We start from the raw sequence: 125,057 nt of genomic DNA, 5'->3' as shown, positions 1-125,057 counted from the left end.
TTGCATTCTCTGGCACACCCCTATCTGCAATAGACTCTGCCAGTGGCGAAAGTTTTGTGTGTGTGTTTGTGTGTGTGAGTACGTACAAAAGAAAGTGATGCTAGGGACTGTTCTGTGTCGCAGGAAGGGGATCAGTTGCACCACTTTGAAATCTACGATTCCTTTTAATTATTAGAAATGTAAAAAAAAACTGACAGCAGAAGAAGCCCTCGTGGCCCATGGAGTCTGGCCTTTGAGTTTGTTTTTCTCGTTTGTTTGTTTTTAATCACAGATAATCCTTGACTTAACAACCATAATTCAGCCCAAACTTTATGTTGCTAAGCGTGGCAGTTAAGTGAGTGTTGCCTCATCTTGTGTCCTTTCTTGCAAGTGGTTCACGGCAGTTATTAAATTAGTAAGCAAACCTGGTTTCCCCATTGGCTGTGCTTGTCAGAAAGTCACAAAAGGGGATCACGTGACTTAGCTCCCTGCAATTGTCATAAGTGTGAGTCAGTTTCCAAGCGTCTGAATTTTGATCATGTGACTATAAGGGTGCTGCAATGGCCATAAGTGTGAAAAACGGTGGCAAGCCCCTTTTTCAGTGCTGCTGTAACTTTGAATGGTCCCTAAATGAACTTGAGAACTACCTGTAATTAATTATTTTAATTACTGTTTTTATATTTTATGATGTTTTTATCTTATTTTTCATTTTTGTTCGATGATGGGCTCGGGTTTATCCAGAGCATGTTTAAACTGAGTGACTGACAGTGGATCCACTCACTACCTCTGCTGGAAGTTGGTTCCAAGCTTCCAACTGGTCTTTTTCTGTGAAGTCATATTTTCCGACAATTAGTTTTGAATTACATTTTTTTTGCTTTTAAAATAATAAAAAAACAGAGGGAACAAAACACAAAAATACACACAACTCTGTCATCCAGTACCACGAGTGCTTTGGGATTAGCACACGAGCCACAGTAGATAGAGGTTCCCCTTCAGCTAGCTCAGTAATTTTGCAAGGACTGGACATAATCTCAAAATCTCAAAACCAGCACAAAAATATGAGAGATTGCAGGTCTTCTTGCACAAGTACAGTAGCTTAAAAGCCTTGATTTTAATTTCTTAAAGAATTCCTTAATTTTTCTGAAGCTCCAAATAGGTATCGCCTGGAACTAGGACTTCCTGCCCTTGAGAATAGGATCATTCTTTAATCATGTTTTGTTTCCTATCAAGCATGGCCATCTCTCTTTGCACAAATGCTTTTAGTAGACCCAGGCTTGGGCATTTTTGCTTTTCACTCTGAGGTTTGGGTGATTTGAAATCTGTTCTTGCAATGATTGAGTCATCTTGGGCAAACAGGATTGTGCTTTCCTTCCTGTTCTCTCTCTCTTCAGCCACTTCTAAAGAGCGGTGAAGTTTAAAGAGTTCCTTGGGTAGATGTATATAATTGGTAACGTAAAGCTTATTTCAGTGGACTTGTGGATGTTTTGTGTATTTTAATTACACATTGCATATTCTTGTCTTTGTGAACGGCTGAGAATCCTTTCGGACTCAAACAGTCTATAAATGTGATTAATAAATTAATAAGGCCCTCATTAACCAGACAGCCTATTGCACGTATAACGGGAGATAAGTTCCATCTTGCTCTCATGCATGTAACTTGTTAGTAAACCCATTAGCAATAAAGTTAGACATCAAATAAAAGAGCAGGCATAGGCAATCAGTCAAACCATTTTCAAAGAGGAGAAAACGGTAAAAGTCATGTCAATTTCAAGTTGAGTTCAAGCATGTCCATGCGGTTTTCTTGGCCCTAATGCAGAACTGACTGACTAATGTCTTATCTGAGACGTTTCTTGGCTTCCTAGTCCTGCCCTGCTATTTTCTGGAGGATTCCCGTCAACTTCTAACCAGGTCAAACCCTGTTTAATATCCCATCACCAGAGAGAATCCGGTAAACGTTGCAATCTGCCGAGATTCAAAATAGGATAGACATAATTAAAAAAGCCTGGGAGAATAAAATATTTGGCAAAAAAAAATACTTTGCAGTGGTTAAATGAATCTGGATTCCCCAATGGCTTGGCTTGTCGGAAGGCCACAGAAGGGGACAACGTAACTCCCCGGGACACTGCAATCGTCATAAATATGAGTCCGTTGCCAAGCATCCATATTTTGGCCATGTAACTGTAGGGATGCTGCAACAGTTGTAAGTTTGAAAAACGGTCACAGGTCCCTTTTTTCGGTTCCCTTTTAACTTCAAGCGGTCACTAAACAAACGGCTGTAAACCGAGGACTATCATTCATACGGGATTGCCTCTTGCAATCTGCTATCAGAGTTCCTGAGACGGGACTCGCCCTGCTCATCCAGGCTGGCTATTGGTGCCTCTTGGATAGGAAGGATGGTAGGGCTTTTGGCTGGACTCCGAGACTTCCTGACCAATACTGTTTTTTTTTAGGCTGGATTCTTGGCTCCCTTTCCAGCTCTTGACAGCTCACAGCTGAACTGGACAAACGATCTCCCGTCAGGAATCTGATTTATGGAAGCAGTCCTGAAATGGCCTCAGTCAAAGCTGAAAGATTGGTCCCAGCGAGGTTAGTTTTGCAGCAGTAAGAAATCGAGCCGTCGTGAAGCCCAAAAGGGGTTCTTGATGCAAATCCTGGCAATGAATTTGCGGTGCCCCAGGACTGCCCCAGGTGTGTATCTGATTGGAAGGTCAAGGAAAAGTAAGGTACTGGGAGGTCATTTAAGGTAAAGCCCCTCTCATCAATTCACAGTATTTTATCTGGGTATAATTCAGCCTGTAGAGCAGAATTCTTTAAGATGAAGGCTCCAGATGTGCTCAACAGCAGTTTCCATGAACTATAACAGCTCCCCTCACCAACAAACGTTGAGAGCATTGACTTAGAGCAGGGGTCTGCAAACTTGGCCCTTTGATGACTCGTGGACTTCAACTCCCACAAATCCTCAGCCAGGATTCTACATACGGTTATCTAACGCAGTTCTTATTCAAATACCTGTATCTTTCTAACACATTGATATTACTATCGGTTGTTGTTTTTTTTAACCTGTACTTGGTGTACATAAGGGCTGGCCAAACTTAAAAAAGGTGGACCCAAGCCTTGAACGGATGAGCGCCGATGTTTAAAAGATTCTTGTGAATGTGTAAAACCAGGCTAGAAACGTTGAAAGGCACCAGAACTGAATGTTTAAAAACGGATGTAAAAAAATGGAAGTTTTTAAGAAGAGACTGGACAGGCGTTTGTCTGAAGCGGTATAGGGTGTCCTGCCTGAGCAGGGGGTTGGACTGGATGACCTCCAAGGTCCCTTCCAACTTTAATATGATTATTGTTGTTGTTATTGTTGTTGTTATATAAAACGTGGGCCAAAATGTTTAAAAGTCTCCTTTCCTCCCCCCCCCCACCCGCTTTGCGAGGACAAGCCGGCAGCCCCGCCCTCCCCGCGCTAGCCCCGCCCAGCCCCGCCCTCACCCCGCCCCCGGCGTGTGGCCCCGGCCGCCATGTTGTTTGGCTTGTGAGGAGGCGGAGGCTGGGCGGCAGCGAGAGAGCGGCCGCCGCCGCCGCCACGGCCGCCACGGAGGACTCCGAGGGGCTGCCGTCGTCGCCGGGACCGGAGGGCCGCCGCGCCATGGCCGGGAGCCGCCGACAACGCTGCCGGGTAAGCGGGCCGCGCCGGGCCTGAGGGCGGCGGGGGAGGGGAGGGGGGGGAGGCCGCGCGGGCCTGGGAGGGGAGGGGGCCGCACTGAGGGCGAGCCCGGGGCTGGGGTCGCTCCCCCCCCAGGAGGGAGAGGGATGCTGCGGGCAGGGGGAGCCCGAGGAGGGTGAGAAGGAGCCTCTTTGCCGGGGGGGGGGACTGTGCGGTGATCAATAATCATCATAGCAATAATAATAGTAGTAGCCGAATATTCTGACTTTGCAAAAAATCCCACCTTACGTGGAACCTTCACTGCAGGACCTTGACAACAAGTCAATAATAATAATAATACACACACACACTACTACTACCTTAATAGCTCTCTTGGTTAGGACTTGGAGTGGTTAAATTTTTAGTAGTCCCAGACTGAATTGAATTGAAGATTAAATCAATAATAATAATACACACACACACACACACACACACACACACACACACACACACACACACACACACACACACACAGATGTTACCTTAGCAGTTCTTAGGTGCTTGGTTAAGACTTGGAACTCTTTTTACCAATCCCAGACTGTGAATTGAATTGAAGTTTAAATCTTTAATAATAATAATAATAACAACAACCCATCACTTCTGGCCATTAATAGTTACTAGTCACCAGAGGGGATATTGATTCTCTCTCCTCCCCCCCCCCATTTTGGCCTTGAATGAGATGAGCCACCAAGAGGAAGAGGAGGAAGGGGATGGAGGTAGAAACGGATGCTGGGCACGGTCTGCAGCGGTGAAGGCTGAGGATGGGCCGAAAGGCCTGGTCTCCCTTCTGCGAGGGGGATCCCTCTCTCGTGGGGAGATGGGCTCCCAGTCTCATCATCCCTGACTAGGGGGCAGATTGGGGAGCAGGGCGGCTGTTCTGGAGGGGTCTGGGAAGAAGGGGGGAGTGAGGTGTCTTGGGAAGGGGGATTGCAGCCCCTGGGGAAGGTCCAGAAAAGAAAGTCATGGGGTGGGGAGTCCAGCACTTGTGATGTGGGGGCTGGAGTTGAGAAGCCTCTGGCAAGTCCTATCAGGACAGGTAGCTAAGCGCTGAAGAGAAACCCCTAAGAGTTGAAGGGGTCTCGTGCCCTGGCTGGAGCATGCAAGACTGCTCCTTTCCAGCCCAGACAAATGCACATTTGCTGAAAAGTCCAATTTTAACCAGGACCCCTGCTTTTGTGCTGCTGTCGAAATTGGTAAGTAAAGACGTGATGTAATTTTTGCCTCTCCTAGACTGGGTGCAGCCAGATTTTGATCTGCGATCCTTCATCTCTAGGGCAGGAAACTGAGTCTCCGTCCTCTTTGCTTCCTTTCTCCCACACCATGCATGGCAGCTTTCTGTTCTGTTCCCCCGAGCTGAGTCTTCTGGTTTTGTTTTTCTGGCTGGTCCTCACTCCTTCTTGTCCAGTATTACTGCCATTAAATTATCCTTGAGCTCAGCTGTGGTTATTCCAGAGTAACTCCCATCTTCCACTTCCGGGCTCCCGTTCATCATGCAGATTAGACTACCTTGAAAAGGGTGTGGGGAAAATTCATCCTATCTGTGCTGTGATTATAATTTAAGGGATTGAAGCAGGTTTATAAAGCACCTCTCTCCAAGTTGCATGTGGGTGGGTGTGGGGGAAAGCTGCCCTGGAGGAAAAGGAGCATGATGAAAGTCAGCTCCTAAAGTCTTAACTAACCATAAATGACAGTCACGAAGTATCCTGGCACGTTGGTTATTAAATAGTCCTTGACTTATGGCCACAACTGAGCTCAGAATTTTGTTCATGAGAAATGAGTTGAGTTTTGCCCCATTTTACGATTTTTCTTGCCACATTTGTTAAGTGAATGACTGCCATTGTTAAACCAGTATCATGGTTGTTAAGTGAATCCGGCTTCCCCCATTGACCTCGCTTGTCAGAAGGTCGCAAAAGGGGATCATGTGCCCCCCCGGGACGCTGCTACCGTCATAAATGTGAGTCAGTTTCCAAGCATCTGAATTTTGATCAGGTGACCCTGGGGAGGGATGCTGCAACGGTGAAAAATGGCCACAAGTCAACTTTGTTCGGTGCTGTTCGAACGGTCACTAAATGAACAGTTGTAAGTAAGTTGTAAGTCAAGGACTGCCTGTACTGTTTGTCAAATACAGATAGTCCTCAACTTATAACAGTCCTGTACTGCAGTCTTTTCTTGCCTCTCTGCCTAATTGTCTCTTATTTCTGTTCAAAAATAGTCCCTTTAAAAGGAATCCTTGCTTGGGGCCTGCAAAGCAGGATGAAGATTACAACTTAAGTCCAAATAAACAAGCCCGTCTGGAACTGGCCTTTCGGCTAATAACTGGGCCATTCTTGGAAATGCCATTTCTTTTAAGAAATGCGGTTTCCTTTCAGCTGACTGGAAGTACTTGCTGATGCTTAAATACTCAGTTCAGGTTCCACATCTTCTCCATTCTGCTTTACCGTCCAAGCTGCTGAACTATTGTGACTTGCTATTGTTTAGGTTGCGCCTCAGAAATCTGGATTGGGAAATTTGTAGGTTTGAAAACAGCTGTTAGATTTCAGAATTATCCCAGAAGAGGAAGTTATTGGGTGAGGACGGAGAGAGACCTCTTTAGTTTGTGGCAGTGGCTGGAAAAACGTGGCTAACAGTTGGAAAAACAGCAGGAGAAGGAACGACGTTTGGGGTTGGGGGTTTGAAGTCGCCACGGAGATCAAGGTATGGCTTCAGAGGACCACATGTTCCTTGGTTTATGAAAGGTTGGGTATAGCAAACTGCTGTGTCATTTCATGTGGCAGAAAGCAAAATATCTCCTGGTGCCATATTGAGTTGTGCATTGCAATTATATAACTGCAGAGGTGTTAAAGAGGGAGGCAGAAAGAGCTAAGATGAATGCAAAAGGGATACTTTTTGTTCAAGGGCAAAATTGCAGGTTGCTATTATGCTTATGGAACTGTGTAATCAGGTAAGAGGAAGTAAGGCTCTCCTTTGATTTTTTTTTTTTCAAATAAATTATACAGCTCGTTAAAGAGCTATTCCAGCTGGTTCTCATGTGATCTATCATGCTCATGTTGAAGTATTCAAAAAAAAAAAAAAACAATCTTACTAGGATTTTGGATTTTTGCAGGAACCTGCTTTACTCTGAACTAAACTGTTGGCACGTTTACTTTATGACTTCCTTAAAGTGATTTTCGGTTCACAGATAGTCATCTTTTTCAGTTCTCCTGTAGGAATTGTTCTTGGGAGAGCCTAAATCGGAAAATGGCCCTTCCCAGTAATATATATTTCACAAAAATGCTTTGCAGTTTACTGGTTACTATGGCAAGTTCTACTAGGAAGAATGTAGTTCTTTGGCATCCAGAGTCACCTTGTAGAGGAGATCAGTGGCATAAAAAAATAATGAATAAATAGTGGGTTTATAGAACACAACAAAAGCTGTGTTTTGTTAGTTTGTGGGTCATAGTGTGTTTTGTTAGTTTGTGGGTCATAGTTTTGTAGGAATCCAATTATTGTTTTAACATAGGAATGAACCATTACGTAAAGCTGTGTTTCTCAACCTTGATAAAGTTAAGATACGTGGACTTCAATTCCCAGAATTCCCTAGCCAAACATGGTTGACTGGGGAATGCTGGGAATCAAAGTTTACACTTCTAAATGTTGCTAAGGTCGAGAAACTCTAGTGTGAAGGGTAAAATATTGGACCAGGTGTGGGGAGGCCTATTCCATCCTTAGCCACAGAAGCTCACGGAGCAACTTGAGCCAGTCATCCTCTCAGCCCAGTCTATCTCCCCAGATTGTTGTTATGGGGACAAAAAATAAGAGAAGAGTCTACTGCTTATGTTGCCTTGAGCTCCTGAACAGAAAAGATATAAATCAATCAGGCCTATGATTAATGGAAGGCAATAAAGCATAATGGGAACTTAGCCATGTGTGGTTTTGAAGCCTATGTTGTGGGAGCCCAGACACAGTGCCATTTAGCTTTATTTTGCATATTTAGCCTGTCAGAGCTGTCATAGAAAAGCTTATTACTTAAAGTGATTGACAGAAGTAGGCTAATGAAACAGTTTTAAATTAAAATGATATTCAGGAATGCCAGCTTCAATAGAATATAAATATTTTAGAAACCCTTCTGGGTGTCAGGTGGGCTGCAGCGCTGCACTCTTTGAAGGGGGGACAATGCAAAGTCAGCCTCTCGGCCTCCTGGAGAAGAACAGGAAGTTCGGGTGACATTGTTGGGGAGGGCAAGGCCAGTTTTCCTTACCCTCCCTTTTTTGGGGGGAGAGTTAAGAATGGGAGTGGAAAGCCTCTGGGAGGCCTGGTTTTTCCACTACTCTCCTTAAAATATCCCGAACTCCTTAGTGCAGGTGTCGACTTAACAGCCATTTATTTAGTGGCCATTCAAAGTTACAATGGCAAGACGTAACCTCATGTGTGATCACCTTTTGCAACCTTAGCAGCGTCAATTTTGGACTCAGTTGTGGTCATCAGTCAAAGATCTTAGGGCTTGAAACATGCAGCTGAAAATTGGGCCAAATCGGGGTATCGGGGGGGGGGTCTGCTAGTTGCCCCTCCTAGCTATGCCCTCTTCCTTGGCATTCCTGACACAGGCATGAGAAACAAATGAAATAACCCTGGCATACTTCTGCTTAGGTCAACCTTGACTTCTTCCTGTCTGCAGAGATGCTGAGGTTTCTTCACAGCTTAGGTCACTCAGGCCTATTTCAGTTGAACAAGCTCCCTTTCAGGGTGTTTACACAAAGCAGAAAGTGTTACTTCAGAACTGTAAATAAGGATACCAGCGTTTCTTGGTGGAGAAAAGGACTCTCCGTTCTTTCCTGGCGTCTGGGCGTGCTTATCCTCCGAAGGGGGCTGTCCAGTGTTTGGGAATTCCTCTTCACTCCCTTCTGACCAGGTTTATGGGCATCCTGGGAGTGGCACAGCGCGAGCAGCATCGTGGCTTGTGCAGAATGGATCCTTCCGAGTTTTCCAGGGAAGACGTAGCAGACCCCGTCCCGTAGTTGCTTGCTGCTTTTCATTTGAATCCTCCTAACCGCTTGCTCCTGTCGTTGTATAATCATGGTTTGTAGATTTAACCCTCACGACAAACATGCAATTTAGTTTCCTTAATGCTAGTTTTCTACAGTACCAGAACTGGGGTATTTTGTAAAAGTGGAGAGTAATTTTCTCCCTTCGCTGGTAGGTTTGTGGTGACGGAGTTAATGGCTTCCAGGCCTGTTACTGTGAGGTGACAACAGAACGAGAGAGGCTGCTTATATCTAATTTCCAAGCTCTTTCTTTCCCTTTCCTCTCTGTCTTGTGTGAGCTGCGTTGTCCTTGGAAGGTTGCTTAAGTTTATCATCTCAGATGCAAACCCACAAACGGGCACTACAGATAGTCCTCGACTTAACGACCGCAATTGGGACAAGATCTTCCATTGTAAGCAAGGTGGCTGTTAAATAAGCTGCACTCGGTTTTACGACCATTTTTTGCCGCAGTTGCTAAGCGAATCATTGTAGATATGAATTGAATCATGAGGGCATTAGACAAATCCGGATTCTCCCATTGACTTTGTTGGTGGGAAGCCGACAGGGAAGGTCACACGCTGTGAGCAAATGGACACGCACACACACCACCTCCCCAGGAAGCTGCAACTGCTGTAAATACACACCAGTTGCCAAGCATCTGAATTTTTGATCATGTGACTGGAGAGGCTTGGACAGTTGTAATGTTGAAACCAGTCGTATAAATCATTTTTTCCAGTGCTGTTGTAACTTCAAATGGTCGCTAAACAAGTGGTTGTGAGGCGAGGACTACCTGTGCTAATGCGGTTGTTGAGATGGGTTTATTTTGTTTTGCTTTTGGGAAGGGGAAACGCAGTCAGTGTAAACACCACGGAATACATGGATGTGACATTGTTGCCAGAAGCACAGCACATATTCCAGGTTGCTTTGTGATTTGTGACATTATCACCTAGTTTAAAATGCTGTTCTAGATTCCTTTTTCTGAGCTGGGAATATCCACAGTAGGTGTTGGTGTGCACCTCTTTCCAGGTATGGTTCTATTCTCTTGCTGTTGAAGCTTTTCAAATCTTGATCGCTCAATGTGAACCTGGTTATGTGCTCATGAGCCTCCAAATAAGGCAGAATTTGAACTCTGAAGCTCCAAATCATCATCATTTATAATGAAAGTTACTTAATGTCTGTGGTTCCAGAGCTACTGGTTGTTCTTCCTTGGTTTAGACAACTCCAAGCTAGGCGGACCTGGGATGTAATTTGATGTGCAAGCCACCTTCTTACTTTTTTATGTCACATATTTTATATTTGCTACAACTGTGATGGTTCCCAGGAGGAGAGCTGGGCTGCAGTGTATATTTGTTTTCATTCTGTTCAGAATAGTGATTTGTTTAAAACGTGTCTTGTTTTGGTCCGGGAGACACACTGGTTAATTTAAAAATTGCCTATTAGGTTATATCTAAATATAATTATTAAGTGATGTTCATAAAAAATGATGTAGAATGTGAGGACAGCTCTCTGAGGAAATATAAACGAAACACTAGAGGGCAAAAAAGGACATTTTAGGCAGAGGAAATATTTATACGTGCTTCTACCTTAGTTCCACACACATACCGATATTGCTCATAAACCTGGTAGCGGTTCATTTAAGCTGTGATAAACTTGTCTTAACTGATTCATGCCTCATTCCAGTCTGGAGCATTCAGTAGTGTGTGTATATGTGTGTAAAACACCATCTTTTGCAAACCCCTTCTGGTAAGGTTGAGAAGTCCAAGAAATGCGTTGCTATTGGAAGGCAGCAATTGAAGCAATTTCAATTATTCCCTGTTTCCCAACACTTTGCTGAGGTTGAGAAGTGGTGAAAACCAACTTTCTTACCCCTCCTAGTGTCATTGCCAGTCCCTTTCCCTAAGGAGTGTGAATTTAAGAAGAGCTTTCTTTTTTCATTTTTTTTTTCTAAACGGGCATTTGCCATTCCAAAGTCCTTTCTCCAGTAATCTCTGAAAAACCCGATGCAAGATTTTGGGGTCGTTCACCCAAGACAGCTATGTCAGAAAAGAAGGGCCCTTCCTTCATTGTATGTGTTTCCTGGAGATAAAAGATCCTTTTGCTTATGAAATTACTACAAGCGTGTAAAGGAATAGGGCAATTAATAGCAATCAACTTGAACGTATTAATGGCAAATACGTCTGGATTCAATTTCCTCCACTGATAGGTTAAGTTGGCTGTGGGAAACACTTATAAGCCATTTGCTAAAGCTCACATGAATTAAAGATGCCAGGGGAATTTCCATATCGGGTTGATCGCTAATTAGTGAGCTGGAGGAAGGAAAATGTATGAGAAAGGCTTGGTTCTTAGGTGTTCAGCATCTCTCCTGAACAGGATTCACACTTCACGCCAAGTCATGCCTTGTACCAATAAAGGAGAATATTTGTAGCTGAGGGTTGAAATGAAGGGTCCTTGGTGGTTTCTGAGCTTGCAGACGTTTCATTACTAAAATAGGTAGCATCATCAGTGCTAGAAGGGAGTGGGGTTTGCTCTCAGTTTATATTTTAGGGCAGTGTTTCTCAACCTTGACAATTTTAAGGCATGTGGACTTCAACTCCCAGAATTCCACAGCCAGCATTGCTGGCTGTGGAATTCTGGGAGTTGAAGTCCACATGCCTTAAAATTGTCAAGGTTGAGAAACATTGTTTTAGGGGCTTGTCCTGGGGTGGTCTTAGAAGTTCTTTGCTCGGGCTGTTTACTGTTGGCTTCTTTGGCAGTTTCTTGATTGGGTCTTTAATTACTTGATTGTTGGCCTGATGTTAATCTTAGAGTTAATCTATGCTGATTTGGGTGCCGATTGCTAGTGGAGAGATGCTTGGATCTTTTTGTTCGCTTTTGGGCTGGGTGATTGTCCCTTTAGCATAGTCTATAGATATTGTGTATGCCTATATGTCTATTGATGGCTGATTTGTCAGAGTGCCAGGCTTCTAGAAATTCCCTGGTGTTTTTGGACTTGGCTTTTGGTAGGGAGTTCTATCCATAATTGATTTCCAGGATCTGCTGATACAGGTGGCTATGGATAAGTCAACTAGTTAGTATATTTCTTTATAAGCAGGAAGCTTGCTAGTTTGTTTTTTAAAAGCTGCTGCTCTTAGATAACACTAATTATATTAAGTGCAATATATTAGACTATAACTAAACTGCTTCTGATGCCCTGCGGGCTTATGGCATCCTTTTGAACTGTGTTTATTTGCCAAATGCATAAAATTTAACTTGAATTGTTTGGAATAGAGGTGATGACCACTATCAGACAAAAGATAATAGTTTTGGACTTTGCAATAGCAGTGGAATAAAGTCTACTACATGTAATTTTCTACTTAAAGAGCACACATAGGGAAAATTCAGATATTCTATTTCTGCCTTTACTCTTCATATTCCCGGTAACAAGAACTTGCTGTGAGCAGGAATATTAAATTGTGGCTGGCTATTTAGTATGAGCAAATTATGTTCTTTTGTCTATATGCAGTGAAGCTTTCAACTTTATTAGACAAGCTTTCACAGTAAGATAATGCACTTTTCAAATCGAAAAGAATTTTGCTTCTGCCGCTCTTCATATTTAATTTTTTGCTAAGTAAACATTTTTTTTTATTTCTCACAACCTGCATTCTTGCAGGATTTGGTTTGTGCATTCTACCTGAAATACAGATTGCTTTGCCCAATAGTGCAGAGTAATTCAGCTTTTGCTTCAACTTGGAATTTTTTCTGTTTCACATTTGAATGCCCTGTAATCTTCTAGGACAGTGGTTCTCAACCTGTGGGTCGGGACCCCATTTGGGGTCGAATGACCATTTCACGGGGGTCACCAAACCATGCTGTCTGCCATTTTTTTCCCTTTTCCCTAGCTGTCCTACTCCCTCTTATTGGTGGCCACACCCACTTGGGGGTCACCACAACATGGGGAACTGTATTATGGGGTCACGGCATTAGAAAGGTTGAAGATCACTGTTCTAGGATGCCTCAGGTTGCTTGCCAGCTGCTTGTTTTATAATTTAAGAACTCTTGATACCAATAGTCTTCGACTTAAAACGATTCGTTTAGTGGCCATTCAAAGTTACCATGGCATTGCCGCATCCCCAGGGTCACGTGATTTACATTTGGATGCTTGACAGCTGACTCCTATTTATGAAGGTTGGGGTGTCCCGGGATCACGTCTTCTTCCCCTTATGCAACTTTCTCACAAGTAAAGTCGATGGGGAAGCCAGATTCTCTTAATAACAGTGTGCCAACTTAACTGCAGTGATTCACTTAAGAACTGTGGCATGAAAGGACGTAAAATGGGGCAAAATTCATTTAACAACTGTCTCACGTAGCAATGGGAATATTGAGCTGAATCGTAAATCTTGCAGCTGATGAGAAATTCAACAGATGTCTGTCCTTTTCATATTGACCCTGCAGATTGACCCCCAGGGCAAGATTGAGTCCCCTTAATCAAGAAATACATTTAAAACACCATTTCTTGTTCAGAATCTCTGGCTGAACTCAGGAAAAGAAACCCTTACTCTCAATAAAACGAAGACATGCCTTCTGCTCATTTTCTTAATTAATTTCTGAGCTGATATAATTTTCAAGCTGTCCTTCCACATTTTTCTGAAATGACTGCTGACTCTGGTTTGAATAATTCCCGTGGATTGAGTCAATGGCACGCACACAGACACACACAGAATATAGGCACATGGACTTATGTCATGATTTTGGACAGTTTCCTCCATTTTTGCTGAACGCTCTTATCTTTTCTTGACATCTCAATATTGCATTTTCTGATGGTTATTTCTTGCTTGCGTTCGGAATGTGTTTTAGGCCTGAACCCATCTACGTTCATATAGTGCTCAAGATCCAGTCTTATTTTTTTCTTCTCGGTGAGAATGTTTTATTTTATTTTATTTTCTGTAAGGCTTGATGTGTTCTGGTGAGATGGTCTTCTGTGTTGTGAATCACCTGGACTAGTTCTGAGCGTGACGATATCTAAATAGGGATATATATTCAGAAGAAAAATCTCCGCTGAGTTTTAGGCTCACAAGTCAGGTTAGCAAGTTGAAAAGACATCCCGAAGCGACTGTCTGAATTTGGATCACGTGACCACAGGGTAACAAGTGTGAAAAATGCTGAGCCACTTTATGTAGTGATGTTGTAACTTGAAACGGTCACCAAATGAACTGTGGTAAGTTGGGGGCTACCTGTAAATTTGTTTATAAGACAGGCTAGGATTTGGAAAAGGAAAGGAAGATTCTGAAAACTATCGCTTTAGCCTGGGCTTAAGACTTTACAGGATTATAAATGCATTTGCACACCAGTTTAGGCTAGCCCAGGGGTAGGCAACCTCGGCTCTTTTATGACTCATGGACTTCAACTCCCAGAATTCCTGACTCAGGAATTCTGGGAGTTGACGTCCATGAGTCATAAAAGAGCCGAGGTTGCCTACCCCTGGGCTAGCCCCTCTCCTTTTTATGATCCCTGGCTTTAGGTTCCTCAAGAACAAAGTTGAATGTATGTGCCGGATGTTTATTAATAGGCAAAAATTTATCAGAACCAGAGCAGGAGGGCACATGTTTTAACTTGTGTTATCACATGCTTCTGTTTGCTTGAGATATAGCCTAAGAGGTTCAGGCCGACTTGCTCTGCTACCCTGGGGTTTGTTTACTCAGAAGTAAGCCAGCATGCAGGGTGGCTTTTTGCCAGATCAGCCGGCACAGAGCGGTACGTTCAGAAGGGAAGCTGGAATCCTTGTTGTATCTGTAAGCAGATGGTATCTGCAAAGCTGGTTTCCCACGTGGAAGGGAGGCTAGGCAGAGAAGAAACGCCATCAAAAGGAGCAGATCTGAAAGGTAATTTGGCTATCAAGCCTGTCATTTCATTAGCAGACTTTAGAACTGACATTTCCATTTAGGCCTCTAAATAAAGACTTCCACAATTCTTATTATATTCACTTGTAATAATCATGTGCAATCATCTGTCATTTAAACGTGCAAAGAGTCGGGCAGCCTAGTCAAGGCAATTCCTTCGTTTCCTGTCCATTTGGAGCTTTATCTGTTTTATTTTCATTTTTTGCTTATCCTCATTTGTCAGAGAAGAGGGAGAGATGTAGGTGAGGGTTGACTGTAAAAGCAAGAAAATGTATTGGCAGGCTACCAGGAAAGATTTGAAGGAGTCAGAATGTAAGCACTGCCTCCTGACCTTGACTGTCTTCTAGATCATGTCTAGTCTCTCTTCCTTTTTTTTAGCAAAATCTCAGGTTTTTAGGATTTTTAGTTTTATCGGATGCTTTAGTTGTTATGGATTGGTTTCCAAATTCTGAGATCACTAGTGTTTATGTCTAAATAGATTTCCGGAGCTCTACATGGCGTGTTTAGCCAGCAGGTTTTAAATTATATTTCACTGTTCATTTGAAAAAGAAGGAAACGGCACAAAACACGTACATTAAAGCTAAACCTAGGTATTTACACCCATTAGTCGAAAGCGAGCTCACATTACAAGAAAAAGGAAAGGGAAATTAATCGGATAAAATAGTATCTGCAAATGTCTGAAGTGTTCCTTTCAATGAGTAGAAAATAAGAAGTGTGATCTTGAGACCTTTGTATAAATGACAGAATGAACATCCCTCCAGCTACGTTTTATCAATCCTGTTATGTACACACACCATGACAGCGTGTAATAGCCATTACTATTATCTACCTGTTAATTTAAGAGTACACATTGGCTCAAACCAGAGACTTCCACCATAAGGTTGACATGTGAAATGATTCCACCCCAAAGGAATTCCTTACGGTACTTCCCTGGACATTTTTAAGCACCCCTGGAACCCATACTTCTCTCTCAAAATGTTCATTAGCATACAGTATACATTTTGATTCGATCAGTAGCAGTAGAGGAGGACTACCTGTATGACACATAGATAACCAACAGTTTTCCATTGATATTCTTTTATATCAGGGGTCTTCAAACTTGGCCCTTTGATGACTTGTGGACTTCAACTCCCAGAATTCCTCAGCCAGGCACACGTGCCTGCCTGAGGAATTCTGGGAGTTGAAGTCCACAAGTCATCAAAGGGCCAAGTTTGAAGACCCCTGCTTTACTTGTTGGGTCAGAGAAGAAGAAAGCCGTAAGGTTCACACCAGGGAAATACTAGTGCTGATGTGTGCACTAAGCTAACATTGGGAAGTTTCCCAACTTCCATTTCTTGCCCTTAGCTCATTTGTACCCACTCGGCAAACAGCAAGAACAATTTGATCAAGAAACTAGATCTCAGGGCATTGTCCGACCCAGAGATCTTAGTTTGTTGGGGAGCAACAAACCAGGAGACCCAAGTTGGATTTAGATACCAGCCCTGAGCTTTTGAGTAAATTGGGATCCCCTAGTATGGTTGCTAAGCAAGGCAGTTGTTAAGTGAGTTCTGTCCCATTTTACGAAGGTTTTTGCCATGGTCATTAAGCAAATCACTATGGTTAAGTGAATCATGCAGTCATTAAGTGAATCTGGCTTCCCCCGTTAACTGCTTGTCAGAAGATCCCAAGGATGATTGCAAATGAGAATCCCAGGATGCCATCGTAAATACATGCCAAGAACCTGAGGTTTGATGCCTTGACTTGTGGGGATGCTGCAATGGTCATAAGTATGAGAACTGGTCATAAGTCTCTTTTTTTCAGTGCCATTGTAACTTTGAACTGCCATTAAGTAAGTCGAGAACTACATATATTGACCAGTACCAAGATTAGGAGATTAAGTCAGAAGTAGCCCTTTAATTCTACAGCTTAAATGTTGGTTTAGGATGAAGCTTATTCACAAGCAAGGAGTTGATGAAGTTTAATTACAGGGTAATATTTTGTCCTTTCAGCTATTTTTGCTGTGACATACCCGACAATCTGAAGAGCATCTGAAATTTTATCAAAGGAGTTTATTATTAATAGGTAAGTTTATATAGATCCTTAATGCCCAGCAATGTTTTCCTTTTCCAGAATTGCATTTTTTTTAAAAAAATCCTGCTAATTATTTTGCATCCCTTTGTTGCCAGTTGCTTATTTTGTTTAACTTTCTGTGTATTTATTTATTTTTAATTGTTAAATTCTGCCTGTAGACTATAGTGGAAGTGTGATGAAAGGGCACAATAAAAATAAATAAATAGTGTCCTTAACCTTTCAAATATTTGTGCTGAATTGTTCAATGGTATTTAGTACTAGCACTTAGACTTATGTACCGCTTCACAGTGCTTTACAGCCTTCTCTAAGCGGTTTACAGAGTCAGCCTCTTGCCCCCATCATTTGGGTCCTCCTTTTACTGACCTCAGAAGGTTGGAAGGCTGAGTCAACCTTGAGCTGGTCAGGATCAAACTCCTGGTTGTGGGCAGAGTCAGCCTGCAATACTGCATTCTAACCACTGCATCACCAGGGCTCATATAGCAGTAGAATGTGAATATTGCCATCGTATTTTCTTTGCGGCTATATGTGGGTTTTCTGAACTATTTCAAAAGGGTATCTCTCTCTCCTCCTTTTCTTCCAGCACTTATTTATCCACAAATTGTGCATTTTTTATATGATTAGGAAAGCAGCAATCTGGACCAGTGATTAATTCTTCCCCTTTTGCTCCTTAACCAAACCAGTTTTGTGTGGAACCTTGATTTCATTAAGTCCCTAATTAGGGAAGATCCATAGACTATGCATATAAATCTCTCTCTCCTTCCATCCTGTCTCTTACTCAGCAGCTGACCTGAATTTCTCCCTGGCCTTGAATTTTTTATCCCATCTTTATTATTTTTATTCTCCTTCCTCCTCCTGTTTTCCCTACAAGAACCACCCTGTGAGGTGAGTTGGGCTGAGAGAGAGAGGGATTGGCCCAAAATCACCAGCCGGCTTTCGTGCCTAAGGCAGGACTAGAACTCACTGTCTCCTGGAGATTGGCCCAAAATTATCCTGCTGGCTTTTGTGCCTAAGCACTAAGCCAAAATCCAACAAGCTACACTTTACCATCTTCAGGAAACCAGATCAGAAACTTCAAAAAAAGGAATGTTATTGGAACTCATCCTTTCACTGAACACTTCCTAAGTCTGAAATATAAAACTAATGACCCACCTGTAAAACGACTGTCTTTGGGTTGACTTTGCTTTCTGATGTCATATTAAACAACAGTATTCGTGATTCCCAGTTGTGACTTTGCTGACTTGTCGATTCAGATCTCTACACCCATGTTAGAAGTGTGGTATCAGCAACATTAAAATTAAATGGAACATTACAGTAGTTGGACTTAATTAATAAATGTATTGTCCAGAATGCAAGGAGCTGTTTTAGGTGTGCCCAGGAAATGAAATGCATTTTGTTTTTACTTTTAGCCTTTGAACAGCAGACTCCTATACTGTGTGGCATTTGACCACCAAAAAGATTTAAAATGGAATTCCTTCATAGCAGAGGAGACAGTTGACAAACAAGTCAGATCTGTGGTTGAATAAATTATCATCACGCTTTAAAGGCATTATGCAAATCATTTTCTCAGAACAGGTCCAGTGAGTCAGATTCAAATTTGAACTGTGGGTTTTTAAAATTTTGATTTTTTTTTTAACTTAAGATTATATGTTAATTTTAAGGATGTCTTGCTCCTTTTGTTATACATAGCCACTTTGGCAAGAGTCTGGAGTTGAAATGTAGTCTATAAATATTTTAAACAAAACATAATGCAGTTGGTAATGTCTGCCTCTAAATTTTATCACTAGAATTCTACATATGTCTTTTTTGATCTCTCTAGTATTTCTAGAGAGTATTTCTAGATATTCTAGTATTTCTGATATTGTAATATTTATTGGCAAATAATAAATGTATTGCTCTCAATATCCACCCTATAATTTTGTCTTCCAGATCTTTCCACGATATATAGCGCTGCAGAACTTGAAAGCAAGGGTGAGGACCTTGCCTTGCACCTCAGCTCTGTCATGGTACGTGCACAAGTCCTCTAGGACTGAGTAAAAGGAAAGAGGGCAGAAGCCCAGGAATGCTAAGTGTGGCAACCTTTAGTTCTTTACAGCAATCTTTCAAAGTTTGATTGTGCTAAACCAGTGTTTCTCACCTTTGGCAACTTGAAGCTGGGTGGATTTTAACTCTCAAAATTCTGGGGAATTCTGGGAGTTGAAGCCCACCCACCCACCTTCAAGTTGCTAAGGTTGAAAAACCCTGTGCTAAACAATTTTAACTCCTTCAGGAGATCATTTTGATACTAGCAAAAATCAATTAGCTTCACTCTGTCCTGTTGAGATCATATAGAAATTTAGGTTCTAACGAAAGAAGTGAGTTGGGGATTTAAATTGGTCATTGCTATCCCTGGAAGCCTCATCCAGATGAAGCTGCTTCATCTCTCTTTTTGTTTTACCTGGACGGACAAAAAAAACTATTGCATGTGCCTCTGAATCCTCGTTTCCAATTCACAGAGGGGAAAAAAAAGGTGTTCAGTACAACGAGAGATGCTTCCAGAATTTCTGGTAGAAAAATAAACCGCATCGTTAGTGCAGCTAAAGCCCTGGACTTGACTGGCTTCACACAGCACACTAAGTTGTAGTGTAATCATTGCTTGTTGAGGAAACCACCACTAGCTGGGCTTGATATCTCTTGCTAAGGCTTAGTGTAGAAGGTTTAGAGCAGGGATGTCCAATCTGGGTAACTTTTAAGACCTATGGACTTCAGCTCCAGAATTGGGTCTGGTTTCGTGCGCTGCCTGCATCCCATGGATGGGGCTTTGCTTGTTTGCACAGACCGGTTTCTTGCATGCCATGGACTGTTGGCGATCCACAGATTGGGGACCCCTGGACTAGAAGACCCCCAAAGTCCTTTCCAACTGTGACACTTTATGAAGAAGCTTCTTGGATGAGAAGCGAAACGTCTTCCAAGAAAAACAGTTGCCTCTTGAAAAAACAAACACCTTTGAGACTGGATACTTTATATTCTGGGTTCTCAAAGGTTTGACAGAGGAACAGAGTTTCAGAATGTGATGACTAAGGATGAATCTTTGTGATTATTCAGGTGGTAGAAAAATGTTACTAGCATGTACAAGTCTATTGGCATGAACACAATCCTTGGCTTGACTTCTCAACTTAATAATTCGCAGGATGAAGAGACTCATCACAGCCTTGAATGCATCCAAGCTAATCAGATCGTCCCCAGGAAGCAGTTGATCCGGGAGGATGAAAATCTCCAGGTGAACCCTGGATTCGCCTTTGATCTTGCAGTGGGACCCAGGGGCTGTGGGATTTAGTCTAGATTAGACACAGAACTTTGGGTGCCTTGCTTAGCAATGGAAAACAGGCTCGAGTGCAGTCGTAAATTGAGGACTACCCATATTGATAATCAGGTGGGTCCTGGAGCTAGTCGGAGGCCAAGGACAAAGTATTTGGACCATTTGAGGCCCACGGGCGCCACGTTGCAGATCAGCCCTGCTCCTTACAGCCTCTGCAGCAGCATCTAGTTTGCCAAGACACACAGGACTATGGGGTCAGGTGCCAGCTTACATAGAAATGCCCCTGCCCCTTGGGTTCCTGTTTCAGAACCGTGAAACCCCGCTGTAGGAAGTGTTTGTGCAGACACACACAGTTGTACATTTTGTGGTTTCACCGTTGCCATCTTTCTGAAACGAATCTTTCCACTGTCTCTGCAGGTACCCTTTCTTGAACTCCATGGGGAGAGCACCGAGTATGTGGGCCGAGCGGATGACGCGGTCATTGCCCTGTCCAACTACAGGCTTCACATCAAATTTAAGGAGTCTGTGGTGAACGTAAGTTGTCTCTTCCAAACCGGAAACTTGCTGGCGATGGAAGCCGGAGCTGCACCCATAGGCCTTCCGTTCAAAACTGAAAATATCTGAAAAGCCAGCTGGTTTGTCTCCCCTGTGATATTTTGGGCAACCTCTATCATTGGTGGCATTTCAGTTCCTCGCCTGCCAACTCTAGTGTCTCCTGGTTGTGTGTACCAGTGCAGACAGGCATGTGGAATTTCAATTGATCTTACAGGTTCTTGTTCAAAACGGCTGGTTGAGAACAAGGAGAGCAAAACTGTTGCACTTTATTATTATTTTAAAATCCTCATGCATATTCTGCTGCGGAAGTGTGTGAGTCCCTAGTCAGCTGGCAAGTTAGAACACCTCTCGTCCTCGCAGCTGCGCACCTAACAAAAGTTTGCTCTTGTTTCTCTCCCATCACAAAGCTCTGACTCATCCCAAAGCTATGACAGGGAGGCGAAATAGAATTAGAATTTATTCAGATCTTTAACTCAGGCCTTGATGCTAATCAATCCCCAACTTCATTGTTCAAGTGGAGCTGTTGAAACATTGCAAGCAGGCTGTGAAGTTCTGCCCTGGCCAAAGCCAATCCTCAAAGTCTCAGGAAGGGTCCAAAACCTGGACAATCTTCCTTCATAGCAATAGCAGATTTATATACCGCTTCACGGTGCTCTTACGGCCCTCTCTAAGCAGTTTGCAGAGTCGGCAATTTGCCCCCAACAATCTGGGTCCTCGTTTTACCAACCTCAGAAGGATGGAAGTCTGAGTCAACCTTGAGCTGGTCAGGATCCTGCTTTGAGCCATCCTCTTCCCTCCTCACCTGCAGCCCCCTACCTGTCATTTCTGGGTTGCTTGGCCTGTTCCCTAAAATTGTCCTAAATTGCATCAATCTCCTTCCTTTATATTTGCAGAATGCTGGTAGGATGGGTGTGAGACTCAGAAGCCTTTTTTGGGGGGGGAAATAAAACTGATGCTGGAGATTGGCTCTTTACTGTGTAGCAGGCCTGACAAACATTTTATTAACCTGTTTTAAATGAAGAGATTTAAAAAAACAACAAAAAAAGGGAAATTTCAAGCAAGGCAGGAGTCCTGGCAGATGGCCAGACAGGTCTTTGTAGAGATTTTGGGAGCCTGAGCTGCCATCTTGGGAGCCTTTGATCTGCTGAAACAAAATAATTGCATTCATTCATTTTAGATTTTTATTTTAGTTTTTTTTTATCCCGCTTTTTATTATTTTTTTATAAATAACCCAAGGTGGTGAAAATACCTAATACTCTTTCCACCTCCTACTTTATCCACAACAATATCCCTGTGAGATGGACTGGGTTGAAAGAGAAGGATTGGTTCAAAATCACCCACCTGACTTTCATGCCTAAGGCAGGACTAGAACTCACTGTCTCCTGGTTTCTAGCCCCGTTCTTTAACCACTATACCAAACTGCCTCTAAATCTATATAGCTCTGGTTTATATCTTAATATTAAACCATGTTTTGGCAGTTTTTTTCTAGATCCCACCTTTCATGGCCTGCCTTCACATGATCAGCCATAACCCAAACTTAGCTATAATCTTCCCCCCCTCTTAAAATGGTCTAGGGTTTCCTGCCTAAGCAGAGGGTCTGACTAGAAGACCCCTAAGATCCACATATAGGACCCTTGTGCTAACCCGATGATGTAGAATACTATAATTAAACAGAAATACGTCCGTGTTAAGCGTTGGCCATTCCTCTCTCTTTCGTACGCAGCTGCGAGTTTATTTTCATTTTAGCTGATTCTTGTCTTTGATGTGCAGCTAGCCAGTTGCAAAATTAATCTCCCAGAGAACAAAAATGTTGTTTGTTTAGGAATTGACAGCATTCTAAATAAAGAATGCAATTGCGGCTGACATGAAAGTGAGTTATTGCTTGGCTATGCAAGAGCGAGTGCTTGGAATGGGTACCATCTCAGACAGTTACGTAATATTAAATGAATTAATACTTTAATATTGCATGGGAATTACTGCAATGAGAAACCTCAGACAGCTACAGCAGAAGATAGTTCTCTAGCACTGGAGACGTAGAATCCACCAATGGGTTAACTCTGCCTTCCTGATAAGTCTTAAAGTTGCCAAGTTTGAAGGCCCTGGACTAGAAGCCCAGGCTGATTTTTTTTCAGTTGGGTAAAAGAGGGAGGGAAGATAAAACCAGAAGACTTGCAATATTCTGTTGCTACACCCTATCTTAGCATTTCTCAGACCCAGCAACTTTAAGATGTGGATTTCAACTCCCAGAATCCCCCAGCCACATCTTAAAAGTTTCTGAGATTGAGCAGCACTGGGCTATTTCAATAAAGCATAGTTACCGCCCAGCTGTGGAGTTGCTTCATCTAGCCTATCTTAACAGAGGTGACGGATGAACATTACAATCCATTTCCTAACCGAGAAAAATGGTTAAGGAATTAAACTATCTGCCTAGAACAGGAGGGTACCCTCCCCTACTGGGGCTATTTAAATACGGCTGGGGAGCCATCTAGGAAGACTTCTTGCACTGAGCAGGGAATTACTTCAAATGATCTCTCTGGTCCCTTCTGACTCTTGCATTTTGCAGTTTTATAATGTTTTGATTCTAAGTAGTGCAGCTGCAATGTTCAGTACTCTGGAGAGCTCTTCTCCCCCTTTTTATTATTTTTTTTATCAGTGGAGTTAACAAGTGAAATCCTTATTAGGTATGATTATCTTGGTTAGCTTTTATCTCACAGCTTCATTGAAAATGGACCCCCTGACTCTCTCCTTGTCGGTTAGATAGTGTCTCTAGTGCAGTGAGCATGCATTTGGGCAAACTCCAGGAGATACTGGAGAACAGAGGAGCCTGGTGTGCTGTGGTCCATGAGATCGCAAAGAGTCAGACATGACGTAACAACTGAACAACAAAAACAACTCTCTTCTTGTAATGCTGGATTCTGAACACCTTGTCCAGGCAAAAATTAGTCACCCCAAATTCATTTCAGGAAATCCTCAGTTTAACCAACCTTGCTTTAGCAGACTGCCACGGGAAAAACATCTCCCTATGATGTGTTCTTTTCTGGATGCATCAGTTCTCCTTCGTAAGCATAAAAGGTATGAACACGTGTGACATCCCATTCTGCTTTAATAGACACTGCTTCTCTCCAATTAGGATATAAGGTTTAACGGGCCCAGTGTTCCATCTGAGTTTGTTAGTGATCTAGCCGATGTAGGTTTATATCCCACGGCCTTTGATTTCTCGCCTAATTTTGTTCTTTCTTTGCAATTCATTAGAATGTCTGTAAATTTGCTGCTTATGAGATCTCAGTAAGTAGAACGTTGCTGTTTAGCATTTGTACTGCCGCACCTTTGCTTGGAATACAGTGAACATGTGCTGACCGTGGCTTGCAGCATAGGCAGGCGTGCATGGATCATGTCAGAGCATGAAGCTCCCTCCTGTATAAATAAATACCTCGATAAAGGATTCAGTCGACAGATTGGCCAACTCATGGAATGATGGCTTCTCTAAAGTATTGACACACCCATCTTTTGGAAGCAGCTGCATATTCAACAGGGACGCTTTATGCCTGCATGAAATTTAAGAGGCTTCTTTTGATTGTCTAAAAGTTATGCATTTGAACTGGGTTTGATCCTAAGCAAGTCCTGGATACGGTTCACAAAGTTCCAAGGCTTTAGAGTTGAAGTTTAATTAGGCCAATTGGTCTTTCTTCTCCCATTTGGTTTAATTTTGCATCGTTTAATTCCCTTACTCGTGTATTTTCCTCCAAAGTGGCCCTTCCCAGCCACAGTCCGCAGTGAGTTCAGAAGCTTCTAATGTCTTTAGGAGATTGGTTATTTAATTACAGGCGATCCACATTCCTAGAGATTGTCCTCTGTGAAATGCCAGGGGTAAGCTTGGCTAGTCCTGCATGCTCATTCATAACCAGTAAGGTAATTGGCACGTAGGTCCCAGTCTTAACGTTGGGAGGAAGCGACCTTACGAAGAGCAGAGAAAAGGGATCAGGAATAGCAAGTCAAAGAAATTAAAGGGGTAAGATAAGACAAAGAAAAGGGAAAGAGAATTCGATGGAGTTTGCACCACTATCATTGCCTATTCTTTTCCGGTAGCTTTTTGCCAAATCTTCCTAACTTCTGCCACACCCATCATACCTTTTGGTTCATTAATCCCACCTCTCTCTTTTGGAGGACCTTGTCAGCGTCATCCAGGGATGACTTTAGGAGAGGTCCTTGGTGCTCTCTGAGCTTAGTTGCTTTCTTGCAGATGTTTTGTTACCTAAACCATGGGCCCCCAATCCCTGGTCCATGGACCGGCACCAGAAACCGGGCCGTGCGCACAAGCGAAGTGTGATCCTCAGGATGCAGGGAGCACGTGAAATGATGCCCCCTCTTATCCACGGATAAATCTCTCTCCACGGAACTGTCCCTGGTGCTCAAAAGGTTGGGGGCCACTGACCTAAAGCAGGTCACATGATCAGCTCAGAAGACCCCTCATTTCAACCCTGAGCTACACACGTTCTCCTTTATAGGGATGACTTTCTTAGTTTTCCCCTTCCTCGTGTCCCCTTCTGTTTTAGTTTGTGGTTTTGTCTTCCTTCTTTCTCTCACTTTGAACACACCACCTCCATTCTCACTCGTGCTTTCATCCCGTCGTACAACCCACTTTGAGGTTCATGTTGGCAGCAAACATCCCACAATCCCAGCGTATTCTCTTCATGATAACCTTCCTTCAAATCATCAAACGTGCGTTTCAATTCCACTCTTTGACATTTCTCTGTCATTCCCATTAAAATTTCTAAAATAGTCCTTCCTGCTCACTTTTATCCTGGCCTACATTTCTTTTTATTCTTCTTATTGTTGTTTTGCTTTTCTCCTGGAAGTTCCTCTTTTCCCCTTTCCCTGTTTCCAAAGGATTTATATTTTCCCCCCTCTAAACAGCGGATTCATTATTTTATTAAACATTGCATTTTGCTAACAAATTCAGCAAACGGTTATCGGAGGCTGGCACTAATTATTTACCTGCATGATGTGTTTTGATTTGGGGTGATTTTCAACATGAAGATTGCTCGGGGAATGGATATAATGCTTGGCAAAAAGGCAGGCTGCAAAGGAGCATGAGATGCCTTTGCTAAAGAGCAAATTCACTATTGTTTATGGGGAGTTGTGCATAAAGGAAATTGTTCAGAAGGAAGGAAAGTGAAATGGAGACATTAGGTCTACCTAATTCATCTGTTTTAACCGAAGTTATGAATGTGGAGAGTGGCCTTCCTCTCAGAATCAGTTAAATTGGCGCTGGTCCTGAAGCCATCGTTCAATGAAGCCACAGTAACCTACGTGAGCCTGGCCACACTTTTAAGTCTTTGGGGGAGCCCCATCACATATCTTTGGAGAAGTCAAGCCAGACTTTTGAATATGGGGAAGTTTTGCAAGCACTGTCTCAATTTCTAAAACGCTGCGTCACTTGATCAAGTGCACTTGGGCATTCTTAGAGTTCTCCGAGTAATTTTAAAGGTTAGCGAAACGAGAGCTGCTGAAGAAAGAAAATTGTTGGTTGCAAAGGCGCCTCCTCTCCAGTCTGATGGCAAATGGTGAGGCTGCAGAGGTTACCTGCATGTGGTAATACATTTTATACCAACTGCCTGCAAATTATTCTAACCTTTTGGCTGCAAAGGAGACCAACAGACACGAAGAAAGAATCTGGAACTAAGGAGAAACTTCCTGTCAGTGAGAACAATTAATTAGTGGAACGGAAATTGCCTCCGTCGCTGGAGGTTTTTGAGAAGAGACTGGACAGCCACTTGTCTGGAATGATAGAGGGTCTCCTGCTTGGGCACGGGGTCAGACTAGAAGACCTCCAAGGTTCCTTCCAATCCTATGATTCTGTGTTCTAAATTAAACCCTGGCTTCACAGGGCAGTTCAGATAACGGGCTTTTGCATAGAAAATCTCTTATTGTTGTTTTTTTTTTTTATCTTAGTGTGATCTGTGTAAAAGGGAGCATAGTGCCCCCTCCACGTTTGAGAGACATGTACTAAAAGATTTGGAGCTTTATAGTAAAATTGACACAGCCCCATTTCACCAAGGCAGATTTTAGATCAAAATGAGAAGTACGTCCGCATGCCACATTATACTGTCACTTCATGATTTTAACCTCGGATGCTTGCATAATAATGGGAGGGAAATGCTATCAGTAATTGGCAGTGTGAGTAATGTTTCATTCCAGGGGTTCAGTTGTTTAACAAATCCTTGTGAAAAAATGGTGTTAGCCTTTTGGAGTAAGACTATTTATTGATTAATTTATTTGGAAAATTTATATTGCCGCCATCTCGTTCAAGGCGACATACAGGAAATAAAAACACAACATAAAAGAAATAAAAATAAAATAAAATAATGTACAATAATAATAACAACAACACCCCATCCTGGTGACAACACACACTCATGCCAGCCATTCATGGGCTCCGTCCTGCTCCGGGTTCCCCAGGCCCGCTAGCAGAACCTCGTTTTCAGGGCTTTCCGGAAGAGTGTCAGAGTGGAGGCCGCTCTCATTTCCGGAGGAATGATGTTCCAGAGGGAGGGAGCCCTTTTTCTGGGTCCCCCCAGGTGGACCTCCTTAGGGGACACAACATTCCTTGCCTCCCTGCTCTAGTGGGGAGACGGTCCCTCAGATAACCTCTTACTGTCTTTTTCGTCACAGGTCCCGTTGCAGCTCATAGAAAGTGTGGAATGCCGGGATATTTTCCAGCTTCACTTGACCTGCAAAGATTGCAAAGTTATCCGGTATGTACGGTCCAAACACAGGCCGTAATTCATGTTAGTTAATGCAAGTGTGGCTTTCCCCTCCCTAAAATAAATAAATATAATTGCCTTTTGAATCATTACACATTGGCCTTTAATGGCCCGGTTTCCTCCCGGCTCTAGACTTGGTGGTGCCAGCCAAATACTGGCAGAATAATCTCAAAAACGTTTTTAGTTTACCACTGGACGGCATTGGAATATCAGAAATAACGATACTGATAGAGCTGGAAAGGGACCTTGGAGGTCTTCTAGCCCAGCCCCCTGCTTTCGTTGGCTTTTGCGTGGATTGTTTCTTTGTTTTTTTGCAGGTGCCAATTCTGTACTTTTGAGCAGTGTCAAGAGTGGCTGAAGCGGCTGAACAACGCCATCCGGCCCCCCTCCAGGATAGAGGACCTTTTCTCCTTTGCGTACCATGCCTGGTGTATGGAGGTATACGCGAGTGAGAAGGAGCAGCATGGGGATTTGTGCCGCCCAGGTACATTTGCTCTTTTGCTTGCATAGGACTAGAACCTTTTTTCTTTTAACAACAAGCATTACCTAGTACACTACAGGCGGTCCTCGACTTAGCAACCATTCGTTTGGCAGCCATTCAGAGTTACAATGGCACCAGAAAAAAGTGACTTATGGCCAATCCTCACACTTACAACCATTGCAGCATCCCAGTGGCCACGGGATCAAAATTCAGGTGCTTGGTGGGGTCATGTGATCATCATTTGCTCATGGCCAGCTGGGGAATTCTGGGAGTTGTAGTCCAGAGGTCTTAAATAGTAACAGCACTTTGACTTATATAGCGCTTCACCATGCTTTACAGCCCTCTCTAAGCAGCTTACAGAGGCAGCATCTTGCTCCCCCCCCCAACAATCTGGGTCCTGATTTTACTGACCTCAGAAGGACGGAAGGCTGAGTCAACCTTGAGCCGGTCAGGATCGAACTCCTGGCAGTCGGCAGCATTAGCCTGCAATTCTGAATTCTAACCACTGCGCCAGCGCACGGCTCCTAAAGCCAAAGTTGCCAAGATTGGACACCCCTGGTATAAAGGAACTCTTGAAGTACCACGGTGGAGTTGATGACTCTTGGAAGATAGCCTTGTGCACGAGGTCAAATGAGGGTTTTTGACCTTGTGGAGCGTCCTGCGTAGATGCAAGGTTGGCATTGGCATTGTGCTTCCTATGTGGCATCATCACATGCCAGGAATTGTTCCCCTTCACTTCAATAGAGCAAATAAGATGCTTGGATGTTTTGTCTTTACAGCAGGGATGTCCAACTTTGTCAGTTTTAAGACTTACAGACTTCCAATTCTCAGAATTCAGCTTTCAGAATTCTGGGAGTTGAAGTCCACCAGTCTTAAAAGTTGTCATGGTTGGACCTCCCTGCTTTGCAGAGATTGGCGTTTGCTCTTACGCAGGATTCACAAGCTTTTCAAACTTCTGAATAGACTTGTGAGTGAAGAGGAGTCAAGGAATGCTCTGCTATTGTTCGGTCACGGGGGAGTATCTCACTCCACTAACCCAGGCACAGTTCCTGTTTGCTTCCCGTTGTCCTTCTGCTATCTAGGAGAGCACGTGACGTCGAGATTCAAAAACGAGGTGGAGCGGATGGGTTTTGACATGAACAATGCCTGGCGGATCTCCAACATCAACGAGAAGTACAAGTAAGCTCTTTAGATGTTCACAGAGGCCATCTGCTCTTGTTCAAGTCCAGCACTTCGGGGTATTTCAGCTGTACGTGGACCCGGCTATGAACACATGCCAACGCCACTCATTATTTGAAGCAACTTGACATTTTTGGAACAGCTTTAAAGTCTCCAAAGGAAGATCGAAGGAACCTGACACTCAGTTGTTGCTGTTCTGTCAAGCTTTTGTAAGCTGATCCATGAAAGATGGACACAACTGTCACTCTATTCTTTCTGGTCTCCAAAAGCTGGAATTCTGACACCAGCTACATCGTACGAGTCCGCCTTTGGCTTCTAGCTGTCATATGGCTTGTTTTGTTTCAATACATAACAAGAGCCCAGCCGTGAGTTACGGCTCACTGTAATTCTAGTCAATAAATTCTAGCTAAGAAATTGCTATTGTACCACAGCTAAAACCAGAAAATATAACCCCTTTTTTCCAAATGGAAGCTGCATGCCGAGATTGAGGAAGTGAGGCTCTAAAGACTGTGGGATAGGAAGGAAAAGTTTAGGGTTGTTTATTTTTTTTATGATCATCTATTTATTGAGAAAGAGAAGGAGCCAGTTTGGTCTAGTGATAAGACACCAGGAGACGGTGAGTTCAAGTCTTACCTTAGGCATGAAAGCAGGGTGGCTGACTGGATCAATCATGCCTTTGCCAATGAAAGATAGTTGGGTGACCTTGGGCCAATCCTCAGGAGACTCTGAGTTCTAGTCCTGCCTGAAGACGGGAAAGCCAGCTGGGTGACTTTAGGCCAATCACCTTGAGAGTTTGAGTCCCGCCTTAGCGGGACATTTACCCCTTTTTCTTCTTAATTTCTAGTGGTGCAAATTTAGCCTTAATTTACAAAAAAGAAAAGAAAAAAAGAAAGCACTTGCTAGATGAACCAGCGAGGCTCACGCCGTGCCTTCTGTTACAGTTGAATGTGCACATTGTGTTTTTATATTTGAAACCGATCGCTGTGTTTTAAAGCCTAACTGGCAAAAAATAATCTGGGGGGAAAAAAGAAGAAGCAAAAGGTGGCTGGATCCGTCCTCCATACCTTACAAAGTTTGACGCTGAACATTGATGGATGTGCACAAGCCTCTCTTGCTCTAGCCCAAAAACAAAACGGGGGGGGGGGTTTAAAAAGCCGCTGAGTTTTACTGTTTATCTGCGTTTCCCCTTGCTGCTGTTTCACGGGGGCAGCAGCGTGGAAGGAGAGACGGGATGTGTCTGCTCCTCCACCTGTGGCTGGTCTCTTCTCTTCCACACAGGCTCTGCAGTAGCTACCCTCAAGAACTCATAGTGCCGGTCTGGATAACGGACAAAGAGCTGGAAAGTGTGGCCAATTTCCGATCTTGGAAACGCATCCCTGTGGTGGTTTACAGGTGAGGCTTTCCTGAGGCAGCTTCCTGGCATCCAGAGGATCGGATTTTTCAGGTCGGTTTGCTAAATCTCAGAGAGACTTTTGGCAGATCCCCGTTGCTGTCTAAAGTGTACCTCTTTTGAGGATAGAAGGGAGGATATTGATAGAGCCCTTTGTTTAGGGATTGTTTGAAGTTACGACAGCACTGAAAAAAGTGATTTATGATTGGTTGGGGTTTTTTTTTTTTCTACTTAACAACCCTTACAGCACCCCCAGGGTCCCTTGATCAAAATTCAGACACTTCCGGCAATTGGATCAGATTTATGACAGTTGCAAGGTCATCTGATCCCCTTTTGGGAATCCAGATTCACCTAACAACTGCAGTAAACCTCAGCAGGTTTCGTGAACTCTAGATGAGTCCCTGGTTCTCTTGTTTTTGAACAAAAGGCAGGTCCAAACTGCTGACATTGCTAATCAGCATTAGCTGACAAGCTCTAGATACCTCCGTGTCACGCTCCTCTGCCAAAGCTGATTCAGGTTTTAGTTTTAGTTTTTCTTTCTCTTTGCATACTTTTTAAATTTTTTATTACTGGGCTGTTCGTTGGTAGTTTTTTTCCTCCCCGAAAAACAAGCAAACTCTGATCCTCCTAGGTATTCAGATATGTTTACCAATTGGAGGACTTTGCAGCGTGTTTCTTCCCCAGGGTCCACAAAACTGCTTAAATCCCAGTGGAGATTAATTTGTGCATTTTATCACAGTGGGGGCCGATATGGAGAGTTGTTTCACAGGCCGTCAAGTTATTAGACAAACTTTTAAACTGCCTTTGGAATTTTTTCAGAGAGCTTCCTAAGGCTCTAAGTGCCTTTTTCCTCCCCTGTGGCAGTTGCTTCCTGTTATGTGCACATACGACCTGCAGTTAATTCCTGTTTCAACGGCACTGGGATGATTTTTGTTTCCACGCAGGCACCAGAACAACGGGGCAGTCATTTCTCGCTGTGGGCAGCCCGAGGTCAGCTGGTGGGGCTGGAGAAACGCCGACGACGAACATCTTGTCCAGTCAGTGGCCAAAGCCTGTGCCTCCGATTCCAAGTCGAGCAGCGGTAAACTTATGAATGGGAACTGCTCACGAGAGTTCTCCAATGGGGGAGACGTTTCTGATGCAGAGTTTGGTAAGCTTGCTTTGGTAACCTCGCTTTGTGTCCAAAAGGTTAGCTGTCTACGGAATGCAGATGGCCAACATCCACTGAGATCAGCCTTTCCAGGTAGGCCAGACAGGAAACTCGGCCGGAGGAGCTGTTTAGCAGTAGCAACAGCACTTAGACTTATATACCTCTTCACTGTGCTTTCCAGCCCTCTCTAAGCAGTTTACAGAGTCAGCATTATGGTCCCCAACAATCTTGGTCCTCATTTTACCGACCTCGGAAAATTGGAAGGCTGAGTCAACCTTGAGCTGTTGAGAGTTGAACTGTTAGCAGTTAGCAAAGTTAGCCTGCAAATACTGCATTCTAGCCACTGCGCCCCCAGGGCTCTAACTTTCTATTTGTATTGTAAAGTGACATGAAAAGAATCTTGCAAGTGTGGAGGTGCAGATCTCCCACCATCCCTTTGACAGCCTGATAAGCTGGGAGAGTTCCTTTGTGAGTTTCTTTCTCTGCCCGTCATTATCCAGTCTTTCTCTAGGCAGCATCTCTCTTTTCCACCTTTCCCACATACTTTTGGGAGAGCAGTTGGCTAAGTTGGGCCTCAAGCTTGGAATTAGCCTATATTCACTACATAAACACAGGGGGGCAAGATCTGACCACCCACCCACTGTCTTTGAGCCTTACTTAGTCTTTCCTAGGTGCAAGCTGCCAGTCTGGGGAGATTCCTGTATTATTGGCACTAAGCAATAAAGTGGCTAGCTTGAGCTATGGGCGTCTGGATATTTCTGCAAATATCATAGAGCTGCTTCTCCTGTCTGCAATATAAGACAGACTTTCCAAATTAGCCGGACTGTCACTCCTTTTGTTAAACTGGCCAGGAACTCTGGAAATAGCAGCTGTGCACATCTGGAGGACTATAAGGCAGTGTTTTATGACCTCAGCAACTTTAAATGGGGGATTGAAGTCCACCCATCTTAAAAGTAGCCACGATGGAGAAACACTGACAAAATGGGTGAGTGTTAAGCAGAAAGCGATCCATTTGTGATAGCTATTTCTATTTTGCCTGTTTCTTCCCCAGATTCTTCCATCTCCAATGCTTCCGGAGCAGAAAGCTTAGCCATCCAGCCTCAGAAACTTTTGATCTTAGATGCACGCTCCTACACAGCCGCAGTCGCCAACAGAGCCAAAGGAGGGGGCTGTGAATGTCCAGGTGGGTCTTAAAATTAAATTCTTACCACCCAGGTATTGTGCATTTATATACCCAAGGAGGCAGGGAGCGTGTCCGGACTTGGCCCTGCCGGCTTCCGAAAGGTAGTTCAGGAAGAAGGACGATGCCGTAAAAATGCGGGGATCGCTTTAAGAACAGGAGTCTCCAAACTTGGCAACATGGCTGGCTGAGGAATTCTGGGAGTTGAAGTCCGCAGGTCTTAAAGCCGCCAAGTTTGGCGCTCCAGAGCAAGGATGATAATTCCTGATTTACAAACTCAGCTGAGTCTCTCAAACAAACAGGGTACGGGCCCCAGCTTGTTGCCAGCTGGTTTCCGCAGTAAAGCTTGTAATTCAGTTTTTCCTGGCCTCTTCTGAACCACTTTCTCTTCTCTCTCTGCTTTCAAACAGAGTATTACCCAAACTGTGAAGTGGTGTTCATGGGAATGGCCAACATCCACTCTATTCGGAAGAGCTTTCAGTCACTGAGGTTGCTCTGCACGCAGATGCCAGACCCGGGAAAGTAAGTGTCTCCCCCACTCGCCCCTTCTTGCCTTAGTACAGGGGTGTCCAACCGTGGCCACATTAAGATCTGTGGACTTCATCTCCCAGAATTCCCCTGCCAGCATAGCTGGCGGGGGAATTCTGGGAGTTGAAGTCCGCAAGTGGCCAAGATTGGACATCCCTGTCTTAGTAGATGGTAGGTTTTTTTTCTCCCCCTCTTAGAAAAGGGAACCTGGATTGTTTGACTTATATTTGAAAAACTGGCAGGTGAAAGGTTTCATTGTCGCAAAAGCCAAGGGGAAGCCCAGTTGTGGTTTTCTCCCTCGTGGTCCTCGGCCGTGAAGGAAGCTCCCAAGGTCTGCCTTATCCTTTTTTGAGCCATTTCCCAGATCACACTTAACCAGCCTAAGCAATCCAAAAAGATCTGCCTCGTGGCAGAGTTGTGTGTACCGACTTCCACAATGCTTTTGAGCATTGTGGGTGTGACTTCCTGCCCTGTTGAGGTTTGCCCTGTCTCCCTATGTGAAGCAAGTGTGTGCGGGCAGTCCTCGGCGTAAGACCACAATTTCTGTACTGAAATGAGACATTTGTGAAGTGAGTTTTGCCCCGTTTAACGACCTTTCTTGCTATAGTTCTTAAGTCGGTAACCCGGTTGTTAAGTGGATCTGGCTTCCCCATCATCTTTGCTCATCGGGGTCACAAAAGGGGATCACACGATCCCAGGAAACTGCAACCGTCGTAACTGTGAGGCAGTTGCCAAGCATCTGAATTTTGATCGTGTGACCTTGGGGAATGCTGCAGTGTGAAAAGGTCACAAGTCACTTTTTTCACTGCCACTGTAACCTCAAAGGGTCACACACACACACACACACACACACACACACACACACACACACTGATCCAATTCAGGGGAAGTCCCCTCTCTGGGCTTTAATAGCATATCCTAGTCAGGTTCTCCTCTCGTCTGCCTTTGCAGCTGGCTGTCGGCTCTGGAGAGCACCAAGTGGCTCCAGCATCTCTCTGTGCTTCTCAAATCAGCCCTCCTGGTGGTTCACACAGTGGACAGAGACCAGCGGCCTGTGCTGGTCCACTGCTCCGATGGCTGGGATCGGACCCCGCAGATCGTGGCTCTGTCCAAGCTGCTGCTGGATCCGTATTACAGGACCATTGAGGTTTGTGTCTCCGGAACGGGTCGCCTTCGACTTTGGGTCGAGAAGAGGCTTTGAGTTAGAACGCTTGGGGTGATGCTCCCTGGAAGAAGAGAATTGCAGAGTAAGAAGGTGTTTAGAGACATAAAGATGTGTCCTAGGAGGAGTGAAGCGGGAGGAGACCGGAAGGATTCAGGTTCCTTTTGGGGAAGGCCAAGTGACAGACGTAACCAGAAGCGATTCACACACAGCCCCCCTTGTTGCACTAAAGCAGCCTTGGTGTATTGGCATTTCCACAGAGGTTTTTTTTGGGGGGGGGGGGTTGATTCCATATAGATCAGGGGTGTCCAACTTTGGCAACTTTAAGACTTGTGGACTTCAACTTCCAGAATTCCCCAGCCAGCATGGGGAATTCTGGGAGCTGAAGTCCACAGGTCTTAAAGTTGCGAAGATCAGACACCCCCCCCCCCGATGTAGATTGCCAAGGGCATTGAGGTTTACAATTGTCTCAGAAGGCCTTCAGTCGATCCAGGAGCTCAAAAGAGGACGGGCTTGGCGAAGTCACTGCCCTGGGTTTCCCGCAGGGTTTCCAAGTGTTGGTGGAGATGGAATGGCTGGACTTCGGCCATAAGTTTGCAGACCGCTGTGGGCACGGCGAGAATTCAGACGACCTCAACGAACGCTGCCCGGTGTTTCTGCAGTGGCTCGACTGCGTCCATCAACTCCAGAGGCAGTTCCCCTGCTCCTTCGAGTTTAATGAAGCATTCCTTGTAAGTGATTGTTTTTCCCACAGAGGCCCTGACTCAAGAGTTTGAATGTGTTGAATCTACCTAATCTGGCTGAATGTCCAGATCACACCTTGGAGTAAAAAGGTGGCTTCAGTTCATCTCTGACTCGGCTGTTTACTCGGGCAAAGAGAAAAAGAGTCTTGATTAATGAGTTGCCATTCCCAGGCTCTTCTGCCTTTATCTTTGTCACCATCTGTTCTGTTGTTGTGGGTTGTGCATTGTGTAAAAGGAACCTGCAACCTCTGTTGGCAAAAATTTTGCAACTTGTGGGTTCCTTTGAGATATTCCCCAGCAGAAGAACTGTTAAAACATTCGGCTTTGCAAATTCGGCCCAGGCCCCAGTACTATCCTTTCTTATAGGTCAAGCTGGTGCAACACACCTACTCCTGCCTCTTTGGTACATTCCTGTGCAACAACGCGAAGGAGAGAGGCGAGAAGCACACCCAAGAAAGGACCTGCTCGGTGTGGTCCCTGCTACGAGGAGGAAACAAAGCCTTCAAAAACCTGCTTTACTCCTCCCAGTCTGAATCTGTATGTTCTGGTTTTTATTCATTCTTTATTCTTTGTTTGGTCCCTTGTTTCTTCCAAGGGGCATAAGCTTTTCCCCTATTTGAATCTCACAATTACCCTGAGGATGCAGCTGGCTGTCAGGCCCCAAGCCCAGACACAACACAGTGAAAGCCAGCCAAGTTCAACCCTTCCTTTGCGTGCCCCTAATGGGCAGAATTTGGCCAGACTAAAGCTATAACTTCTAACTTAATCAATAACAGTATTGCAGGCTAACTCACTGCTCGCTGCCAGGAATTCGATCCTGACTGGCTCAGGGTTGACTCAGCCTTCCACCCTTCCGAGGTCAGTAAAAAGGAGGACCCAGATTGTTGGGGGGAAGGATGCTGATTCTGTAAACTGCTCAGAGAGGGCTGTAAAGCACGGTGAAGCAATATATAAGTCAAAAATACTTTGGCCACCTAATGAGAAGGAAGGACTCACTGGAGAAGGGCCTAATGCAAGAGAAGAAGGGGACGACAGAGAATGAGATGGCTGGATGGAGTCCCTGAAGCAGTAGGTGTGAACTTAAATGGACTCCAGAAGATGGTAGAGGACAGGAAGGCCTGGAGGAACGTCGTTCATGGGGTCGCGATGGGTCGGACACGACTTCACAATTAACAACAACTATTGCTGTTGCTATATCCTGAGAGGTTTCTAGAGCAGAGATGGGCAGCTATGGAAACTTTACGACCTGTTGACTTCCAGTTCCCAGAATTCCTGAGCCAGCCATGCTGTAGATCTGTTGAAGTCCACAGGTCATAAAGTTGCCACAGTTGCCCACTCCTGCCCTAGGGTGTGGCTACCCTGAATCTCTTTGTTCCTTCCCCATCCAGACCGGGACTGCGCAGTCTCTCAGTTTGGGACTCTCTCTCTCAAATGGACTGCCTTCTCTGCCAGGATTGCCCCCCCCCCCACACACACTTTCCTCCTTCTCCAGGTGCAGATTCCATCACACAGACTGAGGTCATCCGGGAAGCCACAAAATTAGTTTGTGGTTTCTTTTCAGGCCTTTTGCAGCCTTACCTAATTTATTTTTTCTGCATTGGCGCTTTATTTTTTTTATTTCTACCCTCTTTGGAGTGGGGAATATCACTTTACAGTTGTACCTGATTAGAGGCTGGCAGATTTTTTTATTGCTAGGACAGGCGGAAAATTGAAAACAACACATCAGTAATAAACTATATCTGTCATACTGATATTGACCAGCAGGGGTCAGTGTCAAAATCTCAGTCTCTGTTCGTCTTCCTTAGGTGCTGTATCCTGTGTGTCATGTGCGCAACTTAATGCTGTGGAGTGCCGTGTACCTGCCTTGCTCCTCACCTTCCACCCCTGTGGATGACACCTGTGCCCCTTATCCAGTCGCTGGCTCGAACCCTGAGGATCAGCCTCTGAGCAGGTGAGCCCGGATTTCAGGTGATCCGCTGTCCTCTTTTTCACCGTCCATACATTGAACCAACAGCAGGTGTATAAAGTGTTAAAACTTCTACTGGTTTGTAGAAAAGCACCCTCTTCTATTGCTGCTGCTGTCACAACTTTGGAATGTAAACCCTGGAAACTTAAACTTATATATAGCATACCCCCCAAAAAAAAAAAAAAAAACCAGAGGAAAAAGCGATCAAATAAATTTAACATTTAACATGTAGGATCCACCCCAGCTGGGTGCTGAAAAAATTGATTTTGCTCATTTATTAAATGTATATGCTGCCCATCTTGCTTTCGAGTGACTTTGAGTGGTTTACCGTGCCATAAATAGTAATAACATAAAACAGTGAAGTAGGCTAAATAGGTAAAGCTAAACTAACCATCCGTTGTTCTCTTTAATGCGCAGAAAGTCCAACAACGGTTTCTGACCTTTTCTATAAGAGCTTTACAAGACAGTTTAAACCTTACACTTGATTACTCTCGCTGTTCTTCTGCAGACTCCCAAAGACCAGGTCCTTTGACAATCTGACCACAGCCTGCGACAGCAGCCTACCAACCCCTAACCGGCGGAGTAGCGACCCCAGCCTCAATGAGAAATGGCAGGAACATCGCCGATCCCTGGAGCTCACCAACCTCGGGAACCCGGGAGATGACCTGTTTGACGGCGAAAGTTTGGCCAAACCAGGCAGGACTCTGATGGGAGCAGAGTTTTCGGTAGCTGTGGCCGAGGGGCAGATAGAAAACATCTTGCAAGAAGCCACCAAAGAAGAAGGGAACCTTGAGGAGAATATGAGATTTGGCCAAGAGAGGGCAGGGAAGGAAGGAGAAGGGGGTCTCACACGAGACAAGGAACACAGGACTGAACCCCCAGCTGGTTCTGCGACTAACAGCGTTTGTGAAAAATCCAACCCGGATGGAGAAACCTTGTTAGACAATCCAGTTTCTAATCAACAGCTGGTATCACAGGGTGCTTCTGAGCTTCAAGGCCCAGAGGAGGGGCACCCAGCTGTCCCTTGCACGGTCCAGAAGCCAACTCAGGGGGGAGAGCTACCGCTTGGCTTTTGGGACAATCCTGGAAATAGTGAAGTTTCACGAGAGGAGGAGGAGGAGGAGGGTGTTAATAGAAGTTCAGCAGAAGCTGAAAACGCCCCCAGTCCTGCCCATCCCATCCCACCATGGCCTGTAGGACTTGAGGCAGCCCCACCAAATATGGAGAGCTCAACAGAGACCTTAACAGAGACGGGAGCCAGGGCAGAAAGGATACAGCCCAGGTCTCCCCGTTTACGTCCTCCCACTGCGGCCAGCAGCATCGATGAACTTTCCCAGATGGAAGATCATTGGCCGGAGAGGGAGGGCTTAGTGGACGCTCACAAGCTGGCCGCTGCTCTAAATAGGACTCCTTACAGCAGCAACCCTTCCCCATGTGCCTTGCCTTTAACTGACTTTAAAGAGGTGGTCTGCAATGGAGACCTCGCCTCCGAGAACAAGATGGCTGAGAGCCCGGCGGGCTTTGCCGCTCCCCAGAAACACGTGTCGCCCAACGGGCACTGCGTGAACGGGGAGGAGATCAGGGCGAAGGTTCCCCTCAGCCGACAGATCTCTGCCGCCAGCCGCAGCTCCACCCCGCTGCATCTGAGGAACGTGCACCACAAGTGGGTTCACACCATCCCGGGCCGGCAGCAGGTGGCGGGCAGCCCGGACCAGCCTTCCCGGAATCACCTGGATGACGATGGGATGCCGATCTATGCCGATGTCATTCAGCAGCGCCTCCGCCAGATTGAAAGCGGGCACCAGCAGGAGGTGGAGAGCCTGAAGAAGCAGGTGCAGGAGCTGAGGAGCCGGCTGGAAAGTCAATATCTGAACAGCTCGCTGCGCTTCAACGGGGAGTACGGGGACGAAGTGGTAAGTACGGCCGTTCCTTCTCAGCACAGCTGCCCTCGTGCCAGTTGCACCACCCAGGGCACAAACCCAGGACAGAGAACAGCCCCCAACCCAGAGGCTGCACTGGACCCAGGCAGTCCATTGACGGCTTATCTTTTGCTTAGGTATTAAATTTATATGCCGCCCATCTCGCTATTGAGCAAACTGGGTGGTTTACCATGCCATAAATAATAATAATGTAAAGCAGTTAAGAGATTAAAAAAAAACCTTTGTGGGCATTAAAGCTGAAACGTTCAAATTAACCCCCAAGGGAATAAAAAGAACCAAAATGGAGGTGAAGGTGGGATCCTAATGAACTAATGGAATTTATATGCTGCCCCTCTCGCTGTTGGAGCAACTCTTAAGCGGTTTACAAATGGTTTTAAAAAAAGATAATATGAAACTGTTAAGATTGAGTTCACTGTTTAACTCACTGTATTTGCTGGATAGATAGACGGATGGATAGGATGGGTGAATAGATGATTGAGGGACAGAGAGATAGAAACAGATAAGAGATTGGGAAATAGGTATAACAGATGAGAGAGAATTAGATAGAGAGATAGAGATGGATGGATGGACAGACCGACGGACGGATAATCTTCCCTAGACAGACAGACACCAGCCTCAGTTCTCTGAGGAAGACAGTGTTCCAAAGTAAGCAAGGCTGATAGGATCAGCTTTCCTTCCCGGCTTTTCCCCTCCTCTAAATCTGATTGCTCCCCACAGCAGATGTAGAAGATGCCCCGTTCTTGGCTGCTAACCTCTTCCGTGGACTGGGAGTAGGTTATGCTCAGCTGTGTTTGTTTGCCAACAGACTTCAGTGCCCGACTCAGAAAGCAATCCGGATCACAACTGCTTGTCTCGCTGCAGTACAGAGATTTTCTCTGAGGCCAGCTGGGAGCAGGTGGATAAACAGGACACAGAGGTACAGGCCTCCATCCATCTCTGGCGCCTCCCCCTCCCCTTTGCCTACTTAGCACACGACATACTAACCACGCAGCTCCCTCTGGTCCTAACACTGGTCTTGATAAGCTTTCCTCCTCCACTCTGCAGCTGTCTCGGAAACTTCTCTGTCTCTGTGCCGGTGCCAAAGTCTCACTGCTTTCCGCTCTGCCTCTTTGGGAAGTGACGAAAGCCATTCTAGGATTTGCGCACTTGCCTGCGGAAGTGGGCAGAGGGAAGCAAGCGAGTGTCTGGTGGCTTTCTCAGAGGTCACGTCAGCTGGGTTTGGGATTTCTTTGCCAGAAGACTCTTCCAAGTTTTTCTCCTCCTCGTCCTCTTCTCTCCTCTCTCCCCAAAGCTGCCGCTTCTCAAATCAGTTTGTCTCTCGCTGTTTTCCCGTTGCTTTGATGCTTACCTGTCGGTGTTACATTTGAAAACAAAGGCTCTCTTGTCTTTGTAGGTGACACGGTGGCTCCCCGATCACCTGGCTGCGCACTGTTACGGCTGTGACAGTGTCTTCTGGCTGGTCAGCAGAAAACACCACTGCAGGTATTGTGCCTCCCAACGCTGCCTGCTTTGTTGTCACCAAGACAGCACTTTGCCATTCTCACTCAGCCTTTCGACCTCTGGCCGACATCCTTCCCTGTTAGAGCAGCTCCCTAGCCAATCGTCCAGCTGTTCAGCACGTAGGGCAACAGACAAGATGTTCCTTTCCCATGGTTCCACCATCCCCAGCAGCAGCAGCAGCTCTGCTGACAGTAAACTCACTATTTAGCTCTGGTCACTTCCCTCATCTAATCTGTTTCTCTGCCTTTCTGGCTTCCGAATAAAAGCGCAACCCTCTTCCGTTGATAGGGCACACTTTCAAATGTTCAGAAGGCCTGTATTGGAAATAGATTCGGGTCCCTGCAACAACAGAGATCTGTGTTGCAAAGGTGGGCCCATTTGGTTCATGGTTGAAGGACAGGTTGAGCTAGAGCCTTCCTGGATCTCTAGTTGATGAATCTGGCGGAATTTTTATTTTTTAGTAAAAAGATACTGGTTGGGAGGAAGCCTTTATGTTTCCTTATGTTTATTTTTTATTGAAGTGTTAATTGGAAGATCACCTTCCTAGTCTGTCTCTTTGGATTTCCCATTGCCTCCTGAGTAGTTGGGTTTGTTTGTCTCAATAATTTGGGCCAACCTTTACTCTAGTGACCTTAGCAACTGTTATTAGCAACTGGACTCCTTGGTGGATCAGTAATGAGAATTTGCCGTAAACCTGGTTTTAAAAAGCTCACGAAATCTTCTTAGAATTTGGATTCCACAGGCTAGTTAAAGAACAAATCCTAGTTAAAGATAAATTCTTCTCACTGGGACCCCCTCTGTCTCTGCATGAATCTGTGCTATGCCTCTCAACTGAAAATAGGTGAGCTCAGTCACGTAGAGGTCCAGCAGACAGCCTCAGTGGATGGATAACATAGATCTGTAAGGGTCTTTGACCTGAATGTGTTACCCACAGCTCGCAGTGTGGAGTATTTCCTTACAATGCGCGGTCAGAAAAGTGATCAGTTTCTTTTTTAAGACCATATAATGCCACTCTCAGGCACGCTGGGAAGCCAAAGCCTTTCAAACATCTAAAGCCTTCATTATTGGCAAGGCCGACTGAGGTTGCCGGGACTTGGTGAGCCACAAGTTCCCCACTCTAGGCCAAAAAAACCCAAAGACCTCAGTGGTCATTTTTTAAAAACTTCTCTGATTTAGTGTCTGCTCTGAGCTTTTTCTCCCCTTCCTGCAGGGACCCCGAATGTGTTGATCAGACTTGGTGAGCATTTGCATCAGCCTCTCTTGTCTTGCCTGCATTTCTCTGATCACTTCTCCCCACTAACAGTTGCCTTCCCCCCCCCCCCTCTGCGTTTCCTTTTCCCAGAAGTCCTAAAGCGCAAACAGCCAAATCCCGGCTTTTTGTTTTAACGTTGGATGCTTCCAATGTCTTGCTGCAAACCGTTTTCCTTGCAACAGCAGCTGGTTCATGTACACTGCTCCATCAGCAGATTATTTTGGCCTTGGTCTTGGTATCATGGGTGACTGATGGTAGCTCACAGTTCTTGAACAATCACACACACACACACACCAAAATCCAGATCTGAAAGCAAATAAAAGAGCTTTGGCACCAAGGGATAAAATGTAGGTAAAAACTAATGCTTGGAAGACAAAGCAGCATTGTCCATAGGTTCACCTTTGCTAGTCATGTCTCTTCTATCAGTCCCAACAGTCAACTTTAGGATTTTGGCAAAAGGAAACAAATTAGTGGGCCCGGGTCCTCTTTGGGAGCAATGTGATATTTTTGAGATATACCCAGGTAGAATTTCACAAACGGCCTCTGCTTCTCAAAACATCTCAGATTTAGGCTCTCGTCCCATCGCAGGAGATTCTGTTGTGATCCCTTCCAGACCTGATCTGCGAGGCTGCTTTGACAAAAGAGTTCTTTTAGGATTGCTTTTGCTTGGGATCCTATTTTTCTTTCTCTTTTACTAAAGTTCCACTCCTGTTCTTGTTTTGTTTTTGCTTTTCTTTCTAATACCAGGGCCTGTTTGAGTCCATAAGGAAGCTTTGGAATCGCCTACTCCAGCCTGGTTTGACTTTCCTATAGAAAGATTTCAGCTTGATATTTGAAGGCTGCTTCAACAAGTGTCAGGGTTTTGTGTTTTTTTAAAGGCTCCCTTGTGCTTGCAGTTAGATTATGGATAGCATAAACAAAACCACAGCCAAGTATTAAAGTTTAAATCGAAGGGGGGATACTTGTTCTGTTACAGCATCACGAAGTTGCCCTTTCATTGCTTCTGGGGACCCAGACGAGGCGCAGGTGCTCGAATGCCCCTGCTGATTGACCACTGGCCCGTCCGTCAGCTGCTGTATCGCTCACAACACGTGGACTGCATCTTGTTTTCCCTTGCGGCTTGCTGTGTGACTTTGCATGGTCCTGGCAGGTTCACATTTTCTGGGTGCTGAAGCCTCGGCGGGCTACTGTTGACTCCCTCCGAGTCCTAACAACTTCTCAGGCAATGTAACTTGCTTGCCGTCATCAGGATCAATTGGTTTTATGTTGGGGAATCGTCCGGAGGCAGACACTTGAACCTGGGTCCCATTGCAACCAGCACAGGGGTTTTGATGAAATGGGCTTTTTGTTCACCCCTTCTGCTCCTGACCCTCACAGGGACAGGCCCATCCCTGAAGGGGAGGCACTCAGATCTCTACTCCTGGGGTTATTCTCTGTCAAGGAGGGCTCCTCTCTGCCTAATCCTAATGGATCCGTGCTGCTCTTGCTTCGGAATTGCGTTTCTGCATTGCAAACTCATGCTCGTGTTTTTTCTTCCCATTTTCTGACCCAAGGAATTGTGGAAATGTGTTTTGCTCCAGCTGCTGTAACCAGAAGGCGCCAGTCCCCAGCCAACAGCTCTTCGAACCCAGCCGGGTCTGCAAAACCTGCTACAGCAGCTTGCACCCCAGCAGCTCCAGCCTTGACCTCGAACTGGACAAGCCCATTGCTGCCACCTCAAACTGAGGCTCCAGCCTGGAAGGAAAGCTGGGAGGAAACAAAGCTGCCTTTGTCCCTTGAGGAAGACACACCAATTCCCGGTGGACTGAAGCTGGTAGGATGGGAGGAGCTGTGCACTTTGAGCTGGAAGTACAGGTTACTGCTCAGAGGGAAGAGGACGATGGGTAGATAGATCCTGGCTGGGTAGATAGATCCTGGCGGAGCAGTCCTTCCCCATTGTTACTACTCCTTCCCTTTCCTTCCTTCTCATGTAAATTTAGTGTGGATTTTGCAGGAAGGCCATGAAAGGGGTCTAGTGGGGGGGGTCGCTCTGCCCTGTCGTTGAACTGCACCATCGAACTGCACCGCAGGCAGGCTGTCCTCCCTTACCGAGAAGAGGGGAAGGTGAATTGCCAGAGAGATTGTGAATACCTGTAGCATTAGGACTAGAGCTTTCAGTCACTCCTGTGACTTCCCAGCAGCCCCTTTGCTGTTTGGAGAGTTGTTGCTGCTAGAAGAAACGGAAACGGCCTTCTCAAAGGGACTCTCCCCCGCTCTGTCCTGTAGGGTGGGCTGCATTGTTCCCGTCGCCCGAATGCAAGGGGTGGGTTGCCCGTCTCCACACTGGGCACTCCTCTGTGGCCCAGGGCAGAGAAGCCTGGGTCACTTGGCTAAGAAGATGCCTGCTTGCTTTGAGGGAGGCGAGAGGGGAAGGGGTGGCTTTAAACCAGCACACACGCCCCCCCCCATGTAAAATTCTGTACATCCATTTTTATTTTTATTTTGTAAAGGAATTGGTGCCTAGGCTTGAAGGTAGCTTTTAAAATGCCTCTCCTTGCCGCCGCCCCCTCCCCCAATTTTAAACCTAGTTTACACAGAAAGCAGAGCTGCTTCACTGCACTCGGTAGGCTATGTGCAGCGGCAGGTGGCCGTTGCACATAGCATTGAGGTGTCCTTTTCACAAAACAACCCCGTAAAGCTAGAGTGGGATGGTTTTCCTTTGCTCTAGAGCTGGCTAGGAAAGGTGGGTTTGCTGGTGCCCCCCAAATGAGGCGTTGGGAAAAGAGGTGACCTGTCCAGAGCTGTTTTCCTCCTGCTAAATTAGCTTGGTTAATGTTGCCCCATAAACCTTCGATAGAGTCCTCCTATTTTTTTCTAAGTTTTGTATTTTCCCCCTCACTCTCTCTCTAATGGTTTTGGAATGGGAGGAAGAATTATAGTAGAGAGTTTATAATCTGCAATAAGATGCCTGAATCCATCCAGAATCATTTCTCTTCTTTTGGTCCTCATATGCTTAGATCGGTACATGCAATTCCTTCCTTTCTGCGTCACCACACTTCAAACACCTTCCATACACCACCTCTGCAACATTAGTTTTCATGCAATACAGATCTACACACTGTCCTTGAGTACCAGGTGGGAGGTCCCCGCACCCTGAATTGCCATAAGCTCACAATCCTGGCATGAATAAAGAACAAGCTACATAACAGAAGGAACAAGAAAAACCACAACTAAGCTGTTCTCAGCGTTTGTGCTGTAATAACTAGACTGGTTTAGTAAACCTGTTTGCCAAGGAGAAAATAAGAAAAGTGAAAGATACACTTGTAAAGAACAAAATAATACAGGGGAGACATGGAAAAATAAGGAACCAAATTCCAGGAAGGCATAGCCAGAGGCGCTTCCTCGTTCACACAGACGGGGTAATGCCTTGGCACCCTTTGTCTTCTTCCAACTGGGAGAACTGGTACAAAATTTCAGTGTGGGATTTTTATTTTTTTCATAAAGAACGGAACGCTCTGGGAAAATCGGCAGAGGTGTACAGTTCCAGGTTGGGAATGTGGAAACAGGTTATTGAAGGGACATACAGAACGCTGGCTAATCTCTGCTTTTCCAGTGCTAACTGGTATGCAGCGAGACATTTTCAAACAAACAAACAAACAAAGCAGAATAATAAAGGGGAAATGGTATTGTGTGATGCAGTGAGCCAGTGTGGTTTTATGGTACAAACAGAGGGCGAAAGGTCTCACGTTCAGTGGTTCGCAATAGGTGCCAAGTGGTTCCAATACGGGTTTTCGGGGTCTGTGATGTACAGTGTGAATAAAACGCTTGCAGCTCTTAGTCTTTTGAATCAATGAAGCACTCTTTTATGTTCAAGTTTCCTCCCATTGGATGTGAAGCAGTGAAACCCGGCTCTGTGTGAAAATGTGTGCGTGCGTGCATGCGATGCGTGCATAGAACTTCTAAAGAGGAGCAAAACTACTTCTTTATTTTTTGTCAGATGTAGTCTTAAATACTCTAGAATGATGAAATATATAAATAAAAGTGAAATAAACTTTAGAGTTTGCACACAGGAACAATTGTTGAGCTACTTCCTAATTTTTATCTGCCCCAATCTCAGGCTGTTATTTCCTCCTGCTGAAATAGGTCAGTCTGGAGGTTTCTCTCTTGCTCAAACTTCCCTTAATTTCAAGGCCATCACATTTTAAAGCTAACCAGGCAAATGTATTCTCCTAGATAGCTGTAAAGAAATATTCCTTATATGCTTGAAACCTAGACCACAGTCCAGTGCATTTCCAGTTAGTAAATCTTTAGTGGGAGTCAGTTACCTGTTAATGGTCCCTATTAATTTTCTTCCTTGCAAAGTTGGCAGAATTTCAAAATATGGTCTCCTTCTTTGTGACTGAAGGCTGGGGAGGATTTGAGTCAGTTTCCTAAGAATGCTGGATGTGGTTTGAACAGGTACTTTGATAAAGCTAAAAACACTACAATCCTCATTTGTGAAGAAACAATGGTATGTTCCTGTATAATGACACCACAGCCTCACTTTCCTGTGTTCCCAGTCAGTTGTGCTAACCATACTTTCCATAGTTGGGTTTCTCAAGCAATACAATTCATATTAATAAACCAAGAACTCTTTCTGGCCTTTTTTTTTTTTTTCCATTTGTTCTATCTGGCAAGTCCTCATCTTGTTTAAAACCTTCCTTGGCTGCCTTGTCTGCTCAGCCGGTTCAGCATACACACTTGGGTGGGACTTCTTATGAACGTCTGGGTCTGGCAAAGATTTGCATGCTGAAACCCTGCAGTCATTTGGAATTCCACAAAGAGGAATACAATCAACATCTCCAGTTTTTCTGGATTTCTAGATGCCAGGAACTCTATCTGGCTGAAAGACGGCAAGTCATTGAAGTGGAACTGCTGCTGAGCCAGGCAATTGGAGGAGTTGTGCTGGGGGTGTGGCTTTTGTTGGGGAGGGATTGTTTAACTGGGGCACCATGGGTTTCTCTTGTTAACGACAGTTTCAAACTTTGTGTGCTGCCCAGTATCACTGCAGTGAGAACCAACACACAAGCTAGCTCCCGGATGAATAGATGGCCACCAAGGGCTTGCACATGAGAAAGGGGGTATAGTGAAAGACTGAGCATTCGCAAGAAAAGTTGTGCTGCATGCTGGCATACAACGTTTGTGACCCAATTCGTAATTTAGCCTAGCAATTTTGTGTTAAGTTGCTTTTAGCTGTTTTAGAATAATATTCTTTTGGAAAATTTGTCTTTGGTACTTTTTGCTTTCTTTATAAAAACATTGGAAAAGCGAAGCTGTTCTGCATCCTGTGCTCAACATTAGCCAGCCAGATATTTTGGGGCAGCTTCTCATACTTGGTGTCAGTAACTCAACCATTACAACAGGTATCCATTGATATTTTGGATGTATCTAATCCCCTTCTACCTTCAAGACTGTACTAGCCCTCGCTAACAGATGCATCCATTTCCCATCAGCTCAGTAACATTTTAAAAGCAAGTCCCTGCAAGCAGAACTTTCATCCCCCACTATCCATATCTGCAAGTAAGTCCAGTAATTTGGAACTTGGCTTCATCGGCAACAGCTCACCATGGGAAATATTTATGGGAGTTTTCATGGTTGATGTCTAGATAAAAGGAATGTAGGAACTCAACTCTGAAAAGGAAATCAACAGTGGATCTTCACGGAAAAAAAAATGCGGAACATCGTTAAGGCAGAAGAGTCAGAATAAAGTTTATTTTTATGGAAATTAAGGTATATCCTACAAGAAAAGATCTATTGCATCAAGCTAAACTGTGTCTAGTCCAGTATCGGCAAGCCCGATAATTTTTTAAAAGAGCAAATGCACTATTATTTGGTGTCCAGTTGTCTCCATTTGGTTACTATAGTTCACATTGTTGTACCAATTAAAACAAAAATGAAATGGGGAAAAAAATTGAGCTGCTTTGAGTGCTTCATTACAACGTACTCTGTGGTTTGTATCTTTTGCTCTAATGCTAAACAGAAGGCTGCCAGCAATTAGTTTATTAATTACGCCAAGTGTCAAATTCGTTACTTGGAAGAAAAAACTAGAGAAGGGATCCTAAAGATATCTTGGTCTGAGCATGGATTAATTGTTTCACCCCGTAGAGCAGAGGAAATCGCTTTAACGAACAGGAAGTTGAGGCACTACTAAAGCAAAGGCCAGATAAAAAGTGCCTTGAGAAGGGGGCAATGTGAGAAAACGTCTCGTTCTAGTCCCTTCCTGGTTCACACCAAGGTTGGGGGAAAGAAGCTTATTCAGAATTGCAAGATTCTGTTAGTATAGCTTTACAATCAAAGTAGTGCTATCTTTCCAGGTCCTGTCCCTTTCAGATGTGTTATCCTTCAACTACCATCACCTAGTGGACAGCTTGTTCAGTGAGACATAGGAGTTGAAGTCTAACACATTCAGAGCACAACAAATGTGAAAAATTGCTTTAAATTCTATATTTAAAGTTGAGTGATTACATTCTACCCTACAGTATTGTTTCTACCTTAAAGAATGATTTGAAAAGTCAGTTTGTGAGTTCAGAAGCCAGCTGGAACATACCACAGAGGTGCTTAATTGGAATGGACCTCTGGAATGTTGTCTTTCAAGTCCTGTTTTGAAAAGAAAACTTGACACTCTTCTAAAGGCACACACGTACACACTTCTCTGGCTTCTTTCACATTCGGTATGCTTTGCTACAGTTTTCCTCTCAGAGAAGAATAGCCATCATAAACCAAAGATTGATCCAGAGAGACTGCTTTAGAGCTGTAAGAACCAGCCTTCTCTTCTCTGTCCACAAGGCAGACGTCCTCCTGACACCACCTGCGGAAGGTAAGGAGAAAGCCTTCTGTCTTCAAATTAAAATGGCATTTCCCACTTTCAGACCCCCATCTACCTCATCATTGCTTCCTATTGCTAAAAGGGGATGGCGCATCCTGGATACCGAGTATATTGCAGAAAGCTTTGGTGGCATCTGCCCTGGCAGCTGAGCTCTAGAGCTTAATGACACATCAGAAAACTGGATAAACAAAGCCGATCATTTTGAGGTGCTGTAAACATCGCGTACCCCAGAGGCCCCCAATCTTTTGGGTACCAGGGACCGGTTCCACGGAGAGAGGTTTTACATGGACTGCAGGGGTGTGTGGTTTCGCAGGCTGCCGGCATCCCATGGATGGAGCTTCGCTTGTTTGCACAGACCGATTTCTAGCATGACACGCACCGGTGCCAGTTCAAGGACCAGGTGTTGGGGACTCCTGGTGTACCCCTTTGTTAGGACAGAGGTGAGTGATTTTCCCATAGTCTAGGAACGGAACTACTTCTCACAACCAGTTAGAAGGCTGCCTGTGTCACTGCAAGGGTGGACTGAGGGAGGTTGATCAGGGAGGTTGTTTGGAATATTGGGGAGGGGGGCAGACCACTCCCTTTTTACCTAACTTGCAAGCTGGAAATTGTTATCTAAATTTTGTCCAATTTCAGTAGAATAATATTGGGCCTGAAGGGGATTTTAAGGGAGGAAAATGGTAGCTGTTGTCATCCCCAAATTTGATTCCCATTTCCATCCTTAATGTTTAAAAGGCGGGGAGGCAAGGGGGAACCCAATTTGTGCCACTACACTCACACCTAAGTTCAGGGGTACTATGGGGAACTCATTGTCCCCACCTGCACTAAGGCTGTCAGCTGCTCTTTGCTGGGTCTGATTGTTCATTTTTCTTCTGCAAACTCCAGTCTCAGTTCTCTGGCCTCGTGTCAGGTGCTTGTCCTATTCAAGCTGCTATTTCTCAATTTTCAGAGCAAGTACTGCAGCCATAGAGCAAAATTGTTTCCCAACTTAATGTGTGCAATATTTTGGGTTTCACAGTCTTTGCTTTGATATTAAATTTAATGGGTACCTCTGAGCAGCGTAGATATTTGTGGCTGATGCACCAGCCCTGGCGGCCTGCTCCAGCAGAAGGACTCCTGCGGGAAATAAATGCATAGTCGATTAACATTTCTGATTTGCTTCCTAATGAGATCTAATGGGATCTACCCTGTAACCCGAATCGTCTGGGCACTTGACCACATGGAGAACTCTTTATTGTGGGCAACAATTTGGAAGCTCCTTTTAAAGTCTTCCTATTAATCCTCATTAGCAGCATTCCAGGGACCATTTTCTCTTGAAGAAAGGACTTCCTGCTTGTTTTTTAGCCACTGCCAAACTTGATTTTAGGAGAACAGTTCACAGCATGAGCTGTGGAATTAGAAAATAATCCCCAACATGTTAAATAATGCACAAGAACTGCTTCAGATCCCATTTATAGAAGACAAGACTAATTTTATTGATCTTAAGTTTAATCTGAGCTCAAAATCTGTGGGTTTCCCTACCTCCCTGATCGATTCAGTTTTGTACTGTTAAATTTGTTGCTTTTTTTAATTTCTAACTGTAGCACAGTACTATCCTCAGTGCTGCACATACCACAAGCTAGTTTTTCTCTAATTAGCCTGCTTGCCAACAATTACAGAACCAGAGGCTGTTCGGTTTTCTGTCTGTGCTATGACTCCAACAAAGAGAATCCTGCTTGTTAAGTATTGCATGCAAACTCTGAATGCTGGGTTGGTTTAGAGGATTCAAAGTCTTTCTGAGCAACATTGAACAATTTGAGATGATTTTTGTGTTGAGCAATTACCTACATAGATCCATGCCAGAGTATAGGCAAAGTCTCTCACTGCAAGTTGCCACTCAGCTTCTCCCTTCGAGTCCATTCTTGGAACAAACTGCTTGAGTTTTTGTAGATTATTCTGAACTATTTGCACAGAAGTTTGCAGTTCGGACTGTCGGGTAGCTGCCTCCAATTTGGCCTACAAGGAAACTCTCAAGTCACAGAACAAACACTCAGAATAACCCTCAAATTACCTCGGGCTAGCAGAAGAAATTACTCAACTGCCACTTCTCTGAAGATAGGATTCTCTATTCCCACAAGACTGTTGCAAAAAAGTAAGGATAAGATTAGTGGTACCTCAGAATGAACTGGTTATACAAGCATCTGTGAATCAGAGAAGAGAGTCAATCTTTATTCCAGCTAGGACTGCATTGGTCTTTTGAGGGTTACATACCTCAATTAGTGGATGGGACAACTGATGTAAGAAGTGGCAGTAAATTTTGATTGTGCTACTTAAAAGACCAATGGGAGATGATGAGGCTGACTAAGCCTGTTGCTCCTACTAGGAGCCTCTCAAATTTTAACATTTATCAGTGGTGGGACAAACTCATTTATTGGTGTCTGCAGAAAGCTTACCTGGGCAGTGGAGAAAAAGACATCCAGCGCTTTTCCTTGGCTCTTGAGAATGCAGCGCAGAACATCCAGGGACAGGATGTTAGTAGTTCCCTCCCAGATTGGTAGCACCTGGGGGGGGGGGGAAGAGAGGCAGAGCTGGAGAAGCAGATGCCAGAGGGGCAACCTCTAGGAGTAAGTTGGGCTGACCGAGGATAACCGTCCCAAAGTCTCCCAATAGTTCTCATGGTTTTAAGAATAAGGTATTTTCACATTTCTATGAATGAATGTTCTGCGCTTTAATGTGTTCTTCTCACTAGAATTGCTTAAAAATAAATCAGTTCTCAGTCATGACCTTAGAAATGTTATTTTTTAATATTTTCCTTTATAAGTGAATTTGTCTTTCAGATACTTGGAACATCCCCAAGTGTTGTGGAATACCACTGCTATATCTTCAAAGGCAAATATTCAGTTTCTTTTTATTTCTTTCAGTTTTTCAGACTTTTTATTTCTTTTATTTCTTTAAGAAAGAACTTTCTGAGTATTCAGAGGCCTGAATTACGTTTCCCCCTTTTCTTCATGATCTCAGAAGTCTACTATAACAAAGCTTATGTCAGGAAGAAAAAGTGAAACAGAGGAACTAAGGTGCAGATTTGTCTTCCTGTTTCTTCTCTCTAAAATAGCAGCAGACTGCAAAAAATAAGAGAAGGAGTAAAAAAAGAAAAAGTCCAGTGCTTTTTACCTGGCTAGACCGGAGCAAAACAGGCAGGCCTGTATCTTCCATGAAGCCCTGTCCTCCGAAACACTCCAGGCCTTCTGAATTCACAGCAACAACCTGAAACACAAACTGACTTGTTTACACATCTGACAAATAAGCTGGGCTGAGAGAAGGACAAACAACAATCCACCAGGTATATAAATGTTAGAATCTATTTTTGCTTTTGTGCATTTGATCTTTAAGGACCTCTCAGCCCTCTTGGCTCAAGGATTGGGGGGGGGGGCCTTCCTCCCAGTGAAATATGATCAGAAGGAGCCCTGCAGCCCGCTTCTGACAAGCCCATTCCGCTCAAAGACGTCTGCTTTCAGGAACTTATGACAAAAACTGATGCCTTTGGAGAAACATTGTCAGGGGAAGAGGGGCTGACAATGATCCCCGATTCCTTGATCCCTAGACTGAACGGCCCTGTAGAGATGCCCTCTTGGCCAGTCTTGGGAACCGCTTAGCCCACGGAATCAAACTGAGCCTGACCTGCTTTGCAGTGTAAAGTTTAGCGAGAGGAGTGAGCAGCCTCAGCATGAGCTTCTCCTGCTCCGTCGCCATCTTCGTTTCTTCCAGGCCAAGCAGTCTCGCGAGCTCCATCACCAGCAGGAACGCTCCTTGGACTTGCACCTGCACAGGTGGAATGGCAGTTGCTCTGAGCAAGACCCCTTGAGGCTGACAACCACCACCACCACCTCTTCCTCCTCCCTCCCTCCCTGCACAAGTACCCGAAGCAATAATCATATGGCAAACTACGAACCATAGTTTACAAGTGCAAATGGCAGTTTCCTTGTGTGTGGCCAGTTCCCTGCAGTGGAGAAATCCCTGTAGTTTTCTTGGGAATGTTTTTGGAAGTGATTTGTCCTCGGCTGCTGCTTCTTCTAGGGCTAACAGAATGTGACCAGCCCAAGGTCACCCCGCTGGCTTTGGACTTAAGGTAGGACTGGAACTCACAATCTTCCAGGTTTTAGACTTGTGCCCTCACCACTACAGCAAACTGCCTCTCCTTCCCTAGCATATTAAACTTTCTGAATCTTACATGATTCATTCTGTTCTTCACATTCTCCAATTGTATGTTACTTTACCTACGCTGGCGTTTGGTTTCAAACAAAAATAGGAAAAAATGCTGGAATCTTTCCCAAGTACATTGGGACCCGAGAGGGTGTGTGCTCACCTCCATCCGTGCCAGAGTTTGCATATGCAAAGGGTGATCCTTCAGAGGTTTCCCAAAGGCTTCCCTTTTGGTGGCATAATCCCGTGCCAGGTCGACCATTCTGTGGATGGAAATCAAGCCCATCACGGGGATTAACTGTTGCCTTTTCTACTACTTAAAAATATATTTTCTGCCATTTCCCAGAATTTAATGTCATTCGTTCATTAAGTCATAACCACATGGGAATCAGTACCTAAGGTAATATACTGGAGGGATATAACATTAATGTAATAAAAATGTTAAGAACTTTTTATTGTTTCTTTATCAATCCATAATAAAAATATTTCCATTTCTCTTTATAGACTATAGGAACACTCAGGAATATGCTGCCAATATTGGACAATAAAATGGGTATTTTTCTTGCTTAAAGTGTGCAAATAGGTGTGTGAAGATGTTGAAATGCTGAATACACCTGAGTATTCCTTTACGGTTTCAGTAACTTGGCCAACATTTTCCAATGACGTCGCCACATCTCTAGCAATTTGAAATTTAGGAGATGGCAAACTACATTTTCCAATTGTTCACACCAATTTAAGTTTGCCTAATTATCCTTGAGATAACAGAAGAAAGGAATTGCTTCTAATTTGCCCAGATATAGTTTTTCCTAGTTGCTTCTACTTCCGGGTTGGAAATCACCTTCTCATTATTCCCGCTGCAGCCACAGCATTATAGATCCTAGCGATGTTTAACATGTCGGCAATGCAAGGTATCCCCTTGCCTTCTGCAGAGATCTGAAAGCATCAAGAAACAGCTTCAAACTACTGCAACATTGGTACATTTACAAAACAGAAATTCTTAAAATACCATTTTCAGGATCTGAGAAAGAGAAGAGCAAGTAGTTTGAAGCAAAGCAAGAAAGAGAGCTTTATTCCAAAGACTGGACCTACAAACCAACCTTTCAATTTAAATAACTAATTCTAGAAATGTACAAGGTCTGCAAATCAGAGGGGCTATAAAGCTGAGTACGCACAATTCAAGCAAAAGAGTAATTTTCTGGAGCAACATAGGATACTAAAACCACGTTCTATCACAATTTGCTACGGAATGCACTGAAGAGCTATATTTACCAGGCTCTGAGGTCTGATGTTTTCTGAACCATTGCTCACAAGTCTCAAGACTTTTTGTTTCTGCTAAAAGTTTTAAAAACAACAGAAATCATTTCAACTAAGTAGTGCCAGACACCAGAGGTGAGGCTCTTCCCCTGCGTAACTCTTCCACTCCCCAGAAGTGTTCACACAGAACCCTAACAATTGTCTGTTGCGAATGTGTAATGTTTTTTTCGTCCAGAGGTCAGACCTGCCGGTATAAATCAGTATGCTAGCTGGGGAATTCTGGGAATGGAAGCCTACATTTTTTAAAATTGCCAAATTAGAAAAACACTAAACAATCCTTCCAACTTGCTGAGTCTCTCCTTTCAAAGTCAGCCCCCCCCCCCGCCTGGCTGCACTCTCTGCGCTCCTCTCAGTGAACGGAGGAGCAGAAATACTTTCCTCCGTGGTTCCTACCAGATGTGCTCGCGCTCCATCCAGCAACAGCTCTGCGGTTGGCATCTCCCTTGTGCCCAGCTTCTCTTTCAGCCTCTCTATTTTTATGCCATTCAGCTTCCCGTCCTCATATGTCTTCAGGTAGAAGAGAGAAAGGCCTCTGGAGCCCTGCCACACAAAAGATGCTAGCCTGAGACCTTGTTCGGGGGGAATGAAATAAATGCAGCTGGAGTTCGGACATTACTAACTGCACAACTACTTGCAAGCTACTGTTTCATATTCTTTGGGCTCGCCTGGGAATCTGACCTGTTTTATCTGCCCATCTGGCCCCACGATCCTTGCCAGGGTCAGCGCCATATCTGAATCAGTGGCTGATGTGAACCATTTGAAACCGTGCAAGCTGTAGGAGCCATCTGGAAGTTCCCGTGCCACAGTTTCTGTTCCACCTCCTGCAAAAGTAATAATAATAATAAAAAAAACATATTTTTGCTGCTGGGAATCTTCCCTGGAAGATGAAGTGAGATATCAGTGACCACTGATTGATAGTTAGGTTTCGATCCTGCTTTTCATTCAGGAGTTTGTGGTGATCTTCACAACTCCCTCTTCCTATTTTCCACAGCACAACCCTGTGAGGTAGGCTGGACTTCTAGAGGTAGTGCCTGCTCAAACAAACAAATTTTTGTTATAGCCAGGCATCAAAATGCATTTTAAAAATATAATACTTTCTCAGTAATGTCAATCCCTACTTAACATTCTAGCTATTAAGGGTTAAATTAGCTGGCAGCACAATTCATCTGCCTCTGAAGATGTGTTTTAAGGTTTCCAATTTCATCAGGGGTAATGTGAGCAAGGGATCTGATTTTATCTGCCATAAAATGTGATTGAAGAGTGCTCTACAAGAGGATAACCTGTACAGCCATTGTGCAAGTTGTAGTATATGGATTTCCTATGTGCTATAGCATGCATAAAGCACAAAATTCCAAAAATAGCAAAAAACACAAAACATGCCTGGAAAAATGGCATAACATACAAATTTAACGTCTTTAAATGGAGACGGTTGAATAAGTAAGCCTGCCCAAATAAAGTCTTATTTGCTAAACCGTATATTTTAGAAAGGTAGGATTGGGCCTCTCCATTGGATCCCCTTACCAACGTCAGAGCCGCCTTTGCGTTCGGTCATCCATTGGCCAGAAATCCAGAATGTCTTGGGGTCACAGGAGGTCAAATGAGCATAGGCTTCTTCCAGGGGTTTGGGGATACCTAAAGACTGTTGGAGTTGCAAGCAAGAGACAAAAGGCAGATACTGTATCGAGAAGGATGGAGAGATAAACTACCTGTCAGCCCTACCTTCAATTCCTAGAAGAGATGGGATGACACAAGCAAGAGGAATAAAAGTACACGGGGGTCACCATCATCATTGCCATTGGGCATCTGCTTGCATCTAATATGGAAAGCAGCAAGATAGTCAGGAACCCTGGCACAGCAGGACAGCTGCCAAACTGGGTCATGGGAAAAGTCGCTGAGCAGCAAAGTTAGGCAAGGGAGCTTCTCCAGAGATATCACACCCACAGCTGTCAACGGTCATGGCTTAAGGCAAGCTCGGAGGAGGAGAATCACCAAGGCCTTTTGATACCCTGAGTTTGATTAACTGATACTCTTGACTCTTTGATACCCTGAGTTTGATTAACTCATGCAGCCCCTCAGCCAGGGGCTTCCAATTAAAAGACCAAGAGGTGCCCCAATGCTTCCTTCTAAGTGCTTTGTGTTGCTCTCCTGGTTGATCAGAGTGTTACTGGGGTGGGGATGGACGGGGGAGGGCAGAATCCAATTATCCTTCAGGGAATTCTTTTCATAGTGTTGATGGAAAGAGCTATGACTATTCAACAGGTACAAAAGGATGGACTTTCCAATTTGTTGGCATGAAGACAGAGGGATAGGGGATAGGACAGAGATATTTTTACAAATGTTACTAAGAACACTGGAAGGTTTTAAATAAGAGTCACTTAGTCCAGCAGTTCCACCTTTGCAACATTAAAGGCTTACCTCAATCACTTTTGCTGCTCCATCAGTCATGGCTAGAGGGCATACATAGCTAGCAGAACAGGACACAAAAAGATACAGCTTGGCAATCTGATGAACACGACTGCGAAAAGAGAAATATGTGAAAGTATACTTAGCATGCCTCCCCAAAACCCTTTTATGGCAGATTTGAAACACTACCAGGAAAAGGACTTCAGAGGAAGGAAGCGATTCAGGGGCTGGAGGCTAAAACATATAAAGAACAGTTGCTAGAATTGGGGATGTCTAGTTTAATGAAGAGAAGGACCAGAGGGAACATGATAGCAGTCTTCCAGTATCTCAGGGGCTGCCCCAAAGAAGAGGGAGTCAAGCTATTCTTCAAAGCCCCTGAAGGCAGGACAAGAAGCAACGGATGGGAACTAATCAAGGAGAGAAGAAACCTAGGAGGAATTTCCTGACTGTGAGAACAATTAATCCGTGGAATGACCTACCTCCAGAAGTTGTGGATGTTCCATCACTGGAGGTTTTTAAGAAGAGATTAGACAGCCACTTGTCTGAAATGGTCTAGGGTCTCCTGCTTGAGCAGAGGGTTGGATAGAAGACCTCCAAGGTCCCTTCCAGCTCTCTTATTTTGAAGCAGGGGTGAATTGAAGGCTCCATGGAGAGCAGAGCCCATGACTGCAGCAAAATGAGGAAGGGACCAGCTTCTCAGAATTCCTGTGTGGAATTCTGAACAAGGAGGGGACCTGGGATTGCCCACACCTATTACAGGTAGCAGCTCCCCACCAGGAGACCACAATAGACTCCCATAGGTTTAGGACTCGGGGAGCCAAGGCATTGCCATCTTTACTCAAGCCATGGTTTGTCAGCTTCACAAGGAGATTGGCTTTGCATACAGCCTCTCTTAATCAGTTCTGGAAACTGCTGAATGTCCTTAATAATCCAAAAAGCAATTACCAATTCAGTTTATTGGGGTAGTAGGCCAGAGTGCTCTGTGAAAATTTGTCTGCTGTTATAAAAATGAATTTAAAAGAGATTATAGACGAAGAACAGGTTTTACTGGACAAAACAAACTGAGGCTAATCTAGCTTTATAGCCTTCTCTAAGCGCTTTACGGAGTCACTGTTTAAAGCTGGGGTCCCCAAACCGGGGACATGGACATGGATCTTTCTGCGGTACATTACTATCCGGGCCATGCAAGTGAGCAAAGCTTCATCTGTGCATGCGTTAAATCTAGATAATGTATGAAACCACTCTCCCCCCCCCCAGTCTATTGAAATATTATTTTCCATGGAGCCAGTGCCCAAAAGGCTGGGGACTACTGATTTTAAGGATCTAAAGACCAAAATCCATAAATGGAAAAGAAAGGACTATAAGGTTGGATTAGTACTTGATTAAAATATATGTTATTGTTTCTGGTCATTCTTAATGGACTTTTGCTCATGAGGATTAAATGAAAGGCTTTAAAATTGGTTTATAGCTAAGAGATAAGGAAAGAAGAGATATTTTGTTGAAATATCGGAGAGGCTGATAATTTTTTGAAGTTACTGAAATTGTGCTTGTAATGAATGAGGAAGTCATGTCTTTATATGTCTTTTCTTTTTTACTAGTTAAATTGGTGGATTTAATCAACTATTATTATTAAACAAAAAAACCCCACCAAACATTAAGCCTTGCCAGGATTTGACAATATGCAGGAGATGCCAGTAGAAGTAGTGTATACCTTTTTTTAATGAAAATTATCAGCACTTTTGATCAGTGACGTCATCAAAGCTTTTACTTAGCTCTTTTTTGGTTTTGAACGTCCATAGAATTAGTCTAGGGTTAACCTAATCATGTACCCAGAGGATTGACTGCCAATCTTGATGGGATTAGGCCAAAACGTCACATCCGGAGGGTGGGGGCTGAGCACGTCACTTCCTTTTAGGGCGATGCCCTGTTGACGTAACCAGCACGTGGGCTTGTTTACTTTGATGACGTCACTGATCAAAAGTGCTGATAATTTTCATTAAAAAAAGGTATACACTACTTCTACTGATGCCCAAACAAGTTCACATGGCTTTGCATGGCTCCCATAAACCAGAGCAGTACCTCCAACAGGAATGTCTCCTTTTATAACCTTCAGCCACAAGGCTCTCCTCAGCAGAGATGTCCTTCAGCCTCTTCCAGGCTGGGCAGGTGATCACTTGGTCCACACGCTGTCCCCAGGCATCAAAATGCAATAATCTAGGAGGGTTTAGCTCACACTCACGGCCCAAGAACTGAATTTCATCTCTCAAACGATCTCCAAACCGTTCCAGGTCAGGGTTCACCTCGGCAAACAACTACAAGGTCAATGTATAAATATGGAACGTGAAGAGGTGGTGGTAGGACAGGAACCAGAAAGTAATTTTGAAAGGAACAAAGGAAACCTAGTTGAAGGGCTGCTGATTTTTTTTGTATTTGGCCAGGAGTTTCATATGATGTTGCTTCTTCAAATAAGCTAAGTTTGTGGTCACCTCTCAGTGTCTTTCCTAAAGAACACTCAGAATGTATATGAGCTCAGCTTTAAGCTCAGTTCACTGTTTTCCAATCATCCTTTTCTTGGGTAAAACAACTGATGAAAATACAGCATTGAAAAGGGATATATGAATCAAAGTTTTTGTTGGCTCCTTTCCTAAGAGCTATCTCCAATCCAGGGTTGGAAATATGTCCATCTGTCAGAGCACAGGAATTGAGAAATTCTCCCAGAGCTTGTTTAGCTCTTTAGCCCGAGCGGGAATCTAATGCATGATTTCTCTTTGGGCATCCGGAGGAAAAAAACAAATATAGATTCTTTAAATGAAATGTCAATACTTTAAATGCACAGGTAGTCCTTATAACTGTTTAACAACAGTTCAAAGTTACGAAGGCCTTGGACAAAGTGATCCAACCTTTGAGCTGCTAGTGATATGAATGATTTACTTACGGTGGAATATTACAAAGTATGTGACTTTTGTTGTACATAAATGATTTAACAATTGTTGGATTGCAGTGTATAAACAACCTGCCTCCAGAAATTGTGGATGCTCCAACTGCAAGTTTTTAAGAAGAGACTGGACAACTGTTTGTCTGAAACGGTACAGGGTTTCCTGCCTGAGCAGGGTGTTCGACTAGAAGACCTCTAAGGTCCCTTCCAACTCATCGTTATTGTTATTATTAAGTAAAGGTGGTGGAAAATGTCACTCACTCAATGTGGCTGAGCCAGAACTCCAAACAGCCTCAGACACCATGGCTAATGGTGTGAACTGCAATATTAGAAGGACTGCAGCTGCTTAACTTGTATTTGCTACGAGCTGAAGTATGTTTTTGTATAATCATTTCTTTGCAATGGTATTGTATCAATATTGCAGCTCTATTGCCATAATTTAATGAGTGAACAAGATCATTGATGTTTTTTTTCTTCTTCCAAATTTGTGTTTCCTGAATTCAGGATGCTTATGTAATCATTCCATTCCATTCCATTCTCCTATTTCCTAATCGCCCATCTCCCTCAAATAAGCAACATTATGCAATATATGCAAAAAGTGTTTGTTTAAAGATTCTGCCCCCCCCTTTTGTTGATGTTGCAGATACGCATAAACAGCAGAGTGCATTCTAAAGGTAGTCCTCACTTAATGAGAACCAGTGAGTGTTCAAAGTTATGACAGTATTCTAAAAACAGGGAAACACTGAAATTTAAAACTTCTTCCTGACTACTTCAGGAAAAACAAGACTCCAGCTCTGCCATCACAACTCTAAAAGGAGATGAGTTCTTTTCATGGAAACTCAGTTTACTTCCCCCCCCCCCCAAACATATTAAGTCCCCAACCATTTTCTACAGATTAATATTCTTCTGCTGGCTTTCCTTCCTTCTCAGCATGGTGTAAACTGTCCTGTCCTATTTTTCAACCCCACACCAGCTAGTTGGGGGAAAAAAATTGGATAGTATCACACCTTTGAAGAAGGTTGAAAGGGGGGGGGCACTCCTACACAAGAGTTTAATGGAAACAGCCACCGTCTCTCTTAGGGCTTAAGGCCCTGTCAGGAAGGGAGGAAGACTCTGTGTTCTTAAATCTTTGGCATTAAAAAGGTGCAAGCTTTGCTTGGAAGAGATGTTGAGAAACGAAGCTGCCCTTTGGCTGCTAAGGTGAGAGAGCACCTTTTGTTTTGGTCCCAGGAACAGGGAAGGGTCCCCACCCCCACCCCCAGTATTTTCATTTCCCCCTTCTTCCAGCTTTTGGCGTCTGCAAAGCACAGATGGGGACCCCTCCCAAATCTGAGATGCAGAGAACTGGAGCTTTTCGCCCTCATTGGTGCTGTCATTAGAACCACCAGGCTGGAAGGGGCCTCCGAGGTCTTCTAGACCACCCCCTTGCCCGGACGCGCGACGGTTCCCAACCGGGTGCGCATTTCACTCTCCTGTCCCTACCGGGTTAAGGCACCTGGGCCGGGGGGCGCAGGAGCAAAAGCGATGGGTGGGTGGGTGGGAGGGGGGCAGCAAAAGAGGCGGAGAAGCGCCGAGCCAGCCTGGCAACCCAGCCCTGCAGCCCCGACCGTCGAGCCCCCCGTCTTGCGCCCGCTTCCCTCGGGACCCACCTGGGGAGGTAGGTGGGCTCTTAGGTAAGCCTGGAGCAAGGGGTCTTCCAGGTAGGGGTTCCCGATCCGAGGCGCTTCCATGGTTGCCAGCCTGGCAGAGGGATCCTCCAGCGCTCCGCAGCCTCCCGCTTCCCTCAAGGGCTCCGAACCCTCTAACCTTCCCGGCCCTGGCAGGGCGTTCCCCACCGGACTCGGGGGCAGGAGGGGCGGTTCTCCTCGTGTAGGAAAAGCGCGACTGTTGGAAGCAGAGCAGATCGGATCGCGAGTCTTTGGGCAGCTCTTCCAGCGCCCAGAGCGGGGCTGGGCTGGACCCAAGAGAGGCTGGCCGGGGGCTCGGGACGCCAAGCGGGTGGCAGGCAGCCCTCGGGGCTCTCGGTTGCTGCTGGGCAGCAGGAACTCCCCCCCCCAACTCATCCCCGCCCGGGGCAAAAGAAGGGGCAACCTCTGCAGCGCCTCCGCAAGCGCAGGGCGAGCTCCCCAAAGGAGGAAGCGTCTCCAGTGGATCTGCTCCGGTCGCCAAGAAAACTCTTGTTTTCTTTATTTTATTATTCATTCTTAAATAGATATTCAAAGATTTTTCTCTACCTTTGCCTGCCCCTTAAATTATTCTTCAAGAGAGCCTTTTGTTCTTCAGTTCCCTATCGCTTAAATTATTAGTATAAAGTATATATTTTCTGCAATTGGCTATTCCTTAAATTATTGTTAAAAAGAGTTTTTTCTCTTCAGTTGCCTGCCCCTTAAACTATTACTAAAAAGTTTTTTTTTCCCTCATCAGTTGCTTGTTGCGTTGATTTAAAAACAAACGGGCATAAAATGCATTGATTTAAAAAACAAAACGAAAACATGTCAAATGGTATTTAAAATTTATTCACAGATTTATTTTCACCCATAATGTCTTTTTTTTGTTTTTATCTTCTTCTTTCTTTTGCCCTTTAAATGTTTTGAAACAAATGTTTAAAGCTTTAAATCAGTAATAAAAACAAATAACCCCTTCGCAACTGAGACAGTACACATTGACTGTTCTGAGAATTGTAACATAATGTTTATTTACTCATGTTTTATGTTCAAGCTACAATGTCCTTTCTCATGGTCTTCAGTTACATTTTATCCAACCATTTATTTTGCCCCGTAAATGTTTTAAAATAAAAAAAATTAAAAGATTTCAAAAATAAAGAGTGAAAGGCAAAGAATGCAACAAAAACAGCAATGCATAAAATGCGGAGTTTGAAAGGAGAAAAATTCAGAGATATTTCAGAGGCAGAATCTGGGGATGGAAGAAACCCATATCCAGGAAGGTGCTGATGGCAATTTGTGCTGGTTCAAAGTATGCAGAGGCATAGAAATTCTTTTTTTTTAAAAAAAAAAATAATAATCGATCATGCACAAACAAAACTTTAGAAAAAGTTCTATGTAATTCTTCTTTAAAAAAATAAGAAATTTTCAAGTAATTTCTGATTGATGATACTAGCCTATGTTTAATGATTTTTTAACAGAATCTTGCTTGTGTGAGAAATCAATGCAATCGTGGGATAGTTGGAGCTTAATTGGAACGGACCTCTGGAATGTTGTCTTTCAAGTCCTGTTTTGAAAAGAAAACTTGACACTCTCCTAAAGGCACACACGTACACACTTCTCTGGCTTCTTTCACATTCGGAATGCTTTGCTACAGTTTTCCTCTCAGAGAAGAATAGCCATCATAAACCAAAGATTGATCCAGAGAGACTGCTTTAGAGCTGTAAGAACCAGCCTTCTCTTCTCTGTCCACAAGGCAGACCTCCTCCTGACACCACCTGCGGAAGGTAAGGAGAAAGCCTTCTGTCTTCAAATTAAAATGGCATTTCCCACTTTCAGACCCCCGTCTACCTCACCATTGCTTCCTGTTGCTAAAAGGGGATGGCGTATCCTGGATACCGAGTATATTGCAGAAAGCTTTGATGGCATCTGCCCTGGCAGCTGAGCTCTAGAACTTAATGACATATATATCAGAAAACTATATATATATATATATATATATAAAGCTGATCATTCTGAGCTGCTGTAAACCAATTACCACAAACCTCCCCATTAGGACAGAGGTGAGTGATTTTTCCAGAATCCAGGAATGAAATTTGCTCTCGTAACCAGTTAGAAAGCTGCCTGTGTGATAGCAAGGCCTTGCAGAGAAAGAGCAGAGGGTTACGTGGGGGTGGGGGGCAGAACATTCCTTGCAAACCTGAAATCTCCTAAAGTTTGTCCAATTTCAGTAGAATAATTTTAGGGTTGAAGCGGATTTTAAAGGTGAAAAAGATAGCTGCTGTCATCTCAAATCCTTAATTTTTAAAAGTGGGGAGGGGGGAGACAAGGGGTAACCCAATTTGTGCCACTAAAAATCACACATAAGTTCAGGAGAGCTGGGGAAACTCATCATTTTTCTTCTGCAAACTCCAGTCAGTTCTCTGGCCTCGTGTCAGGTGCTTGTCCTATTCAAGCTACTATTTCTCAATTTTCAGAGCAGCTGCTGCAGCCATAGAGCAAAATTGTTTCCCAACTTAATGTGTGCAATATTTTGGGTTTCTCAGTCTTTGCTTTGATATTAAATTTAATGGGTACCTCTGAGCAGCGTAGATATTTGTGGCTGATGCACCAGCCCTGGCGGCCTGCTCCAGCAGAAGGACTCCTGCGGGAAATAAATGCATAGTCGATTAACATTTCTGATTTGCTTCCTAATGAGATCTAATGGGATCTACCCTGTAACCCGAATCGTCTGGGCACTTGACCACATGGAGAACTCTTTATTGTGGGCAACAATTTGGAAGCTCCTTTTAAAGCTCCTTTTTTTTTTTTATTGAAAGTTTTATAAATTTTACAAAAAGACAAAAACAATACAAAACAAAAGACAACATATACAAAAAAGAAACTAAACATTACATATATATATATAAAAAAACCCCCATCCCCCACCCCTCACAAAAACCCTCCCTTCCCCCCCCCCGAGCTTCCCAGAGCAGAATATAGGCTTAATTAAAAATTAAGAAATAAAAATAAAAAATTAAATTAAAAAAATTATATTTATATATATATATATATATAAAAATATCTATATATATATATAAAAATAAAACTATATGATATTTTTGTATACCCAATCTAAATTGTATAAATTTTATCCATTTGTCCCAAACAGCAAGGAACTTCTCTTGCGTTTGTTGCTTTAAGAAAGCCGAAATCTTTGCCATTTCCGCCAGATAAGCTACTTTAAGAAACCATTCCTGCAATGTAGGCAAAGATTCCTTCTTCCAATATTGTCCTACTAACAGCCTATTTTAAAGCTCCTTTTAAAGTCTTCCTATTAATCCTTATTAGCAGCATTCCAGGAACCGCTTTCTCTTAAACAAAGGACTTCCAGCTTGTTCTTTTGCTACGGCCAAACTGCCATCTTCAGTGCTGCACTTACTACATGCAATAAGAATATGTCCTAATTAGCCCAGTTTCCATCAGCTCTAGGGCTTGAGTTCAATTTTGTTTTCTCTGTGCTTCATTTTGTACTGGAGAATCTTTGCCCTTTTTAAAGCATTACACACAAACTCTGATTGCTGGCTTGTGTAAGAGGATTATCATTCAACGTCTTTCTCAGCAACATTCAACAATTAATTTTATGGTAAGCAAGCGAAAGATCTCGAGGCGCTTGCTTCATTACCTTCATAGATCCATGCCAGAGTATAGGCAAAGTCTCTCGCTGCCAGTTGCCACTCAGCTTCTCCCTTCGAGTCCATTCTTGGAACAAACTGCTTGAGTTTTTGCAGATTATTCTGAACTATTTGCACAGAAGTTTGCAGTTCGGACTGTCGGGTAGCTGCCTCCAATTTGGCCTGCAAGGAAACTCCCAAGTCACAGAACAAACACTCAGAATAACCCTCAAATTACCTCGGGCTAGCAGAAGAAATTACTCAACTGCCACTTCTCTGAAGATAGGATTCTCTATTCCCACAAGACTGTTGCAAAAAAGTAAGGATAAGATTAGTGGTACCTCAGAATGAACTGGTTATACAAGCATCTGTGAATCAGAGAAGAGAGTCAACCTTTATTCCAGCTAAGGACTGCATTGGTCTTTTGAGGGTTACATACCGCAAAATTAGTGGATGGGACAACTGATGTAAGAAGTGGCAGTAAATTTTGATTGTGCTCCTTAAAAGACCAATGGGAGTTGATGAGGCTGACTGAGCCTGTTGCTCCTATTAGGTGCCTCTCAAATTTTAACATTTATCAGTGGTGGGACAAACTCATTTATTGGTGTCTGCAGAAAGCTTACCTGGGCAGTGGAGAAAAAGACATCCAGCGCTTTTCCTTGGCTCTTGAGAATGCAGCGCAGAACATCCAGGGACAGGATGTTAGTAGGTCCCTCCCAGATTGGTAGCACCTGGGGGGGGGGGAAGAGAGGCAGAGCTGGAGAAGCAGATGCCAGAGGGTCAACCTCGAGGAGTACGTTGGGCTGACCGAGGATAACCATCCCAAAGTCTCCCAATAGTTCCCATGGTTTTCTGGGTCTAGCACCATAAAACACTCAAGAATAAGGTATTTTCAAATTTCTAGGAATGAATGTTCTGCACTTTAATGTGTTCTTCTTACTGGAATTGCTTAAAAATAAATCAGTTCTCAGAAATGTTATTTTTTAATATTTTCTTTTATAAGTGAATTTGTCTTTCAGATACTTGAAACATCCCCAAGTGTTGTGGAATACCACTGCTATATCTTCAAAGGCAAATATTCAGTTTCTTTTTATTTCTTTTATTTCTTTAAGAAAGAACTTTCTGAATATTCAGAGGCCTGAATTACGTTTCCCCCTTTTCTTCATGATCTCAGAAGTCTACTATAACAAAGCTTATGTCAGGAAGAAAAAGTGAAACAGAGGAACTAAGGTGCAGATTTGTCTTCCTGTTTCTTCTCTCTAAAATAGCAGCAGACTGCAAAAAATAAGAGAAGGAGTAAAAAAAGAAAAAGTCCAGTGCTTTTTACCTGGCTAGACCGGAGCAAAACAGGCAGGCCTGTATCTTCCATGAAGCCCTGTCCTCCGAAACACTCCAGGCCTTCTGAATTCACAGCAACAACCTGAAACACAAACTGACTTGTTTACACATCTGACAAATAAGCTGGGCTGAGAGAAGGACAAACAACAATCCACCAGGTATATAAATGTTAGAATCTATTTTTGCTTTTGTGCATTTGATCTTTAAGGACCTCTCAGCCCTCTTGGCTCAAGGATTGGGGGGGGGGCTTCCTCCCAGTGAAATATGATCAGAAGGAGCCCTGCAGCCCGCTTCTGACAAGCCCATTCCGCTCAAAGACGTCTGCTTTCAGGAACTTATGACAAAAACTGATGCCTTTGGAGAAACATTGTCAGGGGAAGAGGGGCTGACAATGATCCCCGATTCCTTGATCCCTAGACTGAACGGCCCTGTAGAGATGCCCTCTTGGCCAGTCTTGGGAACCGCTTAGCCCACGGAATCAAACTGAGCCTGACCTGCTTTGCAGTGTAAAGTTTAGCGAGAGGAGTGAGCAGCCTCAGCATGAGCTTCTCCTGCTCCGTCGCCATCTTCGTTTCTTCCAGGCCAAGCAGTCTCGCGAGCTCCATCACCAGCAGGAACGCTCCTTGGACTTGCACCTGCACAGGTGGAATGGCAGTTGCTCTGAGCAAGACCCCTTGAGGCTGACAATCACCACCACCACCTCCTCCTCCTCTCTCCCTCCCTCCCTCCCTCCCTCCCTGCACAAGTACCCGAAGCAATAATCATATGGCAAACTACGAACCATACAAGTGCAAATGGCAGTTTCCCTGTGTGTGGCCAGTTCCCTGCAGTGGAGAAATCCCTGTAGTTTTCTTGGGAAGGGAATGTTTTTGGAAGTGATTTGTCCTCGGCTGCTGCTTCTTCTAGGGCTAACAGAATGTGACCAGCCCAAGGTCACCCCGCTGGCTTTGGACTTAAGGTAGGATTGGAACTCACAATCTTCCAGGTTTTAGACTTGTGCCCTCACCACTACAGCAAACTGCCTCTCCTTCCCTAGCATATTAAGCTTTCTGAATCTTACATGATTCATTCTGTTCTTCACATTCTCCAATTGTATGTTACTTTACCTACGCTGGCGTTTGGTTTCAAACAAAAATAGGAAAAAATGCTGGAATCTTTCCCAAGTACATTGGGGCCCGAGAGGGTGTGTGCTCACCTCCATCCGTGCCAGAGTTTGCATATGCAAAGGATGATCCTTCAGAGGTTTCCCAAAGGCTTCCCTTTTGGTGGCATAATCCCGTGCCAGGTCGATCATTCTGTGGATGGAAATCAAGCCCGTCACAGGGATTAACTGTTGCCTTTTCTACTACTTAAAAATATATTTTCTGCCATTTCCCAGAATTTAATGTCATTCATTCATTAAGTCATAACAACATGGGAATCAGTACCTAAGGTAATATACTGGAGGGATATAACATTAATATAATAAAAATGTTAAGAACTTTTTATTGTTTCTTTATCAATCCATAATAAAAATATTTCCATTTCTCTTTATAGACTATAGGAACACTCAGGAATATGTTGCCAATATTGGACAATAAAATGGGTATTTTTCTTGCTTAAAGTCTGCAAATAGGTGTGTGAAGATGTTGAAATGCTGAATACACCTGAGTATTCCTTTACGGTTTCAGTAACTTGGCCAACATTTTCCAATGACGTCGCCACATCTCTAGCAATTTGAAATTTAGGAGATGGCAAACTACATTTTCCAATTGTTCACACCAATTTAAGTTTGCCTAATTATCCTTGAGATAACAGAAGAAAGGAATTGCTTCTAATTTGCCCAGATATAGTTTTTCCTAGTTGCTTCTACTTCCGGGTTGGAAATCACCTTCTCATTATTCCCGCTGCAGCCACAGCATTATAGATCCTAGCGATGTTTAACATGTTGGCAATGCAAGGTATCCCCTTGCCTTCTGCAGAGATCTGAAAGCATCAAGAAACAGCTTCAAACTACTGCAACATTGGTACATTTACAAAACAGAAATTCTTAAAATACCATTTTCAGGATCTGAGAAAGAGAAGAGCAAGTAGTTTGAAGCAAAGCAAGAAAGAGAGCTTTATTCCAAAGACTGGACCTACAAACCAACCTTTCAATTTAAATAACTAATTCTAGAAATGTACAAGGTCTGCAAATCAGAGGGGCCATAAAGCTGAGTACGCACAATTCAAGCAAAGGAGTAATTTTCTGGAGCAACATAGGATACTAAAACCACGTTCTATCACAATTTGCTACGGAATGCACTGAAGAGCTATATTTACCAGGCTCTGAGGTCTGATGTTTTCTGAACCATTGCTCACAAGTCTCAAGACTTTTTGTTTCTGCTAAAAGTTTTAAAAACAACAGAAATCATTTCAACTAAGTAGTGCCAGACACCAGAGGTGAGGCTCTTCCCCTGCGTAACTCTTCCACTCCCCAGAAGTGTTCACACAGAACCCTAACAATTGTCTGTTGCGAATGTGTAATGTTTTTTTCGTCCAGAGGTCAGACCTGCCGGTATAAATCAGTATGCTAGCTGGGGAATTCTGGGAATGGAAGCCTACATTTTTTAAAATTGCCAAATTAGAAAAACACTAAACAATCCTTCCAACTTGCTGAGTCTCTCCTTTCAAAGTCAGCCCCCCCCCCCGCCTGGCTGCACTCTCTGCGCTCCTCTCAGTGAACGGAGGAGCAGAAATACTTTCCTCCGTGGTTCCTACCAGATGTGCTCGCGCTCCATCCAGCAACAGCTCTGCGGTTGGCATCTCCCTTGTGCCCAGCTTCTCTTTCAGCCTCTCTATTTTTATGCCATTCAGCTTCCCGTCCTCATATGTCTTCAGGTAGAAGAGAGAAAGGCCTCTGGAGCCCTGCCACACAAAAGATGCTAGCCTGAGACCTTGTTCGGGGGGAATGAAATAAATGCAGCTGGAGTTCGGACATTACTAACTGCACAACTACTTGCAAGCTACTGTTTCATATTCTTTGGGCTCGCCTGGGAATCTGACCTGTTTTATCTGCCCATCTGGCCCCACGATCCTTGCCAGGGTCAGCGCCATATCTGAATCAGTGGCTGATGTGAACCATTTGAAACCGTGCAGGCTGTAGGAGCCATCTGGAAGTTCCCGTGCCACAGTTTCTGTTCCACCTCCTGCAAAAGTAATAATAATAAATATATATATATATATTTGCTGCTTGGAATCTTCCCTGGAAGATGAACTGAGATATCAGTGACCACTGATTGATTGTTAAGTTTCGATCCTGCTTTTCATTCAGGAGTTTATGGTAATCTTCACAACTCCCTCTTCCTATTTTCCACAGCACAACCCTGTGAGGTAGGCTGGACTTCAAGAGGTAGTGCCTGCTCAAACAAACAAGTTTTTGTTACAGCCAGGCATCAAAATGCATTTTAAAAATATAATACTTTCTCAGTAATGTCAATCCCTACTTAACATTCTAGCTATTAAGGGTTAAATTAGCTGGCAGCACAATTCATCTGCCTCTGAAGATGTGTTGTAAGGTTTCCAATTTCATCAGGGGTAATGTGGTAACTCCTGTGTGAGCAAGGCATCTGATTTTATCTGCCATAAAATATGATTGAAGAGTGCTCTACAAGAGGATAACCTGTACAGCCATTGTGCAAGTTGTAGTATATGGATTTCCTCTGTGCTATAGCATGCATAAAGCACAAAATTTAAAAAATAGCAAAAAACACAAAACATGCCTGGAAAAATGGCATAACATACAAATTTAACTTCTTTAAATGGAGACGGTTGAATAAGTAAGCCTGCCCAAATAAAGTCTTATTTGCTAAACCGTATATTTTAGAAAGGAAGGATTGTGTTGGACCCCCTTACCAACGTCAGAGCCGCCTTTGCGTCCGGTCATCCATTGACCAGAAATCCAGAATGTCTTGGGGTCACAGGAGGTCAAATGAGCATAGGCTTCTTCCAGGGGTTTGGGGATACCTAAAGACTGTTGGAGTTGCAAGCAAGAGACAAAAGGCAGATACTGTATCGAGAAGGATGGAGAGATAAACTACCTGACAGCTCTACCTTCAATTCCTAGAAGAGATGGGATGACACAAGCAAGAGGAATAAAAGTACACGGAGGTCACCATCATCATCGCCATCGGGCATCTGCTTGCATCTAATATGGAAAGCAGCAAGATAGTCAGGAATCCTGGCACAGCAGGACAGCTGCCAAACGGGGTCATGGGAAAAGTCACTGAACAGCAAAATTAAGCAAGGGAGCTTCTCCAGAGATATCACACCCACAGCTGTCAATGGTCATGGCTTAAGGCAAGCTCGGAGGAGGAGAATCACCAAGGCCTTTTGATACCCTGAGTTTGATTAACTGATACTCTTGACTCTTTGATACCCTGAGTTTGATTAACTCATGCAGCCCCTCAGCCAGGGGCTTCCAATTAAAAGACCAAGAGGTGCCCCAATGCTTCCTTCTAAGTGCTTTGTGTTGCTCTCCTGGTTGATCAGCGTGTTACTGGGGTGGGGAGGGCAGAGTCCAACCAACCTTCAGGGAATTTTTTGATCATGTAGATGGAAAGAGCTATGATTATTCAACAGGTACAACATGGATATGATTTTTCCAATAAATTTAACATGAAGACAACCTGTTCTTTAAGAGGATAAGGTAGAGTAATATTTTACAAACAGTACTAAGAACACCTGGAGGTTTTAAATAATAATAATAAGAGTTGCTTAATCCAGCAGTCCCACCTGTTGAATATTAAAGGCTTACCTCAATTACTTTTGCTGCTCCATCAGTCATGGCTAAAGGGGCACTATAGGAAGCAGAAGATACTACAAAAAGATACAGCTTGGCAACCTGATGAACACGGCTATGAAAAGAGAAATATATGAAGCTATATTTGGCAGTGTCCTGCCACTCCCAGATTTAGAAGACTACTGGAGAAAGGACTTCCCAAGAAGCAATGGTAAAGAGTTTGGTTACTGGGGAACCCAAAAGTGCAACGGAATGAGGAGCTGATACAATTCTTTTCAGAATTCCTCTCGGGAGAAGGAGAGGACTCCGGATCACCCACTCCAGACAGCAGCTCCCCACAGTGAGAATGTATGACAGTGGCCTCCAGAAGATTTAGCACAGCGGTCCCCAACTTTTCTGGCTCTGCAGATTGGCAGCAGTGGGGGGGAGGAGAGGGATGGTTCTGCATATAAATAATTATAATAATTCATCTTATGGATGGTTAAGAATTCTATAAAAATAGGAAAATTTTGAAATTAAATATAATAAACCTTCCTGTGGGAATAATATTGTGGATTAGAAAGAAACATGATAAAAGGACTTTGAAGGTTGGACATAGAACCAAAACAAACTAAAAATTATTACGGAAAGGGAAGTCACCCACTAATACAGAATGGAGCAAAATATTCTAACTCTGGAAGAATTCGAAAAGATATTTACAAACAATGCACCTAGGAATTACTCTTAGTATTGTCTGCAATTATAAAAATGGTTTTAAAAGTTGTTTTAGAAGAGAAAGAAGTTTAATTGGACAAAACAAAGACCACAACAGTACCTCCAACAGGAATATCTCCTTTTATAACCTTCAGCCACAAGGCTCTCCTCAGCAGAGATGTCCTTCAGCCTCTTCCAGGCTGGGCAGGTGGTCACTTGGTCCACACGCTGCCCCCAGGCATCAAAATGCAATAATCTAGGAGGGTTTAGCTCACACTCACGGCCCAAGAAGTCAATTTCATCTCTCAAACGAGCTCCAAACCGTTCCAGGTCAGTGTTCACCTCGGCAAACACCTACAAGGTCAATGTATAAACAATAAGGACAGGAACCAGAAAGCTGCCTTTTGAAAAAGCACTTTTGAGACAACTATGACCTGGATGATTGAGAGTCTCCATAGTCAACCAGAAAGTAGTTCTGAGAGGAATAAAGGAAGCTAAGTTGAAGGGCTGCTGATTTCTTTCTTATTTGGTCTGTAGTTTCACCTGATGTTGAAGCTGATGTTGCTTCTTCAAACTTCAAGCTAAGTTTGCCGTTGCTACAATCTGGTCACATCCCTGTGCCTTTCCTAAAGAACACTCAGAAGATATGTGAGTCTGAAATTATTATTCTATCTTCTTTCATTGCACTCCTATCATCCTTTTTTGGGGGTGAAACAACGGATGAAAATACAGCTTTGAAAAGGCATGTCTCAATCCACGTCCTTTTCCTGACAGCTCTCTCCAGTCCCGGATCTGAAACATGTCCATGTATTGGGGAACAGGAATTGAATAGCTCTCCCAAGTTCTCCATTAGTCAGTTTAGTTCTTTAGTCTCAGTGGGAACCAAATGCATGGCTTATCTTTGGGCAGCTGAAGGAAGACCCCAAATACAGGTAGTCCTTGACTTACAACCACAATTGAGCCCCAAATTTCTGTTGTTAGGTGAATTTTGCCCCATTTTACCACCTTTCTTGCTACATTTGTTAAATGAATCATGGCAGTTGTTAAGTTAGGAACATTGTTAATTGAATCTGGCTTCCCCATTGACTTTGCTTCTCAGAAGGTCACAAAGGGGGATCACCTGATCCCAGATCACTGCAACCATCATAAATATGAGCCAGTTGCCAAGCATCTGAATTTTGTTCATATGACCGTGGGGATGCTGCTATAGTCTTAAATGTGAAAAATCATCATAAGTCACTTTTGTTCAGTGCCATTGTAACATTGAGTAGTCACTAAACAAACTGTTGTAAGTCAAGGGCTACCTGTATAGGTACTTTAAATGAGCATTAGAGCTTTAAATGTAATTATTTCTCTCCATGTACACAGACTGCAATTCCAATTCTCTCATTGTGGGAATATACAGATGTGTTTAATTATCCCAGACAAGTCCAAATATCTATCTATCTATCTATCTATCTATCTATCTATCTATCTATCTATCTATCTATCTATCTATCTATCTATCTATCTATCTATCATCTCTATCATCTCTATCAGAATAGAGCTGGAAGGGACTTTGGAGATCTTCTAGTCCAACCCCCTGCTCAAGCAGAAGACCAATACCATCTCAGATAAATGGCTGTCCAGTCTTTTCTTAAAAACCTCCAGTTATGAAGCACCTACAACTTCTGAAGGCAAACTGCTCCATTGGATAATTGGTTAAGAAAGGGATTTTAGTCCAGGACAAACGTGCTCATATACAAGATTAAGGTACCTCTCATCTAGTTGGCATATCACATGAACATCAAAATCAAGACAATCATTTATCCCATTTCGTTACTTTCCGTTCCCGAAAGAACAACGTGTTCTGTCTCTTAGTCTTCTGCATTAAAAGGGAATGAGCTGTGGTGAGAAGCCAAATGGGAGATGCTGGGAGAAAAAAGCCATGGCCTGCTCCTAAGCTAATTCAGTGCCTTTTGCGCAACTTTAGTGCTTGCAAAATTGGGCAAAAGGTATTGTTTTTTTACTGTAATGATAACAAGGTACAAACCCATTACCCAATCACAAAAGAATGTTTACATTGACTTAAAAAGTTTTACCTACATTTCTAACAAGCAGTTTTGGATAATGAAGGAAGAAGTTCGGGAAGCGCTGCTCTAGTCCCAGGAACAGGGAAGGGTCCCCACCCCCACCCCCAGTATTTTCATTTCCCCCTTCTTCCAGCTTTTGGCGTCTGCAAGCACAGATGGGGACCCCTCCCAAATCTGAGATGCAGAGAACTGGAGCTTTCCGCCGTCGTTGGTGCTGTCATTAGAACCACCAGGCGGGAAGGGGCCTCCGAGGTCTTCTAGACCACCCCCTCGACCGGACGCGTGGCGGTTCCCAACCGGGTGCGCATTTCACTCTCCTGTCCCTACCGGGTTAAGGCACCTGGGCCGGGGGGCGCAGGAGCAAAAGCGATGGGTGGGTGGGTGGGAGGGGGGCAGCAAAAGAGGCGGAGAAGCGCCGAGCCAGCCTGGCAACCCAGCCCTGCAGCCCCGACCGTCGAGCCCCCCGTCTTGCGCCCGCCTCCCACCTGGGCAGGTAGGTGGGCTCTCAGGTAAGCCTGGAGCAAGGGGTCTTCCAGGTAGGGGTTCCCGATCCGAGGCGCTTCCATGGTTGCCAGCCTGGCAGAGGGATCCTCCAGCGCTCCGCAGCCTCCCGCTTCCCGCAAGGGCTCCGAACCCTCTAACCCTCCCGGGCCTGGCAGGGCGTTCCCCACCCGCACTCGGGGGCAGGAGGGGCGGTTCTCCTTGTGTAGGAAAAGCGCGACTGTTGGAAGCAGAGCAGATCGGATCGCGAGTCTTTGGGCAGCTCTTCCACCCTCGAGGGCGTTGCGAGGGCGGCTCCAAGCCGGGTCCAAGGGAGGAAAACCGGTCGGTCGGGGATGCCAAGCGGGTGGCAGGCACTTCCTCGGGCTCTTTGTTGCAGGGGGCTCCCAAATTCTTCACCCCTCCATCTTCAAAAAACAAACAACAAGAACAAAAACGGACCCAGGAAACTTTTGCAATCTTCAAAAAGTTAAAATAAAAAAAAAATAAAAATGGATCTGCAGGCCCATCAGCCTGACATCAATCCCTGGGGAAGTCCAGGAAAAGCTAATCAAGAGACGGGTCTGCAAAAACATAGAAATGATCAAAGCTATGACTAAAGCGGAAGGTAGGTTTGTTTATCCCAAGGGTGCTTTTTTTTCAAAGAGGCAACTGGACTGTCTTGTTTTTTTTTTCTTTGAAGATGTTTTGCTTCTCATCCGAGAAGCTTCTTCGGCTCTGACTGGATAGTGGGGGGGGGGGGAAATGGGAGGATTTATACTCCTTGTGGACCGCTGGTCATTTGCCTTCTTTCAGAGAGCCGTTGAGGCCTCTTGGAGGTTTGCCTGTGTCCATCAACTCTCTAAAAGAAGGCAAATATAAATCCTTCCATTCTCTCCACCATCCAGTCAGAGCCGAAGAAGCTTAATAGTAATAATAATAATAATAATAATAATAATAATAATAATAATAATAATAAAGTTGGAAGGGACCTTGGAGGTCATCTAGTCCAACCCCCTGCTCAGGCAGGAAACGCTACACCATTTCAGACAAACGGTTGTCCAATCTCTTCTTAAAAACTTCCAGTGTTGGAGCATTCACCGCTTCTGGAGGCAGATTGTTCCACTGATTAATTGTTCTCACTGTCAGGAAGTTTCTCCTTATTTCTAGGTTGCTTCTCTCCTTGATTAATTTCCATCCATCGGATGAGAGGTGAAATGTCTTCAAAGAAAAAACAAGAAAGTCTTCTTTGAAAAAAAAAACACCTTTGGGGCAACCATGAGCTGGACAACTGAGCATCTCCATAGGCATAGGCTTGTTTAAAAAAAAAAAACCAAAAAAAAAAAAAAACAGATCATACCAGACAAGCCTAATGGCACTTTTTCTTTGTTTTGACAAAGTGATTAAATTAGTGGATCAGTGAAAGGCGTAGTATATAACATTTGACGATATTAAAAGACATTGTCCTATCTTGGTAAGATAGGACAATGGAGGATTGACAGCAACACCACCAGATGGGTTCACAAAATGGCTGACAAATCCCCAATCTTAATAGAATGTGCTTACTTGGGTGTGTGTGTGTGTGTGTGTGTGTGTGTGTGTGTGTGTGTGTGTGTGTTTGTTTATTGGAACATGCCACAAAAATAAAAAGCAGGGTATGGTCTAAAAGAAGAAAAAAAAATAAGAATTTGTGTGCTTCATTCACTAAAACCAAATGGTCTTTCGCCACCCAAAGTGTTGTCCAGCTTCAACTGAAAATAGATGCAGAAGTGGGGATGTCAGAATGATAGAGAGGGGGAAAAAAACCCAGAATTTTGAGCTGAGAATAGAACTTTATTTGATGGTTTGCCAACAAGGTTGGCTAATTAAGAGAAGAGTTCCACAGAGCATGTGCAAGCAGCTCAGATGAGGGAGAGAATCAAGGAAGTCAGGGTGAGGAAGGAAACCGCCAGAATTTTATCAATCGGGCCACTTTTCGCCTCCCTAATAAAATAGAAAGAGTTTGGATGTTCAAAAGAAAGAGAGAGAAAAGCTGCCTGTCAGTGTACAACTCCCTACAGGAAGAAATTGGTTATTTTGAGCTACTTTAATCTTTCTGTTGGGAGGTTTATAGGCTGCTCTGAGAGAGAGCAGAGGGAGAGCAGGAGAGGCAACAAATAAAAAATAAAAGAAAAAGAATTAAAAAGGGCGAAAAGAGCTTCCCCAGGCACGACTGAGGGAGGAATGAGGTGCCTGAGGGGAATATGATGGCGGATCAAAATGGCCTCCCTCTTCCCACCCAAATCCCCTCAGAGCCTTTTGAAAAGTTTTATTCTTGTTTTCTTTATTTTATTATTCCTACTAAATAGATATTCAAAGGAGATTTTCTCTACCTTTGTCTGCCCCTTAAATTATCGTTTAAAAGGGAGCCCTTTGTTCTTCATTTCTCTATTACTTAAATTATTACTATACAGTACATTTTTTATTTTGTTGGCTATTCCTTAAATTTTTCAGAAAAGCCTTTAAAATTAAAATTAGATTTAAAATTAAAATGTAAAAACAAACTAGGGCATAAAATGCATTGATTTAAAAAATAAAATGAAAAACTTTTTATTTAAAATTTATTCACAGGTGTGTTTTTAACCACGATATCCTTTTTTGTCTGTTATATGTAGTCATTTGTTTTGTCCTTAGCATGTTTTGAAACAAACGTTTAAACATTTCAAATATAATACAAACAAACAACCGCCAAATGGAAACAATATATTTTAAATGTTATGACAATTGTAAAATTTTGTTTATCAGAAGTTGTGAGCTGGACTGGATGCTTTCAAGAAGAGACGGACAGCCACTTCTCAGAGTCTCCTATTTGAGCAGGGGGTTGGACTAGATGACCTCCAAGGTTCCTTCCAACGCTGTTATTCTGTTTTATTTTCTATCTATAATGTCCTTTTTTACTTCCTTCTGTTACATTTTATCCAGCCATCTATTTTGCCCCTTAAATGTTTTATAATAAAAATTTTAAAGGTTAAAAAAAAGAGTTAAAGGCAAAAATGCAACAAAAGGAGCAATGCATAAAATGCAGTTTGAAAGGAGAAAAATTCAGAGATATTTCAGAGGCAAAATCTGGGTATGAAAGAACCTCATATCCAGGAAGATGCTGATGGCAATTTGTGCTCATCATAGATGATCAGATTAAAGGATAAGTACAAGGTACAAGCACATTGTTTGAATGTAAAAATTATATCAAAAATAGATCTGTCTCTTCTTCCTTTAGGTGGTGACCAAAAAGGCAACTCTCTAAATATGGCTACTGCCCAAATCATGCACATCGGCCAGAAGCATAAAACCTTGAAGGTATGAAACTCCAGATGAACAAAATGGTTAGGAAAGAAAATTGGGGATTTGTTTTTGAATTTGCTCTCTTAACAGAATGCAAATCATTTTTGTCTGATACAGGAAATAGCCCTCTTTCCAAGCCGAATTGCTTCTGAGCAAGAGTCCCTGGTTCTGGTGAAAAGGCTGCTTGCCGTTTCAATTTCCTGCATCAGTTACCTGCGAGGTCTCTTCCCAGAAAGCTCTTATGGAACCTGCTATTTAGAGGGTAACCATGTTTGTTGCCTTAACTCCATAACTGAGATTGCAACCTCCCTTTTGGCAACCTCCAGAGCTGTTTCCAGTGTGGTGGCCCGAACCCATCTCACACAAAATAGCCAAAGCGTTTTGAAGATCCAACGTGCTAAATTTATTAGCAGGCAAAAAGTAAAACAATGTGCAGGTACTCCTCAACTTGCAACCATTCATTTAGTGACCGTTCAAAATTACAATGCCACTGAAAAAAGTGACTTATCATCTTTCGTGACTGTTGCAATGCAATGATCAAAATTTGGATGCTTGGCAACTGACTTGTATTTATGATCATTGCAGTATCCCGGGGTCATGTGATCACTCTTTGTGATCTTCTGACAAGCAAAGTCAATGGGGAAGCCAGATTCACTTATTAGCTGTATTACTCACTTAACAACTACAGATATGAAGGCTGGTTTAGTATAATAAAATAAAAAGTCAAAAGGCAATAATTTAAAAAGGCAACAATTATCCATAGCCTATCAAGTGAGTATAATACCTGTAATTATATTGGCTTGTGTATGGAAAATCACCTTACATTTTGACATTATAAGGCTATCATTAAAACTATCATTTCAATACATTAAAAAGTAATTGCATAATTCATAGTTTCACAATGATCAGTCTTCGCAGCACCTGAAAATGAACCTGATAAAACATTGGTTAATTCTAGATCATTATGTACTTCTTTTTCCAGACATATGTTTAAAAATCCTCCGAGAAGATAAAAGTTGCCAGGGATCTCTCCAGGTAGTCAAATGGTAAGAGTGAAAAAAAAAAAAAAGGCCAGAATACAGTACTGAGCACCTGTCAGTATACTTTAAATATACAGCATTAGCCAATAATTATGCAAAGGCAGAGATATTGTCTTTACTATTAAATAATCTGGTTTAAATGTTGCATTTCAGTTTTTTTATTTTATTAGTGATCAGCTGTTAATTGCAACTAGCAGCTTAGAAATTTTTTGTATCAACAGATTTTGATGTTTACTCATGTATATTTCTTCTTTGATAGGATTCAGGGATGTTTCGATGCACTGGAAAAGAACTATGTAAGTTGTAATTAAACTCACATTGAAAGTGTCTTTGATGCAGTGTGATTTCGTCTCAAATTTTCAGAATAAAAAAGTCGTCTTGTTCTTTTGCTGTGAATGAAGTTCCACACAAAAGCAATTCCATGCAAAGCTATATGATGAAAACTTTCAAATACTTAACTTTGATATTTTGTCTTGGCTATAGAAGTGTCATTAACTGGCATATTATTAAGATTGCCTGATGCTCGAGACACGAAAGTATTATATGCCTTATATCCCTGTGTAGAACGTATAATTTTGTACTGGGTAGGGATTAAGTTGTATGCAAAGATCACAACTTGTTATAATTATGAAAGATTTTACCAGAGAGACTGAAATGTCAGTACATTTTAAGATGAATATGAATATGATCCATGGTCTTCCCAATTCATATCTAATCAAGAAAAGATAAAATTAAAAAGATTTTTTAATTTTGAAAAAAGGTTGAGGGATTGGATCCTCGGAAGAACAGTTGAAATATGCAAAATAGTGACTTAAGTTGGGAATTTTCTTCTGGTACAGAAAAACATCTTTAGACGGAGGGAAACACAATTGAAAAAGAAAAAAATAATCAACCCAAGCTTCTCTCTTTGTAATGAATCTAAATGGCCACAGAGTGTCAGTAATGTTTCTTGCAATGCATCCGAGTCCTTAAATTCTTGAAATTCTTGATGAGGAAATGACATCTATTGCAGAAGTAGGTCTATTCCATTGTGTGGAGGCAGGAGAAATATTTCCTACCCTCTTCCTTAGCATGGAAGGAAGCATTAACACATCTCAGGCCTTGCAGCCTGAGGTCTGATCAACCTTCCAGAAACTTCAAATAAAAATTAAAAGATATTAGGGTATTAGATTTAATCCCCAAAGTTGCTTTGAAGTACGAATATAATATTTGTCTACAACACCTTAAAACATTTGTGTCTGTCTGCCCTGTGAAAAAGCTAAATTTTAAATTGTGGTGGACAGCTATTGCATTCAGATTGGTGACTGTGATTGAAAAGCAATGACGGGCATATTGTAAATAAATTGCAGATTTTGAACAGCCTCTTTCTTTCAATTTTGCAGCTACATATGGCAGTTTTGGCAGTAAGTACCATGTACAAATTTTCTTTCTTCATTCTCTAATCAATGGAAATAGAAAAAAAGGAGAAGAAATAGAGATGTGCAAAAAACTCTTTCCTATGTCCTCAGACAGTATCCTTTTTATGATTCCCCTGAACATGCTCTGATCTCCCAGTTTTAAAGCTGGGTTGTTTTAAACCCTTCTCACTCTAGGAGGCAGAGCTAAAACATTCATAATGCTCCTTAGAGTAGGAAAGCATCGTTTTTCCCTTCTAGTTATTCTAGTTATAGTTATATGGTTATTTGTGACTTGTTCTCCAAAGCACCTGAGGGCAGGGCAAGAAGCAATAGGTGGAAACTCATTAAACTCATTTCCTGACGGAGAGAACAATCAGTGGAACAGTTTGTCTCCATCACCATTGTACCTGAGCCCATCTGCCTGGCTGCTGAGCGTTCTCTTTCTATCTTTCCTTCCATCTTTCCCAGCAATTTGCTTTGACAGTTAATAGTTCAGATTCTTGTAGACGGCTTAAACTTGCAATAAATCCTTACAGTCATTTGAAATTTCCAATTTCCGCACTTGACAAAGTTCAACACGAGTCAATCATTCAAAACTCATAGGGTATTATATTTCTGCTTGAATTTGACAATCTGGGATATTGTGCTAGATGTTTTCAGGAAAGTTATACATACATTGCTTTGACAAAGTTGCTTCACAAAGAGTTAATACCTCCCACTAGGGAAAAAAGCAAAAATGAAGTACTAATGCCAGGAAAGATTATTTCTCTTCCAACTCTTCTTTTTTCTATTGGAAAGATAAAACCTTCTTTCACTAGTGGAACAATTGGACAAAACCTCAAAGTAACACAAAATGGTTTGGTGAGACAAATTGCATCATATTACCATCTTAGCTAAACAGATCGTGTTATCTCCGTTCTGCAGAACCCCTCACTGAAATTAAATGTGGCCACACACTTCTGCTGTTAGAGATGTTTTAAAACAAATTTCTTATGTGTTGGAAGATTTGATGAATTGACCACAGTTATCTATGTAAGTGGTGAACAATTCTTTGGATAAGAGCTTGGCTTATGGAAAAATTTACATAATTTCTCCAAATATAGACACACACTTCTCATCATTTTATAAATTTGCTCAGTTTATATAACTAGTTATAGATGCAGGAAGAATGACAAAAAGAAACATTTCTGCAGTTATGATTATCAGTCGGTGATCAAACGAAGCTGTGGTTTGGCTTTATTTTATTATGATAGTTCACTGAAGAGCCATATTAATTTTGTCTGCTTTCTTGAAACAGATCTATACTAATCCCAAAGAGCCCGAGGTAAGAGGTACAAGCTGTAAACCACAAGCAATATAGACAGAATTTTTTCAATTCATATTTAAGTCAGCCAGGATTCATCTGATTAGTTGCCTTGATAATGATGTAAATCAAATATATAAATTCCCTTTTGTATCATCATTACATCTATTGAATCACACATTTTGCTTGCCTCATTCAATGTGGGCCACTTCACATGTTTTCCATCCTCCTTCAGACAATTTTTTTGTCCAAACCTCTGATTATCTTTGTGCATTAATGATACAGAAAGTTTCCAATGGATGGAAACTGATTAAGGAGAGAATCAACCTAGCACTAAGGAGAAATTTCCTGACAGTGAGAACAGTGAGAATCAGAAACTGTGGGTGTTTCATCACTGGAGGTTTTAAGAAGAGAAAATGGACAGTCATTAGTCCGGATTAGTAGGCTCTCCTGCTTGAGCAGGGGGTTGGATTAGAAGACCTCTAAGGTCCCTTCCAACTCTGTTCTGTTATTTTGATAATTATTACACTGTCTTTAAGAGAAAGTCTGATATTAAGTTTATGCTGTAGGAATGATATTAGATTATTTCCTATTCAATGTCTTTGCCTATCGATAGGCCTGTCTCTGTTCTTATTATGCTGTATTTTTTTTCTGTCATGTTTCTATATTTTATAATTGACTGAAAGAATTGTAAACTTTTCTGAATAATAATAGGATCACTGATTGAATATAAATTTGTATTTGAATATAAAATAAGTACTTCAGTTTTCTCTTTAAAAAAGCAAAACAAGATCAAGTTCTGTTTCCTGTTCAATCCTTAGCGCTTGACAGAATTCTATCAGTTTAAATTCAAATACTCAAAGAATGGACCTCAGATGGACTTTGCTAGGTAACTTTCTCGTTCTTTAATTTCTGGAAACAGCAGACACTTTGTATTAAATGTCTCATGAGTGGAAACTATTGTAAGGAGCACCTATTCTGACTTCTTTAATTTTTAATATTTTCCTTATGTAAGTACAGCCTCTAATGTATGTCTATTAACAAATCCATTATTTTTTTTTTCAAAACTATGGAAAGTGATTACTGTAGCAAACTGCTTCTTAAGGAGCAAACCTTGTTAAACACAGTTGCTTCCCAGTCATTGTGCATCTAATCAGTTTGAAATCACAATAATACTTCCAAGGCCACGTTGGAAATTGGCAGATTGATTAGGAAATCTCAGCATAGACCTAAAAGGAACATTTTTCCATCTGGTGGTACAATTCATGTGGAAATATATTCTAATTTTGAAGCACTTTTTAGTATTAATAGTAGTAATTTTGGGACTTGGGGAACAAAAAAAAAATAGACATGTGGTTTCACATAGAGACATAAGTTCAGTAGTCCAACAAAAGAGTATTTATAATCTTTTTGTGTGCTTGGAGATGAGTCCTGGTGCATCATAGTGTCAATTCACTGTTAATGACCCAGTTTATAATTCTAGACAATTGCCAAACACCAATGTGCCTTCATTGCCCTATTTATCTTATTGAATAAAAGGAGTCTACAGCTTTGTCCTCTCCTTCCAGTAAAATGAGTCAGTGGGTGCTCCATATTTGCCCTAATGTCATGGCTAGTGTTTAATTTTTACTATTTCGGCTTACACTGTAACTAAGAAGTGGTACTCTAATCCTGACAAAGTCTAGTTGTGGACACATCTGACTTACTCTGACTTAATTAATATATCATCCTATTTGTGGCAAATCCATCTGGATACTCTAGATGTCTCTAACAAGTCTTTTTCAGTAGGGCGTCCTTCTGGCATTGGATCAATGTAGCATTGGTTTAGGTATTTAACACTGGGCTCAAAGCGACTTTACTTAGCGACCAGAATACTTTTGGATGGCACATTTTGTTTGAATATGTGCCTTCTTGTCCCATTTTTAGAATGGTTAATCATTTAGTGTCCAGTGAAGTCATTTGTTTTGTTCTATTAATGCCTCTAAGTTATTGTGAGCAGCTTATTCTGGGGAATACTGTAAAGTTGGCACTCAGGCAGCATCACAGTACGATTCTATTTAATTTCACCATTAATTACGATCACCATTCTTTAATTGCACTCATAAGGAAATGAGGGGGACGGGAACCCAATCATACATCTTTCAAATTATTTCCCCCATTCTGTGAAACACATTGCCATGTGAGATGTGGGAGGCTTGCAAAAGAAGACCTTGAATTTATTTATTTATTTTTATTCTGCAGAGCATATGGTTGCTGCTGCTGCTGCTGCTGCTGCTACTAGAGCTGCCTCAGTTAGGCTAAAGGGATTGAATATTGTTTTTAATGGTTGCTATTATATTACCCTACTTGCAAATAGCTTTTGTGGAAGTGGGCCAGCCTATAAATAACTGATCAAATGTAAATCTGTATTTGAATACAGGTAGAGTCCTCAGCTTGCAATAGTTTGTTTAATATATTAGGAATGAAATTGCTATCTTAAGCAATTAAAGTTTAAGGCAGTCATTTAGCTCTTAACATTTCTTATTTATCCCAATATGCAAAAAGAGCCCAAATTCTTAGCCTCATCCATTCAAGGAAGCCTTTGGGATTTATAAAATCTATGCTGGCAGGCTGCATGTATATTCTTAGTTTAAGCTTTTTTAACATTTGTGTTGTTTTCCTGGTAGTTCTCAAGTCAGCTTTCACAATGGAACAACTAGCGATGAAATTAAAAAAGCCAGCATCCTATTGATCCGCAAATTATATATATTGATGCAGCATCTTGGACCACTCCCTAATGATATTACTTTGACCATGAAATTGTTCTATTACAAAGATGGTAGGTGGCAAGATTTCCGTTCTGGCTTCCACTTAGGACAAAACCCAACCCAGAGATGTTAGAAATTGCCTTGAAATGAATCTCAAGACTAGGAGCTGGCAACCCAACTAGAACTAAAGGTGGTAATCAGTAATAAAGCAGAGACCAGATCCTTGCTCTTTGTATGTGTGTGCGCTCGTGATTGCGTGGAGGTGATATTGAAAATCCTAGCTCAGGACTTCTGAACCTTGAAATGGGAAATAGTGCCCTCACCACTGGTTCTGCTAAAAAATAGCTCTATCATTTCCTCTCCCTGTTGCTTGCATTCAAGTTGCTCTCTCGAGGAACAAGAATTTACATTTTTCTCCTTCCCCTTCTTCTTCTTTTCCTTCTCTGTTGTATTTTCTAGACAAGATAATCTCTGCCCATAACTTTGTTATTTTTATTAATCTAAAAAATCATTATGGGAATGATAGATATTTAACCACTCAGCCTAGTTTCTTGTTCTAGGGGCAATACCTGTTGCTCCAGATTTCACACCCGCTTCCTTTGCAGTCACGCCCATTGATTACCAGCCTCATGGCTTCAAGGAAGGCGACAGCTCAGATGGTCTGCTTTTTGATGGTGATCCCGTGAACCTCAAAGTAGGATCTGTTTCCACTGGATTCCACATGTTGAAAGTAAGGGTGACAACAGACAGCAAAAGGATGGGGATGCTGGAGAACAATCTGGTGGAAGAGAATGGTCCCACTGAAATATCCCACCAAGGTTTAGATTGTGATGATGATGAAGAAGAAGAGGACAGCACTAAAGTACCAGAACAGGTTACATTGTCTTTTTCACAAAAGTTGGATAATAAAACACCTGCAAGCAAAGAACGTAGTTCAGAGAGCATCAAGAATTCCATACTTCAGTCCTGAGCTACAGCTATTCTCTCCAATTGTTATTTCAGGGGGTTTTCTTAGTGAGAAAAAATTGGAAGAGGTGATGCTGTTTACATCTTTTTGAGCTCCGGGGAAATAAGGTGGCTCATCAATCTAGTAAATAAATAATTAGTTAGCTATGAAAAAAAAGTTAATATTTGACTTTTGGTGAAGTGGAAAAGAGCTTCTGGTAACTTTTGTAAAAAGCATATTGTCCCCTAAGAAAAGGAAGAAATTTGTCCATTATTATTCCTCCTCACTTAGAGCAGGATATGACTCTTATTTTCATGTTCTGCCTCTGGGCCATAACAGCAAAATGAAGAAAGCACATCCTCCAATTTGATTAGAAGGCATAGGTGAAAATACCTGTTTTTGTGCAGGGAAAAAAAAAATGTGTCCCACTTTAGTTATTTTTACCCAGAAAAAAAGTCCCTCTGGAGTTGTCCTTGCAGTAGTTATTCCAGTCACATATCTGCACATGCACAAAAATTTCCCCCAGATAACAAATGCTGACACATATCAATAACATTGACTGAATCTCATTTGTGCGACATTGCCAATGAGCAAGGAAGGGGTTTTTTTTTGTCTATGATTTTCTGTAAATGAATAAAGGTGGAATCCTCTCTGAAAGGGAAACTTCTCCTGCAGGGAACTGTTAGTGAAAGTACATTTTAAGTTTCTAATGGAAAATACGTATCATTCTCATTTCTCACTCAGTGGCCAAGCTGATCTGGAGAAAGTGATGATGGTTAAACCATTAGAAAACTGATAGTAAAATCTACCTATTTTCTCCCCTGTGGTTATTCTAACAGCTTTTAATTTCCCTCGTTACTTTCACTTTTATAGCAAGACTTTCAATTGTGGTACATTCAATCGGTGGGTTAACCAAGTTCATACATCATAATGTATCAGGTAGTTAATTGAGCAATGCCTTTTATTGTCAGTTAGGCAAATAAGACCGTTGCATCTTCCTTCAACCGAAATGAAAGAAATAGAACATTACATTGTGAATTGTTTTGCAGAGGAAGTTTATGGCTGCTTACATGGATAAAAACAGGATGTTTGAAGAAAATGCAGCGTCCCAGCACATGCCCCCTTTGAATGCAGATGTAACAGGTATATCCATCTAAAACTTACATTATGTGTACATCCCAGAGGCATTGTCTGTCATTAATTGGACATTAATTGGACGTTGGATTTATATGACGTAGTTTGCTTTTGAGCTATTGATCACCCTCAACCTATGACCACAATTGAGCCCAAAATTTCCATTCCTAAGCAAGACAGTGAGTTTTTCCAACCTTTTTTTAACCACAGTTGTTAAGTGAATCACTGCAGCTGTTAAAATGGTTGTTAAGTGAATCTGGCTTCCCCTTTGACTTTGCTTGTCAGAATGTTGCAAAAGGTGATCACATGACCCCCCCCCTCCCCGGGATACTGCAACCATCATAAATGTGAGTCAGTTGCCAAGCATCTGAGTTTTGATCATTTATTTATTTCAGAAACAATCAGAAAGGATGGAGCTGAAGAGGCAGAGAGAGAACGCGTCACTAAGACGTCTCACAAAGTGAGCATCCCAGAGCTTTGTGTTGGACAAGAATCTAAGTCTAAGCTAAATCTAAGCTAAACATTTAAAAGTCGGACATAATCTGAGCCTTTTGTCCATTTCTGACTTCTGAAATCATGGCCTCGGTTTGCCTGGTAGAGCAGAAATGATGATCTGGTATTTTGTTTGAAGTAGTGGCTGAGTTAGGTTTCTGGGCTGTTTGTTCCCTTAAGCCCCATTTCTTGCTTAAAAATAGGCATTTTTCTTGAGTCATCAATCCAGATTTGCTGAGTCATTCATTGTACAACAGTCCTCATTAAAATACCATGACACCGTGCCTTCTCCAAAAATGCCAATTAATGACTTATATCCCAGTTTCGTGTACATTTGCAAGAGAACATTCCATCAGCAAAGAATGGATGTCAGCCCATTGTCTTTTCTACCTCTTGGTGCCCAAGCTGTACCTTTATAGCAACAACAATTTTTCAGTTTGCTGTTAGATTTTTTTTTTTCATGGGGAAACTGTTGTTCCCTGTTTTGCAGAGATATTGGATTGGTAGGCTTAAATGATCATGTGACTGATTTCATGGAAAAAAGGAAATCAGGCCACTAGACAAAAAGCAGGGTTTTTTTTGTCTGGAAAGGCTATTGCTTTATGAATGATTCATTAATTCTGCTACTTAGCAGAGGGACTTTCCCTACCCATTGTCTCACTAAGAAATAGGTAAGCGCAATTATTGAGCAGCACGTCGCTCATTGGAATCCATGCGATGGCAATTCAAAAAAAACCACAATTTGACACATCGTGGGTGAGATATTTGGATTTAGATTGTGCCAAATACCGCTAAATATAGGCAAAGGAAGCTAAAGAATGTATGGGGGTGTGATTCGGTCTCTTTCTTTGCAGTTTACTGTACAACTAAATTAAGATGACTTGGCTTCCTGAACTAACCCCCTTTCTGAATTTGCACAATGCACTAAACCACAAACTATTGGATATGTCTAATTTAATTAAAAGAAGGGCTAGAGGTGATATGATAGCAATATTCCAGTATCTAAGGGGGTATTACAAAGAAGAGGGAGTCAAGCTATTTGCAAAAGCACTTGAAGGCAGAACAAGAAACAATAGATGGAAACTAATCAAGGAGAGAAGCAACCTAGAACTAAGGAGAAATTTCCTGAGAGTGAGGACAATTACCCTGTGGAACGACTTGCCTCCAGAAGTTGTGGGTGTTCCAACACTGGAGGTTTTTAAGAAGAGCTTGGACAAGCATTTGTGTGAAATGATATAGGATTTCCTGCTTAAGAGGGGGTTGGACTAGAAGACCTGTTATTCAGTTATTCTCTCCTAAAGGTCTGTTTTTCCACATCATGCTTTGCCATAAAAATCACATGTGTACAAAATTGGCAGTAAAATTAGCAGCTTGTGCACACGCAGAACTAAATCTGTAACTGAGCTAGTTAAGTATGTGATGTGAGTCCAGTTTAGTATTCCAAGATTTTACTTTAAGAGCATGCAATTTCAAAACAGTAAAAGAGAAAGAATACATCATCAAGAAATCACAGAGCTGTAAGAACCTTAGGGGTTTCCAAGTTCCCTGCTCAGCACAGGGCCCACTATAGCATCTCTGAGAAACCTCCAGAATAGGAAAACCCACCATTTTATGTGACAGCTTATTTCACTTGCTGTTTCAGATATCTAGCCGAGCCTTGTGTTTTTAGCCTATTGGTTCTGATCTGCCTTCAACGACGATAGAGAACAAATATGTTCCTGATATGACAACCCTTTAGATATCTGAAGACTATTCTTGTATCTCCCCTCAGTTATCTCAGTCTGTTTTTCATGCATCATGATTTCCAGTCCCTTCACAAATTTAATAGAACTTCCAGAATTCATTCCATTTTCTAACTCACCTTTTTGAACTGCAGTACTCAGACTTGAATACTCAAAGCAGAGTGTGACAATCAGTACTTGTGCTTGGATAATCTTTACTCTGTCCCACCATTTTTCTGCTTTAGAGGAAGGGGCATTTCTGCTTGAAACATCCCAGTTAGCTTATGCTTGGAAACTTATAAGATGAAATGTAATTGTAGGTGATGGAGGAGGGATAATGGAGTGGAGAAACATTGGGCAAAGAAAACATTAAATGCTGGAATGCAATTGCGCTCATTATTATGTGTTATGTTGATTGTTCCTATCACGAAGGAACTGTGACTTAAATCAGTTTATTTTTCAACCTACTATTCTTTAAATAATTCTGTATTATTAGTTTAATATTGTTTTATCAAAGAGCATCTTAAAGCTTCAACTTGTACTTGTATTTTGGATACATTAGCTTGCCATTATGTGGGATTAACTCAGTAATATAGCCACAGACTGCAAGCATCCTGAGTAATCACTGTTGCAGAATTTACCATATTAGTTTTTGTTTAATTTCCTTTTCTCCCAGGTCCAAGAAAAACGTTCTTCTAAAGACTCAGTGAAAACCAGAATGGTAACCACATCCTTTGTTCCTACTTCTCTTCTTCTATTTTGTTAAATTTGCCCAGTTCTGAAATCATTAACATATTAGACATTGTCGTTGATAAGTACCTAGAAATATGGAGCAAAGACAGGAAATGATGCCATCAGGATATGATCTATTGATATATCAGGATGCCAGTTCATTTGACTAGGTATTATGAAATACAAAATTAAGACATGATTTCTAGTTTTGACAGCAAGTTGCACATAAACTCTGGTTGACCCTGCAAATTTAATTTTGTCTGCAGCTTAATGGCTCTCCTCAATCCATTTCTGCTATCCTTTGATTAATTTGAAATTGATTACAGTATAAGCTTTAATATGTTAACACCATTTGTGAGGTTTTTAACTGCAAGCTTGCAATTCTTGAAAAAAAGAAGCCTGTATTCGTTTGTTTGTTTGTTTGTTTGTTTAATTTATGTGCCACCCATCTCCCCTACAAAGTGACTCTGGTCAGCATAAAAATTGAGAAGAGATTAGATTTGAGCTTTGAGATGAGAACAGTGTGACGTTAAATAGGAGGATAATGAAGAAATTAGAGGAGACAAGATTGCAAGTCTTTATATGTACCTTAACAGCTTTTACAAATTGTCATTTGCCTACGCATAGAACATATGCCCGGCCTCTTAAATTTAGTAACTGTCCAAATGTCTTTTTATTTTTAAAACAACGATCATTACATTTCCCTGGCTTTTATTTTAGAGATGCCCCACCCATTAAAAGAAACTGAATTGTCTAGGATCCCAAACAAAGTATAATTTGCTATTGTTGGGAAATGTTGAGCCTCCCCTCAACGTTAGTTTTCCAGCTCTTGCCCGTCCACCCTTCAGCATGGTAGAAGTATGACAGGGAAAATATATAGTACCAGACTGGGTGGGGAGTCTTTTCCATCCTCCGTTAGGAAACTCTACCATCTCCTCATCCCTAATATTGGTCTTGGCAGTTCCCAAAGGCCAGAGGGTGGGTTGTGATCTCCTCTCTTGTCTCCATTCAAGGGAAGTGCACAAGGAACATCTGTCTGTGAGAAGGCAGATAGCAGATCTCCAGAAGATGGAAATGCCTTTCTTGCCATGTCACTTTTCAATGGACATGCTTATATGGAAAGAATTCCGCTGAATTTTTTCATTTCCCTTTTGTGTTTTGCCTTACTGTATTTGGTAAAAAAAAAAAATGTGAGCCTTTTAACACATTTAAGTTTTCCACATAAAGTTCTATTCCCCTGTCCTTGATATATCTAGTCTATCATGATAAGGGTAGATCTAGAAGATCAGTTAATTGGTGACGGCACATCACGGGCAAGGCCACTATTAATTTTATTTTTATTCTAAGAATGTTGTTTGCTATCTCTTTCATACTTCTTTCTTTTATTTGTATACGATAAACGTAAACTGCATTAGCATTATTCCCTTATCCTTGTACCGAGTCCAGCAATCCACTTTTGTGAATGAAGGGCAGTATTGAAAATTTCAAAATAAAACAGAATGAGTAAATATTAATATGAATTCTTGTATTAAATGTTTTCTTTGGTGGTTCTTGCAGGCATGGCAAATGGACTTTGCTTCCAGCCAAGAAAACACGGGCACGCCAAAGAAGAAGAAAAAGAAAGTCAGCACAACACTTGATTTGATTCTTGCCCCTCAAAAATTATGACAATTTCGGAAGCCGTAGCTGTGGCTATAATGCACCTGGACAGTAGTTTCTGATTTCTTACCTATTTTGGGTAAATTTCTATATTTAGGACAATTTTGAGCCCAGTTGGAATAGGGAAAAAGGGACTGCTATTAGCCCAGCTGCCTTGAAGATATATAAGCAAACTGATTCTGCTATTTACAAAAGTATTTCCCATCCTTGTCTTTGATAAAATTTCTGTCAGTGTAACAAGAATATATCAACCTGTTGGTTAACACTTTAGAAGTTTAGAAGTACAGCTAAACTGTAATACGGCGCCTTTGTGTCATTGTGCTTCCCTGGAAAACAAAATTTCAGAGATGATTGTTGTGGATTATTTTACATGGAGGAGAATGCATTGGAGATGCCTATGTGTTCTGTGTGTTCCCCCAGTTTTCTCTTTATTTTCAAATAAATGCAAAAGAACCATATGTATAGCTCTCATTTTTAACTGCAGAATGGGTTTCATTAATAATTGCATTTCTTGGTGGTGTTACCCAGTAGGGTACATGGAGCCATCAGCTATCAAAAATATCAGTGCTAATTTAAATAGCTATCAGTACTTCTAATTTGATTAAGCTAAGCAAGAACCCAGAAAAAAAAGTCATTTCCTCATTTTGCATGGCTAGACTTATCTTGAATCTCATCTTAGTCATTTCTAGAAAACATTTCATTTCCCTGTAATGGTGTTTTTTTTATTTCTAGGTACTCTTGCTTCTTTTCACCTTTTTTTGTTGGGGAGGGGGAGTTTCTCTTTCATGTACTTTCAGTATATTTGTAATGCATACTGCTCCATAGGGCCAAGCACACGATATTGTTGCAAAATGTCCAGAGACTTTTGGTGCAAAACTTTGTGATTTTTCCCTTCCTATTTGTAAATGATGGAACTGATCTTCTAGTGTGAGAGATAAAATCTAGCAGGAAATGTTTGTCAGTTCTGGTTAAAAAATGGTGATAGCTTTAAATGATAGCTTTAAGTTATTCACTAAAAACAGATGTAAATGGATTGATTGTATCTAGCAGCACTTATTTATGTGATTGATGGCTGTTTTGTTTATTATATTGATATCAACTCTGTATCCTAACGCAGGCCATGCCTAAAGTGCCTATGGTTTCTTCTTGCATCTTGTAAAGAGGGATATTGGGATTTCTCTCATACTACTGGATACCCATTTTGCAAAGTAAAGTGAATATAAACAAATTCTCTCATATTCTGTGTTTTGTTTTAGCAAATGCAGCTTTGGAAATAGAGAATCTTCTATTAAGATGCCATAAAAATTGCTGTGGCACATATGGCTTTAAGTCTACTACCATCATAATAGCAGCTTCATCTCTCATTCCCTATCGTTGGACTTGCTGAGGGCATCTCATCTTTATCTGCAAATCAAAATACATTTTTTCTAATTTCTCTAATATTTAGAGAAATTCTTTCCTTCCTTCCCTGATAGATATAAATATTGCCTCCCATCTCTCAGATTTTAGCATTAAAATACTTTTTTTAAAAAAAATACATTGACAGGGCGAGTGGTTTACAGAGTCAGCATATTTCTCCCAACTATCTGGATCCTCATTTTACCGACCTCGGAAGGATGGAAGGCTGAGTCAACCTTGAGCCGGTCAGAATCAAACTGCTGGCAGTGGGCAGAATTAGCCTGCAGTGCTGCATTCTAACCACTGCACCATGAGGGCTCTGTAGCAAGTTTGGCTCTGTTCTATTCAGGTTTTGGAGAGTTATCCTGCTGATGGGCAAACACAGTCCCAAGACCCTTTAGGTAATTCCTTTCCAAACATTCAGCTGGGTTGCAAAGAATAAAAAGGACTGAGTTACGTGTGATTGTATCCTACAGTACAGGGCTGCAATAATCCAGATTTCCCTGGAGGGCAGCAGTGAGAAATAGAAACCATTTTGTGGTTCCCTGGAATTCTGCAACCCGGGTATAACAGACCCATTAAAGGTAAGTGCTGTCTTAGAACACAGAATAAGAGACTTAGAAGGGAGCTTGGAGGTTTCTAGTCCAACCCCCTGCTCAAGCAGGAGACCCTATACCAGGGGTAGGCAACCTTGGCTCTTTTATGACTCGTGGACTTCAACTCCCAGAATTCCTGAGCCAGCCATGCTGAGGGGAAAGGGAGAGGTTTCCAAGCTGAGCCATGCTGGCTCAGGAATTCTGGGAGTTGAAGTCCACGAGTCATAAAACAGCCAAGGTTGCCTACCCCTGCCCTATACCATTCCAGACAAATGGTTATGTAGCTTATTCTTGAAAACCTCCAAGGATGGAGCACCCATAACTCTGGTAGACAAGCTACTCCATCGATCAATCATTCTCACTGTCAAGCAATTGCTCCTTAATTCTAAGTTGGATCTCCCGTTGATGATCTTCCATCCATTACTTCTTGTCTTGTTGCTTATGTTCTGGGTAAGTGAGAAAAGCAGCAGGGAAAACTGTGAGCTGTAACCCAGAATTGAAATATTTTCCATTCCAGCTCTTGACCAACTTGCCACCTTAACAGAGGCAATGCAGAGTTTTTTGAGTGAGGCCAGTCGTCGCCTCCTGTACCTTATTTCAAGAAACTGCTAAGTGAGGGGAATTCTCACATGAACCCTGCCTTTCCGGTATGCCTTACAGACATGGAATACACCTGCCTTCACCGAGGTCTCTTACTCACCTCACCAGCCAGGAATCACTTCTTGAGCTAAAGCCACACTGCTCTTCCGGAAAAGACACCCAACGCAAGCCACTTCCTTATGGTTCAACCTGATCTCCAGTTTTCATAACAGAGCTACTGGGCAAATTGTGTGTAGGCAGCCGTGACTGTGTGATGTGGTTCTGGGTCTATAGTAATGATTTCACTTTCCTCACTTGCTTTAGTCTTTTCCTTTGAGGTGAAATGGCCTACTCACCTGGTTTAGAAAGGACGTGGCAACTATAGGTTATTTATCTAACAAAGATTCGAAATTACAATGGCCTCAGAAAAAGTGACTTACGACCTATACTTACCTCCATCATACCACTCTCGCAGTTTTGTAATTGCAATTGGGATGCTTGGCAACTGACTCACACTTACAACCGGCTATAGTGTCCTGCGGTCATGTGATCGCAATTTAACATATTTTTTTTTGCCAATTTCCAGCAACAAAAATGCCCATTGGGGGTGCTGGATTCACTTAATGACTGCATAAGCGCTAAATAACCACAGTGATTCAATTATCAAACTGTTATAACATTTGATCTGACTTAATTTATAGTCCCAATGAGTTTCAGTAGAAATTCCAGTACATAAGTCGAGGACTATTACTCCTCAGTGGAGATAAGTCCAGGATTACAGTTACTGCTTTTCTTTTCATTACAGGGCAAAGTGGGACTGTACTAAGCAGAAAACAGTTTTACTATGCCAAAATTCCCTGCTCTGCAGAGCCAAATCTCATGTGATATGTCTGGTCAATGGAGTTTTGACCTTTCTAATTTGCAGTGAGTAAGAAAAGTTCCAGAGCATCATGCAGCTCCTTGCATAGTTCATTCAGTGAGGAAGTAGGAGACAAAGGGCCTGTGGCTTCACCCACTTAGTTCTCACCTCCAAACTCAGCCAGGCATCATTGGGCAAAAGGGGTGATTCACTTCTTGACAATCCCTTTCTTCTGCTACGGTTTCCCATGATCTCATTGCGCTCACAAGGTAGCATTCATTAGGGCAGCACCTGGGTCTTTTCAGGAAGCTTCCCCCCCCCCAATGTTCAAAGGGTTCAAGAAGTGAGAAAATAGGTCTCCGTAAAAAGAGCTGATTGGAGTTGGCCGGCATCCAAACTGAAATAAATAAATCTTTATTTTAAAGCAAGAGCTGGCTCTTTTCTTCAAGGAATTGGGGGGGGGGTCCTCATTCCTTAATTTTCAGCTCAAAACAATACTTAATACTAAGGCAAAATGGACTATAATCTATCCATTCAGTAACCAAGCTACCCTCCTATTATGATGGAAGAATTCAAAGGCAGTTTGTGGGTACTTTTTTTGTGTAAGGATTAAACATTTGTCGTATCCAAGATATTAATATCCTTACAGTTCAGTCCAAAGCTAGCCAGGAGAAAGTCTACATATTTGCAGTTATTGGAAGGACCAGTGCTACTAGTCCTCGATTTACCACCACAATGGAGACCAGAATTTCTATTGCTAAGCAAGGCAGTTATTAAGGGAGTCATGCCAGATTTTACAACCTATTTTGCCATGCTTGTTAAGTGAATCATGCAGTCATTAAGTGACTCTGGCTTCCCCCGTTGACTTTGCTTGTCAGAGGCTATTTGGGAAGGTTGAAAATGGTGGTCACATGACCCCAAGATGCTGCAACCGTCATAAATATATGCCCGTCGCCCAGGGGCCTGAATTTTGATCACATGACCGTGGGAATGCTGCAACAGACATCGTTGTGAGGACTGGTTTCTTTTTTCAGTGCTGTTGTAACTTTGAATAGTTACTAAATAAGTGGTGGTAATTTGAGGACTCCCTGTAATTATTACTTGAAAAGTCTGCTTTGGTGGAAAGCAAAAGGTCAATAGTTTTGAGCAGCGCATGCTTTCCCTAAGCTGGTCTCCCCCAGATGTACACCACATCTCAAGGACCTGAAATGTACTGACTCACACAAATAATTCCTGGAGATGGAGTCAGTCTTTATTCCCATTTCTTCTTATAAGACCATTTGATATTATGAGAATAATACCCATTTAATCTTGTTCCCCACTCTTTGTTGTATACATTTCTCTGGTGGCCTGAAGGCTTGGAAAAAGGGTGTTTGCTTTTAGCAAATAATTTATAGACAGAAATCTGCAGGTTTTCCTTAGCATGGCATTGCTAGATGAAGATAGGGTCTGTACATTGGGGCTTAAAATCTCAGAAGTAAGAGCAGACACAGTTTGCCTTAACTATTACACAAAATAAGTTGCTTCACAGTTTTAGCCGTGCAATATCTCTCTTCTCTTTTTTTTCAAAAGTCCCTGAAGCTACAGACTCAGCATAATTTTGCCGCAGATATCGGAAATTACTTAAAACCAACATTCTTTTTGGGCACCGGAAGGGAGACTCAGTAAGTACATTGCCCATTATTTACCCAACAGAACTAAAAAGAATTAAATCACATTTGGAATACTGCGTCCATTTTTGGTCACCACAATACAAAAGAGATATTGAGACTCTGAAAAAAAAAGTGCAAAGAAGAGCAACAAAGATGATTAGGGACTGGAGGCTAAAACATATGAAGAACGGCTGCAGGAATTAGATATGTCTAGTCTAGTGCAAAGAAGGACCAGGGGTGTCAGGATAGCACTGTTCCAATATCTAAGGGGCTGCCAAAAAGAAGAGGGGGTCAACCTATTTTCCAAAGCACCAGAAGGCAAGACAAGAAACAGTGGATGGAAATTAATCAGTAGAACAGCTTGCCTCCAGAAATTGTGGGTGCTCCATCACTGGAGGTTTTCAAGAAGAGATTGGACAGCCATTTGTCCATAATGATATAGGGTCTCCTGCCTGAGCAGGGGGTTGGACTGGAAGACCTCCAAGGTCCCTTCCAATCTTAGTATTCTATGTTCTGTGTTCTAAGCCTAAGAAACGTACCTCTGGAAACAGTAATAAATCTCCAGTTAGTACATGTGATCCAAATAGTGGCACCTTAAATTTTCCTCTCAGCCCTTGTAATTAGAATTATAAAGTGGTATCTTAAATTGGCAAGTTTACATTTGAGCATATCAACTATATACTAGAAACAATAGAGCAGGAGGCATAAAAGTAGTAACGTACCTACATTTTACCCTATCTTTTTACAAAACTGCAAGAAAACAGCAACATTGAAGAACAGTTTTTGGGTGAAAAAACTAGCTAATAAAGCATTATAAGAGGCTGGATTGACTTTGTGGTGACAAAGTCTGCCTCAGCCATGAGTCAAACTAAACAGAATAATATCCAATTTGCAAGTGAATGAAGAAGTATTAAGTAATTAGGTAAGCAATGCCCATTAAGTCATGTCTCCCCATAGGAATGAACTGAATTTCTCTGCGTGTTACTAATCCTGCTCTGCCAGCTCTTTGGCATCATTGCTTTCCTGACTCAGGACTTTTCTGCTTGCAAAGCAGCACGTCAAGAGTATGGGTGTTCGCCAGCTTCCTCTGCCCGTGGTCACTAGCCACGGTAACTAGTGAACAACGTGGGTCTTGCAGCATGAGGAGCAGGAACAGACTCGTGAGATTTAAGAAATCCTAACGCTGAGCCAAACATTTCCACCAGCTTGTGGAAATCATGCAAAGAGGCCAGGATGCAAAATTGAGCTTTGTGGTCGTTTTCATGCTTGTTGCTGGTTTTTTTCCCCACTACAATCAAAAGGGCAAAGAAAACTTCTCACTAGGCATCCATGTTTCACAGAAGCAAGCATGTTGTTGCTGGCAATGATTTCAAAAGAGTTAAACATGCCCCGTTTCTTTTTCAATAGCAGGAAACTTCTCTGTCATACAACCCAAGACATTTCTCTGACACCTCCTAAACTTCCCCTCCCTATTTAATAAACTTCCCCAGAGTTACCAAGGAACTAAACAGCCTCAAATTTGAATGGATGAATATACAAAGGGAATTCCAATAAAAAAATAGAATTGGGCTAAAGTAAAAACTGTAGGATATAGCTTCAATCATGGCTAGTTTTACGGGGGCCACCCCTATTTCCAAGTCAGTTTTATCCAGGGCTTTTTTTCTCATAGAATGCCCAGAACGGAGTTCCGGCACCTTTTTTGGATGGAACCTTGTAGGGTAGGCAAGGCGGGTTGTATGACGTGTGTGAGTTCCGGCACCTTTTTTTTTTTTTTTTTTTAGAAAAAAAGCACTGGTTTTATCCATCTATAAGGCAGACATCAATATTCTTTTTATTACACCTGTTTAAATGCATTGGCTCATTAGGTAGGGGATGCCTTCAAGTAGGGGATGCCTTCAAGATACGTGAGAATTCTCAGCCAATGCGGCAATTCTAAGCCTCTTCACTCCATTTGAAGGGCATCAGTCTGAGGATACGTGAAACGTTCATTTCCATCCCTTAAACATCTGCTTCTCATTGAGGGATCTCAGAAATTCCCACCCGATGACCCAACTGCTAAACTCCATTGATTCAAACCAACAGCTGGGTTGCAAAAGACAAAAACAAACACACCACTTTTACTTTGCAAAGCAAAATGTAGAACTCGCGTTTCATCAATTAAAGCCAGCTTTTTTTGGAAGGGGCGGTGGAGGAGGGAGGCAAGCCGGATAGGAAAAGAAAGGATCTGATTCACGAGTTTTGCGAAGGAGCAACACACAGTGCAGCAAAGCACATCGTTGTTTGCTGCTGAGGCACAACCGAGACAGCTGTTTGCAACCTAAGAAGCTCCCAGCATGGCTCCCAGCCAAGTATTCTGGCTTCCGGTGATACCCTTGTAATAATTATTTAAGAGATCAAGAACTACCAAAAGATCTGCTGAGTAAGAACAAAAACAACTAGCATCCCGGAAATTCTCAGTCTTTACCCTTTCAAGTCACAAGGGCCAGAAAATGTGATCCAAGGCACGCACCCTCTTTTAAAGGAGCCATACTCACAGGCCTTTTGAACTAGCCTTGCATATAGCAATAGCACTTTGTTTCTGGTCCTCTTCTACTGCCTCTTATGGAGAATGGGATTTTTACAAAGCACTTTCCTTGGCATGCTTCAAGCTGGCAGATTCTACTTGAAGCAAGTCATCTTGTAGATATCCGGGTCCTAAACCATTTATATGTTACTACTAGGACTGAGAAACAAGTGCTGTTCTTGAGGTGCCATTTCCAGCAATTCTGTTTCTATAGTTATGCATTGTCCATCCATGGAGAATCTCAAAACCTTCTCAAAGTATTTCAACAGGTCCATGAAATCAAACAAAATAAATATTTTTTTTTTTTTTAGTTTCTAATACTGTAAACCTTGATACATATAACCCACAAAAAATGAGGCTCTTTGGGGTCCACAACCCTTTTTAAAAATGTAAAGTGTTCCTAAGACCAAAATCTTTGAGAATCGCTGCTTTAGGATTCTTGATTTGCAATACAGAGCAACTCCCAATTCATAAAACAAAAACTGTCCTTATTGTTCACTGAATGTCATCCATTTCATTTAGCAGACCATCAAAGTCTAGAAACTGTGCATCTCCCTTTCACTTTGGGATTTCAAAGACGGTTCAAATTATTCAGGTTTTTTTTTTCCTTGTCCAGCAACCCAACATGATTGCAATCCAACCGATGTGAAGACCTATTGGTATTGTGCTGGCTATAAAAAGCAGAAAGTTCAGCAAAAGCAGTAGGAGCAAAGAATGGAACTCAAAAAAAAAAAAAAAAAAAAAACCCTCAGAAACAGAAAATTGCCCGTCATTTTCAAAAACCTATAAATGTTTTCTGTGCACATGTCAGGATTTCCACTTGGAGGTGAGTAGACTACCTTTACCAACATTAATGGTTAAAAAAAAATGGGTGGAGAGAGAAACCACATGGTCATGACCGAAAAATGATGTCAATCTAAAAATGACATCAATTAAAAAACGGATTTACTTCTCACGAAATCATTTCTGAACACAGAAGAGTAGCTTGCCCGGAATGAAGTGGAAGAGAACTTATATAAATATGCACCTGGATCTCAAATACAACTGGTATGACCACTTCTTCTTTGCAGGAATATCAAACAATGGAGAGAATGTTTGTGGACTTTAACTGAAGTTTGTATATTGATTCTGTTCAGGAATGCAGCTTTTATGAGGATAGATATCACCCGTATTTCCTTGTCAGCCTTACCACGTACACCGGAGAGGATATACAGCCAATAAGCTAATTTTGTTGTTGTTGTTTTAAACATTCAGTTGTGTGCGATTCTTGGCAACTTTATAGGCACGTGCTCTCCATGCTACCATGTCAAGCACAGTTTCTTTCAGTTGTTAGATGTTCATCTTTGTATTATTGTATTGCATTATGGTATCAAGCCAGCGAGTTTTTTACTTGTCCCTTCTTCTTGATCCACTAATCTTTCCTAGCATCATTGACTTTTCCAATGAATTTGCACGCATGACATGGCCAAAGTGAATCAGATGTAATCTTATGATTTTAGCTTCTAGTGATGTGTCCAGTTTTATATGATTCAACACCTCTCTGTTGGTTCCTCTGCCTGTCCATGGTATACGCAATAATTTACCCCAGAACCATAGTTCAAAAGCATCAATTTTTTTCAATCAGTCATTCTTAGTATCCAACCCTCACACCCATACATCATTATAGGGAAGACTATTGCTCTAACTAGCCTGCTTTTTGTATTTATATCAATCTCTCTGCTTTTCCAGATGTTATTTCTGTTAACCATGTAACATGTAGATGAAATCAATGGTCAAATGGGCAACAACAAATTAAACTGAGAGCAGGTTTGTCCAGACAGGTGTAAGGTACTTGTTAGTAGGGCGTAAATCATAGGTGAATAATGAGTGTTCGGACTAGTTGAGTCCAAAACAAATGACTCCACTATCAGTAGGTGGTCACTGTCTAGATGAAACATCTGACTAAATTAAATTAGGACAACAACCTGTAGATATAAAAGAGGGGCTGTAACCATCAGGAGCTTTAAAACCATTCTTCCCCTCGATCTTTGCTCTCCCACTAACACCTGGGATCTGTTAATCCAGCAATTTGACAAGTGACTTAAGTGTAGGAGGTGACCAGTCTGAGCCTGGGGAAGGGGTCAAACGTGAAACCACACCCCCTCCAGTCTGTGGGAAAACTTTTCTCCATAGAACCAGTCCCTGATGCTCATAAGGTTGGGGGCTGCTGTCGTAGAATAACAACAACTGCCTGGACTCCTGATTTCCTCCACTTGACATTAAATTCACCTTACCTCACCCCATGTTAGGGAAAGTAATTGCTAGGTGTTTTCCTGTTAGGAGGTGGCCCTTAATGACTTGGAGGACAAAAATCAGGAAAGGCAATTTGGGCAGTTGGACTCCCTTCTGCTAAAACGGAAGATTCTCAGAGATTCCTGAAGATCTGCCTCATGATCATCACTTCTCCGCAGAGACAATGCTGATGTGGGTGTGCTCCAAATAATTTCATTTCATCAAGGAATCATGAAGAGTTCCGCTTTGAAGCGTTATCAAGACGTCTAAGAATGCAAACCCGGTGCCAATCCTTTGGTTGATGATGCCCCGAGGGGGTGTTGCAAATGCGGAAAGATCAATGAATGGATGGGACGCCTGCTTGTTTTCCCAAAGAATGCAGACTAATGGGAAGGTATGACCTCATGGTCTAAGGATCTGCCACTTGCTTTATGCAGAGCAAAACCACAGAGAGGTTGTGCCGACATGACATTGGCCTCAGGTGAAGGTATTTACTTTATAGAGAGATTCTTGGGCAGGGGAGGGGAGGTCTGTGTTGCGTGTTCAGGGGAGAGATATGCAAGGGGGAGACAAGATCCGTATTAGCATGTGGCATCAAGCAACTTTCCCCAATCTGATGTCTTCCAGATGTTTCGGAACTACAATTCTTGATCCTTGGAATAGACTAGAGCTGGGAGGGACCTTGGAGTCTTCTAGTCTAGCCCCCTGCTCAAGCAGGAGAACTTAGACCATTTCAGACAAGTGACTATCTAGTCTCTTCTTAAAAATCTCCGGTGATGGAGTGCCCATGATTTCTAGGGGCAAGCTGTTCCACTGGTTAATTGTCCTCACTGTTAGAAAGTTTCTCCTTAATTCCAGGTTGCTTCTCTCTTTGATCAGTTTCCATCCATTGTTTCTTGTCCTGCTCTCTGGTGCTTTGGAGAATAGTTTGACCCCCTCTTCTTTGTGGCAGCCCCTCAAATACTGGAACACTGCTATCATGTCACCCCTGTTTCTTCTTTTCTTTAGACCCAGAAGGCAAGACAAGAAACAACGGATGGAAACTAATCAAGGAGAATGGGGAAGCCGACAGGAAGTCAGAAATACATCCCTGCTCCCACTGCTTTTAACAACTTTAGTCATTCTGTTTCTTTGTTTAGGCAAGGAAATAGCTCTGAAAGGATGACCCAACAGGTTAAGGGTTGTCTAGTTCATGGCTAAAACTACACCAACATTCCCCAACTCCTTAACTGAAGTCTTCAGGAAGTGGTTCATTAAATGCAATAAATTTATTTGGCAAAATATAGTTCCCTATCTATCCCCATCAGCTTTGACAAGCAGGGCAACACGCCATCTTCCCTCTTGAAATAATCCCATTAAATCCATTCTTTACTATCTTACTTGGGTGTGGCAAACAATCTCACCTCAGGGCATGAAATCTTTGTGAAGTCGGTGTGGCTGAGCGGTAGTTCCGTGCCAAGCACACTGCCACTTTTATTCTCGGCTTTCCCTGCTGAGCCATCCCCGTTTTCCCCACTCTGTTTTCCGGAGACCTCACGGAGAGATTTTTTATTGTTGTTCTGAGCATCTCAAGCTCCCAAATTGCTTTGGCTTTGGAAATTCCCTGGCTGATTCAGAAACTTTATCCGGCTCAATGAATGACCTCAAGCCAGGTTGGGTGGCATGCTTCAATTGCAACCCTGGTGAGTATTACTTTGTCGGGGATTCAACGGGGCTTCTGCTTGGGAAAAAAAAAATATTTTGTCATATGAGAGTTGTTTTATAGACCCAATGTGTTTAGAAAGCTCCTTGCATTCTTTAGATGAGCGTGTCCTTTTGAAACATGCATTGGCAACCAGGAAATGAACAGAAATAATTATGATGGATTGATGGTGTGCCATGAAGTCATTTTCAGCTCTTGGCAACCCACCCAAGAAAGAAGGAAATGACTTATGACCTGTCCTGCATTTATGACTATCATAGCATTTGTAGGGTCACATGATCAAAATCTGGGCATGTGGCAACCTCCATGAATTTACAATGTTTGCAATACCACAGGGTCACGTGATCTTTTTGTGATCTTTTGTGACCTTCCCAGCTGGCTTCTGGCAAGGAAAGTCAATGGGGGAAATCGGCTTCATTTAATGATTACATGATTCTTTTAACAACAGTAGTGATTCGCTTAACAACTGTGGGGAAAAAAAATCGTAAAATTTATCCTGACTTATTTAACAACCCCTTTGCAAACCTATTGATTCTCCAAGATTCTCAATCTCCATAAACTGCAAAGGGATCTGCAAAGTTTTTTGTCCCCCTAATTCAGGGGTCTTCAAACTTGGCCCTTTTATGACTTGTGGACTTCAACTCCCAGAATTCCTCAGCCAGGCACGTTGGCTGAGGAATTCTGGGAGTTGAAGCTCACAAGTCATCAAAGAGCCAAGTTTGAAGTCCCCTGCCCTAATTCAACCAATCTCTTCTCATCAAAGTCCCAGCTGGAGAATGGTTTCAAAATCTTGGCTGCATGTCCAAGCTGAGGTGCTTTGTTCCCAGTCCTTATGTCAGTTGATTTAAGTGTTAGTGACCGTACAACAAGATATGATGATGATAATAATAAGTAAAACTTGTTTTGTGTATGACAGATGATGTTTTTATCGAGTTCACACACACCCCTTTTGAAGGGGGGGGGGTTCAAAGTATATATTGCAGTAAAATTCTCAGCCACGCTGGCCAGGGCTGACAGGTGTCCAAGGCAGCTGCAAGTTCTCCGTAGGAGGTTTGTTGGAGGTTTATACAAACAAAGAGGGCAGGCTTGTCTTTCCCCTGTGTGGTGGCTCTCTTGCAACATTACCTCTTTTAATTTTTTATTTGTTTTGTTCATTAATAATTATGCCGCAGGTAGAAACAGCTGGCTGACTTTGCTAGGACTTGTCCGGGCTTGAAAGTTTAAGCCGAGTCAGAGTCAGTGGGTCCCTGAGTCACAGCCCACCGGAAGTTCCCAAGCAGTTTCCCTGCCGTGATCAAGAAAAGTAGGGAAGCCCATCCAGGTACTGGTGGAGTTGGAAGACCATTTTAAAGGGAAAGGAAAGGGGGAGTGGGGGAGGGAGGGAGGGAGGAAAAGAAAAAGGAAGGAAGGGCAGGGAAGGAAGGAATGAAGGAAGGAGGGAGGGAAGAAAGGAGGGAAAGAAGGATATTGGAAGGAAGGAGGAGGAGAGGAGATTTCAATAATATAGTCAGCTCAGACCACCAAGAAAAATCTGAAAGGTGTTCTCCAGAGCATTGAGAATATTGAAGAACAACAGATGCCTGAGAGTTGAAGTCCACCCACCGTGAAGCTGCCAAGGCTGAGAAACATAGGGCTGGAGTAAAGAGGGAAGGGGAGCAGCTTGGACCCTGTTACATCAGGAGTCAGGGGAAGGCCAGCCCAGAGAGCAAGGAAGGGGCAAACGAGGATAAATAGAGTAAATACATACAAGGTGTCCCAGAGAGGGTGGAGTGCTGGAGAGGATGCTTCTGCACAAACAGGATTTCATGCCAGTGCTTAAAGCACTCCACCGGCATCTCTGTTTCTTCGTTTTTAAAAATATAATGTTATGAAAATTGTGAAGAAAGAAGATAAAACATGAATAGAAATTAATATAGAGTAAGAAAAAGAGAAAAGGAAGAAGAGAAAGAAAGAAGTAAAAGTACCAAAGCAAATGAAAGAGAGAAAATACAAAGAAGTACCTTCCAATTTTCTTCGTAACCATTACAGGTACAATTATACATTTATCTCTTGCTCTATAGTTACTATATATCCCCGCTTTCTTATACAATAATCTATCCTGTCTAAACATCAAGACCATAAATGATAAGTTCATTTTTTTTTTCTGACAGAAAAGCTTGGGTTCCTTGGTGTTCTCTGAGTCTGGTTGTTTTCTTGCAGACGTTTCATTACCTAACTAGATAACATCATCAGTGCTAGAAGGGAGTGGGGTTTTTCCCTTCTAGCACTGATAATATTACCTAGTTTGGTAATGAAACATCTGCAAGAAAACAACCAGGCTCAGAGAACACAAAGGACCACATTTTCCCCCCGTTTCACGCAAAATTGAATAACTCAAAAGAGGTTTCCAAGTCAGCAGTAAACACAGATGCTGTCTTTTCAGACTCTGCTTGTTCAGATATTCACCAAACTGAGTTTCAAATATCTAGTTCCAAAAATCCAAGCCATACTATTTCCTTGGGATCAAGCAAACCGTTACCAGCTTGGGACCACAGCATTTTTGATTAGGTTCAATCAATCAGAATAGAGCTGGAAGGGACCTGGGAGGTCTTCTAGTCCAACCCCCCCCAGACAGGACATCCTATACCATTTCAGACAGGTGGCTGTCCAGTCTTTTCTTAAAAACCTCCAGTAATAAAACACCCACAACTTCCGAAGGCAAGCTATTCCATTGAATAATTGTTAACCAACGAACCAAATAACAATTTTCTTTAATGACCACCACAAAAAAAAGGCTCATAAGAATTGGGTTAGTCAAGTGATGACCTGCTTTACGACTGTCACAACTTATAACCCCAATGGGCAGGCTCCATTATAGCTGTATGTCAGAGACTGCCTATAATCCCGCCTAGTCTGTAGGACTGCAACGCAGCCTGTTGTGCATTAACCTCTGATGGCTAACCTAGAAATCAACTGGTTTCAGCTGCATTCTCCGCTGCATAGCTATTTTCCCTACCAGGAAGATCCACAATTAACAAAGTGAGCTTTGAAAAAAACTTGGCACCTGCTTCCAGTCCTTCTCCTCTTGGAAACCTCAGGCTTCAAACCTTTCATCTGAGCCCAAACAGCCTCTTATGCAATTGTTAGATAGTCAAGGAGAACGAGGCGCCTCCAGCAATTAATATTTTTCAAGCCAAAGAGCTGAGTAGTTTTGCTACATGGCGCACATTTGCAATTAGAAGAACCTTGTAAATGTACAAGTTGAATTTTTTGGAGTTCCTTATTCTGCACTCTGTTGCTAATGCCCTTTTCTGGTCAAAATTTGGCTATGTCTCAGCCAGGTTCAATTCGCCACTCTGCCAGGGGGAAAAATTGGCTCAGGCAAATTTGGGGAGGCGAATCCCTTATCTTCTGCTTCTGAGACACTCTTCAATACTTTTCTCCTTGGAAGAAACCAATGTGGGGGGAAGGACCTGGATCATTGGGGGCTCAACCCCTCCCCCCCCAGTCTGAGAGGCCACCTTAAAGTGTGAGCTTGCTTTGGGAGAAGATTCCCCTCTTGTTTTGTTAAAGAGAAGTGGGTTGGGGGTGAAAGTGGTGTGTGGGATGAGGTCCCCTTTCGAGGGCCTAGAATGGAGAGGGCTGCCCCCTTCCTCCTCCCTTCCCCAATCTCTGACTAGCCAGCATTCCCAGTGCCGGGTTGGTCTATGCCAAGTGGAGGAAAGTTGCAGGGTCAAAGGAGGGGAGAAGATGCCTCTTGCCCCATTACTCACTTGGTCTCCTCCCCTTCGGAAGCTGAGGTCATGATTTGTTGTGAATGACTCAGCCACAACAGACCCAGAGTTGGTAGATCAAACCTAGAAATTTCTTTCTTTCTTTCTTTCTTTCTTTCTTTCTTTCTTTCTTTCTTTCTTTCTTTCTTTCTTTCTTTCTTTCTTTCTTTCTTCATTCCTTTCTTATTTCTTTCCTTCTCCCCCCTCATTTCTTTCTGTCCCCCTTCTTTCTTTTTCTCTCTCTTTCCCTTTTCCTTTCCTTTCCTTTCCTTTCCTTTCCTTTCCTTTCCTTTCCCATCCGTTTCCATTTCCCTTCCTTCCCACTTTTTCCTTTCAGTTTATATTCCATAAATTGTTCATCAGATTTAGCTGACCAATTCCACTTGTCTCTGCAGGGGTATCCACAACAGGTAGGGGGTCATAAAAGAAATCACATGTTTCCAAAGGGTTAAGCGTAGCCCCTCCATCTTGACATTTGATTCCTCTACTGACATCCCCCCCCCCAGGGTACATCCTTTAATTTCCAGTGACTTGCTTGTCTCTGGAAATCAGCCACTGAAAATTTGCCTACATTTCTTGGCACGCCACTTCCTCTCTTTTATTTCTTTCCCTTGCAATCCTGGCCAACCGGAAATTTCTTTCCCAAACACACATGGAGCAAGTTGCCTTTTGTTGCCTTGACATATTTATTGTTCTTATTATGTTCTGCAATTTCCCTTCTGGTGCAGAATGGAGAAAATGAGGGAAGAGGGAACTTGAGGTGGAAAGAAAGCTACAGTTAGAAAAACATTTGAGGAGGAAGTGAAGTTTGCTTGATCATCAACCCCGGGCTGCTGAAGCTTTTAAGCTGGCCAAAGTCAGGAAGGCCTTGTTATGTGGCTTTTCAATTTGGGCTCCAAAAGAGCAAGTATGGAGAAGCCAACAACTTTGTCCCCTAGCCCAGCTGAAATTCTTAGTCACCATACTTTTTTCCTGGGGAGAATCAGAAGATATTACAGATGGGGAAGAAATCAACGTGGAGAAGCACACTTATATAGTTGAGTTCATACAACTCTCTAAGCTCCATACCTGGAATGACAGAAAACATAATGGTTGTCTTTCACACTTTCGCTTTTCTGTTATTCATTTGCTTCCCACTTTTTGCAACCTTCTTAGAACATAGAACATAGAAACTTCATAGAACATAGAACATAGAAACATAGGGTTGGAAGGGACCTTGGAGATCTAGTCCAACCCATGGCAGGAGATCCTATACCACCCAGGACAAATGGCTGGCCAATGTCTTCTTGAAAGTCTCCAGGGATGGAGCACCCACTGCTTCAGAAGGCAAACTTTTCCATGGGTTAATTGTTCTCACGGTCAGGAAATGTCTCCCTAACTCTAGGTTGGATCTTTCTTTGATAAACTCCTCCCCTCCTCCTCCTCCTCTCCTCAACCCCCCCTTCCAGCAATGATGATGTTAGTTTGGGTTATGAAACAAGCAAAACAACCAAACTCAAATAGCACCAAGGACTACGGTAATAAAACTTTATTAAAAAGCATAAACTTTTGTGAACTGCTGCTCACAAACACCTATGACATTTACTAAAATTTATTATTCAGAAAAGCTGTTAGTAGACTCTTTCTGAATTGGGGCTATCAGAGACTGACACGACTCTCCACCGACAAAGTCCACAGAAATGGAATGACATTCAAACATAAAATTCCTTGCTATTAAACACTTTCTTAGGCCTCTTTTTGGGTCAGTGCAGAAATATTATTTACCAACACAGGTTCCAGGCATTTCCCCCCCCCCAAAGTATTCTCAAGAACAAGACCCTTCCTAACTGACTTGCAATTTCAAATCCAATTAACTGGCTCTTTTAATCAACGCAGAATGCGCGCTCTGAAGAAATCTCTTCAGATTGGACGGCGTTTTCTTCAAGCAACTCTCCTGCCAAGCCCCATATATTGTGCTCAAAAGGCCGGGCTTTCTGGTGAGCAAAAGATAATTGCCTGATATGCTTTGACATTTGATCAGATTAAGCTGACAAAATGAAAACCAGCGTGTGTGTGATCAGATGATTGATGCTTGCTCCTTCCGAAAGAAATGTGAGAATTTTGTTCCAGCCTTCTCTAGTTTGCTAAGCGATAACAACTATTTGGTGCAAGGCTTGCTACCCAGCGTTGGAAACTTGTGATGCCCTTGATATGATTCAGATTGAGCACACCAGCTCCAATTTATCATGCAACACATTAAAACTCTAAACCCAGCTAACCAAGCAGAGCCATGTTCATGTATCGTGCTGTTTTCCCACAAATGAACCATGCATGGCTTCCCTTGATGGGTTGAGCGCTAAAGCATGCTGAGATTTATTTAATTTGCTTTATTTATTTATGAAAATTTATATAGCCGCCCAACTCGCTCTCAGTGAGCGGGTTCAAGTGAACACTTTCACCAGACTCCTTAAAAAAAACAAAAACAGAAAACTTGCATTTGCACTACATGGGCTTCCTGTTTTCTTTTTCCAGGTTTAAATTGGACAGGGGCCCAGCAGTTCTTCAAAAGAGGACTGAACTTTATGAAATAAAGAGCTATGGTTTAACCTCTCCTCAATTACTTACTTAGCAGACCCGTTGCGAAGGTGCACGCCACCCATCCTAACAACTGACCCTTGGCTAGCAGAACAGAAATTAATCCCAGCACCTACGTCTAAGATAGTCCTCGGCTTAACAACCACAAGTGGGAGCAAGGAAGGTTGCAAGTCATGGTCATGTGATATCTCACTAAACAACCTCTGGCGATTCACTTATGGACCATGCTGGCTGGGGAATTCTGGGAGTTGAAGTCCACCCCTCTTAACCTTGCCAAGGTTGAGAAATGCTGCTCTACATCTTGAGATGTCATGATCAACTGTCCACCTGTATTAAGTAGGTTGCAACAAACGATCTGCAACCCTGTATTCAAAATTGGGGGTGGGGAAGCATTCTCAATAATTCATTATGCTCTCTTTTCCTCTTATTTCTGCAGAGTCACAACATAAACACAAGCTGGTGTGCCGGGAGAGCAACAACATTCCTACCCCATCTCTTCCTCCTTGCAGAGTACAACCATCTGCTCACTTAGACGTGTTGTTTTGTCTACAACACTGAAATAGGCCTTGAAATGTAACATCAGCTGGAAAAGCTCGCTCAGTCCTCCATCTGCAGTGTTTCACTTCTGCTGAGCACATCTGCAAGGCAACAGCTGCCTTTATTCTCCGATCAGTACATGTGCACATGAGTGGTGGGAAAGGGAGAACCGTGGTCTCGCTCTTCAGGTCAAGCTGAGAAGGAGAGGAACAATCTGACGTATTGTGGTGCGTGCAAGTTACAGAAATTGGTCGAGTCTCAGTTGTGTAAGTGTCCTTGATCCCTAACAACGAATGTTCCCGATCTTACTCAAAGTAAGAAAAGAACTACAGGTAGTCCCCCTCTTATGATCAAAATTAGGACCAAAATTTCCATTGCTAAGCAAGGCAACTGTTGTGGGAGTCTTGTCCTATTTTACAACCTTTTTTGCCATGGTTGTTAAGCGAGTCACTGCAGTTGTTAAGTAAATCACACAGTCCTTAAACAAATCTGGCTTCCTCCATTGACGGTCTCATTCAACTGGGAGGGTTGCAAACGGCGATCACGTGACCCTGAGATGCTATAAATACATGGCTGGTTGCTAAGCATCCACATTCTGATCACATGACCATGCGGATGTTGCAGTGGTCATAAGTCTAAGGACCAGTCATTACAGTGTTATTGTAACTTCTAATGGTCGCTAAACAAATGGTTGTAAGTCAAGGTTTCCCCGTATGTTATTCTACATTAGCCCCAAATCAGAAGGCATCTGGTAGCTGCTTTTCATAGCTTATGCCTTCTAATCCAGTTTGTGAGTCAGAAAAGGGGCTACATATCAGGAAGGGCTTCCATCAGCAGCTTTGTGGTTGAAGATCTTGGCCCAACTAAATTGCCATAAATTGTTGCACCTGCAGATCAGCAGAGCTTGTAAAGTGCAGTACACCTTTCAAGGATGTTGGGAGAATGGACCACCACCCGCTTTCTTGAAGGACTAGAAGACCTCCAAGGTTCCTGTCTTCTTGAGGATCGTGATCATTCAAGGCCACCCTCCCAGTTTGGGCTGGACTGGCCATCCCATTGCAAAATCATCATCAATACTGACATCAGCCAAAGCATAGAAAGACTCAAAGAAATAGAGAACAGAAGATGTGGAGAATTGCCAAGAGTTGGACATGACTGAATGGATAACAGCATCATCCCATTGCGAAATATGTCATGACAAAATATGGGAAATTCCCAGCTCCTAATGCCTGATGCAAGGGCCCTGCTCAACTGTTATGACATCATCAAGTCAGGGCCTTGCCCAAAGGATCTCACCTGCCCCAGGTATTGCTGGATTTCATTCTCCCTGTGACAAGAATCTCAGATGAGGTCATTGGAGAGGGAGAAGGAAGGAGTAGTAATTCATGACAGCCGAGGCATCATGTGGTTGGGGATGCAAATCCAAAGAAGACCTCCAAGGTCCCTTCCAACTCTATTATTCTGTTATTCTGAATTGGATTCTCCATATCCTTTTTATAGAAAAAGGACTTTATGACTCCAATTCCTCGCTGGATTGAAAAACAGATGTTCCTGGAGACTTATTAACAAGTTGCCTACAGACACAGAGAATGAATGGATAATTACAGTGAACTATGGTTATCCTTTATTGAATCTATTAAAAGTTTTAGTACTTATGGACATGTATGAAAGGCCCTTGTAGGCATAATATTTTTAACAGGTTTGGAGGTTATTCCTGTTCTGTTGAAAGGCAATTTAAGTAATGGTGGAAGCTAGTACAGTAAAGAAAAATAAAGTACAATACAGTAGAAAGAGGAAAGTGAAAAGTAAAGTAAATGGTGGCGATCATTATAGAGTGATCCAGCTTGGAACTAAGGAGAAACTTCCTGACAGTGAGAACAATTAATCAGTGGAACGACTTGCCTTCAGAAGTTGTGAATGCTCCAGCACTGGAGGCTTTTAAGAAGAGACTGGACAGCCATTTGTCCAGATGCTATAGGGCCTCTTGCTTTAGCAGGGGGTTGGACCAGAAGACCTCCAAGCTCCCTTCCAGCCCTACAATTCTATGATTCTAAGTGAGGATATGATCAGGGTATAAAAGAGGTCCTATCTTTCATCTCAGTTATGCTGGTACACATGAGATTAAAGCTGTTGTTTTTCTTTTCCATCTGTTAAGCAGATAGTATCTGTGTTGACTTTCTGTGCTCAGCTGAAAATATGCCTGAATAGTGACTTTTGAGTGGCATTGCATGACTATTTGAATTTACAGGAGGGAGGAAGTCTTTGGGGTTGTGAGGTTCAATACACACAGATGTGAGCCCATCCCTCGAGATATGTGACACCAAAACAAGAGAAGCTATTTCAACCTACCAATTGGATGCGAGAACCGAACGCCAGACTCTACCCATTGGAATGTGATTAAAATTCTCCGTTCCTTCACTCACCAGCTTTGGAAAGCAGACCGGAAAATCCCTTTTGCTCAAGGCTAATGGCCCGTGAAACAGGTTGCCACAGAAGCTGTAACCCTGTCTTGGCTCTATGGCTAATTCTATAGGGACCCTGGGGTATAGTTGATCTCCCCTCTCCAGGTCCAGTGGAACAGCTTGCCTTCAAAAGTTGAAGGTGCTTCATCCCTGGAGGTTTTTAGGAAAAGACTGGACAGCCACCTGTCTGAAATGGCATAGAGTCTCCTGCTTGAGCAGTGGGTTGGACTAGAAGACCTCCAAGGCTCCTTCCAGCTCTAATCTGATTCTGATTCCTCTCTAAATCCCCAGAGAATTGTGGCATTTTTTTTTTTTACTTGGGGGAGCTGTTAGACAACCAAGACAATTCCATATCCCTAAGCATGGCTGGGTTTCATTACACGGTGTGTAAACTCTACTCCACCATAAGCTGTAAATGCTAATTGTCACGCAATTATTATGGAGGTATTTATTAGTCACAGCCAAAAAGAAAAAAACAAGGAAAATGCCTCCTCATCTATAAAGATATCACTGAGCAAGTGCCAGTAAGGAAAAATACTGGAGAATTTCTGTGCAGTTCATCTTTGATTTATTCATTTGTATCCAGCCTTTCTTTTTTTATAAATAACTCAAGGCAACAAACATACCTAATACCCCTTCCTCCTCCTATTTTCTCCACAACAGCCCTGTGAGGTGGGCTGGGCTGGGCTGGGCTGAGAGAGGGACTGGCCAAAACACACCCAGTGGGCTTTCGTGCTTTAAGGTAGGACTAGAACTCTCAAAGAAAAGAAAAGAAAAGAAAAGAAAAATCTTTGAACCCTTGGCATCTAATATATATATATATATATATATATATATATATATATATATATATATATATATATATATATATATATATATATGTTTCTTCGTGCCATGGAATCATGGGAGATTCTGGATTTCGTTCTTGCTATGATGGGCGGGTGACGCAGATCTCTGAGGCCATGGGAGGGAGACAGTGGGTGACACAAGGCCAGCTCTTATTCCCACCACAGGACTATCTAAACGCAGCCATCAATGGGGCATTTGTGAACCCAGCCATCTTTCCAGGCAGCCCAAAGGACAAGACCATCATCAGCCACTTTGCATCACTGGAAGGTCAAGAGGCAACCTCAGTCATCCCTCGTGATTTCTCCCCTCCGCCAGCCCAGAGGAAAACCGTCTGAACAGGCATGTTTTTATGGAGAGAAGAAGGGGTTTGAATTCCCCAGAGATCTGGCCATGATCAAACAGGATCTGAGATCATCCACTTGCCCTTGGAGATTTGGCAAGAATCCGGCGAAGCTTGGTCTGGCTGACGGTTTCATAACTTTGCTCACACATCACAGTTGCCTCCCTGGGAGCTGTTTGCGGGGGGGGGGGGCTCAACCCTCACGGGCTTCCCACGAAGTTCTAGGTGGTCCGAAGAGACTGGATTCTTGATTGCACTTAGAGTTTGTGTCTGTTGCTTGTCTTCGTGCTGTCTGCAAAGTCTGTATTCTCCGGGGCGATAAAATATCTGCAGAATGGGGAGGACTTTTCCGTCCACTTCCTCACCGTCTGACTCTTTGGAAAATGCATACATACCAAGGCAGGCTATTTTTATTTGGAGCAGTTTCTATTTATAGCTCAAAGGGCTCCTTTGTAGGGGCTGCATTTCTGCATGCAAAATGAGGCCAAGTTTCCCAGTTTCCATGCATTCACACAGTGCCAGGATCTCTTCCACAGATGTCCTCAGTGGGATCTCTAAAGCTGGAATCACAAGGCAGTTTCAGTCCCAAGGCAGCTTTTTTATCTTGGCTCAGAATTCCCCAGCCAGACGTGCTTTAAGATAGGTGGACTTCAACTCCCAGAATTCCCCAGCCTTTTAAAATAAGTGGACTTCAACTCCCAGAATTTCTACAAGCCCAATTTTTATTTCTCTTGCAGTATTTTTTTCCATTTCATTTCTTTAAAAATATGCCAACCACTCCCTTTTGTGGTTGTGGGAAGCATATCAAAGATTAATGTAAAAAACTTTTTGGCTACCTCACCCCACCCCGCTTTAAAGAGCAAGATATTGTTTTAAGATATGCAGATCTGTGTTTGAAAGTCAGGTCTTCTAGTCCAACGCCCTGCCCAAAGCAGGAGACCTTATAGTATCCCGTACAAATGGATGTCCAATCTTTTCTTGAAAACCTCCAGTGATGAGCACCCAACTGCCATCCCACTGATTCATTGTTCTCACTGTCAGAAAATTTCTTCTTATTCTAGGTCGCATCTCTCTTTGATAAGCTTTCATTTGTTACTTCTTGTGCTGTCCCCCCCTTCTGCATGATAGCCCCTGAAGGATTGGAACATTGCTATCATGTCCCCCCTGGTCCTTCTCTTCATTAAACTAGACATCCCCAATTCCAGCAACTGTTCTTCAGATGTTTCAGCCTCCAGCCCCCTGATCATCTTTGTTGCTCTTCTCTGCACTCTTTCTAGAGTCTCAGCATCTTTTCTGGTATTGTGGTGACCACAACTGGATGCAGGAAGTGAGACAAGATATAGATTTGTTCTAACATATTACAAAAAGAGAAGCATTAGTAACATGAGGCTGTACTAAACTAATGAATTCATACTGAACTAAAACTTATTGTGGCCCTTTCAAGCACAGTTTTCTGCTCAGTGCTGCCGCAACCTCCACTGAAAATGATTTTTTTACTTTCTGAAAGCAGACTTTTCAGCAGCACCAGTGCTAATATGAAACAAAATCTAACTTCCGTTTTTCCCTAATAAAAAGTCTAGAAAACACCGCAGCTGAAAAAAAAAGTTCTATGAAAAGGATGACAGGTTGCATTTTAAGAAGAGCTTCCATTGGAGAAAATTGCAGTTTTGAAGCCTGCAAGAAAGGCAATGTAGCTGTCAAAGAACAAATGAAGGGAGATTAATGTGTTTTAAAAAGAATATTTGGCAATGTATATTTATTTTTATACACACACACACACACACACACACATAAAGAGGATGTATCTCTATGTGTTAAGAGACCAATAAATATCAGTTGATTTCATTTTTTACAACTATAAAATAAAAGAGCAGACTAGAATACTACTACAATGGGATTTTAGCAATTGCCACGTTCATTTATTCAAGACCCATGGAGTGTAAGATTATGTTGAAAGTCCAGCTGCCTCTTTCCTGGAAGAAGGATCCTTGCAGTGCATTGCCACAAATTTCCTGTTAAAAGCTAAAGACAGGAAATCATAAGCAAGAAAGCAGAATGTATAGATATCCGTTTGAAAGTATGATGACCTCAAATTGATATCACTTCCCTCCAGTTGACTGCTAAGGCAGGTTACCATATATCCCATCTGGACTCAGCTCCTATCACCATTTTTGTTTCTCCAGTATACCTCATTATGCTAATTTTCAAAAACAGAACAAGACAGAAATGGAATGGCTTTGCTCCTTTCTTAAATGCAGGGGGCATACAGAGTGTAGTCAAAAAAAGTCAAGGTGGTGACCACAACAATGGATCAAAGCTCCGCTTCCATAAAATGGTGAAGAAAACTACGTGCATGGAATCCCCTAGATTCATAGCTCAGTGTTTTTCAAAACTTGGCAAGTTTAATTTGTGTAGACTTCAACTCCCAGAATTCCCCAGCCAGCAAATTTTATGACCTCCCCAGAAGTCCTTATATCTTAACATTGCCAAGTTTGAAAAACACTCCTACAGCAAAACTGGAGAATTTCCCACAGTTCAAGCAACTGTGAGTCCCTAGCAAACCATGGATGATCTTGAAAGGGCCTGGTTCATCCTTGGAAGGAAGACCACAAGGTAATCCCAGGCCTGTAAGATACCAGGAGATGTCCCGAAACATTCTGGAAGAAAAAAAGGTCAATCTTGTTTCATATTGTTCTCAGGGAAACTGTGTAGACACCACGTTCCCAGGATTCAACTCACGTGAGTCTTCATATCTGTCTTGTTTCTAATAGGAAATGGATTAGTTCAGTAAATGAGCTTGGTCTGGTATATGAACCTAGCCAACGGGAAGGAACCTTCCGGGAGATAATAAGAACATTAAGAATCCAGCTGGAACAGGGCCAAAGACATTTGTAGCACAACATCTGCTTTCCCATAGTGGAAATCCAAACACTTATGGAAAGCCTGTGAGAAACAACCAATCCCTGTGCCCCAATCAGCAGATTATGGTGTCCACAGTCATTCTTCTGTACTTGGCTGCTTCATATATTTGATAGCCTTTGATATGTTTGGTCTCTACAAATGTGTCTTAGAATGTTTTGAATGGTCTGTAAATGGCCAGTCATCCTATTGTATAGTCACAAATTCCACTATTGAACTAATCCTTCCTTTGATCTGCTGCAAACATTTTCCCAAGTTCCTACTCTTAATAAGATTTCCCAAAATTTCAAAAATGATTGCATTCTTTCAGTCGTTGAAAGACCAAATAAGGATCTCCCAGATCAAACTTCTTCAAATTGTTTTGGTATTCCCAATAATACCAACAATTTCTCTACCTTGGCAACTTTACGATTTGTGGACTTCCACTGCCAGAATTACCCAGCCAGCATATTTTAAGATGGGTGGACTTCATCTTCTAGGGACTCAGCAACCTTTTTTGTATCATGGTGCCCAGAACTGGACATAGTATTCCAAGTGTGTCTCACTATGCAGTATAGTAGTATCTTGGATCTAGGACAATTCGCCGTGGCCAACTTGCCATGGCCATCTCACCACAGCCAATGCAATAAATATCTGCTACTGTTTCTTTAATGTTGTCAGAACTGGAAATTATGTTAAAGAAACAATGGAAGATAACAATTATTGTGTTGAGTTATCCCACATGGAATTTTCTGTGGCAAATTATCCCACAGTGAGTTGACCACATCGAGATGGCCACATTGAGTTGTCTGTGGTGAGATGGCAGCGGCAAATTATCCTATTCTGGAATAGCTACATAAATTCCACCAAGCCATCAATGTGGCCCTGGAGGGTGTCAAACAGTGGCTGATCAGGGAGTGTGAAGGCATGATTGTAATTGGGATTTCTTCCAGAGAGCATGTGACTTTCTGGCTTCTTTCCTCCTGCAAGCCGGTTTTGGTAGTGACATCGTTGGCTAACTCTAGAGTATATCCACACAGATGAAACTGGGAAGTTGCTGATTTCCAGAGAATGAACTGAAATAGACTTTTTAACATCCTGTTGAGCCCCTTCCAATTCTTGCTTAATGTTTTAACAAGAGGGAAAGAAAGCAAATTCCATCTATTGGCCGTCCAGAGTCACCTTATCAGTGAAAAGGGTTGCATATAAATTTAATAAATATCACGTGAAGTGTTAGTGCCACTTTATAATGCCTTGGGAGGACCACACTTGGAATATTGCATCCAGTTTTGGTCACCACAATATAAAAAAGATGTTGAGACTCTAGAAAAAGTGTGGAGAAGAGAAGGGGACTGGAGACTAAAACATATAAAGAACGGTTGCTGGAATTGGGTATGTCTAGTTTAATGAAGAGAAGGACGAGGGGTGACATGAGAGCAGTCTTCCAATATTTGAGGAGTTGCCACAAAGAAGAAGGAGTCTATTCTCCAAAGCACCTGAAGGCAGGACAAGAAACAATCTAAATACTATCCCAAAGGTCAAAAAGTGGCTAAGACTGAGAAATCATAACAAGATTCTGAGGAGTCTTTTTTAAAAATACAATTTATTTTATAAAATGCATATAAAATCCAAAGTATAAAAATATAAACATTTATGCCATTAAAGCATCCATAATTTTTCACACAGTCACATAAAACATTGTGAGAGCTAACACCAAACAGATGATTGCTTGGTGCCTCTTTCAGTCAAAACTGAACATCCACTAGCCTAAGCCCAAATAAATATATTATTAATATTATTATTAATTAATTATTATTATTATCATTATCATCATAAAGAACAACGAACAACAGTCTAAGGATATTCTAGTGCGGGAGCTCCCTTAAACCTAAGTCCCAAACTTTGGACAGAACGCAAAATACATTGCATTCGAATTCTAAGGCACAATCACGATGCTTTAGGAAACCATGCATTGGTCGAGCATCTCTGCACATTCTCATTGTGCTAGAGCTGAATCTGACCTGGGTTCCTTCCTATATACCTTCCTCATGTCCCTGTCATCTCCAGAACTTCAAGGAATGGATTCTGGGTGAGTTCCCTCCAGCTTTACAGCTGGCTCTTTCCAAGGTTAGCAAGCTCTGGTCTGGTCAACCATCAGAAGAAGCCATCTCAGACGCTGGGATAGAGAGAAAGGTTGAAGAAGCTGAGGAATGGAACAGATAAATCTTCTAGACCTAGCCTTTTTTTTTTTAATTATCTCCAGTTGGGGAGAAGGAGTTGGACCAGGAGTACACGCCAAGCAATGGGAGATAAACAAACCAAGAAAAATTAGTCTTCAGAGGACTAATTATGCTGCAGAACCTTGATGGCTCAACACAACAAGGTGCCACCTCTGAAAGACCTATGCAAATATTTATCTTTTGTTATTCATTTTTAAAAGTAATCTCTTGTCATTTGTCAGTGATATCCTGAGAAGGTCCCAGGAGATAACACTTCAAGCACACTAAATTCTCCGTAGTGAGGAACCTCAGGTAGCCGTGTCCCCACAACCCTATTAACCATGTCAGTTACACATCCAGTGACTGCATTCATAGAACATGCTAAGCACGGTTAGTCTTAATCTTGGCTAGTTTGCAGTGGGATTTTAGTTTCAGTTCCAGGTGCAAATCTAGAAAAACAGGTTAATTCGGTAATGAAGGCTAAGCATGTTTTGTGAATGCATCCAATCTATAGCTTGGAAGTTGCCTAGGAATGGAGTATTAACTACCAATTTGCTGGCCTATATAAAGGTGAATTGCATGGAATTGAATCAATGCGTTCATTTAGTTCAACATCCGCCAATTTGCTTGAAAAATACCTTGGCCATTTTTCCATTGCAGCTTTGCTCTGTGTACACTTTTTCTAAGTTTCCCTTCTGAGTTGGGGTTGGGATTAGAATTGCTAGCTGGGATTATTCTATTCATCAAAATTTGGAACTGATTGCACCTTTTCTCTCAACCTCTTTCTGTCTTTCTCTCTCTCTCTTTCTCTATCAGTTTTAGTGCACATTTATGCATAGTGTAAAAGAAATTTCTTTACATAAAAATTTGCAGAAAAAGCAAGTGGCCAAACACTGAAAGATAAAATCCTTTCTGATCTGGAGAGAAGTCTCAGAATATTGTGGGTTTTTTTTTCCTAAAAAAATAATAATAAATAATAGTAGAACATTCAAAGCATTTTAGATCATTTCCACAACAATCCTGTGAGGTAGATTGGCATTGTTACTTATCATACAAGATTGCGTGGTTGGGAAAGTGAGATCAAATAAGGCATTTGGTGAGTTGGAAATTAAGGCAGGATTTACTGGGATGTCCCTCATTCAACTCAGCTTCTGTCCAGATATGAATTCTGAATTTCCAAATATCTTGGCTCAGCTATCTTGGCCAGTAGTGAAGGAAGGCAAATGTCTATGGAGATCCTCAGTCGTCCAGACCTCAAATAGTACAAAAATCTCTTCTTACCCTATATGTCTGCTTGTACCGGGGAAGAAGTCACTAGAAAAAAAATCTTTTTTTTAAGGGACGGATTCTGGCAGCTGAAAGACTAATCTTTCATACTAGCCAGCAGTAAACTATACGTGTAGCTGTGTGTATATCTGCATGTAAAGATACATATACACACACAGCCCAATATCTCCAATACAGCACAATGAAATAATAACATTAGATATTATCATAAAAATACACCAAATAAACTATTATTAAACGATTATTAAATTAAACTAGACATTGACTAAAAAGGAATATTCAAATTTCAAAAATGCCTGAGGCTTTGGGAAGGTTTTTTTTTAGCCCTGCAAAAAAGGGCTATTAAAACTATTCCTGCTGTTAGCAGAAAAATGTTAATTCCCATACTTTCATCCCATCCTTTGCTTTTATATATATATATATATATATATATATAAGTTAATCGCCACTATTGCAAATATAAGTTAATCTTCTTGATTTTCATTGTCCTTTAAATAATTTGTTAAGGTGCTGGACTCTCTGGCTGTTTTAAGAGGAATAAAAATAGGAAAGCCGGCAGAGAGGTTGATTTTTTTGTGTGTAACACAACCCTGAGATGCAAATAAATACTCTGGTATTTCCACCTCAAAACTGGGTGGAAAAATATTTCAAGACAAGCGAGTGGCCTAGAGGCTGAAATGACAGGAGAAGTATCAGAAGCCCTGGAAGGAGGAAGGGAGGGGGAAGAGGGGGAGGAGGAAGAGGAAGAAGAACAAAAGGAGAAAGAGGATCAGGCGAGGGAGGGTAGTTTAGCATCATGTCTGCTTGTGACGACAATGTCCCAAAGCTTGCGCAGCATGGCTGATGACTTTTGTGTATTTCCGGAGTATCTGGCAACCTTTTTGCTTCTTCCCAAAGCTGTCTGTGCTGGAATGATTGCCATAGGTCACGTCCACATGATTGACCTTGTACTTGGAGCAGAGCAGGCAGGTGAGATTGGACAGGAGACCTCCGGTGTTGTTGGTGGTGTTTCTGAGTCGCCGTAGCAAGTCTTCCCTGGACTCACCGTCGAAGCTTTCCTGGTCTTTTGTGATGTTGTCCAAGGAGGCGTTAAAAAAGACAAAGATCTTGTACAGGTTGATCACCCTCTCCTTGTCACCCAATGAGCTGTCGAAAGGAGAAAACGCGTGGTCAGGCTCACAAAAGTCATCCAACTCCTTCTTCTCGCTGAACGGGGGACCTTGGCTTCTGAGCTGCTCCAGAGAAAGAAGAGAACCAAATTAAGGGCCGTCAAAAACATTCATTTCAGAAGACAAAGCAAAAGACCCTTCCATTTTGGAATGCAATCTTTACACCAAGAGTGTCCAACCACGGCCAGTTGAAGAACTGTGGACTTCAACTCCCACAATTCCCCAGTCAACATGGTCTTAAAACGACCGAGGTTGGACACCTCCCCTCTTTTGCACCCATGTTTGGAGGGTGAAACAAGTTGGGAACGTTCAAAATTCATGTGCTACCTTCACTCCTCAAAAGAAAAGCAGTGACCTCCAACTCCTTTTGGTGCCGTAGAATAAGGTAATAACACACAACCTCAACTTTTTACTTTTACATAATAATATATATTAGCCATTTCCATAGCAACTAACTTATTCTAATCAGCAAAACCCAAAATCAAACATCCATATTTTTTTCACCTCAAGCACAAAGTCCTAGAAGTGGTTTTCAAGTACATCCTTGACTGGTTCTGGGAGGTGCAATGAGTATCAAAAACAATGAGTAACAAACAAATTTTTTCCTATAAGGAAAGTGAATGAGTCATAAGGCAGCCGGCACTAACAAATTCTAGATTGTGCACTGAGCACCAAACAAACAATGAGTACCAGGACAAAAATTTTGGTTCAAATTTGGCATTGAGTATCAGATTCAATGAGTTTCAAAGCAGTTGAGTACCAAGGTACCACTGTAGAAACAAAATTAATTACATTCTTTTCTTTTAATCAAAACAGTCCATTTAGACATCTACTAACTCCATTAACTTTTGCAGCCATTTGTCCATTCTTGGAAACCAAAGGATCCTTCCATTTTTGTGCACAAAATGGCATACATTTACGACTGTAATTCAAGGCTCGGTTACAGTCGTAAGTCAAAGACTACTTATACTTAAGGTAGGAAAGAGGTATAACAGAGATCACTTACATAACTCTCAAATAGCTCCGGAGCTGACGTGTTCAGACGTGACACCAGGCACCGCACTTGATCAAAGACAGGGTGCTTGCAAGGCCGAACATCATGACACATGGAATTGTTTCTGTTTGGGTGCAAAGGTCTCCCAGATGAGAATCTGCAGTGTGCGATCAGCAGCATGGAGATAATTCCTAGTTGGAAAACAAAGCAGAGAAGGTTAATTTTTCTGCTAGTAAGAAAATAATAATTAAAAAAAAGCTTTTGAACCTCACAAGCTTTAATCTCAATTTGTTCCCATTTTCCCGCCATCCTGTCCTTTTCTCCTGATTTTGCCACCATTTGCAATTTTTTTTTAATCGCCTTTGCATTTTTTTTTAGTTTATGGAACTTTCAGCATTTATTTCTGTATTATAGGCAGTTCTCAACCTCCCACCGTAATGGAGCAGTTGTACATCATAACAGTCGTGAAATGGGTGACTGATTCAATTCAACTTTTTTTTGCAGTGGTCATTAAGCCAACATGGCAATTGTAAGGCAAACTCCATCATAAATGAAGCCCTGTTGCCAAGCACCAAAGTTCATTCAGATGACCACCAAAGGGGCCGAACCCTTGAAATTTTGAACCTAAGTCCGTTTTTTCGGATTTGGTCATAACTTTGAACAGTTGCTAAGTGCACAGTCATAAATCAAGGACTGTCTGTACACAGTTGCTTGTAACGAAAACAGGAGAGCATCAGCTTTATCAGCCACTCTGTGGATACTCAGCCAGGCTGAAATAAGATTAAAATGCATAGCTATTAAGGACATGTTAGTTTTGATCCTATGACATCTTTGATGGGCTCACATCTTGGCTTGGATCTCTTTCAAGATATAGAAATTACAGAGTAACAGAGCTGGAAGGGACCTTGGAGGTCTTCTAGTCCAGTCCCCTGCTCAAGCAGGAGAGCCTAGACCATTTCAGACAAATGGCTGTCCAGTCTCTTAAAAACCTCTAGTGATGAAGCATCCACAATTTCTGGAGGCAAGCCTGATCAATTGTTGACTAACTGATTAACACGTAACTGATTAATTGTTCTCACTGTCAGGAAATTTCTCCTTAACTCTAGATTGGATCTCCCTCCGTCAAGCTTCCACCTGTTACTTCTTGTCCTGCTCTCAAGTGCTTTGGAGAGCAAGTCAATCCTCTCTCTCTATTACAGCCTCTCAACTTGGCTCACACATAGAACAGAACATAGAAGAATAACTGTTATTAGAATCAAAGACTTCTAATGACAGAATAAGAGCTGGAAGGGACCTTGGAGGTCTTCTAGTCCAACCCTGTCCTCAAGCAGGAGACCCTAGACCATCCAGACAAGTATCTGTCCAATCTTTTCTTGAAACCTCCAGTGATGGAGCGCCCACAACATTTGGAGGCAAGCTGTTCTACCCTGATCTGCCGTTCAAATTTGTGTTGAAACAGCTGAGAAAGCTCTGCACCACTTCACTGCCCTGATTGATTTGACAGACAAACATTAAAAAAAAAATCAAAGGGGAGATTTGATAGGTTTCCCCTGGAAAGACCCTTCCAAACTTAGCACAGCTCTAGCCTCCAGCGACTGAGAAAGATGACAAAGCAAAACAGAGCTGGAAGAAGCCCAGAAGAAAAGGAGATGTCAAAAAAATAAAATAAAAAAATAACACGATTTCTGGAGGACGGAAAAAAAGAGAAAAGAGGCCCCAGCAAGGAAATTAAAAAAAATAATAATAACAGGAAATCTAGCAGAATCTTCAGCCTGGGCATGTCCAAGTCAAAACACAGGCACACCTCTTTGCAGAAGGATAATTGCACAAGACCCAGGGAATTCTGACATTCAAGAGTTGTGATCTTGAGAGAAAAAAAAAAAGACTGGGAGAAAGGTTGTGCAAGTGATGAAACCCACAAGCTGGAAACTGCAATCCAGCAAATGTTACATCACAAAGCGCAATGTGGTTGTTTTGTTAAGGCTGCAAATACAGGAAGGAGAACGCAAGCTGATAGGGCTGGCTGTTCAGTTTGGATTTGAAGGCAAAATCGAGGAAGGAGTCCCTCTTGAACCCACAGTCTACTGAGAACATGGCCACTGTTTGGTTTTTGACCGCTGAGCGTTGCAATACAGCCCTTGCTTTGTCCAGAAAGACCTGCCATCATTGGCCAAGGCGCATAGCTAAAAGGGACCTGCTCTGTAAAAATAGACACCAAAGTATGCTCATTCAATTCAAGTTCACTTCTTTCATGCCATCTAAAACTCCCTTATTAGGATGCAAGAATCCCTCAATTCTGGTTAGAATCGGGGCAACTGGACGGAGCTTAGCATTTGCTGGCCAGATGCCCTTCCTGACATCTACACAAAGTTCCCAGCAGATTTTTTTTCTTTTCTTTGCGCCTTTTCTTTCCCTTTTTTTCATAGCATCGTGGATAGCAAAACAAGCAGCATATGAATTTAATAAATAAATGCCTGAAAATCATAGAGCTGGAAGGGAACAAAAGGGCCATCAAGTCCAACCCCTGCTCTGAATGACGATCCAGCTCTGTCCCAACAACCTCCAGTGAAAGGGAAAGAAGCCTTGCAGGCCGTGACATATTCCACTGGTTGACAGCTGTTAGCATCAAGCATTTCTTCTTGATGTCTAATCTGTATCCTTGCAACCTTGAAATTTCATCCCGCTGATGCCTCCTGGCGTCCAGAGGAAGAAGGCCTGTCCCAAGGTGGTCTTTCTGCCTAAGGTAAAACTTGAACTCACAACCTTTCCATTTCTAACTGGATGCCTTCAGCTCCCTACACCAAACCGGCCCTCGCCACATCCTTAGTTTCCCCCATTTTCTTCAAATATCACCTCTTGATTAAGACAAGCAGTTCGTTGCGCCGTGAACCAGGTGTTTTCCAGGCAGTCAGGAATAAAGGAAAAAGAAAATATAAAACCTTGGGATTAAATGTCCACGTTTAGCAAAACCCAGCAGTGGCTTGACCTCACTTGGTGGGTAAGAGAAGGAATAAAGCGAAAGTTTGAAATTGGTTAATTCCAGCTGCATACCTTTGACAGGGTCAATGGCAAAGCAAAATCAAAGCTTGGGAAAAGATTTTGATTTTTGATTTTTTTGTTACCTGCAAAGAGGGTTCTCACTGAAAGTTGCATCCTAGAATGACGTAAGAGGAACAGCAGCTCGCAGGAGAGTTCATTCATAAAAGTGATGCCTAGAAAGGAACATCGTGACTGGTTATATACTGAGTGAGGCATGGGAGGGAAGCTGAGATCATTAATTACTCGGGGGGGGGAATATCTTCTCCACACACCCCTTGCATTTTTTTTAAAACGTTCAGAAGCACACTACTCTTCAGTCAAGAAAACCAGCTTCATGCTTACATCACGGATGACTCAGCATAGGGGAAAAAAAGTCCCCCACACACAGACACACACACACACACACACACACACACACACACACACACACACTTAACAATCATTTCACAAGCATGAGTGGAAAAATAGGGGTGACGGATAGCTTGATTGCCCCCTGGTGGCTTTGCATGAGTTTTTTTTTTTAGGCCACAAGAATACTAATTTCCGTTCAATAAAATGATGGAGAAGAAAGAATACAAGAACTATCAGAGGTTTAGAGCTGTTCCACTTTGGAAGTTTCTGGGTTACATTTTTCAATCAGAATAGAGCTTGAAGGGACCTTGGAGGTCTTCTAGTCCAACCCCCTGCTTGAGCAGGGGACTCTATACCATTTCAGACAAGTGGCTGGCCAGCCTCATCTTAAAAACCTCCAGTGATGGAGCATCGACAAATTCAGGAGGCAAGCTGT

The 125,057-nt window shown here is 42.5% G+C and overlaps 5 protein-coding genes and 1 long non-coding RNA gene across 34 annotated transcripts; 3 read left to right on the top strand and 3 right to left on the bottom strand.

Annotated features, from left to right (window-relative positions):
- The first annotated feature begins 3,468 nt into the window (after positions 1-3,468).
- Positions 3,469-45,533, top strand: MTMR3 (myotubularin related protein 3). Of its 13 annotated transcripts, none has more exons than XM_039332442.1 (22): positions 3,470-3,649; positions 16,541-16,613; positions 18,549-18,625; positions 19,789-19,878; positions 20,335-20,451; positions 23,725-23,757; positions 27,145-27,227; positions 27,554-27,720; positions 28,800-28,896; positions 30,175-30,288; positions 31,231-31,436; positions 32,488-32,619; positions 33,027-33,138; positions 34,096-34,291; positions 34,852-35,037; positions 35,416-35,586; positions 36,855-37,000; positions 37,524-38,928; positions 39,761-39,871; positions 40,349-40,437; positions 41,666-41,692; positions 43,288-45,533. In XM_039332442.1, exons 3-22 carry the CDS (start codon positions 18,623-18,625, stop codon positions 43,430-43,432), a joined length of 3,630 nt encoding a protein of 1,209 aa, XP_039188376.1. In that variant the 5' UTR covers positions 3,470-3,649; positions 16,541-16,613; positions 18,549-18,622; the 3' UTR covers positions 43,433-45,533. The 13 variants fall into 13 exon arrangements, with proteins under 13 accessions (XP_039188380.1, XP_039188376.1, XP_039188371.1 ...); XM_039332437.1 differs by having other exon boundaries at positions 43,261-45,533; XM_039332439.1 differs by lacking the exon at positions 3,470-3,649 and adding an exon at positions 6,153-6,617 and having other exon boundaries at positions 43,261-45,533.
- A 1,876-nt stretch (positions 45,534-47,409) lies between these two features.
- On the bottom strand, positions 47,410-61,221 carry LOC120303177 (acyl-CoA dehydrogenase family member 11-like). Of its 2 annotated transcripts, XM_039332455.1 has the most exons (15): positions 61,032-61,221; positions 58,527-58,759; positions 56,460-56,559; positions 55,566-55,683; positions 54,723-54,865; positions 54,438-54,584; positions 54,000-54,062; positions 53,569-53,663; positions 52,894-52,993; positions 52,209-52,349; positions 51,702-51,794; positions 50,984-51,091; positions 50,375-50,546; positions 49,601-49,667; positions 47,410-48,533 (listed from the first exon to the last, which is right to left on the bottom strand). In XM_039332455.1, the coding sequence occupies exons 1-15, from the start codon at positions 61,110-61,112 to the stop codon at positions 48,407-48,409; spliced, it is 1,788 nt and encodes a 595-aa protein (XP_039188389.1). In that variant the 5' UTR covers positions 61,113-61,221; the 3' UTR covers positions 47,410-48,406. The 2 variants fall into 2 exon arrangements, with proteins under 2 accessions (XP_039188389.1, XP_039188390.1); XM_039332456.1 differs by lacking the exon at positions 54,000-54,062 and having other exon boundaries at positions 61,032-61,217.
- Positions 47,410-74,173, bottom strand: LOC120303178 (acyl-CoA dehydrogenase family member 11-like). 4 transcript variants are annotated; one of them, XM_039332457.1, is made up of 16 exons: positions 74,044-74,173; positions 71,608-71,840; positions 70,809-70,908; positions 69,908-70,025; positions 69,059-69,201; positions 68,774-68,920; positions 68,336-68,398; positions 67,905-67,999; positions 67,230-67,329; positions 66,529-66,669; positions 66,024-66,116; positions 65,320-65,427; positions 64,708-64,879; positions 63,621-63,687; positions 62,587-62,821; positions 47,410-48,298 (listed from the first exon to the last, which is right to left on the bottom strand). In XM_039332457.1, the coding sequence occupies exons 1-15, from the start codon at positions 74,122-74,124 to the stop codon at positions 62,695-62,697; spliced, it is 1,788 nt and encodes a 595-aa protein (XP_039188391.1). In that variant the 5' UTR covers positions 74,125-74,173; the 3' UTR covers positions 47,410-48,298; positions 62,587-62,694. The 4 variants fall into 4 exon arrangements, with proteins under 4 accessions (XP_039188391.1, XP_039188392.1, XP_039188394.1 ...); XM_039332458.1 differs by lacking the exons at positions 47,410-48,298; positions 68,336-68,398 and having other exon boundaries at positions 62,670-62,821; XM_039332460.1 differs by lacking the exons at positions 47,410-48,298; positions 62,587-62,821; positions 64,708-64,879 and adding an exon at positions 64,935-65,002.
- Positions 48,402-91,758, top strand: HORMAD2 (HORMA domain containing 2). Of its 12 annotated transcripts, XM_039332464.1 has the most exons (16): positions 48,402-48,542; positions 48,634-48,991; positions 72,024-72,134; positions 77,295-77,374; positions 77,477-77,621; positions 78,342-78,405; positions 78,659-78,695; positions 79,782-79,802; positions 81,094-81,120; positions 81,921-81,988; positions 83,766-83,917; positions 84,452-84,720; positions 85,842-85,935; positions 86,322-86,386; positions 88,816-88,860; positions 90,429-91,758. In XM_039332464.1, exons 4-16 carry the CDS (start codon positions 77,324-77,326, stop codon positions 90,537-90,539), a joined length of 1,149 nt encoding a protein of 382 aa, XP_039188398.1. In that variant the 5' UTR covers positions 48,402-48,542; positions 48,634-48,991; positions 72,024-72,134; positions 77,295-77,323; the 3' UTR covers positions 90,540-91,758. The 12 variants fall into 12 exon arrangements, with proteins under 12 accessions (XP_039188398.1, XP_039188400.1, XP_039188399.1 ...); XM_039332466.1 differs by lacking the exon at positions 72,024-72,134; XM_039332468.1 differs by lacking the exons at positions 48,402-48,542; positions 48,634-48,991 and adding an exon at positions 63,102-63,106.
- A 10,174-nt stretch (positions 91,759-101,932) lies between these two features.
- Positions 101,933-111,941, top strand: LOC120303301. Of its 2 annotated transcripts, XR_005555398.1 has the most exons (6): positions 101,933-102,130; positions 103,323-103,471; positions 107,778-107,878; positions 108,414-108,812; positions 108,913-109,279; positions 109,907-111,941. It is a non-coding gene; the product is annotated as an uncharacterized LOC120303301 (long non-coding RNA). The 2 variants fall into 2 exon arrangements; XR_005555399.1 differs by lacking the exons at positions 101,933-102,130; positions 103,323-103,471 and adding an exon at positions 103,547-104,178.
- A 7,576-nt stretch (positions 111,942-119,517) lies between these two features.
- LIF (LIF interleukin 6 family cytokine) lies at positions 119,518-124,413 on the bottom strand. The gene is made up of 3 exons (XM_039332685.1): positions 124,354-124,413; positions 121,244-121,422; positions 119,518-120,300 (listed from the first exon to the last, which is right to left on the bottom strand). Exons 1-3 carry the CDS (start codon positions 124,382-124,384, stop codon positions 119,863-119,865), a joined length of 648 nt encoding a protein of 215 aa, XP_039188619.1. The 5' UTR covers positions 124,385-124,413; the 3' UTR covers positions 119,518-119,862.
- Between the last annotated feature and the right edge of the window lie 644 nt (positions 124,414-125,057).

The sequence above is a fragment of the Crotalus tigris genome, unplaced genomic scaffold, assembly GCF_016545835.1.
Source record: "Crotalus tigris isolate CLP2741 ecotype Arizona unplaced genomic scaffold, ASM1654583v1 scf7180000024461.5605484, whole genome shotgun sequence".
NCBI classification, from domain to species: Eukaryota; Metazoa; Chordata; class Lepidosauria; order Squamata; family Viperidae; genus Crotalus; species Crotalus tigris.
The sequence above is the reverse complement of the archived record's forward strand: the minus strand, read 5'-3'. Positions and strand labels throughout refer to the sequence as shown.

Coding starts and splice junctions, on each gene's coding strand:
- MTMR3 (XM_039332437.1), top strand. Junction 20,452..23,724: donor TTAAGGAGTCTGTGGTGAAC/GTAAGTTGTCTC, acceptor GCAATTCATTAG/AATGTCTGTAAATTTGCTGC. Junction 40,438..41,665: donor AGCAGAAAACACCACTGCAG/GTATTGTGCCTC, acceptor CCCTTCCTGCAG/GGACCCCGAATGTGTTGATC.
- LOC120303177 (XM_039332455.1), bottom strand. CDS start 61,112: ATGGAAGCGCCTCGGATCGGGAACCCCTACCTGGAAGACCCCTTGCTC. Junction 53,664..53,999: donor ACATCAGACCTCAGAGCCTG/GTAAATATAGCT, acceptor TGATGCTTTCAG/ATCTCTGCAGAAGGCAAGGG. Junction 49,668..50,374: donor TCTGGCATGGATCTATGTAG/GTAATTGCTCAA, acceptor TATTTCCCGCAG/GAGTCCTTCTGCTGGAGCAG.
- LOC120303178 (XM_039332457.1), bottom strand. CDS start 74,124: ATGGAAGCGCCTCGGATCGGGAACCCCTACCTGGAAGACCCCTTGCTC. Junction 65,428..66,023: donor TTTTGCTCCGGTCTAGCCAG/GTAAAAAGCACT, acceptor CCCCCCCCCCAG/GTGCTACCAATCTGGGAGGG. Junction 64,880..65,319: donor TCTTTTTCTCCACTGCCCAG/GTAAGCTTTCTG, acceptor GTTTCCTTGCAG/GCCAAATTGGAGGCAGCTAC.
- HORMAD2 (XM_039332461.1), top strand. CDS start 74,639: ATGATCAAAGCTATGACTAAAGCGGAAG. Junction 79,803..81,093: donor TACATATGGCAGTTTTGGCA/GTAAGTACCATG, acceptor TTCTTGAAACAG/ATCTATACTAATCCCAAAGA. Junction 88,861..90,428: donor ACTCAGTGAAAACCAGAATG/GTAACCACATCC, acceptor TGGTTCTTGCAG/GCATGGCAAATGGACTTTGC.
- LIF (XM_039332685.1), bottom strand. CDS start 124,384: ATGCAACTTTCAGTGAGAACCCTCTTTGCAG. Junction 121,423..124,353: donor AGTGAGAACCCTCTTTGCAG/GTAACAAAAAAA, acceptor TTTTCCAACTAG/GAATTATCTCCATGCTGCTG. Junction 120,301..121,243: donor CGGAGCTATTTGAGAGTTAT/GTAAGTGATCTC, acceptor TCTCTGGAGCAG/CTCAGAAGCCAAGGTCCCCC.